General features: G+C 41.0%; 3 protein-coding genes across 3 annotated transcripts in view; 2 read left to right on the forward strand and 1 right to left on the reverse strand.

Moving 5' to 3' along the window:
- Positions 1-6,728: 6,728 nt before the first annotated feature.
- On the forward strand, positions 6,729-56,491 carry CSRNP2 (cysteine and serine rich nuclear protein 2). Its single transcript, XM_075199320.1, has 5 exons — positions 6,729-7,533; positions 47,153-47,327; positions 49,679-49,938; positions 52,728-53,024; positions 53,445-56,491. The coding sequence occupies exons 2-5, from the start codon at positions 47,168-47,170 to the stop codon at positions 54,282-54,284; spliced, it is 1,557 nt and encodes a 518-aa protein (XP_075055421.1). The 5' UTR covers positions 6,729-7,533; positions 47,153-47,167; the 3' UTR covers positions 54,285-56,491.
- Positions 56,492-73,278: 16,787 nt separating this feature from the next.
- Positions 73,279-107,898, reverse strand: LETMD1 (LETM1 domain containing 1). Its single transcript, XM_075199321.1, has 9 exons — positions 107,755-107,898; positions 103,038-103,189; positions 100,981-101,096; positions 99,316-99,398; positions 93,131-93,317; positions 91,528-91,629; positions 89,906-90,058; positions 74,999-75,095; positions 73,279-74,461 (listed from the first exon to the last, which is right to left on the reverse strand). Exons 1-9 carry the CDS (start codon positions 107,832-107,834, stop codon positions 74,388-74,390), a joined length of 1,044 nt encoding a protein of 347 aa, XP_075055422.1. The 5' UTR covers positions 107,835-107,898; the 3' UTR covers positions 73,279-74,387.
- Positions 107,899-138,865: 30,967 nt separating this feature from the next.
- SLC11A2 (solute carrier family 11 member 2) overlaps positions 138,866-144,179 on the forward strand; it is a 66,650-nt gene continuing 61,336 nt past the window's right edge. The window contains exon 1 of the mRNA XM_075199322.1: positions 138,866-138,899. The gene's annotated coding sequence lies outside the window, so the exon portion shown is untranslated. The remainder of the gene's footprint in view (positions 138,900-144,179) is intronic.

Genomic DNA, 144,179 nt, shown 5'->3' on the forward strand with positions numbered 1-144,179 from the left:
GACCTATTATTTCAGGGGGCCTTCATCTCCTGGGATGATCTACGCTCTAAATATCCAAGTCTCCATCCTAAATTCTACAAGTATTTCCAGTTACAACACTTTGTGGGCTCTCTCCTCGGGGGAGCTCCTCCCCCCACTCTTAGATCTCCCTTTGAATCCCTATGTCTCTCCTCACCTTTGGGTAGGGCACAATCTCCTTTATCTACAGCCTAATTCTCAATGTACTTTTTACTCCGGGCGGTAGGCATGAGAGGGAGTGGGAGAGGGATCTGGGCCCACCTCCCCCAGAGGAGGACTATTGGGAAATCATAAGGGATCAAGTCGCCACCAGCTCTATTTCCATTTTGGTAAAGGAGAACGCATATAAAGTATACTATAGGTGGTACTACACACCTGACAAACTCACTAAAATGTTCCCCTCTAGTTCTCCATTATGTTGGTGGGGTTGTGGCCAGATGGGCTCCTTTTTTCATATTTGGTGGACCTGCCCTAAAATATCCTCCTTTTGGAATCGAGTTAGGGCCCTCCTCTCCTCCCTCCTTCCATGCCCTGTCTGGAAAGACCCATGGTCTTTTCTTCTCTGTTACCCTCTGATTGATGATGATAGACAGTCTGCGAAATTGGCCTCCCATGTCCTTGCAGCTGCGCGATGCCTAGTAGCTAAGTCTTGGAACCCCCCACTATGGCGGCCCTGCGATCATATGTCTGGTTTATTGCCTGGATGGAACAGATTACATACCACCTGCATGATAAGGGTGATAAATTTCACCAGATATGGGCTCATTGGCTTTACTTATAACCCCATACTTCTTGTGCCAACTCCTTCCTCCTAAAAAGAACTCCCTGTAGTCATAGGTGGCCTGACTCTTGATGCTGTCTCCCTCCTCAGAGAATCTAAGTAGTAATCTCCTTTGAAACTTTTATTGCCCCTCTTTTATATATATCCTTTTTTTTTTTTTTATTATTATTTGTTTCTCTTCTTAAAAAGAATAAGATAAGGATAAGGAATTGTGTGGATAAAGGGAAGTGTGTTCTCTTTTATCTTCATTCTCGGTGGCGACCAGTGCCCCCCCCCCCCCCCCCCACATTATATTGTTATAAAATGTTATAGTTTCTTGAGTATTCTGGATAACAATTGTAAACTTGCCTTATTGACAGCCTCTGGCTATCTTGGATATTTGCTACTCAAATTCATTGACAGATGCCCATGATATGTACTGTTCTCTGTTTTTGTTTCTATTCCTGCAAATGTATTATTTGTTGATTCTTATCTGTACATGATTGCTATTTCTCAAAATAAATAGTTAAAAAAAATAGGATTTCAATACATCCTTAATTCTAATATAGAGTATGTGTTTTGATGGGCATTGGTAGGGTGCAAATCTTTTCTAATATAGGGTGCCATCACACAAAGTGCCCTGTCATAGTTCGCTAGCTGTAAGAGCACTTTGCTAATCAAATGACTAGATTATCAAATTGAAATTATAGACATGATTTGTAGAGTGGGTGGCTCAATGGTTAGCGCTGATGTTTTATAGTGTTGTGGCTATGGGCCCTATTTTGTCCAGGTTTCTAGCAGGTGCTCTCTTTCCCTCCCAAAGTTCAAAAACATACTGGTAAATTAATGTTGGTGTGTTTGTGTGGCAGAGAATTTAGAGTGTAGGCTCCACTGGGACAAGGGCTGATGTGAATGGTAAACATTCTCTGTAAAGCACTCTGTAATATATATTGGAAAAAATAACTTATGCAAATTATCATCTCTCTCTACACATCATTACTAACCAACAATACTTGATACACTTCAGGATTTCAAACAAAATAGAGTTGAAAATTATACTTCCTTATAAAATAAAAATGTAAAATCATAATTTTCCTTTCCTTCACCAGAACTGGACAAAGATGGGTTAATCATCCTTGCCATGGAAATGACAGTAAATTGCAAGTTTAAAAAAGGCCACTTCATACCTCTAAATTTTGGCATAACCTCAGCCTAACACATAGCATAGGGAAGCCTTGTGCCCAATGTCATGTCCAGGAAATGAAAATAAGTATATAAAATTTTCTTTTATCCTTCACATGACACTGGGCTCAAACAGGATCTGTCCAAGAAGTAACAAAGAATGCAGAGTGAAAGAACTGCTTAAAATGTTTATTAATTTGAACAAATAGATTTAAGAACATTAAAGCTAAAACCAGCTTATCAGTATCTATCTTGTGATGCTTATTTATTTTACAAGAGCCATACTTGCTAACGAAAGGCGGAAATTCCAGCCACAACTGGTGTGTGTTCACACCCCCGTGGTATGACGGAAAAAGGAAATTAGGGGGTAAATGTATCGATTAATGCAAGTCGCCGGAAATTGGCGAGTTTGCAGTTAAAATTTAAAGCGGCAATGGCTTTAAAGGCATTGTTTTGCGAAACACTTACTTAGTACTTTGATTTGAACCTTGAATGTTCAAATCAAAGTACTAAGTTAAGTACTTTATCCAGACCAGATTGTAAAAACTATCATTGTTTCTTTTGAGGGATCTCTAAAGTAATAGTACTCTAGAAATATTTACCAAACTCTCTTTTACGACTTTGGTGTTGATAATCCTGTCCTTTGTTACCTGCCTCTTAATTGTCAACAAGTCAAAGAGAAGTAGATTGAATTTGTATGTTTTAGTGGACCCTGAGAGAGGTCAGGGGTTCTAAGGGATTTTGTATGGAGAATTTATCATTGGGTTAAAGACCTGCAAGAACCATAGCATACTTGGTCACCGTGAAAGGATTATTTCCCCCACTGCCCTCTTTGAAAAATTATGTAGCTTAGTGGAAAACTCCAGGGGATGGAAAATATATCCATAAATTTTATTCCCAACATTGGGCATTTTTGAGTAAAACAGTGGTATATGGCATTCAGTGGCATGATCACGAAATCAATGAATTATACCCCATACAGCAATTCTAGCTGCCAGAAAACATTGTGAGACAAGTACGTTTTCTCCAGATGCACTTTTGATTTGTTTAAGAAGTAAGATCTGACAGACTGGCCTCTGCCTAAAAGGCCATTTTTTGTACTGGGCAAGATCAATGCTGTGCTGAAAGTTCCCTATTATTTGTTTAAAGAGAACTGTGGAATTGTTAGTTTGAACCTTCACTGTGTTGCCTTGAACCTTGCTTGTATGACCATTTTTAAGGGCCACGGTCCACACACAGCTGTAAGATGTGATGTCAGTGCCATACTCAAACCAAAAGTATTCATTAATGTGTCTTTAAAGTTGATATTTTCAATTTGAGTGAATGATTCCATCTTCTCTGCAACTTCATTGTTGGCAGTTTTGGTTGTAGTGATCAGTATTTTCATAATATATTGTTGGAAATTGAATGGCTCTCTGCAGGCTCCCATAAACTTGATATTTAAGCCTGGATGATGAATAGGTTTTCCAGCTTTATTAGGCAACTGTGATGTTGGTGTGTTGAGAATAACTAGATATGCTTGTTGTCACGAGCCACGGCGGTACTCACAGCCGCCGCGGCTCGCTTCCGGCTCCCGCTGGCGTCCCGCCGTCACCCTGATGACCGGGACGTCATTTCCGCTCTCTGCCTGGCCATCGCCAAGGCAACGGCCGGACGCCTCCTGTGTAGCGATGCGTCCCGGCAGTGCTGGAAGCCGGGCGCATGCGCGCAAATAGGCAGCCCTGCGGGCTGATTAATAGGGGGCTTGTTCTATTTGATCTGTGTCCTGTGGGTGTGTGCAGAGCTAGGCTCTGATTAGTGGCCACCAGTATTTAAGGCAGTGAGGTCTGCAGCCTCACTGCCGGTTATAGCTTCTGTTACCAGTCTGCTGACCTGCTCTGCTCCTATCCTTTGGATATTCTGTTGGATTGCCCGTGTATGACCCCTTGCCTGGATTTGGACCCTGCCTGTGTTTCTTGTGACCCCGACCTCTGGCGTGTTTGCAGACCTTCCTGTTTGCTCGTGACCCTTGACCTCGGCCTGTTTATTGGATTTGCTGTCTGCTGCCAGCCCTTGACCCTTGCCTGGACTTCACTTCGCTTACCTGGGTTCTCCCCAGCTGGTACACACTTCACGACCCTCTGTCAGTCTGCGGCCAAGTCTGTCCCCACCATCAGGGGCTCCAGTGAACACCTGACTGGCGGAGCAGACTCCGGGTTGTGCTGTACTGGCTGGAGGGGTTCCTAACACTTGCTTAAGGTTTCTGTAAGTTTGTACACATAAATCTGCTGTACCTCCAGAACTGCTAAAAGTACAATCATATTTATGTAAAAGTTCTGGAAGAGGTATAATACTTGTGACTGGTAATGATACCTCAGAATCTATAACTGCAGAAACCACAGATGACTTGATAAAACTGAGATGTGAAGGTAGGAATTTTAGCAGTCCAGCTTGGAAAAATAGTCTCATTGGCAGTTTTCAAAACAATGCTATGTAGGAAAAAACTCTTGAGTGCCCATGTTCCAAAAGTATAACTGTATCCTCTAAATTCTAAAATTAAGTCTGGTGTAGCTCCCTAGCAAGAGGGTGCCAATCCTTCAAGATTCAATCACAATAAAAACACAACAGAGAAACAGGTGTATGTTATTGATAAAAAACGAATGTATTAAAAATAGGATAAAGAACAAAATTAAACTGAAAATTTTCACATAAATACCAATAATAATGGTGAAGTCTCTCAATTAAATGTAATTCAATAGAATGCACAAAGCATATAAACAAAAATAAAACCACGGGTGTTTGTTTTTAGGAAACAGTCAGAACTTACTCCATGTAATTCTTCAGGACAGCATCCTTAGATAAGTAATTTAGGTAAAGTCTCATACATAGCGCTGTCTGAGGCGAATAACATGCATTGCTTAAGTGTAGCTTATTAGAATTTTATTGAACTAAATCTGACAATATAGGACCAATCTGAGAAGAGGAGAGAAACTATATACTCTCTCCAACCGCTCAGAAATAAAAGGAATCTACTATTTAATAATCCTTTTGAATATTGTATAATTTGCAATGTTTTTAGAAAGTTATTTTTATTGTCAATTTTTTTAAATGTTAATATGTATGATGGTGAAAAAACATTAGTGTTACCCCAGGTGTTTGTACTAATGGTGGGGATCCTTTGATTGGAGAATACATGTCAACACACCTATATAGAAACGGATTTATGAATGTGGGTTATCTTTGATTAAAGTCATGCTCTGAATGGTGAAATGCGTCTGAAAATTATCCTTTACATTACGATCGGGTCTAACAAGCAGGAACTTATTTGGTTATCATATTTTTAATAAATTAGATTTTTATTCATAAGATACTAATTTAAGTGCATAAATGTATCAGTCTAAAGCTGGGTACACACTACACGGTTTTCGTCCAAAAATAATCGGCTCAATCAGCCGATATACGACCGCTCGTTAAAAAGTCGGGTCAGTGTGTGCAGGGACACAATGGTCGAAAGTCTGCCCAAATGGACGATTGTCGCCTCATTTGGTTGATCATACCGTTTAATATTTTCGTTCCAATCTCGTTTCCATTGTGTAGTGTGTATAAACTTCTGACCGATGTGTACGAAATTGCAATCATTGCTCATGACAACATGGCTGTAAAAAGTCGCTAAAGGGACGTCCACTCTTCCCTTTATCTTCTAAAACAAGGCTAGTGTGTATGCAGTCCATGGACCGAGCGATCGGAACATCGATCGCATGTAAAATCGATCGGCATAAAAAGTTGGTGGAAAATTCTGTAGTGTGTACCCAGCTTTAGTGCACCTCTTTATCTGTTGTGTTTTTACTGTGGCTTTCTGTGCCCAATTTCACAGGTGTGTTAAGGCACTACTGACGGACAGCATACTTTTCCCAGCGAGTGACTCAGCGCTGTCTTGAGGCGTCGGTGGAGGAATTATTGACCTCCACCTGAACCCAAAAATGCAAAACAAAAATCTTTTTTTTTTTTTTTTTTTTTTTTTTTTTTTTGTTAGTGGAGGGACAGGAAAATAACTTGGGATGAGGGAGAGGGGAGAGGGGTGAGCATTTTTAAGTTTGTGATTTCTTGTCCTCCCCAAAGAGGAATTAACCCTTTCAGACCCTCTGCAAACACAGATGTGAGAATTTATTATTGGAGCATTAGGTAGCTGTGAAATTATAATCGCTAGCAGATGTATGCGTTTAAATTATTGGGTTTTAGTAAAAGAAAAGAACAAAAACAAAAAGCCCACAAGTCGAATAAGCTTGTTAGCACTAAGTGCCAGTTCATTTACTTAGAAAAAAAACTCATTATTTTGTAAAATTATAATAATTATAATAGAGCAGGGCCTTCTCACCTCTTTGTCTGTTTTACCCAGTTTGTTTATTAATTTACTATGTTTGTCCCCAATTGTAAAGCGCTACGGAATATGTTGGCGCTACATAAATAAACTATGATGATGATTATTATTATTATGGCTTGGTCGTGACAAACAACTGATTGCATCAGTGCCTGGGCTTATTACAGTGTGTTACTACACAGAGCCCTTGTACGTGAAACCAGCCACACTGCCTTACTTCCAGTCACACAATCTGACGTTTGCTGTTCGCCTAGACGGAAAAGAGATAAAGGGATTTCCACAGCAACCACAGTACCTGGCCGTAGCCAAGGGACTCGGGGAAACCAAACCACGCGAGATTAACCACCGGCCCACGCTGTAACAACGCCATTGCTCAGTATAACAGTGCTGATCCCCACCACACTACAGCACCTCTCACAGGGCAGGTGCAGTGTTCCCGCATGACACCTTCTGTCCCAGTCATGTCACACGGACCTGCCACAGAGTTCCCTCAGCTTACTTACATAGAGCCCTCCCACACACTGCAGCATCTCCCAGCATGCCCTGGGTCTGTGGACTACATTTCCCGGCATGCAGCGGGCTGCCATGTCACGTCACAATGCCTATAAGTGCCTACATTGTAAGGTTCGCAGCCCATTGTTACCCATGTAGCGAGCCGGGCGGATAGGGCAGTACAGGACAGGACGAGGTGGTTGCTCCTATTCATTTTCTATCCAACCTAGTTCCTTCTGTGGGGGGGAAAAAAAAAACAGCCAGTCATTCTTCTGTACCCCCCGATTCCTCGTCCTACGGTAGAAATAAATCAATAAACGCCCTTTGCTTTGTGACAGAGCTGAGCTGCAGTGTTCGTATCATACAACAACCTTCAGTGTGAATGAGATCGACGAGGAAATGAAATTAAAGCAATCTGCAGTAGCTCCTGCCCTAAGAGCCTCCGTGCACTGTTCTCTGTTTCACTAGTGTTCCTAATTCCACCAATCTCCCAATGCTCCAGCCATCCACACAGGCATTCCCGTTACCTATTTATTCTCCAGGCTCTGCGTTCCCCCACACCCTTCAATCAGCCCGGATCGTGACTCGTTTGCTGCACAAACCCCCCAACTGAAACATCCCCCCCGCCAGGACTCGCCCTTCAAACAGGGGGAAAAAAATCTAGATCGTCGTGCAAATTTGGGGATTATCGGATTCCAACCTAGAAGAGAGCTCGCCTTAAAAAGTATGTATTCTTAATTGAGTGCTTCACTTGTGTGAGAACAAGCTTCCCTATTGAGCCTGGCTTTCCAGGAAGGATGGGACTTTAAATACCCCCTCTGGAATGCTGGTTTTACTCTTTCGCCTGATTTTTACTTTCTTGTTTCACATCACTGTTAAACACGGATGGCAATATTGTGTGTTTTAATAAATGTTTCAAATGAAGGAAGTCAACATTGTAGAAGATGAAATGTAATTTTTACTATTGCTACTGTGTAGCCATCCGTTTAATTATACATCTTTCATGTATCCTCAGTAATCATCACTTGCTTTGCTGGATGCCTTTGGTAGATTTAAATGTTAGGCCGTTTTCATTATTCGATCTTGTTATAAATCAGAATACAAGTATGCAGTTTATATTTGTTCAGCAAGCTCAGTGGCAGCTTTCTTACTAGAGACAAACTAGTACTGTTCTAGACATCCACAGCTATACATATATAGGCAGAAGGTAGCTCTGTTTGCCCACTGCACTGAGTGAGTGAGATAAATTGTAAGCTGCTGCAGAACTTCTTGAGTAGCCCTGCCTATGATTATTATTTTGAGATTTGGGGGGGGGGGGGGGGGGTAAAGTAGAAAAATATGGACATCAATAATTCTTTCACAGTACACAAATCCCCATGCCTCTGTAAGGAGACTATCTTTACCATCATGATATCCCAAGTAATTAGCATGACATTACCCTGGGGGGGTTATTACCTCTACCCTCTGATTTAAGTATAAATTTGGCCTCTGGCTTTTTATGGCTGGGTAAGTTTTTTCAGTTTAAAGAGCTACAAGCAGCCTGGGAATGTGTAACCACAGTTTCAGGATTATGACCAGCAGTGTGACCTGGATCACAAGGGGTAATGTTTAATTGTTGGACTGACAGTGACGTGCAGGATGCTGGGGGAGGGAGCTGGCACTGAAGCTTCCTAGAAATGTTTAAAACTCCTTTTTATTGTTGATACAATTAATGACTTAGTATCTGTTTTCATATAACTACCTACTAGATGGAAGTGAGACAAATCCATTTTGTTTTTATGATGCTTGAAGGTGGCTTAGCCCAACGTCTTTATGTAAAAATTACGTGAGTATGAGATCATATATATATTCTCAAGCTATTATTTTCCTTGGGAACGAAAATTGTGAGTTACAATGTATTTCATGTAAAGAATTTATCCACATAGCCAAGATATAAATACACATACATGGCCTGCAGTCTATTAATGTTAACCATTGTGCTGTGTATTATTGTATTTTTGTATGTGCTTGAAATTGGGCTCTCGCAATCCATTTGTGCTTGTTTAAGAATTTCTGTTCATATGTAAGGTGTGGTTTTGGAGCAAAGAAAATGTTCTATTATGGAAAAAAAATATATTTAAATCATTTCTACTTGTCATCTGAACCTTTTGTTGTCCATGAAAAAGAAATACTGAAATGATGAGATCTTTTCTTGTCCCTAAACATTTACTGCTGGTGGAAGGATTTTTGCTTTGTAAGGACTTGAGGCCTAGTATTAATGTTGCAAAATGGATTCATTCTTGGCCCACACACAGTCTATTATTAAATAGACTTTGTCTATCTGAACTGATACTTGTTGTAAATTTTATTTCAGATGTTAAAGTACTTTTGGTCTATTTAAATCCACATTTCCCTGCCCCCTTCAGTGTTCACAGCAGCAATTGTTACCGCTTTATGCTTGACCAGTGGTCCTTGTAAAATGTGGCCGTAAATCATATTACTCTGGAATTTAAGATATTTCTGGGATGCTTGCCAAGGCTTAAATGTATAGGATGCAAGAGGACACTTTCATTGTCACCATGTAAAATATCTTGCAACACACGACATATGGATGGTGCTAGAAGTCCTTCATTTTCTTCACCTACATTATTTTTACATGCAGATGCTTTACAAGTAAATTACAGTAAGTTATTCTGCTTTGTCATTCTGTTATTCTGTCACTTTATTATTTACATTTTTATTCCAAAATAACCCACATCCTTTGGAGCAAAGAGCTGTGCACATTGGCAGTGATTACACACCACTGTTTCAACAACAAAATAACTGCTGTGGCAGCCTGTGTGCCCCCCTGCAAGAAGGCATAGCGCGCCGGGGTGTGCTCCCCCTGCAAGAAGGCATAGCGTGCCGGGGTGTGCTCCCCCTGCAAGAAGGCATAGCGTGCCGGCGTGTGTGCTCCCCCTGCAAGAAGGCACAGCGCGCCGGCGTGTGTGCTCCCCCTTGCAAGAAGGCACAGCGTGCCGGCGTGTGCTCCCCCTTGCAAGAAGGCATAGCGCGCCGGGGTGTGCTCCCTCTGCAAGAAGGCATAGCGCGCCGGGGTGTGCTCCCTCTGCAAGAAGGCATAGCGTGCCGGGGTGTGCTCCCCCTGCAAGAAGGCATAGCGTGCCGGCGTGTGTGCTCCCCCTGCAAGAAGGCACAGCGCGCCGGCGTGTGTGCTCCCCCTTGCAAGAAGGCACAGCGTGCCGGCGTGTGCTCCCCCTTGCAAGAAGGCATAGCGTGCCGGCGTGTGTGCCCCCTTGCAAGAAGGCATAGCGGGCCGGCGTGTGCCCCCTTGCACGAAGGCATAGCGCGCCGGCGTGTGCCCCCCCCCTGCAAGGAGGCATAACGTGCCGGCGTGTGCCCACCCCCTGCAAGGAGGCACAGCGTGCCGTCGTGTGTGGCCCCCCGTGCAAGAAGGCATAGCGCGCCGGGGTGTGTGGCCCCCCTGCAAGAAGGCATAGCGCGCCGGGGTGTGTGGCCCCTCCCTGCAAGAAGGCACAGCGCGCCGGCGTGTGCCGCCCCTCTGCAGGAAGGCACAGCGCGCCGGCGTGTGCCGCCCCTCTGCAGGAAGGCACAGCGCGCCGGCGTGTGCCGCCCCTCTGCAGGAAGGCACAGCGCGCCGGCGTGTGCCGCCCCTCTGCAAGAAGGCACAGCGCGCCGGCGTGTGCCGCCCCCCTGCAGGAAGGCACAGCGCGCCGGCGTGTGCCGCCCCCCTGCAGGAAGGCACAGCGCGCCGGCGTGTGCCGCCCCCCTGCAGGAAGGCACAGCGCGCCGGCGTGTGCCGCCCCCCTGCAGGAAGGCACAGCGCGCCGGCGTGTGCCGCCCCCCTGCAGGAAGGCACAGCGCGCCGGCGTGTGCCGCCCCCCTGCAGGAAGGCACAGCGCGCCGGCGTGTGCCGCCCCCCTGCAGGAAGGCACAGCGCGCCGGCGTGTGCCGCCCCCCTGCAGGAAGGCACAGCGCGCAGGCGTGTGCCGCCCCCCTGCAGGAAGGCACAGCGCGCAGGCGTGTGCCGCCCCCCCTGCAGGAAGGCACAGCGCGCAGGCGTGAGCCGCCCCCCTGCAGGAAGGCACAGCGCGCCGGCGTGTGCCGCCCCCCTGCAGGAAGGCACAGCGCGCCGGCGTGTGCCGCCCCCCCTGCAGGAAGGCACAGCGGCGCCGGCGTGTGCCGCCCCCCCTGCAGGAAGGCACAGCGCGCCGGCGTGTGCCGCCCCCCCTGCAGGAAGGCACAGCGCGCAGGCGTGTGCCGCCCCCCTGCAGGAAGGCACAGCGCGCAGGCGTGTGCCGCCCCCCTGCAGGAAGGCACAGCGCGCCGGCGTGTGCCGCCCCCCCTGCAGGAAGGCACAGCGCGCCGGCGTGTGCCGCCCCCCCTGCAGGAAGGCACAGCGCGCCGGCGTGTGCCGCCCCCCCTGCAGGAAGGCACAGCGCGCCGGCGTGTGCCGCCCCCCCTGCAGGAAGGCACAGCGCGCAGGCGTGTGCCGCCCCCCCTGCAGGAAGGCACAGCGCGCAGGCGTGTGCCGCCCCCCTGCAGGAAGGCACAGCGCGCAGGCGTGTGCCGCCCCCCTGCAGGAAGGCACAGCGCGCAGGCGTGTGTGCCACCCTGCATTTTCTCAGATCCCAATGCAGCAGTTGGCCAGAAACCAAAAATAAATTCCCATTAGCTCCTCCAGACGGTTCTCATTGTTGTGAATAGTTAATACTATTGTCAGAGGCACTTGAAAAATGTTAGGTTGTGGGTCGAACAGAATGTGTATTAAACTTTTCATTAGCCAAACATGTATCTACTTGAGTGTGCACCTTCCCAATTGGCAGATTTATACTTAACCAGTAGGATTCTGTAGCCCTAAGTGTGTGAGAGAGGGTGGCAGGCGGTCTATTTGATAGGTTTATTCAGAAAGGGGATTTAGCTGCAACCCAATGCATTTCTAAGCTAAATCTCAAACCTTCCCAAACTTATTTTACATATCTGTGATCCCACCAAATATGCATAATTGTACCGACTTTCAAAAATCTCCATAAGAAATGGAGGACAGGAGCGGGGGGCGGTTGTTCACAACAGGTGCAATGTTTGGGTTCTCTCAGATGTAAACTACCATCTTTTATTTTTTTTTTAGTTTTTGTCTTTTGTTTGTTGGCTTGCAAATGCTATTTCAGGTCTCTAATGATCCCTACTCACATCTGTTTCCTATGTGTGTGTGTGTGTGTGTATATTTTAGCTTTCAGGTTTTAAAGTTCCGAAATATACTTTGTTTATAAAAAAAAACAAGAAAAGAAATAGAAAGTAAATAACTAGCTGTTGTGCAATCTGTTTGTGCAAGAACATGCCTTGCCCTAGTGCAGTGTTGGCTAACCTGTGACACTGCAGGTGTTGTGATACTACAAGTTCCAGCACACCCTTCCAGCAATAAGCTGCTATATATTAGCAAAGCATGCTGGGACTTGTAGTTTCACAACACCTGGAGTGTCACAGGTTAGCCAACACTGCCCTAGTGCCTCATTACAGAGTGAAGTGGGCATGGTCACTTTCATTTTGAGAGCTTTTGTTCTAAAAATTAAAGGTTGTAGTTATATTTTTTTTTTTTTCCCTAAGAAACTATCAATTTCATTACATTCTTAATAGAAAAATAAATTACATCTACAATCTTGTGAGGCATTTAGCATTAGTCTGTGACAGAAATGTATTTCCAGACTCACCGGTTGGGAATTGCTGCCCCTGGGAGGCCCCTACCCTTGTAATGCAGCACTAGTTATAGTTAGATTTCATCACCTGTGAGACTTTTTGGCCACCTGATATCCTATTAAGGAAAATCAGAGTTAAGCTACTTTGCCAAAAATCCTGGCAATTTGAGAGTAATATTAAAATAAGAGCAAAAATCGTTCTGTGCATAGTTTTGGACAACTGTACTTTTCTTTAAATTGAGGTGGGAGGTTTTCACTAAACTGATCCACACGTGCACACACCTCACTAGACTTGGAGACTTAATTTTGTTTTATGTTAATTAAGTCTAAATAGTGTACCAAATGTGGTTATGTTAAGCGTGAGTGATATAAATAGACACCTCAGATGCTTCTAATAGAAGCACAGACAATGGATGCATATGGGTTTGTGTCCTGAAAAGGGGCTTGAATAGTTATAGTGCCCTGTAGAATCTGCAAAGCTCACTATTATAAGTGCAGCCCATTACCTACAATGTCATGTCTACCAATGTACTGTGTGTGTATATATACACATAAATGCTAATGTCTAATTAAAAAAAATAAATGTATTTTATCTGCTCCTTTGTATTAGTGTCCCTTTCTTGGTATATTTATTTCATTGCATTAGCAGCTGTCAATGTAGCATTTTATTTACATTAAACTGTAAAACAAAACACACAAAGATAATAATGCTGTTTATAATAATAAATGGCAGAACTGATTTTCCTGCATATGTATGTAGTCAGCCAGGCAAATCTGATTTCATTATGTGTAGCCACACCCCCACTTTTCTTCATCAGCCAATAGAGAGAAGGCAGTGGTGAAAAAGCAGACAACTTCAGTAAGTCTGGCAGTTCTGTGTGAAGCACAGATTAGTTTGGGGACTCTTTGTGGATTTAGTAGCTGGTGAGCTGATATTCATACCCTCCCACTTCCCATGGTTCTTGATTTAAGTTTGGATAGTTTTGATGACCTTTCAAACAACTAATAGTACCCTAAAACTGGGCTAATAGATTGCTGTCAGGTGTGGTGTACACCTGGCCACATAGTGACTTGGTTGTATGGTACATAGTTTGACCCCCACAAGTTAGTGGCCAGGTTGCAGTGATCTGGTTTTCCAGGTGACATGATGAACATATGTCTTTCTACACCCAGCTGCATTTCCATGTAGAACAATGACAGTAATGGGGGTCACCTCCATTTCCCACCATATATCATATGATTGAAGAACAATTGGACCCGATAAAAATGGAATTTATTTAGATTGACAAACTCTTACCATGTGTGAGCACCATAGGAACCAACATTTAGCATAGTGTGGGGATGCTCAAGTTACCCTCCCCAGTATGAGTGAAACACACCATGAACAGGCACGATTACTGGCTGCTGCTGCAGCATAAATATTTGGGGTAAGCACACATGTGGCAGACCACTAGAATCCAATTTGTTTTGTGCAGTGTGGCAATATATGGGCGGCCAAATTGCATGGATCACAATTCAGTGATCACGCAATTTGGCCACATGTTTGCTTGCCTCTTTGGGGTTGTTTAATGACCTTCCGCATAGGACAGCGTTGCTCGTTGGCTAACCTGGTTTTCAACCCACTGAACAATGTTTAGCTTGTTTATCAAAAAGATGTGTATGGCCAACATAAGTATCACTGATGGAATAGGCTGCATTCCATGAAACACATTTAAGAAAAATGACGTTCTGACCTCCACCTTGTTGTCATCACTATAAAACACATCAAAGAATTTTATTAGCAAAAAAGGTGAATAGGCCATGAGCAGTCCCAAGTTTTCTCCAGCTGCTCCTCTGTACTTTCCAACTGTCCCTATGCAGGTCTACTGTGCTTTTCCTCGCCCTTTAGGGTTACCTCATTGTCCTTTCTGTCTTTAACATTTTTCACTCCACTTCTTTTTTTTCCAGAATTTTTTTCTCCGTACCTTTTACCCCTGTTGCCTCACCCCTACCCTGCTGACTAGCTCCAGCCCTGTTGCCTCACCCCTACCCTGCTGACTAGCTCCAGCCCTGTTGCCTCACCCCTACCCTGCTGACTAGCTCCAGCCCTGTTGCCTCACCCCTACCCTGCTGACTAGCTCCAGCCCTGTTGCCTCACCCCTACCCTGCTGACTAGCTCCAGCCCTGTTGCCTCACCCCTACCCTGCTGACTAGCTCCAGCCCTGTTGCCTCACCCCTACCCTGCTGACTAGCTCCAACCTTGTTGCCTCACCCCCTTCCCTGCTGACTAGCTCCACCCCTGTTGCCTCACCCCCTTCCCTGCTGACTAGCTCCACCCCTGTTGCCTCACCCCCTTCCCTGCTGACTAGCTCCACCCCTGTTGCCTCACCCCCTTCCCTGCTGACTAGCTCCACCCCTGTTGCCTCACCCCCTTCCCTGCTGACTAGCTCCACCCCTGTTGCCTCACCCCCTTCCCTGTTGACTATCATCATCATTATCAACATTTATTTATATAGCGCCAGCAAATTCCGTAGCGCTTTACAATTGGGAACAAACATTAATAAGACAATACTGGGTAATACATGCAGACAGAGAGGTAAGAGAACCCTGCTCGAAAGCTTACAATCTATAGGACAATGGGAGTTGGAAACACAAGGGCATGTGCTACATCATATTGCACAATGGACCAGCCAGACTGCAAAGGTAAAAGTACTGAGTGGGCTGTGTGTGTTGCAATGTTGGTCAGAATGTTGTTGTCTTGCGTTAGCAGTGTAGAGGATGGTAATAGGGTAATCTAGGGAAATTAAGATGATGGTGGAGGAATATCATAACCTTGTCTGAAGAGGTGGGTTTTCAGTGAACGCTTGAAGGTTTGAAGACTAGAGGAAAGTCTTACTGTGCGTGGGAGGGAATTCCACAAAGTAGGTGCAGCCCGGAAAAAAATCCTGTAACCGAGAATGGGAGGATGTGATGAGAGTGGAGGAGAGACGTAGATCTTGTGCAGAACGGAGGTGTCGAGAAGGGAGATATTTCGAGACAAGTGAGGAAATGTATGTCGGTGCTATTTTGTTGATGGCCTTGTATGTTAGTAGAAGAATTTTGTATTGGATTCGTTGAAATACAGGCAGCCAATGTAGAGACTGACAGAGTGGTTCAGCAGAGGAATAACTGTTTGTAAGGAAAATCAGTCTAGCCGCTGCGTGCAAAATAGATTGTAGGGGTTCAAGTCTGACTTTGGGAAGACCAGTAAGGAGGGAATTGCAGTAGTCGATGCGGGAGATGATGAGTGCATGAATTAATGTTTTTGCGGTGTCTTGTGTCAGATATGTGCGTATTCTGGAAATGTTCTTTAGGTGTATGTAACATAATTTAGATATATAGAGTTGATGTAGGGAATAAACGAATGTTGTGAGTCAAGGATTACACCTAGGCAACGAGCTTGCGGGGTGGGATTTATGGTCATGTTATCGACAGAAATAGAAATGTCAGGCAGGAAGCTTCTGTTTTTGGGTGGGAATATTATTAATTCAGTTTTTGAAAGATTGAGTTTGAGTTGGCGAGAAGACATCCAAGATGAAATGGCAGAAAGACAGTCAGTAACGTGAGACAACACAGATGGTGAAAGATCAGGAGAGGACTAGCTCCACCCCTGTTGCCTCACCCCCTTCCCTGCTGACTAGCTCCACCCCTGTTGCCTCACCCCCTTCCCTGCTGACTAGCTCCACCCCTGTTGCCTCATCCCCTTCCCTGCTGACTAGCTCCACCCCTGTTGCCTCACCCCTTCCTTGCTGACTAGCTCCACCCCTGTTGCCTCACCCCTTCCTTGCTGACTAGCTCCACCCCTGTTGCCTCACCCCCTTCCTTGCTGACTAGCTCCACCCCTGTTGCCTCACCCCCTTCCCTGTTGACTAGCTCCACCCCTGTTGCCTCACCCTCTTCCCTGGTGACTAGCTCCACCCCTGTTGCCTCACGCCCTTCCCTGGTGACTAGCTCCACCCCTGTTGCCTCACCCCCTTCCCTGGTGACTAGCTCCACCCCTGTTGCCTCACCCTCTTCCCTGGTGACTAGCTCCACCCCTGTTGCCTCACCCTCTTCCCTGGTGACTAGCTCCACCCCTGTTGCCTCACCCTCTTCCCTGGTGACTAGCTCCACCCCTGTTGCCTCACCCTCTTCCCTGGTGACTAGCTCCACCCCTGTTGCCTCACCCTCTTCCCTGGTGACTAGCTCCACCCCTGTTGCCTCACCCCCTTCCCTGTTGACTAGCTCCACCCCTGTTGCCTCACCCCCTTCCCTGTTGACTAGCTCCACCCCTGTTGCCTCACCCCCTTCTCTGTTGACTAGCTCCACCCCTGCTGACTAGCTCCACCCCTGTTGCCTCACCCCTTCCTTAGGCTCAGCCTGTTTCTCCATGAATCCCCTCCCTGCTGTTTTATCCTCCCCCATAACTGCTCACTGCTGCCACTTTTCGCTCTGGCTGTGCCAGCTTTCCATATACTGCTCCTTCTGTCACATCACACTGATGCAGCTAATCAGAGACCGGCACTTAGAAGTCTGTGGTGACCACTGGAGACCTTGTACCTTAATGCACATAGCCAGGCCACACTTCATGAACATCATCATCATCCTCAACATTTATATAGCGCCAGCAAATTCTGTAGCGCTTTACAATTGGAAATAAACACAGTAATAAAATGATACTGGGCAATACATAGAAACAGAGTTAAGAAGACCTTGCTCACAAGCTTACAATCTACGGGACAAACCACTTGTAAGTAAAGACAGGTAAGTGATTATACACACAGCACATTTACCACATAACCTTTGCATCAAATGAAGATGCTACAGTATTAATTTTGAGAACAAAATTGAAAAATTATTTTGTAGCGTTCATCTGTGCCCTTAAACCTCTGACCTCTACCTGCCCTGTGGTTGTCTTGCTTGTAAACGTTTCTCATTAATTTTCACGTTGGAAACTAAAACCAATTGACTCAAGAACTTTAAATGAGAGTTTTACTACTTTAGAACCGCCTTCATCTCCGCTATTTAATGGAGTCCCTGACTCGCATACAGGGGATCACTTGTTCTCTCTACGGTAGGGGAGATCCCATACTGAAGCTCCAGTTGAAAGCTATAAAGCCATCATGTTGGACCTCCCCTCCTACGGAGATGGCTGAGCAGTACTGAAGGTGATCGACAGAGGTAGAAAAAAATCCCAGTGCACAGCAGTCCTAATAATAAAAAACTAAATGTATGTTCAGATCAATGTCTCATTTATTAAAATAAATTAAAACCGTATCCTTAATGGTATACCGATGAAACATAAATACAGTGTCCACATGGTATTCTTCCAATGTAGAAGATCAATAGGCTGCCTTGGTGATATATGCAATGATCTAGAATAGATAGAATATACACACTGATATTATATTGCTTGAGGATAATGATACTCTTGTACAACTAATCAATTATCATGTTCTACGCACCTATTGCTAGAGCTGATAAGACCCACCTCCTGATAATATCGTTGGTATCACCAGATGGCAAACGTGTTCACCACTAGAAGGAATGAAATAATATAATGTACAGGTATGCCGTATATGCTACTGGCAGTATATATATAAGGGCACAAAACCTCGTTGCAGTATTGCAATCCCAAAGGTCCTCACATGGAGCCACACCACCGTCAATAAAAAGTACTGTGGCAAGATAGTTAATCCTATGATGTGAATCGGGTATGAGCTCCGTGAGTGTTGCAAACAGTCAGTACTGCTGATAGTTCCTGTAATCCAGTGGTCATGTGACCGCAACTCCGATGCACCATGGGACACAATAGTAAACTTCCACTCGCGGTGGCCACAGTGCAAAATACAAAAAATCAGTCAGTGAAATCCCATGTGCTGTTAGTAATATCCTCCAACGCGTTTCATCCTACAGTAAGGACTATTTCAAGGAAATGAGGTGTTGCATAACCCTGCCTTTTTATAGTATGTTCTTCATCTGTATGTCTCCACTCTCATTCATTAACCCCCTAAGTCCCTACCAAATCTGATAGGCCCAGAGATACATAAACACTGGATTCTGTACTCCTATAAGCACTTAGGCATTAGTATTATCATAAACGACATAATGCCTTATTATCTGAAAGAAATATGTAGTAATTCCAAATGCAGCTCTGCATAGATGCTAATCAATAAGTCTTGTAATACTGAAGAAACTATGGTTTATACTTATTTGCCAATAGACTGCTGAATGTCAAAATCTATATTTAGCCCCATGGGTTCCAATGTTTTGATCCTATAGATCCAGGAGGTCTCTTGCTTATTTATTCTCTTCCGAAAATCTCCCCCTCTCCAGTTTCTGTTTACCATTTGAATGGCTACAAATTTCAATCCCTTGGGGTTGCAATCATGAGCTTCCGCGAAATGTTTGGATACACTATGCTGCGTGATCCCTTCCTTATGTTTCGAATGTGTTCCCCAATACGAATCTTCAGCTTTCTGATTGTTCGTCCAATATATCAGAGTTTACAGGGAGATTCAACTACGTAAATGATATTTTGACTGTCACAAGACAGTACAGACTTGATGTTAATTTTTTCACCCATTTGGTTTGATCGAATGGTTTGAATACATTTCTGGATTTATACCCCAATATCTTGCAATTAATGCAATTGTTGCAATAATAGAATCCATGCTTAACGGATGTTGCTGCATTTGCCTCCAGTATCCCTTGTACTGGTATATGATTTCTCGTCAGAAGAAGTGTCTGGAGGTTTGGTGCCTTCCTATAGACTACCTTAGGTCTCAAAGGTAATATACTGCCCAAGGAACTGTCTTCAATACATGCCAGTGCTTAGTAATAATACGCTTGATTGACCTGCCGAGGATGAGACACCCGTGATGAAGTACGGACACTCCGTGTTCTGACCTAACAATGTCCCTACTACCTAGTAGCGTCTCTGAGGTGCCTACTAGGAGTGCTGTGACCCTGCTTAAATACAGTGAATGGCTGAAGTCCCAAAGTGCTAGCGACTGGCAAGGAACGGTGATTTAATAAACTTATTAAAGTGCAAAACCCTTTTTACACCTGGTTTACGAACATGGATAGAATACGTCAAATGGTTTCTGGAAAGCTGGGAATATTTGGCTTTTAATTTTATTTATCTTTATATTTAAATAGAGTATTTGTTCCCAGTGAGACCAGTGTTTCAACATTCAAATTCCAGGTTTCCTGGTTTTTACCTGTTTTCTGGGAAAACCAGGTAAAAAAAATAAATCCTGTAAGTGCAAACACTGCAGAAAACAAAAACACCTGCAGGTGGCGACACTGAGTGAGATGTCTACATTACGGTATTACAATAATATAGACAACCAATATTCCTCTATGTTGCTCTATGCACAAATGTGCTCTGCTACCCATAAGCAGTATGGTGTCAATTCTAAATACACGTTATGATTATTTCAACATCTAGGTATAGTGTATAATATAATTGCTCTCCATCTTTCCACAGACCTTTCCATGATTGGTTCTTCCGTAGGGATGAGGAGATGTACAATGTTGTCGTCATGTGGGCAGAGGAGTCATGAGACAACAGCAGGCAGTTAGAACATACTGCACATCCCACAACGCAGTGACACATTTGCCTTGCAGGCTGCTTGTTTCATTGTAAAACAAAGAGGCAGTTTCATTGACACACTGATTGCAAAAAGGATGCAAAGAATGAGGCTTCACTGTGTTATGCAATAGCAGAGTGAGTTCTAGGGAGTTTCAGGGTTGTGGCTCTGTCCTGCTGTAGACACCCATTTATCTCTGCTCCATGATTGCAGTTGTATAAAGACTGATGCACATATGTATAATATTTTAAAGTCAATGGTTTTAATTGTTATTAAAAAAGTCTAAAAGACTTGAATGCTATTTCAGAGCTTTAATATTGCCTTTTGTTTCTTCAGAAAAAGGGTGATGACGGGTAGAAAGTAAATTAAAAGAAAGTGGGTGCAGTGAAGGATATATGTGGGGGGAGTGACAGGAAAGCAGAGTTGTAGCAGGCATTCATTTAGGATTGATGGGGCATCCAATCTGTTGCCAAAATACTGTTGGCCCATTCATAAGGCAGTCTTTTACATAGTCATGATACTTTTCAGTTATCAGAGTCCACAAAGTCTGTAAACTGGTCTAGCTGTGTTTTACAACAAATCATGTTAATTAAGATGCATTAGGAGTCTAAACTGTAATTGTTTTAAATTAAATATTTCATATGCTGCCAGAAGCATGTTTAAAAAATTTAAATTCAACATGGAGCTAAAAGGTGTATAGGGATACTTGCCACATTCCGGGAGACTCACGGATTCTGAGTGGGTCTCCCGGACTCCCGGGAGAGTGTGGCAGCCTCCTGCATCTGCCCATTTTCTAGTGAGGTGGGCAGAATTAAATCTAAAATGACGCAATTCCCTGAGACATGTGGCATTTGGCCCTGCCCCGCGTCATTTACAATGGGAGCGGGGCCAAAATTACACAATTTTCTGCACACCTCTTCCCGGCAGCTCCTGGACACCGACTGCCATAAGTTGGTAAGTATGTGTATAGGTCATATGAATCAATAATCCCCTGTACGTTTTTCCTCACTGTTTCTGCATAAAGTCTGCGTGACCTAGTCACTAAAGGGTTACCAAACCTAGCACATAAACAAGCTAAAATAACATTCACGGGTATATATTAAGTTTCCATACCTTGAAAGAACATGAGGTGTTTCACATTGTGTTAACATTAGCTGTGTAACAGTGTGCAAGCTGGTAATAATTACTGATGAAATAATTAAACACCTGACTAAAATTACCCTTTTCTTTGTATTGATATGGAAAAGCTAATGTACTTTTTTACACACGGCTTCTTCTGGTTGGCCATTTGCAAAGTGAACTCTGTTGTGTTATGTGGAACATGACAAGACTTTGTGAAGACTAGATGGTACTTTAATTATGTCCTGATCTGTGAAAACAAAGATTTGACAGAGGCATACTTTTTCACATGACTATATGTTTGTGAATTGTTATCAGTAACTGCTTTATATATGCCACATTGTGCAATATTTTAAGTTTATTGGTCTTCTAAATCTGTAAGTGTAATAAGTCTTGGTGTAATTTGCCTGAACTGTACCCACCACTGTTATAAATGATGAAGTGAACAGAGCACTACTGAACTTCTGACCTTCCTCTTCTGGAATGATGCAAGGTAGAGAAGCACCACCCTCCCAACCAATGTCTGTTTTCTCTGAGAGACGGAATCGCTCTTCTCTGTATAAGTCTACACATTATGAGACAGATCAATTCTTAAATGCTCATCTGAGACCATTTAATTACCTTGACAATTTTTCGTGAGACTTCTCCGCATTCAGGATTTACTAATAATAATGAATATTTTTGCACCAAAAGCAGGGAGAGGAGCCTCCCCAAATATTGTGCATCTTGTTGTGGTAAAATAAATTGGCTCATGTGAGTGTGATCCTGAAACAATTATGTAAAAGGAAACCATGTAATTAAGAGCACCACTGCCCCCATTTTTAAACCATGCATCCTGGTTATCTGGTTCTCAGAAAGATAGAACACACAGCATGCTGCAGAGGTTTAACACATGACTTATATCTGATGTATTTAGCACCCTAATACACTGGGTGGGGTACGTATTGGCGATGACTAGAATAATGACAAGAAGGACACAGACCTAAAAATCACGATGAGCATCAAGGTGATAGTCAATAAATATCTACATACCATTATTTAGATGAACGGTGTCTCCGGCACCCATTATACCCGTCGGCTGTATATTGCGAATAGACAAAATCCGGCCAATGCTAACCTCATCATGTACAGTGGTCACAGTCCAATTGGTGCTTTTAAGGCGGCAATGGGTGGACCCGACACATCTATAATGTTTTCTAGCACCGGATCCACCAATTTCTCCCTTAAAAGCGCCAATAGCACTGTGACCACTGAATACACTGACAGTGTATTAGGGTGCCCTTGATAAAGGTGCCACAGGAGCACCGAAACAGACGTTGGGTATTTCATGACATCACTATTATGAGCTCTGTTCCATCAGTACCTGCATATGGTGAGTATATTGTGAAATAATTATGCTGCTTATCTGTATTTTTTGACTTTCTGCTGAATTGCCTTTATTTCACTTGCTGCTATGAATGGCATAATGGGACAGCTTAATTTTGGGCTTTAAAAATAAAAGTGAGTGCTGGTTTCCGGTCTTGTCTGGAGATATACATATATATAATGTGTGTGTGTGCATAATATATATGTATATATTATATAATTACACAGTGTGTAGCCCTGAGAAAGCTATTAAGCTGTCCACAAGTTGGGATATCTGCAGGTAAACATTGCAACACTCTGTAGTGCTGTAGTGTCTATACTTTTACCACCAGGAAGTGGTGAATAAAGAAGTAATTCTCCCTTGCCTACTATTCCAGATAACGAATGGAAAAATAACACACCATTTCTTCACACATTATACCAGTTACTGCAGTTGTGTAGTTACCTTTATGTAAAATGAATGTGTCATTCTGTAATAATGTCATTTGTGTGTCTTCACACCTGGTGGCACAGGACACGTGTTTCCGAGCGATATTATACTTAAGTTTAATGCCAAGTCATTACTATTCTTCATATTCCTAGTACTACTTTTTAATGTCATTTCATAGATCCATGAATAGGACAAGCTGCAGTCATTATTTTGCAATCTCAAATATAGTTTTCCTATAGCTTGGTTGAGTGGGGTGTGGCAGAGCATTTGAGAGGTTTACGACGGTGTATCGTTTAGTAGGCTTGTTTTGCTACACTATTACTTTTATTAGGTCACTCATTGCTATCATGTTTGTCTTTTGACCTAAAGACAGTTGACAACATTGCAGACAAGGAGCTGGGAAAGCAGGAGAAAGGACAAAGTGATGATGTGTGTCAGGGAGGCCGTTACAGGGATGGAAAGCCGGGATGTTATTGAGTCAGTAGTGAAACTAGATACTTGACTGTTGAGTACAGGAGAATATTTCTAAAGGAGGTTATTGCGCACATGTCCTTGTTTAACCCTTCTTCCCTAAAGCTCCCTGTGCTCTTATTGTGCAATAGTTTGATGGGCCATATGGCTGAGTTGGTGCTGCAGCCTGCGGTGGCTTAGGTCCTAGTGTAAAGATATGTTGGAGCAGGTGGTGGATAAATACATTTTTATGCTGCATTCCAAAAATAACATAACTGGAACTTTTGATTTGTAATTTTATGAATATTTCTCTGTGCTGTAAGGCAACTTTTACAGTGTTGTTTTTTTTTTTTTCTTCTCCTTCCCCATTTAGAAATTGTAATAAAGCAAACGTACAGTATAATTGTACTCCCATGAATGATCATGGGTTAATGTAGTTGAAGGAATAAACAGGACTGCACCACATCGCTGGAAATCACTGTTATCTAATGTCTAAAATATGGTAGGACTGGGCTACTGATTATTGTCTGGCTACAGGGGATCAGACTACCTTCCCTAAAATCCAGAGAAGCATGTGGATAGAGTATATTCTTCTGAACTCAAGGTCACTACAATGATTTAAGCTCAGTGTACAGAATGAACATTGGATGAATAAGGAACAGCAGTAGGTGGGTTTCTATAATCCATTGTAATAAACAGAGCCGGATTTAGACCTCATGGGGCCCTAGGCAAGATACTGGTTTGGGCCCCCCTACCTAAAATAATCCATAGCACTATATTTTTGTCGCATACCATATACCCCTATAGTTGAGTAGAAGGGAAGCTATGTGCCGCAAAAGGAGGGGTGGCCATACCATTGGGGGCGTGACTTGCAACGTTGGGGTCATAACTAACATGTGAAAAGAGCTAGGCCTCCCTCCTACAGAAAAAGGCAACACTAATTATAGAGCAGTCTCGTTTTTTAAGTAGTTGGGTCAAAACAACCTAATAAGTATTTAAATCAGGACAGAAATACTTAAGTTGTTTGGAAGAATAATATGCATATATCCAATCATGTGCCCCTTGTAACTTTTGTCCGTCCATCATAACACTATGCCCCTTCTTTGCCACTGTTTGCCCCTTCATAATATCGCCTCTGTGCCCCTTCATAATATCGCCTCTGTGCCCCTTCATAATATCGCCTCTGTGCCCCTTCATAATATCACCTCTGTGCCCCTTCATAATATCGCCTCTGTGCCCCTTCATAATATCACCTCTGTGCCCTTCACATCACCTCTGTGCCCTTCATAATTGTGTTTGAAACAACTTGTTTACCCTTTATCACAGTGTGCCATTGTGCCTCAGTTAATTTGCATACCTTTCTATTGCTTTCTTCTCTTCTGTTTTCTTCTTTCTGTTTTCTCATCTTCTGTTCTGTTTTGTCTTCTTTCTTGCCCCGTCACGTGCGCTGCTCCTCTCCGCTCCACAATGAGTCTTCTCTGAATATGATGTCGGGCGTGATGACGTCACGAGGCGTGACTCACCCCGACATCCAGTGGAATGCAACAGAGCAGGGAGGAGGGGAGGACGACGCCGGGGGTCGCTGTAATCATGTGATTTTTGTTTTGTGTTTTTCTCCCTCGGACACAATGTTTTTTTTATTGGCTAGCATACCCCACCACCCACTTTGCTGCTGGGGACCGCTGGGCCCTAGGCAAGTGCCTAGGTTGCGAAGTGATAAATCCGGCCCTGGTAATAAAGGAGCCTATGTTATAGTGCTGTCTATCTCGCACCGCCAATAAGTAGTATTGGGCACAATCTGATCCATTTATTCGACAGTTAGGGCAAGTAGCCGGGTCCGTAGCCAATTTGACACTTCATTGAGGAATAGAGCTAATGATTTAGTCTGCTGCCAAAGAGACCAGATTGCAAAGTGCCTTCTGTACTCATACCCGGTTTGCTGATTAACTCTCCTGTGTTGGTGGTGATCAGCAGATGAGCAGATTTTTTTTGTTCTTCCTGATCAGATCTTTATCATTTAGAACTATCATTTTTGTTTATCACACTCACTGTCCTGCCCATATTGTACCTCCCTATAGTCACGGTTTTGGTCGGATTGTCTTGTTATGCTAACCCAAAAGAGACAATGCTTTGAACAAATGTCATGGATCTGGGTAGGGCTAGGGTGCCAGACTTATTTTCTCCTGATTTTTCTTTGTCTGCAGGTGTATGGCCTACACCTGTACCCATAGCACCTCCATATATATAATTGTGTAAAAATAATGAAATACCTGTTTAATCCTTTGATTATTAATATGAAGATGCATGAGAAATCAGTCACATATGAATTGCCACAGGGCAAATTAAAGGAATATACAAAATATTTAATTGTCTGACCGTAGTACTATAAGAGGCGGGCCACAAACCTGATTTTGATAAGGTCAGTGCAGAGAGATTTATTTTCCTTGGGCACTGGCTGTTGATGTCATATTTGGCACAAGGTCTGGCACAAGCACAGCCCTGCAGAGTCATCCCCACGGTAGATAATATGCTGGTTACAAAGAGTATCCTGATCAAAGAGTTAGATGAACTCTCTTAGACTAGAAGAGGAGATGGGTAATTAAATGGGATTTGGCAGGGAGGAAGCTGTTCCTTCACGAGCCAGCACTATGCAAATTAGATATTTTAGTTGATTTTTTTTTTTTTCTGGAATGTTTCATCTAGTTATTCTGTTTTGTGTGAATGTACATAAGTGAAAATGTAATGACCACGGTTGACAAGTATTTATTAGAACATTATCAGAATTTGATGCCGTAATAACCAGAAATGTGAGCAGAGGACTATTGAAGCTGGCCACATGTGAGTCCATTTTGGTACTAGGCCATACGCACCGAATGCCAGGATCGTATCCAATTTGGACACACTGTGACCGGATCACATGGGAGCTTGTAAATCGGCACATGCAGGCGGATAGCCGTAGTCTGGATTTTGTGCATGCCAAAAATTCATCAGTTTTGCTTGTATCTTCTCTGACATGGTGATCTTTCTTGAGACACACATTGCAATAATGGTAAAGTTTGCCAATATCCTTGGTGCTATTACTGCGTGTGTGTCACATTTAGTGTTAGATTGCTCTAAGCAGTGATCGTCCTGATATGCCCGGAGCCTGTGCACTACATTTACCACTTCATGTAAGTGTTTGCACCTCAATCACCAGAGTATATATATCTATATCTCTGTGTTTTGTTTTGGAATAGAGGTAACCATTAAGAGGGCTTTAACTTTATGGGCTACAACGTAAATACTCACCTTGAACCTACCGTAATAAAACAAGGTATTAACAACCAGGTAAGAGGGCCCTGCTCACAATCCTACAATCTATAGGTTAATAGCTATGGTGTTTCTGTAATACAATGTGAGAAAGTTCTGTGTTTTGTCTCTTATTCAACCAGTCAGTGATTTGTACTTATTAGTTTAAGTGCTCTAATATTTCTGATATTCTGGTCTGTAATCGGACACTCACTGATCTACCCCAGTACTGTCCAAGTATTTGCATAATGATGGCTGCATTTAGGTTTTAATTACATGATTCTGGGTAGAAGACTAATGAAAATAGTAAATGTTTCAGGGTTGTTCCCCTACCCAGACCTCGTTAAAGCTACTAGCGAAATGCGCGTCGGCGGACGCCGCACTCACTACTCATATTAACTCCTGAGCCTTTTATTTAGTATATGCCTCTGAAGCATTAGATATAACTGACTTATTAGTGGTCAGCAGTAGCGGTTTCTCGTATCTCTGGGGTTATCAGTGTTGTAATAGCTATTTTTGACCTATCCAATTTAAACAACTCTACATAGACAGTGCAATCCTGAGGGTCAATCATCATATAGCTTAAGGCAATTCTTATTAACTCCTCTGATGTCTCTAATTTTTGGCATCATGTAAAGAGAGTGGAGTTATGATATGATCAGCGATTATCCCCATAGGTTGAAAGTTATTAAGTTCAACATTATAGGACACTTAACCTTATAAACCCACAAGCAGATTATTATGAGCCTGTTGAAATTACTATCACCTAGAAAGGTGCTTGAGGGTTAATTGGAATCTATACCATTCAATGTTGGATTCTATTCATGAGAACATATTAGAAAGGTGCAACAACAGAGGCTATATAAAGTATTAAGATCTAGGTCAGGAGTTTTGAATTATTAAATAAGGTGGATCTATTATAGAATTTATTTAAACAAGTCTTAAGATACAAGAGTAGCCTCGCGGCTAGACAATTAATTTTTGTCTATCTTAACTGAATTTTTGTTCATATCAATGTATGTCTCAATCATCATCTTTTAATATTTCGCTACTAGGTAACTGTTTTTAATCAGTTACGAATAAAGATTGTTTTTATCATATCTAACATATCAATATAATAACAATATATATGTTTACACACATTAATGAGTGCCCCATTTGGTAATTTATTTTCCTTGTATTCAAAATAAAAACCCCTACCCAGACTGTGTCTGTATTCCTAGTAGGGTCAGACATTACTCTCACCTTACCTCTTGGGCCATAACTTGCCTCTCCCCCAGCGCTCTGGTCACTGGCTGCTCTACAGTAACAAGCTGAAGGGGAAGAAGAGATGCAAGGCTCCTGTGTTCCTACGTGCAATCGCTGTAGGGTGAAAATGGTACAGGAGGAGAGGAATTATTGGCCTTGCTTCCATCTACAATCGCCAGAGAGCGTCCAGTGTCCGGAGGGTGGGGTGTCCATTTAAGTGCTGCCCCTGGTGGCAGAAGAGGGCAGAACGCACTTGGGATGTCATAATAGTTGGAAACCACAAGAAAGCTTTTCGAGGGCCACCAGATGGACAGCCCTGAACTATATATTTCATGTAAAGTATTTCTTTCATGACATCCTTTATTTTTAATCAACTGACCATAGTTTGTTTCCTTGTTTCACTGTTTTTCTACTGGTTCATTCCTTGCCATTTTCTATTTACTTTTGTCATGTTTTTCTTGCTACAAAATAACAAACTTTTGATTTCCTGAGTATGGGCTGCTGCTGTGAAACCAAGTAAATGCTGCTATGTTGTTTTATTGGCTAAGAAATAATTGGTAATGCTGTAAGAACTAAACATGACAGCGTGTCTTGTCTTAACATGTTTAGTCTAAAGTACCTATAGCATAAAGTTATTACGTAAATCTGAGCAAGACCTTTTTTTATATCAACATATAGAGATGAGTCCTCCCACATACAAACCACAGTGGCTTCTCTGGTAAACAGACTGAACCAAAACTCAAGAGGTTATGTTAGACAGCAACTAATATTGCACTTATATGGTGTCTTTATTGTCCCTGGAAAGACACAACAGTAATCACTATACTGGGGACTTTGCTTTAAATGCCTTTCTTTTTTTTTTCTTTTTCCTTAAGCAGAAAATGTAGACCGAGGTGATTTGGGAAGAGGATATGTCACTTTTGTACCCATAAATGCCTGTTACCTCTGCTAGCGCCTATTTTAATATATTTTGCCTTTTAAGTGCCTAATATCTTATAATAAAAAAGGTAACAATGACTGTTTCTGTTTTTTGTTAAATGTTAATGTACTAAAGAGATACTTGTACATGTAAAAAAATATAATCTTTCTGACAGGCTGTATGAAGTCCTCACAGCTATGAAATACACAGCAGTAATGGAGTCTGCCTCAGATACAGCAGTCACATGGTTCAATAAGCTGCTGATACTTGGCTGACTAAACTAGCAGAACGCACAAAACACTAGTAATAGTAATCAGTATAAATCCTAGTAACACAGCATAATACTTCAGAAGTGCTGTAGATACAGGAGAGGTGTTATTGAATGACCAAGAGTGTTGGTGTTTTAGGTGGTTTGTATTTCGTCTAATCTAAAACAAAGTTTACTGCACATCATGCCAAACGAAAAGTCTTCTAAAGCAATACTCTCTAAACAATGAATAAATGGAGACGAGAATTTTACTATAGATGGCAAAGTCCTCTGTTGCCATGCATGCGTAAAAAAGTGCCAGTGGAACACTAAGTGCAGCAGTAGGGCTCCGTGCCTACCAAGGCACCCTGCAGCCCATCCACGACCAAAAAAATGTTTTTCGGAGCAGACTCCTTCCCCTTTAGTCTCTGCATCCCTGAACATGGATCGGAATAAAGTGCCTTCTGGCGAAAGCACAGTGAGTCCCCGAAGGGACTTCACTCTACATGGAGGGGAGCGGGAGATGCCAGCACTAGCCCTAGCTGTAATCTAAATTAAAGAGTTTAATATTATATTTAATATTATTTTATTTTTTTTCTGTTACAGCAAAAATATTAAATTAGGCTATTACTGGTCAACAAGATTTTATAAGTGTTTGTAGTATGGCCATTTTCCTGCAGGGAAATCTGCTCCACTATTAACACTTATTTTAGTTTTTAAAATATTTTTTATTTTCTATTTTTTAGTACCAATGTGAAAAGGAATTTAATTGTTTTATGTTTAATGGTGAATATATAGTGCCTATTTCTTTTGCTTTCTTTTTTTTCTGTGCTTATTTGCCATACTATTAACGTTTTTAGCGCCTACCAGTCCTCAGTGTGATGATCAACAAAGAAGTGGATAGAGCTTGAACCAACCTTCAGAGCATGATTTTACAACATTCCTATGGAAAACATTCCCCCCATAAAGTCATCCCTCACAGCCCTTGGCTACCTTGGGAGATTAATCGCTTCTCCCAAATAAACTGTCTGAAGTTTTTGCAGTTGAACGAAACTTCCACATTGGACGATTAACGAAGATTATCTAGCTACGCAGAGTTTAAAAATCATTTGTGTGGCATAGTTCATTTTAAACAATTAGTTGCAAAATAAGCAACCACTGTTATGAGTTTATTCAGTTAGCCTCTCGTAACTAAAATGTGCACATGTATTGAAGACCTTGGGTAAAAGTTGCATATGTAGCTTGTTAAATAGGAATCCATTGGTTAAAGCTAGTGCAATTAAACAAGTAATGCAGTTTAATGAATTGCTGGTGTGGGCCTAGCGTTTATGTCCCCATAGACTGATTTTGTCAGCGGGTTGGATTGCCTTGGAGCTCCAAGTCTTAGCATGGACGGGCTCACAATTATAGAAAGAAAAGGCATTCTCTAGTCCCTCTTGAAGCTAAATTCATATATTTCCCACAGATATATTAGCTATATTATTATTATTAATCTTTATAATCTGCCACAAGATTTCCACAGTGCCATACAGTAAACAGACAGTGGACAATACAGAGTAAAACAGTACGGAACACTAAACAAAAATACTAGTACTTCAAACATATATAGCACAGTGGAGTTGGAGGAGAAGAATAGGTATAGAGACAGGAGGTAAGTGGGCCCTACTCATAAGAGCTTACAGCCTAAAGGGAGTGTAAACAACAGGCACAATGGGGAGTCAGAGATGACCAAAAGCAAGAGGAGCAGTAACGGGCAGGGGACGAGAGGTGATGAGAGCATGCATGGAGAGATGGCTGGTAGTCTTTGAAGAACAGATGAGTTTTAAGTGTCTGTTTGTCCCCTAATTTATGCACCTTCATTCGGATGGAGCGAGGGAGGTCATTTCAGTGGATGGGGGCAGCCCTGGATAATTCTTGGATTCTGGAGTTGGAGGAGGTGATCAGAGTGAAGGAGAGGCGACAGTCATTGGCAGATCGCAGGAAACGGCATGGAGTGTGAATGGAGAGGATATTGGAGATATGTGGGAGAGGGCCTTGTAGGTGAGGGGTATGAAAAGGATTCTGTAGGGAAAGGGGAGCAGCGGAAAATGAGTCTTGTTGCTGTGTTGAGTATAGTCCTGAGGGGGGCGAGGAGAAGGAATATAGAGAAATATCTTATAACCTAGATATTTGTGGCTTAGTGGTGGGCAGCATGGCGACTTTTAATGGTTAGCACTTCTGCCTCACAGCGCTGGGGTCATGAGTTCGATTCCTGACCATGGCCTTATCTCTGTGGACTTTGTATGTCCTCCCCGTGTTTGCGTGGGTTTCCTCTGGGCACTCCGGTTTGCTCCCACACTCCAAAAACATACTAGTAGGCTAATTGGATGCTATCAAATTGGCCCTAGGCTCTCTGTGTGTGTGTGTTAGGAACTTTGGACTGTAAGCTCCAACAGGGCAGGGACTGACGTGGGTGAGTTCTCTGTGCAGCGCTGCGGAATTAGTGGCGCTATATAAATAGCTGATGATGAAGAAAATATAAATATTTTGCTACAATATTGCAGCCTATGCAATTAATGCAGAAAAGAAATAAACCAACATGCAAATATCTATCTTAATTACTGCAATATTAATATTTTAAAAGTTATCACAAGGAAATGAGACTTTTAATATTAGCAATACAGTTTTGGACTATCGACAAATATTTAAATTTTAACTGAATAAAGGAGTGTTTGTTTATATAGCAACAAAAAAAAGTTCCTAGGGAAGGATCCGATTTTCTCTCTAACATTTCTGTTTTTTGGGGGGTTTTCAGCAGACAGATGGTTTTTAACATTTCGCATTGATATAAAGACTAGTATATTTTATTTTGAAATGAGGAAAGCTTCCAGGGTTGAGGGACTTTTAATACACCCAAATTGTACAAAAGTCTGGGAAGAGATCACTGGTCACTCCAGGCTGTAGCTACCCCAAAAAATGCATTTGAAATATAGAATTTCTTTTTCTACATGAATTGTCTAGCTATATAGTTTAAATCAAATGTATGTCTGCATGTAAAGACGGTTAAAGAGTGGAAGTACAATGGATCAAATTTACATCAGGTTGCTATGATGAGGTTACATAGTCTTATAAGTTTTACCTCATTAGTCAGGAGAATGAAGTTTGTCTTCTCTAAAATAGTTTAAAGAAGCCTGGATATTAATGCCTAGTTATTTCATGGAATACTCTTACCAGACATAGAATTGTAGCTTGAGTGTCTTAAGAGTCTGGGGTGGGATAATAAAGCTTCAATACTGAACTTCATTGTATAGATGTAGTATTATGTGGAGAGCCTGGAGGGAGGAGAACCCAGGGGTTGGTTATTGTTGTTTTAGAAGTCATTAGCAAAGAAGCACAATTTGCTCTATTTGTTATGGAAGCCATGGATGTTGGGTTAGCTCTACTTACTATTAGAGGTTCCAGGGACAGTGCAAAAATAAGCAGTGATGAGGGAAACGCTTATAGAGTTCCATTGGAGAACTCGGATATAAAACCCATATTGGGTTAGAAAATAAAGCTAAAATAGAGCATTAGATATGACCATGAGATCTGAGTTTCAGGTAAGTGTAATGTAATCTATCAAAGATTATATTTTATTTCAGCCACTCCACTGTGGCTTTTGCTTTATCCATTGTCATTGTCGTGCTGCAAAGAGCATCCCCATAGCATTGTGCTCCTGCCACCATGTTTCACAGTAAAGATAGTGTTCTTGGGATGATACTCATTGTTGGACACAACCCATAGCACTGAACCCAAAGTGTATAATCTTTGTCTCCTCTGACCATGGAATCTTCTCCCACATGCTGTCTGCAAACTCTAGGTGAGATTTCACGCAGGTTTTCTTCAACAAAGGTTTCTTGTTGCCACCTTCCCATGAAGTGCTTGGGCTTTTGTTGTCCCGTGGACATTTTCCATCTGTTTGCCATAGGCCTCTCTATGGCCTCCTTAACAAATAGTCAATGGATGCTCTGTTTGTCCTAAATTCAGGGTCATGCCATAAACTCCATTTCTTCTGTCATTTGAAATACCTTAATTTTACGCTCTTGGACTCCGATCAGTTGGAATTACTTAAGCAAAAGGAGTTTCACTAATTTTTGCTAGTGACGTGTGTGCAAAAGAACCAATCTGGGAACAGAGACACCAGCATAAGTCTGATGAAAGGAGACAAGCCGCCCCCCCCCCCCCCCACAATACAATTTGTAACTATTCCTGATTTGGGAGCACAGTGAAGTTTTGGCGTATTGACGTCCAATTCTCTTGTCTGAGTGTGACTCCCCTCCCCCCCCCCATAACATTTCTCGAAGGAGAATTTCTCCAGGAGCGGTTGGGTCTATCATTATTTTATGTATTAATTTACTACTCATATTCAATGCATATGTACATTTGCCTTGATCTTTTGGTGTCATGCTAGGTATATGATTCTCATCCCTGTCCTAATATGCATGGCCAAAGCACTTTTTGTTTATACTTTACAATTTGATAAGTATATAACATATCTCAATAAATTAATCCTCTCCTTAAATAGTACTTGATGTGTGAACGTGTAGTAAGAACCCAACGTTGTGATTTCTCCTGCACAATGAACCCACCTACAAGATAATCTGATGATGCCAGTCTCTGCTGATGTTACATAACTGCTAATTCTTCCCCATCTGCTAATGCTGTGGCACGATAGAAGCCACACGCTGGCTTGTTGTGTATAGAGTGATCCTGTGTACTGACATGGCGTTGTCTCCTGCACATATAAAGTATCAATATATATGTCTATGATCTACTGTTTTATTCATAACCACCAACATTTCAAATACCTAAACATTGACATTTTATCTGTATGGCTATTTGAGATATTTAAACTTAAACAGCTGTGTTTATTAACAGTAATACTGCAGGTTTACAATAGTACTGACTAAAGTTGTCTGACACCAATTTTTGTGTGTAAAGTAAAGATTCTATCGCTGTGCTTACTCGCATTGTGAAGTAGGTGTACAGATCACTCAATAAAAGAATGTTTCAGAATTAGATCTTGCTCTCTGAAACTTTCTCCATATGCAGCAAACACTTTTATAAGCTTGTAAAAGGGTGAAAAGTTGCAATAGGTAATTAAAGAGGATATCACTACATAAGACAATACGGGGGATATATACATTAAAATATTTTGTATAAATTATAAATACCCAGGTTAATGTTCCATCAGAAGGATACATTTTTATTTCCCGGCAGCAATGTAACTAAACATTTACGGAGAAAAAAACCAATGGGGAGGACTCTTGGACCACAATCATAGAATATCTAGCTACATCATCAGTCAGTCTTAAGCTAGGTACACGCTACAGGGTTTTTGTCCAATAATCGACTCAACCAGCCGACATACGACCGCTCGTTCAAAAGTCGGGTCAGTGTGTGTAGTGACCCGATGGTCAAAAATCTGCCCAAATGGACAATTGTCGCCTCATTTGGTTGGTCGTACCGTTTAATATTTTTTTTGCAATCTCGTTTCCGTTGTGTAGTGTGTAAGTTTCCGACCGATCCACAACAGTGAGTACGAAATTACAGTAATTGCTCACGACAACATGGCTGTAAAAAGTTGCTAACGGGACACCTGTTCTTCCTTTTATCGTCTAAAACAAGGCTAATGTGTATGCAGTCCACGGACTGAGCGATCGGACCATCGATCGGATGTAAAATCGATTGGCATAAAAAGTTGGTGAAAAATTCTATAGTGTGTACTTGGCTTTAGAACTTGTGCAAGATATAGCAGATGCTGCTTTAGTTCCCACTAAGCTTCATAGAATATATGGCTCCACATTTTCAATCTGTTGGTGGAACTTTTGGTTTACTGGCTCCTTCATGTCTGGTGGACCTGCCTGAAGATACCCACCTTCTTGGTGTCCTCCCAATAAGCTGAATAATCAAAAGTCAAACTGGAATCGTATTGAGGCACCACCTGTGCCCTTGTCTCCATCGCAAAATCTGGCATTTGGCTGCTATGAAGAGAATCACATCTTATCGAAATAATAAAACCCCAAAATATATGTATTGTGGTTTTTGTTCAATAAAAAAAACACCCACAGCAGCTTGTCCAGAGGGCCTTCAGACTTTCTCTTATAAACAAAAGCTAGGCTCACTGATTCTCGTATATTTTGGATTTTTCTCTTTTGGTTTTTTTCTTGACCACCAGTTACATTTAGTTCTTTGTTCACCCTTCCTCTAGAACCTTCTTTATAACCCTGCTACCTCCATATTTATGTGTTTATTGTATCCTGCCCTGAACTCTGACAATAACCACATGTATATCCAAGGGCTCTACCAGAAAATAATTTAGTTCACTTACTTTATTAAATGGTGGTGGAGGGGCGAGTGGGAGGACCAATCGCAAGCCACTAATGAGATCTTCTGTGGCTTTTGATTGGTGGTCCTCCTCACACCCTCTCTTTCCTGGTTTTTGACTGGGGCTGTAAGAAGAACAGAAAATCAACTACATGTATGGGCTTTGGTGGGGGGTTATAACATATATAGTTTGTAGGGCAGCTTTAAAATATTTTTAGCTAAAACATGATGACAGTACTGTCTAGCTTATTACAAAATAAAATGGGTGTTATAGACAAACGCGGAGAAATATCTACTTTAGCAGGGACTCTTTCTGTAAATGAAGGAACAGTTGGCGATTATACAAACCCTTTTCATTAGCACCCTCTTATCTTTGACACTTCAAAGTTCTGAAGATGACAATAGGGCGAACATTGTAACATGGGCACAGCGTTATACTCCCATAAAGTACAATGCTCTTCTCAGAATCTAAATGATAGCAGCAGAGGAATACAAACATTTTGGTGAATGACACATTTGGTCACCAATTAAATACTTGTACTTTCTATGTTGGAAAAAACAAGTCAAGTTTCAAACAAATGGTTTCCATTAAATCTATTGGGCTCTATCATTACATAGTTGGCAGTACAACAAGGTAACTTTGCTGGATCTTCTATAGTAAATCTGACAGGTACAATGTCTGGCCTCTTATTGAGTTTAGTGTAGTTGCATATCCCCAAACTTTTAAACACTAATCATGTCATAGTGCTCGTAGCCACGTCACTGTGGAGGTGCGACCACATAGGCTCCGCAAAGCACTTCTGCAATGCTAACATCTTACATGGCAGGTGCCCACAGCACCCATTCACAGTTGCTCCCAACATTTTGATCATCAAGAGACCCTCCTCAGATCGGGACTGTTCTGCCTAAATCAGGACAGTTGGTAGGTATTGTGTTGCTTGGAGTAAGTTGCACACACTGCTATATGCTGTCTGCCCTGCCCTGCCCCTGCCTGTACAAACTTTATTTTCTGGTAGCATTTCTGCAACGGATGGTTCAAACAGTAGCTGCTCCAACTACACTACAGTTAGCTTGATGTCACGGGGCAGACAGATACTATTAAGTGCTGCTAACTGATGTATGCTGTAATCCATGATGGGAGTTGTACTTTACTGCGCAGTTCTGTAATGTCACCGCAGGCTGCTCTTCCCCCACCAAAACGACATTTTTTACTGTACATCATTCAAAAGCAAACAATGGTGACAGATTCACAGAAAGACCGACAAAGACATATGAGAGACATTTTAAAAAAAAAAAAACAAACAGATTTCTTTCAGGCAAATATTGGCTTTATTGCAGATATTTTTTAGATGTAATTTCCCTTTAAACAAGCTTAATTGTAAATATTCCATAGCCATTTTGTCTATTAAAGTGTTAATATTAAATTATCTATATATCAATTGTTATACCTTTCTATTCTAAATATCACTGGCAAGCCTACTGTATTTTCTTTTTGTACAATCACAGAAGTATTGCTATAAAACCGGAACTGAGAGTACAAATGAAAAACAAATGCAAATGTTTAAGTAAATTGTACAAAGCAGGTCAGCCTTCAATAAACAAATGTGACAGGAACGTCAACATATACTTTTACTGCAGTCTGTTTGGTAACTACTTTTTGTTGGATTTTTTTTTTTATTTTTTTTTTGACCAATCCCTGCCAGGATTTTAGTCAAATGTTTACACATGATCCACCTCTTGCAAAATCATAAGTTATGTCCTACATCCCCAGTCCCCCTTGTATTTTACATGTATTGCTTAACAATGTGCATTATCACCTTATTAAATACATTGCTGTAGATGTGCCTAGTTCTCAGCTGCTGTGAGCATGTCTGAGTATAAAAGGCTATCAATGTAGATGAATGTCCATGTATGGTGAGGTTCTCAAGTAAGATAGGGATCTATTTATTAAAGAGTGATGAGCCATAAATCCTGTGAAAGCCAATTTTTCTCAGGATTTAGGGATTCTCCCTATTTACCAAAGCCACCAGATAGCCATTGCTGGGGGCCTCAAGCAATGCTTCCCCATGCAAAGCCAAGTACAGCAGCGGTGCTTGTACCCCAGCTGTCCTCTGGTTGCTAACGCCAGGATGGCGTTAGCAGGGAGTGCCCACAGGAGAAACATGCTTTACTAAAATAAAGGGTTTGTTTTTGGTTTTTTTTAAAATGTTATATTTTTTCTTTTTAAATATTTTTTTTTTGTTGTTGAATCTGGAACTGAAAACCCAGGGTCCCAGGACTGGTTTGGCAAGCGGTAGGAGGAGTCATACTACTGCCATACAGTATCGTTGGGGAGCTGAGCATTACTCAGCTGCCCCGGTGACCTTTTTAAAACAAATTGCACTTTAAATGATTCTCTTTTGTTGCAATATGCAGCGATAAAAAATCTAGTCTTTGCTGTATGCCCCCAGACTATGGGATTTGGTTAGCAAGAGTTCACCAATCTGTAACACCAATATTTAGGGGTCTGTTTATCATAGGGAGAATAGCCCTAAATCCTAGATAAGGCTTCTCCCTATTTAACAAGTCCTGGAGCCGGCAACAGCAATCGCCTTTGCTGGCCGCGATAGCATAAGAAGGATTGAAGTGGTAGCTGTACCGCTACAATCCATTGATTGCTCCTCCTGATGTTAGGCTTGATCAGAATGACAGATCTGCGTCCAATTTAGCCACAGTGAAGGCCCAATCAGGACAAATGACCCGAACCTTTACAAATGTTAAAACACTTCAGTATAACAGACCAGGAAAGGAAATGCTGTACAATAAATAAATTTAGGTAAAATAATTGTCTACAGCAATGCAGAAAAGGCAAGTAGCAAACCATATTAATGCCCAATGGAGTAGGGTACATTAAAAGGAGGCTTAGGTGAGGCTTAGGTGAGACAAAGACTTAGCACAGTGGGTACATGAGGCTTATCTATGAATTGTTTAAAAGCTCTCCAACATTTGATAAGGGCTCCCATGCACCTCCCGATGGTGAAAAACTCACATATACACCGACCCATGGCACATGTATGTATAGATGTATGTGTGTGTGTGTGTGTGTGTGTGTGTGTATATGTATAGATGTGTGTGTATGTATGTATGTATGTATGTATATATATATATATATATATATATATATATATATATATATATATATATATATATATATATATATGTGTGTGACACCAAAAAAGTTCTTTAAGCTAACCAGCGCTTAATAAAAGTGACCACAGTGAATCATATAATAAATTTATACTCAATGTAATAGGCAGCTCCCCAGTCAATCAACACCTGTCTGCAAGTGTTAGACCTAAGAGATAAAATACAAAAAGACAGGGGGCGCCACACATAGTGTATTATCAGTGATATACAATGTAGAGATGACTATTAGGAACATTTAAAAGAGAAGAGGAAAAAAAATGCACCCAACCCAGGGTAGCCTGGGCTAGGCAGCCCCTGATCCAAAATAATAATAATAATAATGATAATAATAATAATAATAATCCACTATTGTGGATTTATTTGAGTCCGCAGATTGTCCTCTATTACTTGGTCTATGCTCGTGGATTCCTGTTATCCAGACCTGAGGTGGATCCATAGTACGGTCAGCCTGATCATTATATCTGCCTTATTTCATCACATATTTGGTACGGGGTTTTCTTATCGTTGGAGTCATCTCTACATTGTATATCACTGATAATACACTATGTGTGACGCCCCCTGTCGTTTTGTAATATATATATATATATATATATATATATATATATATATATATATATATATATATATATATATATATATATATAATTAGTGTGTGTGTATGTATGTATATGTATATATGTATGTGTGTGTGTGTGTGTATGTATATGTATATATATATATATATATATATTATTTTTTTATTATTATTATTATTGTTTTGGGTCAGGGGCTGCCTAGCCCAGGCTACCCTGGGTTGGGTGCATTTTTTTTCCTCTTCTCTTTTAAATGTTCCTAATAGGCTGCTGAGCAGAGCTCCCCTCCGGGTTAAAATTCACCAGCCAGCCCCCTGTTGTGGACAGATAGCTATAACTCTGGGAATGTTTGCTTCCTATCAGAGATGTACGTGTCTAGATACCAGTCACTCTTTCTGTAATTAAGAACTACCAGTCTATACCCAGACTGTATGATTGGCTGTCCCGGTTGTTGTAATACTTTTTATAGGGAACATTATACAATCAATACTTGCAGATGTTTCCATTTTTCCAAACTATGAAGATTTATGCTATGGGGGGTATTTAATTGTTAGCGTTAACGCAAAAAAACGAGCGCTCAAAAAACATCACCGTTTATACAGTAATATTGCGCGCGAAAAGCGTTAATACGGTAGTTTACTCGCGGAATTTCAGCTCGCCGCTCAGGGAGCAGCGAGCTGAAATTCCGTGAGTAATTACTGTATTAACACTAAGATTTTTTGAGCGCTCGTTTGAGAGCGTTAACGCTAACAATTGAATATGCCCCTATGAGTCCATTTACAGAAAGATCACCCAGTGTGAATCAGCGGGGGTTAACTTGCTTGCATGATAGTATGACCCAAATAAACCCTTAATATTTTACCAAATGCACACACATATGTACAGGATCTTTCACCACTATAGCAGCTCAAGGTTATGCTGATGGGGAACAAAACAAGAACCGGCTGATAGTGGGAGAAAAGCTACTTCTTGTTTGAATACCTCTCCTCATTTTAATGCTTTTGTGTAGTTTCTTACAATTCTATAGATTCAAACATTAGAATACATTTAATCTTATTTAAAAGTCAGCTTCACATGGTTGGAGGAAATCTTTGCAATCATAAATGTACGTGCTTAATAATGTCTTCATAAAATTATTTTCTCTTGTCAATCTATTGAGTTCACTGGAATAAATTAACTTTCTAATGCAGGTAAAAATATACATAGAGAGGTTTCCTCTGAATTAATGTTCTTCTTTGAATTGATGGGCTGTATTCAATGTAGTTGCTGCTTCAGCTGTTCGAAAGAGACTGGTACACAAAGACTCATGTAAGTAGATGTATCAGAACTCCTAAAAATAGTCAGTGGGTGGATGATATTATATTGAATATTTTTGCCATTTACTTACAAATTATAATTGGTAATAATTTTAAGTGGAAATATATTTCCAGAAATGATGCATTATTCTCTATATATAACCATCCCTTATTCACAGACAGCTAGAGTGGTTCTTCAGCAGCTTCCTCTTGTCAGGGCAATGCAGCTCCATTCGGCCTGGCTGCCTGTATCAGGACTCTGCCTTTACAAACGGAAGGCTGTTGTTGTGGCAACCAAATGACTAGATGGGGGAGGCGATAAACAGTCACCCAGCTGTGAAGCAGAGAATAAAAAGGCATAGTCATAGAGCGGAAATACAAGATGTAAGCATAAGTACAGAGGATAAACCATTCCGACAAACAGTATAGCTAGTTGATAAATCCATTTTTTTTGCCAAAGTACAGAAATTATGTATTGTAAATAGATGGCCTGTAATTTTCTTTCCTAATGAGAAACAAAAGTAAAAATGTCAACTGTATTAAAACAGCACATAGTTCTTTATTGAAGGGCTAATCATTCTGGAACTAATTGTGGTGTGGCCAATGATAAGGGAATATGCATGTTTTCCCTAAAGGGAGGTGTTCCACACATTCTGTGTTCTTTTTATATTGAAGGTACAGAGTGAAACAAGTTAAGTTTTAGCAGATAAAAATGTCTCTCCCCATGTGAGCACTTGGGCTGGTGACGTACGTTGTGATATCTGCAGCAGTATTGGGACCTAGTATCTCTGTGGGGTACTAAAATCGTCGCCATACCCTATAAACCAAATCAGTTGGCTATTTATTGGGCAGCAGATAAGTGCAGTAACTGATCCCTGTTATGCCAGAAGAGATCTTTCGAAAGTGGGCAGATTGGGTTCTTTGAGGCTCAACTCTACCTGTGTGTGGCCAATTGTAGCCTAACTGTAACTGATGACATATTGCAGTTAGTCATGTTCATTGGTAGCTCAGGGCCCCTGTGTAGGAATGGTGTTCAGGCCTCACAAACCAGACACACTCTCTCTTTGCTTTGCTCCAGATTGGGGCACATAAACCAGTTAGGAAGAGGTAAGAACTGTTAGTCGTCATTATTTTTTTTTTTACTTATTTTTTTTTGCATAGGGGTGCAAGTAGGTGGCTCATCAAGTTACAGTTATAGGCCATCCATAATTGGCTATCTGTGCCTATTATCTATTGCAATCTATTTGCTTTTCTCCCACATACTGGTAGGTTAATTGGCTGCTAACAAATTGACCCTAGTCTGTGTGTGTGTGTTAGGGAATTTAGACTGTAAGCCCCAATGGGGCAGGGACTAGTGTGACTTCTCTGTACAGCGCTGCAGAATTAGTGGCGCTATATAAATAAATGATGATGATGATACTCCCACTAATTGCCCAGCCATGTGTAACTTGACCGTAGCCATCATATTCCCAATAATAATGCCTGTAAGACCGTTATTCCCAGCAAGAAGTAACCTGTAATGTAAAATATCCAGCAAGATAAAATTTAGCACAGTAGTGTGTAATATGCCCAGTAATACTCAATATGATGTTTGGCCAGTAGTTCCTTGCAGTTCAGGATAAGGATTTACCCATCACCTTGTGTTATTCAGTACAAAAACATACTGGTAGGTTAATTGGCTGCTGACAAAAATGGGCTCTAGTGTGTGTTTGTGTTGTAGAGAATTTAGACTGCACACTCCAATAGTGCAGGGACTGATGTGAATGATATTATATGTTCTCTACAGCACTGTGTAATATGGTGGTGTTATTGAAGTCAAGATCTAGTCTGGCCACTGTGACTTTTCCCAAGTCTCCAGGCTGATGGATAATGTGCCAGCTTCTAGTTGGCCACAACCTCAGGCCGGTTAGTGGTGAACCGTACACATTGCGATGTCTGGTGCCAATTGCTGCTGGAGAAGCTCTGAGTCTGGATCACTTTGTTGGCTTCTCTTATCCTACCTCACTATAAAACCTAATGAGTGCACTGCTTGAATTAAATTTAAATGTTCTAGAGGCTGTTTGAATACATATGATAATTCATAAGACATTTATGATTTCCTGGCATTATGTGCACCTGCTGTTAATTGCAATTTACTAGCAAGCTTGATAAGAACGCATTGCTTTAAACTGAGTTTGTAAGTATGACTTAGATATTGCAAAAGTACGTCTATGTGAAGGAGCTAAGTCACACTGCCCAGTGAATTTGGCATTAGGTAAAAAAATTAAAATAAATGATCTCTGATGTGTTTCTGAGTACAAGATAGGTTGCTGACCTTTTTCAGAATCTAGCTATTTTCAACTATTGGCATTGAAAGTGCCAGTTCTAAATTGTTGTAAAATTATATATTTTGTTGTAGTTTTTTGTTTGAACTGTATGCAGTGTATTAAATATTGTTTATTGTTTTTTTAGATTGTTAGTTTTTATTTGTGCTCATTTCCAAAAGTACCAAGTGCCACCTACACCAGAATACTATGCACAAAACAACATTTACTATGACCAAACTGAAAATAAAGGAGGCTGCTTGGAGCCTCATGTAGAACTAAAGACGTATACCGATACCGCATAGCCCCATAAGATGGTGACCAAATTGTAAACGGTGAAATACATTATTGGCCTATCTAAACAAAACGGTTTGTACAAATCCTCTCAAGACATCAGAGTAACCTTCACAAATAATATATAGCCCTCAGATACCCTCTGTGCAGTGTATGCATGTGTGAGGGGTGGCACTATCTGTGTCGTAGGTAAGAGTCCAGAGCCGCCTCTAAATGGAAAGCAGATTTAAATCTAATTTGGTATGTCTCCAACTGCTGGCAGACACCTAAAAACCTTACTCTAGTGGAACAATAATGCACAGCTCGAGAAATATTCACACAAGCAAATATGTAATACACAGCTTTACCAAATATATGCAATAAGTGTAACAACACACAACATATTTAGACATCAATAAAGGCCCAACCTCTTAGAGATACCCACCTAGTGTGGCTTGTGGTCACCCATGAGGAGAGTCACTGTGTCCATATGTCCAACATAGCGCTACCCTTAGATGTAAGCCTGTAGCACAACTGGCTCCCACTTCAGGGGCTAGCTGCGTGACCATCGGTTGGAAGCCTTCCAACACTGCCACCTGGAGTCATATGATCCATCCCAGGAGATGGCTCCCAGTGAGGTCATTCTCTGGAATGCAGCTCAGACAGTGTATGGTCTCAGGCTGGTAGTAGCTTCTGGACTTACAACAGAGCACAACTACAATACATTATACAAAAGCTATTTACATATACTCATTAGAGGACGCTGTCCTTGAGCCTAATAAAGTAGGAACAAATTGTCCAATCTAGTTTGCGTAAAATGAAAATAAAATGAAAATAAATACATTTATTAATACAACATTAATGTAAATATGGTATTACACAAGCAAGCCAACTTCAGCTTGAGAGTTTCAATGCTGAAATCTCTAATCATACATAGTAAGTCAGACTAAAGTTTTATACTACTTAAACAATGGGATACGTTTATTAGACATATACAAGTAATTAGTATTTAATGAATGGTCCAAAAAGAAGTTAATTATAATATTCAATAAGTTCTGTCTCTCTGGGCAGATGAAATGGTGACTTTGTTTTGGTCCCTCAGACGATGTTGACATCTGCATCTTTGGTCAATTAATCAAAGGTAAATCTTAGAAATATTACAATTAGTGAAGTTATATTTAGTCTTAAATTAATAAGGATTTAACAACATATATAATGGTGACATTTGGCAAGACTTTAAACCTTTTATTTAATACTTCTCTTATTAAGCTATTGAACATTGCTTCTATTCTACCCCAGGATGATAATTAGGGCCTGGTTCCCATAAGCATTGTTCACAATTTTCTGAACTTTACTGTCCACACCTAAGTGTTGTCTCTGTGTGGAAATCTATTTATTACAACAAAAGGCTGTGTTGATGCCTGGAGTTTCTGAAGTATTGGTATTTTTTGTTTATTGTTCTGTACTGTTTCACCCTGTATAGTCTACTGTATGTACTGTGTACGGTGCTCCGGAAATCTTGTGGTGCCTAACAAATATATGATGATGATGATGATGATAATAAATATACTAAATATATGTGCATAGATTAGGTTTCACAAGTAATATGTGAGATTGTAATTAATATTCAAAGTAGTTTTAAGTCTGAGAGGTTGTCTGAATGAAAGGTACTTTATTCAATATAGAAATATGTTGTTTTTTTGTTTTGTTTTTTAAATCTTATTAAATCCATATATATAATGTCATAATAAAATGCAGTGAATTGATGATTAAAGCTACAATCATATTGATTTCTTAAAATTACACTTTGATAATCCATATGCTGGGTAGCTAACCAGGATACTTCCTACTACTGAAGCAGCCTAATGCTACTTTCCCACTGTGCAGAGTCTTAGGGGAATAAAAATTTCAATAGATACAGCAACTTTGAAAATCTGTATGTACCTGAGTACCCGATGCTGTGGTCCTTTAGACATATGAGAAGCGCAGGTCCCTCCCTCGGTTCTCCCAGGGAGTCCAAAGAGACTGTGTGTCCCTCTCTGGTTTTTCCCTTTTATAGACTCTGGGAGGGAGCTTCCAGCATTTTATGCACCAGAATAGACCTGCTGACATCATAAGGTGCGCGGCACCTGTCGGCCATTTTGTGAAGGTCTGCCGCCTTCTGTCAGCAGATTCACAGGGAACCACAAATCGGCACATTCAGGAGTGCTACAGGACTCTCGGGAGAGAAGGCCACTCTCCTGCATCCTGCTATCTTCCCTAGTGAAGCAGGGGGTATCACATACTTGCCTACTCTCCCGGAATTCCTGGCAGGCTTCCGGAAGAGTACGCAAACCTCCCGGATTTGCCGAAATTGACGGGATTGAATGGCGGGGGCAAGACTTAATTGCGTCATTAAGCCCCACCCACCCACCACTTTATTCAATGCCGTGAATTTCGGCATCTCATAGTAGGGGTGGGGCTGTCACATGACTTCTCACCGGAATCTCCAGGGGCAGAAGTTTTGAAAGTTGACATGTATGAGGTATCGTCATGTCTTCGCCCCCCACTGCGGGATGACATGAATCGCTACATTGGGGAGCAGGGCTGTGATTACAATAATCATTCCGCCACACCGCCTGCTCCTGCCACTTAAACCTCCTCTACAGCATCTCCTAGAGGGGGTGAGGGTAAAGAAAAGTCTGCAAGTATGACATGAGGTGCTGGACCTTCAATTTACTTTTTTATGAACTGACTGCAAGCTTGTGTTCTGTTATCAGTCATTTACAGAAGAGTGAGGCTGGCTAGTTCCCTGCAATGGGATTGCTGACAGGAAGTCTGCTGTGTAGGAATATTTCTCCCACATTCACACAATTGTCTCCTGTTATTAAACCATACTTGCCTACCTTGAGGGATTTCCCTCAGGAGATCCCTGAAGAGGGGTGTGGTGGAAGGGGCGGGGCATGGTGAATTTAGTAATTTGGCTACACCTAATGCCAATATGACAAAAAATCTGCAGGGGCGGGGCCAAAATAACCAGATTTAACATGAATGGTGTCATTGAGGCCCGTCGGGGACAGGATGCGGGAGACTTGCTTGCTCTCCCGGGAGTCTGGGAGACGTACTCAGATTTCGGGAGTCGGCAAGTATATATTAAACACTTAGATATATTTGTTTTAGTAGAACTATTTTCATACAGCAACTTACATAGCATAACTTTTAATTTCCACAAAATATTGGTATGTTTACAATCCTATTCACACCATTTACGTCTTTCTGACTGCATATTATGCTAATATAATGAAGAGCTTCCCCATATATTTTGTTATGCTTTTTTATACCTCCATTCATTTTTATATGTAAATATTTATCCTTTTCTACTGGCCTACCTCATCCAGAAAGACCATGCATAGGCTTTTATGGTGGCCACACACTATGCAATCTAACTGTTTAGCTCAACTGCCAAGTGTGTTTGTGAGCAATTTTGCAACACAGATGCATAGTTACATTTTCTAGCTTTTTAGGTTGACAGCCAAAAGTTCTTATGCTTTGAATTGGTGGCGGCACTTCCAGGTCAAAGTTGACCCAATATTCGGGCCTGTGAACATCTTCATATCTGAACCTCCACCATACTTGGTCAATCTAACGATGTATGACCGGGCTTTCACTGTGTATAGCAATAATTTTGAACACCATGTGGTACAAAGGTTGGTCAATTTTACCAAACTGTGCCACATCCTATTGGGGGGGTGGCTTGTGAAATGAACCCTATTTATTAGAAAATGTGTGGTTAATGCTTTTTTTATGTTTTCTTTTTGTTAAAAAAATATATTGCACTTTAAGTGACAATGAAATGGAGCCAGCTGTTGCCTGCAGCAAAAGGAATAAAATATATAGCGAGAGGACACAATGATTTTTACCCTGAAGAAATATATTGGTGCTTTTTACTTAACATTCTAAATAGTTTTATAAAATGTTGTACATGTTGTTCTTCAGTCCCTAAAATAATGTATGTGTGCATCTCCCTTCATATTTTTGGCAGGCCACCCTGAAACAAATGGATGCTGTGACGAGCAGAAGCCTGAAAAGAAAATTTGAAGAGGTGGACGTGGGCTCGCCAATTTCTACATCAAAAGATTCTGATGATGAGATCTCAAACAGCGACAGCGCAGATAGCTGTGACAGCATTAATGCTCCCACCACCACTGGACTTATCCGTAAGTTACCTTCCAGGGCGCTGCCTTACAGCAGGACTTCACTGCTTAGGTGCAGCATTTAGTATAATAGTTGTCATATTGGCAATGCATTTAAGAGAGACCCTTAATTACCAAATAAGTAAAAATGTTACCCTACAACTTATGTAAATTCATATAGTATCTAAAGAACTCGTTGAGCTTGTGGAAACGACCAGCATTCTCCAAGATGGGCGTTATTGTGTCTTCTGTGTCTGTACATACTGTCTCACGTTCTTATGCATTGTTGTATGATGAAGAGAAGGCAAAGCCTTCAGGATAGAGAACCTCTTTCAATACAGATTCTACAACCCAACCCACAGGTTGGACACCTCTGCTGTACATGATATTAATGTTTTAACTTTCTTGGAGGAATAAAGGAATTTCGTTAAGGTGTCTGTAAAAACGTTGAAATCTTGTTTGTAATGTGAATGAAAATACTACTAGGAAAAGTACCAGCATAATCCTCTCCTCGCCCCAGTTGACGGTTACCTATACATTTTTAGGCATCCTGGAGTATTGCTTGTATAGAGAGAACAATGAATGGGGGCCAAAGTATAATGTGTCACCATGGGATATATTAACCTCCTGTCTCTAATATACACGGCTGTCTGGTAACTAAGCCACAAGACTGAAGATTGATGGATATGCTAATCACCATATACCAGATTTAACATAGGCATGTAACCATAGGGAGACTGAAAAGTTTGACTTTCTGTTTTAGAATGTAGTTAATCAGGAGAGTCTATAGTCACAAACCCTCCAATGACCAGAATATGGGTCAGTGCCTGGGTGCCGTTCTGCTCTGGAAATAAATTCCTGCATTGGTTATTCATTTAGTCTGTCAGATTACCATAATCAATCTTCAGCTGCTGACAGGGCCAACCACACACTGGAGCAAAACGGTGGTGGTGTCTGTGGTAGCACCATAATTCTGGCTGTTGAAAGGAGACCACGGTTTATTTTTTTTTGAGCCTTCAAATATGTTGGTTATTTATGGCCAAATAAATGTCAGAATTAAATTCTGTGCTTGGGACCCCTTGATTTTATAATTCTGTTATATATTTCTATTTTTTATCATTATTATATATAGGATTCAGGATTTTGGAGAGAACAATGTTTTTAGATGGAGTGGGAAGAACTCCGTAATTTTATGTATAACCCCCTGTGCCTGCTGTGTGGTGATGGTGTATTTCTCCATTACACCTACCTGTGTAGTAACCTTCAGTCATCCACCTGCAGATCGGTCCCTCACCTCAGGTTCCTGTGGGTAAACTGAAAACAGGTGTCCCTGCCCTGGCAGGTTTATAAAAACAGCAATGTCTGGGAACTGTGCTCTGCTACACCTGTACTTTACAGCGTTGAAATGAATTTATGCCAAACCATCTCCTTTTGATGAAATATGAGTTAATTTATTAACAGTCAATTTTAAATTCTTCCAGCTTTACTCTCCAGTAAATGCCACTTAATTACATATGACAATAGTATCAGTTGACAAAAGAGCTGACACTCTCTTGCATTGTGGGCTTGTCACTCTTTCTCACTTTTATACCTCTATACAGTTGCGGTTGCACCAGCATACTCTCATGGGTTCAGGTACCAGGTTCACCTCACTCTGTCCTTGGCTACTTTTGGGGTACAATCAAATGCAGTCCTTATGGGTCCCTCTCAGAGCTCCCACCACTTGACTCACATGCGGTACAGGTTAGCAGCATTCAACCGACCTAACTCTCCGCAGCAGCATTGATCTCTCTCTCTGCGTTTCGACTCGGAACTCGGACTCTTGCGTATCCAAAGCATTTACTTGAGTAGAAAGCACCACAGACTGAACTCTGCCCCGTACGAGAGTCTGGTTCAGTCTACATCACTTGATCAGGTGAGAGTCAAAGGGGTCATAGATTAGACTCAAAATGGTATCACTAAACTGAAAAGTAAGCATCTGAAGTGAACTCCAGACACGCTTTTAAACACATAGGATCCCGTGTACATACTCTCCACTCACACATTAAGGCAGCATACTCCTCGCATGTCACAAGAGGTGTGATATTTATTCACGTGTGCTTCTTGGCATCAATTTGCTATAGCGTAAAATACACCATATGGCTTACTTGGATTTTCTCTTTCATTTGTTCTTTTATTACCTGCTTTGTATTTTTTGATAACATTGAATCTTTATTTGTTATTGTCAATGCAGTTGATATTAATTAGTGTTTCTTGCTTAATTTTAGCATGCAAATTAGGGCTAGAATTCAGTTACGTAGAATAATTATGAAAAATGATTCAGAATTCAAAAATACGGCTATTCCTAATATTGATATGACCTCTATTATATTCAGCAACATCGATCCTGAAGCGGCAGAAACTATTGAGACAGAAGAATGTGCGCTTCGACCAGGTGACCGTGTACTACTTCTCCCGACGGCAAGGATTCACCAGTGTGCCAAGCCAAGGGGGCAGCTCCCTGGGGATGGCTCAGCACCACAACTCTGTTCGGAAGTACACACTTTGTGAGTTCGCCCAAGAACAAGAGGTGACGCATCGAGAAATCTTGCGTGAACACTTAAAGGAGGAGAAGCTTCACACACGGAAGATGAAGGTAAATCATTAGTTGGCCAAGGCTTAAGTGGGCCCATCACCTGCACACAGTGGTGGAGATTTTCATTTTGTGTGCTTGAACCCACTAAAGACTTCACTGAGGCACAAAATAGAGTTGCTAGTGAATTGATTGTTGCCAGTCATGGATGAGCATTTTGGCTGAAAATAGTTGTCTCATTGTGTGTAGGCGATAGAAGGAAAACTATCATGAAATGTGTTTTGTTTTGCATAATTTTCTTAAAAATGCCCCCCTGCCTATTTTTCGAATATCTTTGGAGATGTTTTACACACAGATAAACCACTATATGGTTGAAGTAGAAGCCATGACTTTGTAGGCTATACCAAGCGGTGGTCGTCATTATTTAAGCTCCAATAATGCAGACAAAACTTGCACTGTCGTAATAATTCCGATTAGTATAAGGCCGACAAAGAGGAATTAAAGACTTCCCATATAACAGACATACAACATTACCCACCCGCTAAATTCCGGGCAGATGTATGTTGTGACTTTCTTAAATGTGTGAATGACGTCACTTACAATGCCCAGAGTCAGATTGCCAGGTTTAAGACCCGCCGCCTGGATTACATTATACATTATACATTGCAACAGCACAGACTTTTTCTCACACCCCATAGAGGTGTGCAGGAAAAACCATGATCCATAATGTTTGGGGTACTGTAGTACCTAGAACCGTGGTCTGCCAAGCTTCACAAACAATTCAATCTCTGCCCCCGCCCCCCTCCACCTCCCATCCAAATGTGTTGATCCAAAGAATTTTTGGATTAATCCCAAAAGAGCTATGGAATAAATCGTCTATATCAATCACTCCCTCGATGTCTTCATTAATGTGCTGATTATAGCTACAGATACCATCTCTTGTAAGAAGGGCATCCAATTCATTTTTATATTTGCCAACAGCACCACATTGGATTTATTTATGAATATTACATAGTTCACCTCTTTTAAGGCACATTTTTCCCCCAAAGTAAATAAACCTGGTGTTTCTAACCTACCTTTATAATTTCATCTTTCCATTTATTACCATGGTTGCCTGCCTGTGTACACTCTGATCCTTTGTCCTCCTTACTGTGAGGTGCCCAATATTATACTCTATATTCTGTGTTCTGACTTGTGACATAAACAATGGGAATACTATGGATGCATCACATGCATTTATCCCCTTTTTATGCATCCCTTTGCAGCACTGTGAGCTTTGTCATCCAGTATTCATAAGTCCTTTACAATCTCTGTTTCCGTTTGTGTAAGTAGCAACATTTATTTCTACAGAACGTTTTGAGCACACAGAACCCCTTAGTTTATACTGAATTGCATTAGCAGAAAAGTATTTTAGATCTGACCTTTTGTTTGACCGTAACGGATTGAAAAACAGTCTATGCAAAAAGATTTCCTCCTGGACAGTTACCCCCAATCCCATCTCAATGTGTGTCTCCTCTTGCTGGCAGTGAACATATGCAGGTTTACAAGCCTGATGTTCATTAAAGTATACTTGCATCATGCTCCTGCACAGCCTACTTTTTCCCTTGATTCCCTAAGGTGTGCATGATGAAACCTCCCTATGGAAAACAATATAAACATCCTTGTTCATTAAGACTATGGCTTATTTAGAATTATATGACTTTTATGCCTATGTGTTGTTTTACATTTGCCTTCTTGGAGTTGGTATAGCTCCGGTTCAAGAGCTAAGAAACCGTAAACATCTCAAATGCAAGTAAAATGAGCAGTATAAAGTTGTCGTAATCTCTGTGTTCCCAACAGTGAAGTACAACTACAGAGCCATCCGTAAATAGGCCATTACTATTCTTGATTGAAGTTAGGTATTTACTACTGTTTGTACTAACTTTCTAGTATTTGGTCACACCCTGCTATGCTGTATTTTACATTGTCTGTTGCATGCAGCTAGACTATATCAATAAAATAGTAACCCAAAGTCACCGTGAAAGTGTTTTTGCATTACTATATGGAATTTATCTTTAGTGTGTTGTTTAAGAGTGGAGATGTCATTACAGTGTAGAATGAGCCAAAATATAGTGCGGATGTAATGTAATCTGTTTTATAGCTGCTGTCGTCCACTTGAACTCTTATTAATATTGAAAGCATCCTATTGCCAAAGCAGTTCAAACTGAGACCTGTATTTCTACAACTCTTTGTGAGAGCCGCATGTGACTAAGGCCGTCCTAGAATTTGTGGACCGCACTTCCCTTGTCTGTCCTCTGCAGGGATTATGGACTGCTGCAGTCAGCAATTCGTTATAACTATAAACCTGTGGTCATAATGCATCACCATGAAGTGTTTTAAATACACTGTGATAGAAATGGAACGTTTGTATAATCTAGCAATTTTTAAAACACTTATTAAAAATGATAAATCTGAAATAAACAGATCCTGTTGTAGCAGTCGGGTAGTAGGAAAGCAGCATTTGACCCAAGAGGGCAAGAAAATGTAAGTGTCCCTTAGTGGTGCAACCCCACCTGGATATTAATAATAGTCTGTTATAAGAGAGTATGGCGGCAGCTAGCAGTGAGGCTTCGGTGGCTGGGTCCTTCTTTGTAAAGGTCATTGCTATGGCTGTTTCCTTAAGTAGTAGTGAAATCTAACATTACTGTTTATATGGGCTATTAATCATCTACATATCTACCAGTAATAAACTGATGAACGAGTGTCCTACGGGGGCAATAACCCTCCTGTCTCCTTTGCTTGCTCTCCTCTGGTAGCGCTTTCATTCATAAGATCTGACAGATGTAACTCATTGTTCTTCTCTTCTTTTACAGCTGACTAAAAATGGTACCGTAGAGTCTGAAGAAGCCGATGGCCTCACCTTGGAGGATGTATCGGATGAAGACATAGATGTAGACAATGTAGAAGTAGATGATTACTTCTTCCTTCAGCCATTGCCAACAAAGAGGCGCCGAGCTCTGCTTCGGGCTGCTGGTGTCCACCGTATAGATGCCGATGAGAAGCAGGAACTTCGGGCCATCCGCCTTTCCAGAGAGGAATGTGGGTGTGACTGCCGCCTATTCTGTGACCCAGAAGCTTGTCCATGCAGTCAGGCTGGGATAAAGTGTCAGGTTGGTGACAAGAGTGTGCTTGTCTGTCCCTCTGGAATCTACATGTTTAAAAGAAACTGTCCTTATGAATTGTATTATACAGATTTATCTTTAGATCCTAAAGAACCCAAATGGTTGATGTTTTAGAAGTTCAAATGAGTAGATGAAATTGAGCCCAGGACGCTTTATGCATAATCAATTAGTAGTTCTTGTTATAGCATAAATGAACCTCTGGCATATTCCTTATAGATGTTTTGGTCGGGTTAAACTTTAAAGTCTTTCATCGAACAAAACTTTTACATTTAGTAAAACTATAGGTTATTTTGCTTAATTTTTCTTGTTTCATGTTATGTGCTGTAAGCAATCCTTCTTTATCCTTGTGCAGTCTTACTCAAACTGTTCTTCCTGTTTCTTCCCTGGATTCTGATCTGACCCTTATAGGTGGATCGTATGTCCTTTCCATGTGGATGTTCCAGAGATGGCTGCAGTAACATTGCTGGTCGCATAGAATTTAACCCTATCCGTGTAAGGACTCATTACCTTCATACTATTATGAAACTTGAGCTGGAAAATAAGCGCCAGCAACCACGCCCTCAAGCCCTTGAAGAGAAGCTTCCTCATGCCTCTCTTGTTGCCCACCCACACCAGGAGACACAAGACTTCCATGAATTCATTGCTGAGAACTATCACTTGGAGAACGAGGCTGCTGTTCGACACCTGCAGAGCGCCGAAGAACGCCAAAGGCTGCTGGATGAAGGTGATGAGGCCTCTAGTGGCTCTAGTCTCAGTCTGGACTCCAGTGTGGAGAGTCTAGAGGTCTGCCTTCTGGAGACGCCCATCTCACTACCACCGTCCACCTGCCATTCCTCCATCAATCCTGGCTTACTATCTTCTGGTTCTTCTGTCCTCTGTTATACCGATGAGGATTCAGGGAGACCAGCTACGCCACCGGATTACACAGATGTAAATGTGTTTATTTATGATCACAACTCAACAGGCTTAGACACAGGGTCAGAAGTGACAAAATCTGTCCACTCTAAGACCACAGAGCTAAGTGGTTCAGTTAAGGTAGATACAGAGGATTGCACAGTCATGACCCCCTGTTCCAAAGAGGGTAACCCAGTGCCAGAGTCTGCTGGGAATTCCTCTGTCTTGGCAACACAGACTAACGGGCCACTAGAAAGCTCTGTAAGTGAGGAGGGGAAGCTGCAGGAAAATTCTGACAGCCAAACCTCCTGGTCAGGCCAGCATTTTTCTGCAGAGAGTTCCCTGACTGTGTGACACTATTAGCAAGTATTTTGCACAAGCCACTCCAATTTTCCCCCTCCACTTATACAACTTCCTGTCCCTCTCTTGTCTTTCGACCCTGTGCTCACCTGTGAGAGATATCTATTTATACTTTGTCTTCATTCCCCAATGTCAATTTTTGTTACTGAAGGGGCAAAAAATAAGTTACTGGGTATGCGAGACAAAAAAATAATAATTAAGAACTGTCCCTTTCCTTTCTATATTTGTTCAGAAGAACTGTGATAACTTGAAATTAGTTTTGTAATTAATGGCTTGTCCAAACTAATATAAACCTCCTGCTAACTTGCCATTGAGTACATTTGGCGTAGCGGGGAGTACGTTTAACAGGTTGCTGGGTTTTGTTGCAATATTTTCCCCATTTCTTACTTGGTGACCACTAAGACGTTGTAATTGACACACTATTCAAACATTAGTTTTCATAACTTCAAACTGTATTGACAAATCAACAACAGATGTAAAATAAATTAAAGAATTTTTTTTTGCCGAAACAAATATCTCACCAGGTGGCAGTCTACCCTTTTCCTGTGCATGATTTCTGACTTTCTTCAGATCAATCTGTTGTGGATTCCTGGCGTCCTATGTCAGCCAATATAGAAAAGTGGGAGCATACTGTGTATATTAAGCAAACATGCCCAGGTAGTATGGTGCTATTGAATAGGATTAGACTGAAATCTCTACAGTTTGGAGAGCTGAGCTGCCTTTTCTTTTTCTTTTAAGTTTAAAACGACAGTGCAAAAGCACTTTAACTTCAACAACTACAGGACTCTCCTCAACTATAAAGCTGCTAATCTTTCAACCTGGACAATTTAAGGGGACAGTTGTAATTTTCGTGATCTCAAATGTGCTAGTCTTTTACCAATATGGATTATGGTATCAATTTCAAGCACTGAGCCCATTTCATTAAGGGGTTTGCGCATGTGTATAAACAAACAATATGTATAAGGTTCATTTATTTTTTATTTTTTAAGTAGATTTTTTACTTTGAATTATTGTGTTAAATTATGAAATCATCAGAGAGATTGATACAAGATATTTATTTCCAAGTATTGATGATCAGCCTGTTTTTTTTTTATTTTTGTTATTTTAGCAAATCTTTTAAAAGCAGATAGCACTGCAGTGTTTTTAATGTCCTGCGGCTTCTGTTTCTTGCAGTAGATGAATATATGGTCCTAGCTTTATTGGCAAAATACAAAGTTGACAATTTTAAGATTGAGCTAATCCAATGAGTAAATTAGTTTCATTTGGCTAATAAAGATTTTGGCATCTGCCGCTAGGATGGAAGAGATTTCTATTTTCATAGTGTGCTTATTTCCATTTTAACTAAAACATTATATTTTGGTTATTTTTTATTTTATTGCGAATCCATCATACATGACCCTTTTTAAATGTAGCCAGTGATTTGATGCCAGGGGGTTCTTTGTATATTGAAAATAAATAAATGCACTGGAACATTTTAGGAAGTCCAGAAAGTTAAGTCATGCAAAGTGATCATGCATGTAAGAGAACCCTAAGCATAGATGGAAAATGTGCGTGTAAGTCACCCTCCTGTCTTCGGTAATGGCATACGTTCCAATAGCTGTGAGCTATTGGACCGGTGAGCTATTGTCCTAGCTTGACTGCTAAAGTTTGGTTTTCTTTTTTTCTTAAAATTATATTTTGATGTCTGTCATTATTAAAAATGAAGAACAGGCACTTGTAAATGATTGTAAATATCCTAAGAGCCATGGTGGTGTCCAGGCATGCCTAAGTTGGTGTGTTTTCCAATTCTACCAGGAATACGATTGGTGACCAACTAATTCTAAAAGATCGACATGTGCTACTTATTATTTACTTAATCAACAAGGCGATCTGGAAAACATTCATTTTTTTGGGGGTGACTGAGGGCAAAATTAAGGCTGTCGGTTCTAGACCTAGATATCTTCTAACTGCCAGTACTATTGGCAGTTAATGTGTTGAAGGCAGGGCCGGATTTAGAAACTGTAGGCCCCTGGGCTACGGGTACCGTGAGGCCCCCATCCGATATTACTGGTCACCCTCTTCATAATGACACACATGTCCCCCCAGCTCATAAGGACACACATGTCCCCCCAGCTCATAAGGACACACATGTCCCCCCAGCTCATAAGGACACACATGTCCCCCCAGCTCATAAGGACACACATGTCCCCCCAGCTCATAAGGACACACATGTCCCCCCAGCTCATAAGGACACACATGTCCCCCCAGCTCATAAGGACACACACGTCCCCCCAGCTCATAAGGACACACACGTCCCCCCAGCTCATAAGGACACACACGTCCCCCCAGCTCATAAGGACACACACGTCCCCCCAGCTCATAAGGACACACACGTCCCCCCAGCTCATAAGGACACACACGTCCCCCCAGCTCATAAGGACACACACGTCCCCCCAGCTCATAAGGACACACGTCCCCCCAGCTCATAAGGACACACGTCCCCCAGCTCATAAGGACACACGTCCCCCCAGCTCATAATGACAGGTTTTATCCACCTTCAGCCCTAATGTATCAACTCCGTGCTCCCCTCCATCTTTTTGCCCCCGCTGCTGCATTCTTATGGTCCTCTCCTCTTTGCTGCAACAGGCTCTGGGTGGCACCTCTTCATCTTGCCCTGTCAGTGCGGGCACGGTGCTCAGTGCGCTGCTTAGTAAGGGAGGTCTCGTGAGAGTGACGTAGAGAGGTCATAGTCTCACAATCTCACGAGACCTCCTCGGTAAGCAGCACACTGCGCACCGCCCCCGCATGGACAGGGAGAGCAGGGCAGCTAACAATCGGATTTGCTGCTAACTGCCTAACGGGAATGGCCACATACAGTGACAGTCGGGACTAGGGGCAGAAAAGTAGACATTATGGAAAAAATAAATAAATTAAAGGCTACACAAAAATCTTTCTTGGCTTCCCCCCCCCCCCCCCCCCCTTCCTTAACTGCCAGAGGCTCCTGGGTTGTAGAAAAGTCCATTGAATTAATCTGGCTCTGATTTGAAGGTTTTCTAATCATTCCTATGAATATCCTCTGCCGTTTGGGATTACTTAAGGATCATGTTGAGAGAACCTGTACAGAATCATTGTATTATGTGCCGTTACCCATGAGTTTCTCATGGAATCGTCTGTGGCAGTTCAGAGGGGTGATTGGGCCACAAAAGGGCACCATTTCCCCACATGACAAAATATCTATTTGTTTTTGAATATTAGTGGGAAAACTTAAGTAGAATTCTTGTACTTTTGGCTTATACTTTGCTAACCACCAACTAGGAGACCTGTGGGGGTCCAGATCCCAACATACCAATATTCAGGCTATTCTGAAGGACGTGATTCTGGGACAATTTTAAAATCTCACAGTGCTTATGGCAGGAGACAATCGACTGACCAAACTAATTAATGGAGGAGGGGATTGTGGTGTTGGCTAAAAGGAACATAGAGACTGAAATTCTTCGTTGAGTAAAGGCACAGATAGACCACAGGGGCTGAACTCTGGCCTCATAGGCTTCTTTTTTTTAATTATTATTTTTGTTGCAAAGTTTCCTAGCTGATCTATATAATCTGATGATTTAAAAAGACTATCTTACAGCCTATCTGCTAAGTGGTGATGAATTAGACGAGAGAATAAATTAAAGCAAGACCTCAGGTTCCTGGAATACATATGAAAGCTAATATATTACAAGCTTCATTAGACGAAATACCTGCTAGCATTAGAGGTCCATTTGGGCCTCCTGATGCGTTTTCATATCTGTTTACATGTATTTGCATGAGTTAAAAATGTATATACAATGCTAATCGGTATGAGCCTTTACAGGTGAATGCCATTTTAACTTTACTCATTGTAGAAGAGGACAATACAAACTAGGAGAGCCATAAAATAACATTTCAATTAAAATTGTATTATAGAAAATATCTCACTGACATACCTCGGCAATGAATAATCCCCGGTCTGCATTGCCTTGAGAACCCCAGTGCCCACTGTGAGATTTATTATGTGGTTATAGTACAGAGCAGAGATGGGCACCTGACGCAGTTCAAGGGTTACGTGTGCAGCCTCCAACATTCAAAATGGCCTCACATTAACCTAACTCTCATGAAGAAGTTAAAACAATTTTAAATCAAAGCAAGAGACACCAGATGCCCTTAGAATAGATTTCAAATGTGCCCCCAACATACCCATATACCACCAAACACCAAAATACCCCCATGTGCCATTTAGAACTACATTCACCCCAAAACTCCCCCTATACCCACCACTTGCAATAAAACACCCCTCTAGTCCCTCAGGTATCATATAAAAAGCTATATTTAATGGCCAATAAAACCCTGCCTAAACATTCTTTACTTTGTTTTAGCTTCCCTGTGGCGAGCGGATGGAGCCAGCACAGTCCTCTCCCTCTGATCTCGGATGTGCTGCTGAGGCTGTGTGACCTCCGTGTGTTGTGTGGTGGTGGTCACATGATACAGATGGTAGCTGTTCTGGGTAAAGAATATAATCAGATTCAGTCTTATCCTCTGCTTTATGACCCCCTGAGGTGAAGCTTGTTGGATATAAAGTAGAGAATGAGAGTTTGGCTCAACAGGTCATAAAGCAAGGAAAAGACCAACAGGGACAAAGCAGCTGGGGAGGGGGGGGGGGTCAATGATTGAGGCTCAGTAGACCACCTATTGCCCATCACCAGTCTAGAGGTTTCTCTGAGTACTGCAGGCATGTCACCCATCAAAATTTTGGGAATATTCCTAATTTTTCACAGTTGCGCCAGTTAAAATGACTACTTTACTGACACACCAATTGATAGGGGTTAGATAAAAGTTGAACTCCTCTGATAGTCATTGGACCTGAGCGTTAATAACAGAAGATATAGAACATGTGGTATCTCCTAATATCAATAGCCAGACTAATTCACACATGTGGAGCACTTCGATATAATTGGATACAATGCCTTACATTAACGCAGCAAGCAGCTTCCTCCTGCTTGGCATGATTATAGAGAGAATGGTACTGTGAAAAGTTTGCTTTTTATTTGTTAAACTTTTGTATACTTTGAAAGTGCTCTAATGCACTAGTGCACAAATATAGATGTTTTTCTATCCCGAAAAGGTGCTTTCACAACATATGTAAAATGACAAAGACCTCTGTTTTTTACAACAGACTGGCACTAGGAGGAAATGTTTTGCCCAAGCATTCACTATAGCTTGTATTCTTTATAGGATGGGAGATCAGATCTATGTTATGTGCTAATGTTTCTATGTTGTTACAGTTGTTGATTAAATACGGAAGCTCGTAACGAAAAGCGGATCTTTTATCCCCTACTAAAAATAGATGGGCGTTGGTAAAATATAGAAAAAGAATTTGATTGTGTGTGAAAGGGACTAATGTAACTCTAATGTGAATGTACTGTGTACACAACATGCTAGCCTTGAAGCAAAGAAAGATTGTTCCTAAACGTGACACGTGACTTTGTCACATGGGCAACATGTGACTAGCATTTGCGTTGGGAATATGTAATTAAGGACACTGTGTTCTAGTTGTATTGGAAATAGGGAGTATGATTTAAAAAGGAGAGTACTACCCTGACCTTTGTTAAAATGTACCTGTCATTTACGCACACCAGCGGCAGCCATTTTTTTGGAGCCAAACAATGCACTTGGTGAGCTGCTAGTTCCTATTAAATGGATAGGCTGAATATAGATTTATCCCACAAAATGACTTCTGTGTATTTAGGTGAAGGCTATGTACACTAAGTAGTGTATGCTGTAGTCATGAGTGGGCGTGGCTGTACTCGGAGTGGCTGGATTAATATGCCCTAAATTAATAACTTTGCACCACCACCCCTTTGACCAACGCACCCTCAATTTAATTATACTGTGCAAAAGCTTAAATGGCAAATAAAGGAACAAAAATTATAAGATGGGAACTATTTCCTGAATATTCTGCCCTAGGTATGTTCCTCTGGCTGCTTGGGCATTTTTTTTTTCCAATGCTTTCAATTAATGTCTCCTGTCCAAATAGATCATTTTAAACCCCAGCTCATTACTAAATCAAAATAACTGCTTATTACACATAACTTTTCCCTCCCCTTTGGTGTATTGATTGCTTAGACAGGGTTTATAAATAAGCATTGTATAGAGACATTCAAGAATAAAAGTTTTTGTATGTTAAGCTCATTGTGTATTTGATCAGTCCTGTTTGACCTGACAAAGAAGACAGTTCCTAAAATAAATACATAAACTGGAGCTGATAGTCCAAATAAAAGTAACATCAAATACAACCATGCAAAACTGTTATCATCTATTTATTTATATAGCGCCACTAATTCTGCAGCGCTCGTTCCCATTAGTCCCTGCCCCATTGGAGCTTACAATCTAAATCCCCTAACATACATATACACACACAGACCGAGAGAGACTGGGGTCAATTTGATAACGGCCTATTAACCTACTAGTATGTGTTTGGAGTGTGGGAGAAAACCAGAGCACCTGGAGGACACCCACACAAACACAGGGAGAACATACAAACTCCACACAGATAAAACCTTGGTCAGGAGTCAAACTCATGACTCTAGTGCTGTGAGTCAGAAGTGCTAACCACTAAGCCACCGTGCTGCCTGTTATAGGCATATTAGTCCAATGGTATATTAATGTACTTTTTTAGCTCCAAAGTTATTACACGGTGAAGTCAAACAAGAATTCTACAATTTTGGAAATTTGTCCGTTATGGCACTGTTCCAATAGCAACCCAAGGTAGCCCACTATGTGACCGGCTAGGGGGGGCAGATGTCCCCCTGTCCAGACAGCCCCTGACTTCTATTTAGTTTATATGGAAATGGCAGGCGGTAGAGCAAGAAATGTCTATCATACCTGTATTACCCGGTATATTCTATACATTTCTAGAAGTGACATCATGATTCCGTGTCTGGCATCTCTTGCAGAGATATGTACTTAATGTTGTACATATACTAGGAGAAATGTAATATTCATAACTGAAGATTATTTACCCCTTCTCCACAGATTATTTTTAACATATGATGTCTATGTGCCACACACTAAATAATACTGATGGGCAATAAACACCAATCTCATTTGGAAGAAATAGGCTTTTGGAAGACAGCATACTTTGAATACAGGTTGCGTGCCACAGTATGAACTTGACAGGTGACCAACACCTATTTGATGGTAAACTATGCTCCATTCATTTTATTTATTTTTAATACAATATCTAGTAGTCTGATTACCATTTGTAATCCCATCAGAATGTGGATTAATTTTTTAAATAGTCACTGAAGGAATTCCTTCATAGTCATCAACATTTTAAAATAATTTCAAGGGAAGTGTTCTGCTGAGCAGTTGTATCTATACCTTTCCTAGGTGGTACTTGGTGCTGTCCAATCACCATAATCTGTTCACTGAACTTGGGTTAATGTCACTGTAAATACTCCTTTTCTATAAAGCTAAAATGACAATAATAATAGATAGTAAATATTGCATTTCACATACAGAATAAGAGGATTTGTATTGTACATTTGGTAAATATTGAAAACTAGGGTCCAGGGTCTAATATTTCCACGGTTATATAAATGTTTGTCTCTGGGAATAGTGGGGGGAGGGGTCAGTCAGAAGACATTACCGAAACTATGTCTATATTGTGTGTGCTTATCCTGTATATGAATTTGCACCTTTTGTAAACATGGATAGCACTGAAGTGCTTATGTAGAAATCACCTTGTTTTATACAAGTACATATTTGAAAGTGTTTCATTATGGTAAATGGGTATTAAACCATGTCTACGGAGGTTTTTCTTTACAATGAGTTTACAGGGACACTCTGCAGTGAGCCGGTGCATACGAGCACAGCATGCGTAGTACTATCTCCGCCAGCCTTGGAGCCCTTATAATCCCCACCCCCAATGGAATGTTTTCTGATTTTGTTTAGAACACTCTTTAATTGCATTTTGAATACTCCTCTTTAACAAATATTATCTTAGAAACCCCAGAAGAATACATTATATGAGAAGAAGGCACAAAAAGAGGAATCTGAAGTGACAAGTTAATAATGCACTTTACTAATCTTACCAGCGAACTTAAACCTTTCTATAGATTGTGTTATAACAAATTAAATATTATTTCTTTTATTTGTCATTTTCTATGCCTTTCTGGCTATTTGTTACCCCAAGTGCTGCTGCCTGAAACAACAGGTTCATTATTTCAGAGCGAACATGTTGACAGTAAAAAGACATATAGGATTCGGGTGTGGAAATTCGTCATAGACTATTTATTGCCAGGTCAATACGTGAGACAATTGCCACCACACTTTTTTATGGAAGTCCAGAGATCGGAAAAACTATGGAATTGGTTCCATATAGTTCTGCAAATTTAAACCGCCTCCTTTGAATGCTGTCCTTCAGCCTTCAAAGGAACCACACAGAGGAAGGAGAGCACAGTGCATTCCCTCCCCCGGGTATTGTGACCTTCCTGCACTGTGCAGAGAGCTGCCGGTTGCCCACCACTGGTCTAGATCTAACCCTTAGAAACTTTTCTTAAAACTGTTTCTTTATTTAAAAAAAAAAAAAAAAGTGCATTTAAGATGCTGTAACCCATAGCAACCAATCATGTCAACACTAGGCTGCTAAAAGTGGATATCTATTGCTATGTGTTACAACACGTTATAGCTCCTTGCCCCATATTAATAAATATGATCCATGATATTCATAATCTGGCAAAATAGTGCTAAGCTAAGAATACCCAATACCTCCCTTCTGCATATATATCCATGATGCTTGGTTGGCAGGTTTAGAATGTTGGGCGGTTGGTAGTTTTAGCAGTAGTCTGAAGCATTTAATATGGAACGTTTTAAAGTATGACAATCTAATAAATAAATGCTCTACCTCGAGCAGAGATCCTTCCAGCATGGCAGACGAGATCTTTACTCCAGATCAGAAATAGGAATTATAAGGTTCTGTAGCTGTAGTTGTGGAGCTACAATTTGTCAGTGTTCAAAAAAATGTGATTTATATTTAATACTACTTTTATACCTGCTTGGTCTGTTATGTGTACAAAACAAATTGTCATTGAGTTCCAGCAATCCAACCGGACCACACACTTATTCCAAATCACCCACAATGCTGGCTCATTCCTCCTTGCCCAGGTTCTCTGCAGGCTGTGATACACTATGTGTGAGACTTATACTTGAAATAGCTGTAACTAAAATAAGGTGTTTTCATATTAAGACCATGGTTTTATTTTTATTTTTTTTGTTAAATTTTAAAAGTGCTGAGCTGGAATAATAAAATATCCAGTATTGCATTGACAGTGGGCTTTGTGCAAAAATCTTAAACTGTATAGATTTATGTATTGCTAAGGTGCAATATTTATTTGTGCATTATTCGTGGTAAAGCAATGCATAGTTTTACATGACCACACTATGATGATACAAATTGTGATGTGGGCTCAGAAGAGTTGGAGAATGGAAAGACAGGGTGGTCAGATATGTGTAAAAATGATGTCCATAGAATTTCAAAAATCCATTTTTTTATGGTTACCAGATTTCTATAGTTAGGGTGTTTTTTGAATTTTCTTTCCTTGTTTAGCAAGCGGGTGTCTACATTCTGTGTGTCCTGCGGATGTTGAACTGAGTGTTGTGTTTCAACGACTGGAGGACCACAAATCACCTGTGATCTACACATAGCCACCTTGTGAGAGACTAAATGCCTCTTGCAATATTCAGTTTTCATGTCACTACTGTTTAATTTTGTAGTGTTTAGCTTAATCTTCTTCCCGAGCCCTCTTGTTTACCAGTGTAACTTATTAATCACCTCTCTGACTTGCTTCCTTCATGAAACTGTACACAAATTAATAATTTCAATGTAAAATCCAAAAATTGCCATGTTCTTTTTTTCCTCCAGCATTCTTGTTTGCGTTTCTAGAATTTCTGAATTGTGACAATTCTGTATTTAAGAGAATATTTAAATGTAAGAATAAATGAAATTATGCTCAAACTATAGAATTTCTGGACTGTTCTTTCCCTGGGTCTGGAGTCTGAAACGTTGGTATCAGTCTACATTGATGTATGTACATTTCACAAAGGTACGATCAACTGTTGTGCTCATACATTATATCCTGCACATCCAGTTATGAAGTTTCTGGGCTAAAACAGTCTGTGCTGCTGTTAAGCTGTAACCCAGTGTTTCCCAAATCCAGTTCACAGGGACCCCTAACAGTGCAGGTTTTCCAGGTCACAAGTGAAATAATTATACCACCTGTGGATCTTTCAAAATGTGTCATTCAGTAATGAATACACCTGTGCTCCAGCTTAGAGATATGGAAAACATGCACTGTTAGGGGTCCCTGAGGACTGGGTTTGGGAAACACTACAGTAACCAATAAGCGTTATGATGCTATTTCAGCATGGCCCACTCCTACGTACCCATGTGTAAGCAAGTTTGAAGTAATTGGAACAAGGTCAAAATGTTTAGATTGGATTGACTCCATTAGCACTGAATAGTTATAAGGCTCTTGTATCAATAGGCATGTGACTCCATACACTGAACTTGTTTGTGTCTGTCTGCCTCTGCAATATCCCTAGTTATTGGAATGAATTCTCATGAATATTGGTTCAGACGTTACTTGTACATTTTAACATTCACAAGAAATCAGATGGTCAAAGATAAAGAAACTCCATTTAAAGGATTTTAGAAATGAGCTTAATTATTATAAAATTAGAAGCAATGTGATACTGTACATTATTTGCTGAGAAAATGATGGATCTCTAAATTGGGACTAAACATTGTTTTCATTTTTTGCAAAATTATATTTCAAATTTTGATTTTTAAAAATTGCACTTGTCTAGGTCAAGTGTTAATTCTGTGTTGGAGCCCATGATTAGCTCATAAAAAAGGATTAAAAAGCTACAGTAAAATAACAAGTATCTCATTTCCCAGATGTGATATTTTTTTATTATTTACTCTGTGTAGCCAAAAAATTAGTTAGGTGACACATTATTAACTCAAAAGATAGCAACTGGTCATAAAGCCGTCTCCTAGACATAGACATGTACTTTAACCAGTCCCAGCTCACAGATTCACTTTGTAGGTTGCAATTTACCATCTCCATTTGCCTGATTTCCGTGCAGTATTGACACCTTTATTCCAACGCTTCCACACGCATGGTCAGTGTCCTCAGTGTTGACAGTTTGGCGCAATTTTTGGGTTTTTTTTAAAAAAAATTTTTTAGAGGTTCTTGGTCAGACACTAAAGTGACTTGCATTTGCAGCATAGTAATTAAATGTCACACATTTTAGCAATCTATCCCCACAGGTTAAATGTATAAAGTGGCTCTTCACATGTTTTGAATTCTCACAATTTTTTTTAGTCTTTTTTACAGAAAATGACATTGTAGAAAACGCAGGCAGGCTACTGGGAACATAATGCATGGCACTTTGGGGTAGGGGGTTATCTAATTATCTTGGTATGTGGGAATGGGCCAAATATTACTGGAGTCATCAACATGTGTTCAGTAAGCTCCTAATAGAAACTTAGACATTTACAATGCATTATAGAGCTTTCTGTGTGTTTTTTTTTTTTTTTTTATTGAAGTGTGAATTCATTAATCATTAGAGGGTGACTAAACATCCATTCATCTCTAGAGGTGAGCCACTGGACATCACCGCAATCTCTGGCTGTGCTCATTATCAGGTACTATAGTACCCGAACATCACAGATCTTCCTGCACCGCCTATACGGGGTGCATGTAAAAATCCATATTACTGTTACAAAGGCAGCATATAACAAGGAATTCAATTTTCCCCTACATTTCACTTTCTCTCCCACATGGGGCTTTTTCTCTAAAACAAATTAAAGACTCATCCAAGAATCAATGCATACTGGGTTTGTGTTGAGCTAAAAGATGCATTGCTAGCTAATATAGACATATTGGATCTCGTCATTGCAAAATGTGAATCAATTAAGTTTGAAATGGACTATCTACTAATTGGATTTAGATCTTGTCTTAATCTATGAAGCAAGTCAACTTTTCTGGGTACATTGCTGAAAAGGACAATTACATAAAGGTTTGCATGAATCTGCTCACAATTTCTAGATGACCGTTTAGATCTTTTTTTTCTTCTTTGGGGCAGCGTTGGTTATAAACTAGCCATAAACATGTCAATACCTTCTGTTGCAGACATTGCTGGATTTCATGTTAGGCACAGTAGGTTTAATGATGGCAGAGGCTGAAAGGCAGCTTTCTTTACATCCCATATTTTAAACATGTTCTTTCATCAAAGGTAAAAACCAACTCCGGTAATGAGTAAAAACACCTGATAAAAGATTGACTGGTATGGGGTATCGCTAGTATATTGGAGACGGTGTAGGATGCCAAAGATTGCGTATCTAATATCTCCAAATCAGGCTTTGCTTCTGGGAAGGCTATACTGCAAAACCATAAGTACGTGCATGATTTTCCGGATTCTGCGCTAGCTTGAACAGTGGAACACAGATCGATCCTTTCCTCTGTATTATGGGAATCCTCAGATGAAATTGGGTCTCCACCTGCTGATGTAAATATGTTCCAATGTCTTATGCCCACAGCAACGGAGCTGTGAATTTGACATGTAATTATGTTGGCAGGTTGAAGTGCCAGAAGGACTCTGCAGGAGACAGCCCAGCAAAACCCTGTGCTATAGACTGTTCGGCTAATTGTTCTTTGCCAATTTCTGTATTTCATCAGTGGACATCCATAGTGTAGAGGAAGATGTAAACTGTGGACTAATAATGTATTGTTTTGTAAAGTGGTAACTATAAAAAAAAAAACAATAAAAAGTAATGTGCCCACATGTTCGTATTAGGGACAGTAAACGCTTTTAGTCTTTTTTTTGTTCCCTTGTAGTTTTACTTCATTTTAATCTGTGCGGGAAACAAAGGTTAAGCAGAAAAAGAAAATTAAACACAAATTAAAAGACAAAATATTTGTATGTCTATGTCCTAGACGATAATGCCAGATTATTTTTACAAATGGTCAAATGCAAGGTTGCTTGTCTGATAACTGATTTTATACTTACTATTTTGTATATTACATATACAAAAGTCAGTGATATCAGCTGTTTGAATGATATTTATACATTTCACACAGTAGACACAATTTTGCTTCTGAACTTCCAACTTATCTTGCTATCAAATTGCCAGTAGAGAGGCGCAGTAAGCTCATCCATTATAGCTTATAGGACCTGGTTGATTGCAGTTATTTTGACAAAAGCCTGTCTTACCACATATTAAGTTTTAGGTGTCAATTTTGACAATGATATATCTTCTCAGTTTCTGATTTAAGAGTATATATAGTATTAAATTCAGAAAAACAAAGGTTCTGTAAAATTGACAGAATATTATTTTTGGCATTTATTTGTTAGGCGTGACAAGATTTCCACAGCATCGTACACAGTACAAACGCTAGACTATACAGGGTGAAACAGTACTGAACAATAAACAAAAAATACCAATACTTCAGAAACTCCAGGCAGGCTAATGCAGTAAAGACAGAGCAGAAACACAGGTATGGAGACAGGAGGGAACTGCTGATATTAGCTTACATCCTAAGGGAGGGTAAACAAAAACCAGGCACAATGGGGAGTCAGTTAAAGCATGGACGAGAGAACAGGGGGACCGGGAGGGGAAAATGAGCGGTGGAGATGAGGGGGTTAAGTGGATGGTTGGTAGGCTTTGAGGAACAGGTGAGTTTTAAGTGCCCGTTTGAAGGAGCACAGATTAGGAGAGAGACGTATGGAGCGAGGGAGGTCGTTCCAGTGAAGGGGGGCCGCACGGGAGAAGTCTTGGATTCTGGAGTGGGAACAGGTGATCAGAGTGGAGGAGAGGCGACGGTCATTAACCGAGCGCAGGGAGCAGGCAAGAGTGTGAATGGAGAGGTTAGAGATATAGGGGGCAGTAGACTGGGAAAGAGCCTTGTAAGTGATGGTAAGGTGTTTGAAAAGGATTCTGTAGGGAAAGGGGAGCCAGTGTAAGGCAAGGCAGTGGAGGAGCGGCGTGAAAAGATGAATTTTGCAGCCGCATTGAGTATAGAGTGAAGGGGGGCGAGATGGGAGTGGGGGAGGCCAGTAAGGAGGAGATTGCAATAATCGAGGCGAGAGATGAGTGCGTGGATGATAGTTTTGCTGGCATCCTGAGAGAGAAAGAGGGGCGATGCAGGCAATGTTGCCTAGTTGGAAGCGACAGGCTTGGGCAAGGGATTGAATGTGGGGGGCAAAAGAGAGAGAGGCGTCGAGGATGACGCCCAGGCAGCAGAGTTTAGTGGCAGAGGAGATAGTGGTGTTATTAACAATGATAGAGAGGTCATGGTGGGAGGGGAGTCTAGGGGGAGGAAAGACAATGAGCTCAGTTTTAGAGATGTTAATTTTGAGAAAGCGTGAGGACATCCAGGAGGAGTTGGCAGAGAGGCAGTCACATACACGAGAGAGGAGGGTGGAGGAAGGAGAAGAGATGTAGTGTTGAATGTCATCAGCATAAAGGTGATACTGAAGAAGGAGATGAGAGCACCAAGGGAGGATGTATAGAGTGAAAAGAGTTGAGGGCTAAGATCAGAGCCTTGATAGACTCCTACAGGAAGAGGGGAGGGGGTGGAGGAAGAACCAGACGTGGAAACAGATGCGGTTAGCAAGGTATGAGGTGAACCAGGCGTGCACAGATTCAGCAAGGCAGAGAGAGAAGGGTTTGGAGCAGGAAGGGCTAGTTTAAGACTGCGGAGAGGTCGAGGAGAATGAGCAGGGAGAAGTGACCCCTGGATTTGGCAGATAGGAGATCATTAGTAACTTTGGCCAGGGCACTTTCAGTGAAGTGGAGTGGGCGGAAACTGGATTGGAGAGGGTCCAGGAGGGAATTGTCCGTGAGGTGTCTGGTGAGGCGGCTGCAGACAATCCACTCAAGTACTTTGGAGGCAAAGTGGAGAAGTGAAAGAGGGCGATAATTAGCAAGAGAGGTGGGGTCAAGATTGTTTTTTTTAAGGATAGGATATATGATAGCGTGTTTAAATGAGGAGGGGACTACGCCAGAGGAGAGTGATAGGTTGAAAAGGTGTGCAAGGTAAGAGCCTGCAGTGGGAGAGCGATAGCGAAGGAGGTGAGAGGGGATGGGATCGAGAAGACAGGTAGAGGGCGGAGAGGAAAGAATAAGGGAGCGAACTTCTTCACCCGATGTAGGGCAGAAGGAGCACCAGAGTTGGTTGTTGGAGGGAGGTGAAGTAATGAGGGTGGTGGGAAAAAGGATGGGAGGAGATGTTCAGTCTGATGGCCTCAATTTTGGAGGAGAAAAAGGTGGCGGAGAGGGAAAGCGGGACGGAGAGAGGAAGGAGTTGAAAGTGGCAAAGAGGCGATGGGGATTGGAGGACTGAAAGAAATGAGGGACATAAAGAAGGATTATTTAGTGATGGAGAGGGCAGAGCAGAATGAGGAGAGGATAAATTTAAAGTGAAGGAAGTCAGCAAGGGAACGAGATTTCCTTCAGAGGCGTTCAGCAGTGCGAGGGCACTTTTGGAGGAAGCGGGTGAGTTTATAGTGCCAGGTTGGGGAATGAGGCGGCGTGGGCAGAAAAAAAAGAAGCAGGGGTGACAGCATCCAGGGCAGTAGTGAGGGAATGGTTGTAGAGAGAGGACGCCTGGGAGGGAAGAGGCGACAGGAGAGCCTCAAGGTTGCGCCTAGTGAGGGTAGCTTTAGGTGAGGTGGGAGCAGGACAGAGTGAAGGAGAGGAGATGGTGGTCAAAGAGTGGGAAGAGAGAGTTGGAGAAGTCAAAGAGATCGCAGAGATGAGAGAAGACAAGGTGAAGGGAGTGAATAAGACAGAAGTTGGGGGTTGAGGTCCACTGAGTGAGGTGGAAAGGGTGATGGTGGCAGGGTCAGAGTAGTTGTTAATAGTAGACATGCTCAGGCTCGGTTCCTGGAGAGCCGAACACACCGGCTCAGTACTGTCGCACGCCCTCGGAATCGAAAACGTCATCGTGACTTCGCCAGATCTTGGAGCTCGTGAGTTTTGAATTCCTTTTTTAGATCCAACATAGCGAGGGGGACCCCCATTTTTCTTCTCTGCCACTGCTGTGTGCCAATGTGTCCTAGGAACTGCCGTGTGTTTGTGTCATTGCTTTGTCGCTTAGCATCCAGCCAGGTCGCTGCAGTAATTATCTGAAAGTGTATGGAAATAATATTGTGATCTGTGAGATCTAAATTGATTGCAAATGACTTGAAATTAGTGTTATTGAGGTTAATAATAATGTAGGAACAAAAAAACCAAAACACACGAGGGTGGCTTTGCAAAAACCAAAACACGAAACTAATCTAGATCCAAAACCAGTTCATGGGGGTCAGTGAGCATCTCTAGTTAATAGGGATGTTAAAGTTGCCAAGTATGATGGAGGGAAGGTCAGAGGAAAGGTAGTGGGGAAGTAAGGCAGCAAAGTTGTTGAGAAAAAGGGAGGTGGGGCCGGGGGGACGATCTCTTCTCCCCCCATCCACGGAGGTGGATGGGGGAGAAGAGACTGATGGAGTGTACTTGACCCAAAAAGTGGCAATGACCCAAAACGTGCAGCTAGGGGATAGGAAGAGGCTCACTCCACCTCCTGGACGCTCATCAGGTCTGGTGGAGTGGGTGAAGGAGGAACCCCCATAGGAGAGAGCGGCGGGTGAGGCGTTGCCAGGTTCTAGTGATGGCAAGAAGGTTAAGAGAGTTGGAGATGAAGAAGTCATGGATGGAGGACAGCTTGTTACAGATGAACCTGGAGTGCGAGGGCACATGAGAAGGGGAGGGAGGGAAGTGGGGAGATGTGGATGAGATTGTCAGGGTTGATGGAGCGTGGAAGAGGGTTAGAGATTGGACAGTGAGAGTTGGGCCAGTGAAGGGGTCTAGGGGAGAGGATGGGTATGGGAAAGGAGCGGGGCGGCATGGTGAGAGACAGTGGGACGGGGAGCGAGAGAAAGGGGCAGAGGAGGCAGGAGAAGGGGTAAGGGAGTAACAGAAATGAAGGCAGCAAAAGGCAGACCGTAGTGGTCCAGAGCAAATTTAGGACTATCAGAACAGAATAAAACAGTAAATTAGGACTAAAGAATGGAGTAAAACAGAAAGGCAGTGGCAAAAACAATATAAAGTGAAGTAAAAATTAAAATAAACGTTAAGGTAAACTTATGCTAAATTGGAATGAAACACATGATAATAGCAGCAATGAAGGGCTACAGAGAGCCGGTACCAGGCGTGGAAGATGGAGAACACAGGAACAGGTGAGTCCAGACAGATTACAGGTAGTCCCAGGAGCGGTCCGATGGGTCCAAAGTTCAGGTAGGGGCCCGAGGTATGGGGGTGGCAGGGCAAAGTGAGTGCCTGTATGCAGAGAGAGGGAGATGGGACCAAGGCTGGGGGGGAGGGACAGGTAGGGGATAGGGGTTATGTGAAATCTGTGACGGGGTAGAGAGGGGGTTGAGGCACCCAAGTAAGGAGGACAGGGTGGAGTGAGCAGTGCGGAGTGGAGTGAGCAGAGGAGTACCAGTGGCCTCCTCGGAGAAGGGCACAGAGGCATCCAGGGAGGCTGCCAGGGGCACAAACAGAGAGGGCTGGTGGTGGGCAGCAGGCGTGGAGTTCTGGAGAGAAATGCAGGACGAGGCCGCGACCGGAGGCGGAGACAGCAGGCAGGAGCAGAAGGGCCACAAACCAGCAGAGAGAAGGCCCAGTCAACAGCGTGGAGAGCAGCTTCCAGAATACTGTTGTTAATGAAGCTTTATGTTTAGAGGAAATTGTGAGCTATATGAAGACAACGCACGGGTGCCAATATTTCTGCTCATGGCTGTATGGTCTGAGCCTCAACAAATTTCTCTAATATCCAAGAGTTGGCTCCAAAAGCTGCTGTATCCTTTGCATAGCTGATGGCAAACATAAGCCTTATCTGGTCCTCATAACATGCTGAACTATGCCTGGGGCAAAGTATATGCTGCGCAATAATACTTTGTAACCAAGCTTACAAAGTTGAGGCATATCCATTGTCAAAGTATTTGCACTTCCCATCGCCAACTGAAAAAAGCTCTGTGCAGCCTCCCTTCATTTCTCTAAATTGATTCCTCTGGGTGGGTCTTACTCAGAACAGCTGCCCCTTCTGGGTTTGCACTGAACTAGAGCCACCAATGTATGACAGGAAACTGAGCAGCTATCGGTCAGAGGGAACTTCAGCTGCAAGTACTGTGTGTGGAGGTTCACACTGGGGAAAAACAAAACAAAACAAAACAAAACAAAAAAAAAAAAAAAAAAATCGCCCACTCAACTGCTGCCCCTTATTTATTTAGCACAGGTAACTGCAATAGGAAAGTGAGTGGGGTCTACCTGTGATATAGATAATGGTAAAAGATTTGGGGATGTGTGTATAGCAGTAGATTATACCTGCATTATTATCTAAAGTATAGACCACTATCCCCTGTAGTTTGGGAATGGAAGATATCCATTGATTGTGGTTTTTTTTTTTTTTTAATAACTACCAATTAATTGCTTTTTATGGGGTTGATTAAAAAAAACAAAAAAACAGAAGTGACCATCTGTACTTTGTCTGTTTGCCAGTATAAAAACCATACATGTTGCCTAAAGTATCTACAGCAGCAACTTAAACTAGTTCTGTTCCACATTCACGATGACACGTTAAAGTGTGTTTTGTGGGCTACAAGTGGCCCTCTTGCATGTGGATATCTTATAACTTAATAAGGAAAATGTCACCAGTCTGAAAGAAAACATCATGCATTCCAGTTGGAACACTGATAACATGCTGTTCACAGGGGCAGCTGCTAACACACATACAGCACTAAAATGTTTATCTGAACAAACCATTAGACATGTCAGACTTTGAATACAGGTGCAGAGATTTGAATTGGTTTGTTAGGTCTACACAATACTGTGTTGCAACCAGTGTTTACACACAGCAAAGTAGTGGCTTCTCTATCAACTCCACAAACCCCCAACTAGATATACCACAGGATTCCCATATTGCGAACCCCATGTGGTTACCAATGAACTCATCCATGCCTTAACCAATAACATTTAGTTTTCAAGGGCTCCAGCAATCTGTCCAATCCCCATTCTGGATACACTTGCACTGATTGCTGTATTCATTTAAAGCTCATCAGAGGGCAGCGTTGCGGACCAAAGAAGCCATGAGAACCTCCGAGGAGGTTACCAGCGTGGAATATAGTTATAGTTGTGAGGGAGGGGCTTATATGCTCGGAAAAACCCAAACCATTTTACCATGGAGTTTATTGTAAGAAAAAAAAAGGTTTAGAGTATTTCTAAGCGAGAAAGCAAAAGTAACCATAACAGAAGTCAGATTGTGTCAAAAGCTTGTTTTATAAATCTTACACATTTATGTGTACACCGAACCAACACAAGCAGAAATAAAATATACAACCACTTATTAAAATGTAGAAAACACATTAAAAAAACAAAAATGGCAGTAGTTTAGCATTATACATCTACCAACCATATACAGGGGAAAGCCGCAACAGTGGTTCAAACCCCATTGGGATAGACAGAATCCCAATTAAACAGTGGCTGTTTGGAGCTGTAGAAACATATTAACTTTATATTTCAGACCAACTGTACATAATTTCTCAGTAGTAGGTGTCAATTCTAGGTACCAAGTTGGTCCTTTCTTAAACCTGGAGAGAACCCCTCCCCCCCACAAAAGAGGAAAAAAAAAATCTTCAGAGGTATTTTGACCACCAATTTACATCCACTTGCATAAAATAAAATTAAGGTCATTTTAACGGTTCAGTTTAGTCAATTGACTAGACTTCAAGTTGTTTTGATACTAAAGTTTTCCTTCCTTTATTTGGTCCCATCTGTCCAAGGTTTTTTCCCCTCTGAATATTTCTCCAGGTAAAGAGCTATTGCTCACAACACTTAATAATGCATAATGTGAAAGTCTTCCGAGAATGGACGGCTTCCAGCACCCACAAAATCCAAATCCCTCCATAGTGCACGTTTCAAGTAACTTGAGAACAACAAGCTCGGTGTCTGTACCAGGGGTGTTCCAGGGAGCAGAGTGACCATTTTCCAAGTGATCACTTCTTTAAAGACTGGAGGTAGTTGGCGGATAGTAAGACCATGCTGTGCAACAATAAGGAAGCCTCAGACGCTGAAAAAAAAACATAAAACATTTATCAAAATCCTATTTTTATATGGAACAGACAAGTTTCCAGTAAAAATATAACATAAAATATGTGGCACTGGCCAGAGCTACGAAAAGATTAATTTACCTTTAAAGCAGAAGTGTGAAAGGGGCAATAGAAATAACAGATGTTTTTAAATAAAAGATTTATCTAGTAGAATGTCTAGCACTTGTCTATTCTGAAGCTTCTGCCATTTCAGGGGATGGGCTGTAGAGTCCTATGGCTGGCTCCCTCTAACACATCATCAGATGAGCACAACACTGTGGAAATCTGCTCTCACTACACCGTTCAAAACAGAGGATGGTGGGTTTGGGATGGGATGGAAGGGGCTGGCTGTAAGTAAAGGACTGGCCCTCCAAAGATGGCCAGAGCTTCAGGTAAAAAGAAAAGTTTCACATAGTGGAGTTAACCTTTAAAGCCCAAGACACTGACTAACACCTTTAGCTGGACAGCAATGTGTAAGTACTCACCCCACACAAGTATGTCAGGTAGACAGTCCTTACCTTTCAAATTGTTAGACAACTGGAGCCAGCAGTTTAGCCATTCTCTGCAGTCCTCTGTATTGAGGGGAGTGGAATTCAGCCCTCTGATATAACAAGCCTGACAAACACAGCGAGCGACAGGTTACACAGATATGGTTACATGTTACTGCTTTTCTAATGTTATTCTGGTACAGTGTTTCCTTTTTAATAACAATCTGTTAAATAGAGGAGCACAGTTGCATTGGGGAAACCTTTCATATTCATTCTAAGGTTGATATGTCCCCTGGATCTGCCATTGTCCATATGTCTCATAGTTTGAGGCTTATTTTGTGCACAAACATTACATTAGCATTCCTTACTGCACCACATCCAGAAACCATACAGTGTTTAATGCAGATGTCTGATGCATTTAGACTAGGGTGTAATTAACTAGATGCAGACCAAGCAAGTCTGTATGAGATGTGACTTGGTGGTAGATAGGAACAGCCATGAGATATATGCATCCTGCAAGATGACTTAAAGGGAAGGTTGGAGCAACAATCTTTTCTTTCAGAAGGAATGACAAAAGCACATTTGGTATGTGATAATTATGAAGCAAAGAACAGAAACACAGGTTTAGTTTCTAACTCAGCGGTTCCCAAACTGGGTGCTGCGGAAATCTCACAGGGATGCCGCGGTCAGGACGGTGGTAAGCAACACAAGGGAGGCACCAAGAGCTCCCCCTCTGCCTGCCACCTCCAGCTCGTCCACAAATAAAGATACCAGTACAGCGCCTGACACCCTCCTCCCGCCAAACATTTTCAGTGAGAAGCGGTGCAGAGAGGAGTCTGAAGAAAGAAGGGCAAGTAAAAGGTAAGACGAGGAATGGGGGATGAAAGGGGCAGTGTAATAAAAGGGAAACTGATGAAGGGACAGTGTGATGATTTTGAACATATTGTTTCATTTTGTTTGATCTTATTCCTGTTAATGAGTGCTGTAAATTCTTCCGACAGAAATATAATTGAGGAAAAAACAAAAACAAAAATATTTTCCTTAGATTTATGTGTATTAAACAACTTAAAAGTATTTCTGTATTGACCCAAATACTTATAAAAAACAGGACTGCTCAGTAATTATTTTGGCTTTTAGGGGTGCCTTGAAAAAATGATGGTGACCCTAAGGGTGCCGCAGAGATTTTAGGAACCACTGATCTAAACTCAGAAAGGTTATCTGCTTAATTTCCTGGACCAGTCCCACCCCAAATCTGTCTTGTTGGGAGATACGTATAGAAAAGGGGATTACGGGACAGAGAACCAAAGGCTTTGTATTGAAGTGAGGATATATGGGTGTCAGGAAAGCCAGATAGAAGGAGGTTGCAGTAGTCAAGACTGGAGATGAGAGAATGGATAAGAGTTTTGGTAGTAAGTGGGCGTATTTTGGCAATATTCTTAGGGTGAAGTCAACAGGACTGGGAGAGAGTCTGGATGTGAGGAATAAAGCAGAGGGCGTAGTCAAGTGTGACACCAAGGCTGCAGGCTTGGGAGACTGAGGAAATTGTGGTGTTATTAACAGTGAGGGAGATTTGAGGCCAGGTGGTGATTCTGGGAGGAGGGAAGATAAGTTTTGTTTTGGACATGTTGATCTTCAGGTAGCGTTGGGACATCCATGTGGAGATAGCAGAAAGATAGTTGGCTACACGAGATAGTACAGAAGGGGAGAAGTTAAGGAAGAGATATAGATTTGGGTGTCACAGAGATGGGGAACCAATTTGCAAATCTCCTCCCTCGCACAATAAGACTATACTCTAGTCTTAAAACCTACAAGCGTTCTCTGATAACCCACCTCTTCAGACAAGCTAATGAAATACATCAGCCACCCTCTTAACTTCCCTAAGTTACCCTATTACCAACTTCTACACAGCTAACACAAGACAACAACCCTGTGACCAACATAGTTGTGTGACTGATCACACAGCCCACTAAGAACTTTTTACCTTTGCAATCTGGCTGGACCAAGATGCAATGTTTAGCACTTAACTTCATGTATCAAACACCCATTGTCCCATAGGTTGTAAGCTTGCAAGCAGGTCCCTCTTACCTCTCTGTATGTATGTATTACCCAGTATTGTTTTTTTCTAACTATGTATGTTCTCAAATGTAAAGCGCTGCAGAATTTGCTGGCGCTATGTAAGTAAATGTTGATGACGCACAGAAAAAATTGGAACCATGTGGTCTAAAATCTTCCTTTCCCTTTAGAGGAAGCAAACCATTGTACATGCTACTTCATAGTATCTATTCCCAGAATCCCAGAGATCTTAAGGCTTCACACTTAAGATTTCTTATTTGCCTGCAAAACAGACTATACATCCTCTGCTCCCATGCATGTCCTCTACAACTGCATCGATGTGCTAGATTGTAGCCCGAATAATGAGAATCAATGAGCACCAGATACAATGCACTCTTTCAACCCATTTTCTTTTACACCACCACATTTATTACCAACTAAAATGTACTAAGGGTTAACTTCACTGAAATATTATTTTGTCCAATTTAAATTGTTATTCTGGGAACTAAAAGTTGCTGGAATAATTCCAAAAACTTAAAATAGGTCTGGCATTGCCTCTTGAAAAACATTGAAGCAAACTGTTGCTGACATTTGACAGAAGATTTGTGAATAGCTGACCTTGCGTAGCAAAATCTGTGAGCATGGAAACAGTGTCCCCCACAGTCTGTTTCCGTGGTTACAGATGTTGCTATGAAAGCTCAGTTATTCACAATCTTTATGTCAAACTGTTGGAAAAGTTTACACCAAAGGGAGTATTATATAATATTCTATTGCCTATTTTTATGTTTTCCAGACTGTTTTTTTTTTCTATTATGTGCTTTATAAAGAATTATAATTTGCTGTAATATAAAAATATTTAGTTGTATGTAAAAGGATAATTCCACTCAAAACAATTTTTTTTAGAATAATTCAGTGTCAAAACATTATTTACCAGCGGTCCGGGTGACTGGGTCGGCAGCAGTGAGAGTGCAGCAGACACCACAAGACTCACCTCAATGCTGCCATCCCAGGCTTCTATCAGATAAGCAGAACATGCTGCAAGTGGGGGTCTACAGGAGCAAGCAGAACAGTGTTGGGTGCACAGAAAACAATAGGAAACTTCCGGCTATTCCCCAGCTAAATAAACTTTTGAGACAGTGTTGGATATTCCATCTGAAGCAGAACTTTTTGGGTTGAGTTCATCTTTAATAAAAAATTACATATAAAAAAATATATTATTGTAAATAGACAAGTTTATATTAAGGATATATTTTACAGAATGTTTTACATATATTCATGTTATTTACTTCTGTATTAGAATAATAAAAAAAAAAAAAACACCTTAAGCTCCAATGGGTTAAGCATACCGTCCAGTATATAATATAGCGCCATTGCACAATCATATAATACAAGTTGTATAGAAGATAAAACAACCCCAGTGTTAAGCATACTGTACCCCGCCCATCAAGGAAACCAGGAGTGTAGTAGGTACTAGTCACCCGTGTCTTTATTGGATGGTAACTGCGCTGTGACTGCTTCTCCTGGACCAGAAGGATATTACACAGCAGCACAGAATGGCAGTAAATATATTAAAGCTTATAAAGTAAGACATGGTAAAAATACCTGGAAAACAATACTGGATTGGAGGAAATCAACAGTAGCCCAGTACAAAAGGTTACAGTCCAGAAGAAGATGGCCAATGCTTCCAACAGCAAAAAAGTTGTTACTACCCAAAGTGATAGAAAACATGGTTGAATATACTACACAGAAAGACCTGAAAGTAAAGGCATACTATGATAAAGGAGCTAGAGAAGCTGGACATTGATCAAACTGTACACGTACTACCATCAGCATCTGCAACAGATTTAAGGTGGAGGAGTGGTACTTGCCTGCATAATGTATCATCCCTCCCATACATAGTTTATTTGGTCTTCATTTCAAAGAAGGATGTTACCACACATTAAGTGGACTCATATGTTGCCATCTAGTGGCTGTTCTTATTATGATAACCAGTTTATAGATTGTGTTACGGTAATTGCTGTTCAATGACATTCTATTGAGAAAAATGACCTAGTGAAACAATTTACTGCTGTACCTTCCACAATTATATAGTAGGACATTTTGTTTTGTCAGCACTTATCATTGTAAAGCAGAGTGTAGTAGCTCTTAAGGCTGATTCTGCTTGCTCTGGTGCAAGGTGAATACTAATGGCCTTTTCACAGAAGAAAGGGCCCGCTGGTCGCCTAGGTGTAATTTTTTCATTTCTATGGTGACCATCATCATCAGCTATTTATATAGCTCCACTAATTCGGGAGCACTGTACAGAGAACTCACATCAGTCCCTGCCCCAATAGAGCTTACAGTCTAAATTCCTAAATATACACATGCACAAAAAAAACACAGACAGAAACTAGGGTCAATTTGATAGCAGCTAAATAACCTACCAGTATGTTTTTTGGAGTGTGGGAGGAAACCAGAGCACCCGGAGGAAACTCACACAAGCACGAGGAGAACATACAAGCTCCACACATATAAGGCCATGATTGGGAATCGAGCTCATGACCTCAGTGCTGTGAGGCAGAAGTGCCAAGCACTAAGTCGCCGTGAAGGCCCAGTCATTAAGGAATCATCATCCTTCTCACTTAATATGTGCCCATTCTCTTCTCTGTAGAACAGCCTCTCCTATCAGTCCTCCTACCTTTACTTCCTCTTCCTCCAGTCACTGCAAGCCTGTCCCTAATCCTGCTACGCCCTCCTCTGCTGCTCCTTCCAATACAGAACTGTCCCATTCCTAATACTTCCACTCCAGTAATGACCATCCCACCTCCTGCAGCCATTTTGTTCACTGCTACCTTTATGCACTACCCAAAGCAGCCCTGTCCACACTCCTCCCGATACCTCACCCACCAAAATAAACAGGCCCGTCCACACTCCTGGCGCTACCTCATCCACCAAACACAACGGACCCGTCTACACTCCTGCCGCTACCTCATCCACTAAACAGTAGGCCAGTCCACACTCCTGCCACTACCTCATCCACCAAACAGTGGGCCAGTCCACACTCCTGCCACTACCTCATCCACCAAACAGTGGGCCAGTCCACACTCCTGCCACTACCTCATCCACCAAACACAACAGACCCGTCCACCCTCCTGCCGCTACCTCACCCACCAAACACAGCAGGCCTGTCCACACTTCTGCCGCTACCTCATCCACCAAACACAACAGGCCTCATCCACCAAACACAACAGACCCATCCACCCTCCTGCCGCTACCTCACCCACCAAACACAGCAGGCCCGTCCACACTTCTGCCGCTACCTCATCCACCAAACACAACAGGCCTCATCCACCAAACACAACAGACCCATCCACCCTCCTGCCGCTACCTCACCCACCAAACACAACAGGCCCGTCCACTCTCCTTCCTGCTATTTTTGCACTGTCCCTATTCCTGCAGCTTCCTCTTCTTCCAGTCACTGCACCTCTGTCCACACTCCTCCTACTCTCTCTTCTTCCAGCCTCTGCTCAACACTGTACCCATGTCTGCTAATTCATCATCATCATCATTTATTTATATAGCGCCACTAATTCCGCAGCGCTGTACAGAGAACTCATTCACATCAGTCCCTGCCCCATTGGGGCTTACAGTCTAAATTCCCTAATATAGACACACACTCACATACAGACACAGACAGACAGACAGGGAGAGACTAGGATCAATTTTCATAGCAGCCAATTAACCTACCAGTATGTTTTTGGAGTGTGGGAGGAAACCGGAGCACCTGGAGGAAACCCACGCAAACACAGGGAGAACATACAAACTCCACACAGATAAGACCATGGTCGGGAATCGAACTCATGACCCCAGTGCTGTGAGGCAGTAGTGATAACTACTAGGCCACTGTGCACATAATTCCAGCCACAGTGCTCTTCCTGCAGTACCATCATGCACAGAAAAGATCTTTCCCGTTCTTACCGCTCCTGCTGCTTCCTGCTACTACCTCATTGTCATTGGCTCAAACAGGCCATTTGCCATTCTCACGCCAGCTGTGCAGATAACCTAATGCATTGCCCTGACCACCACTTATCCAATGTCATCTGCAATAACTCTTGTGATCAGGTTCCGTTCCATTGTGTGCAAGTTCGTATTTCTGCTCGGTTTGTTATACATAACACATTTATACACCATATAAACAAGACAAATAACAAAAATCTGTCCACTTTTACATCCGAAAACTATCTGTAATTAGCTACATAATAGCATATACATGTGTTTTAGCAAATGCATTTGTTTAAATGGTCATTATGGTAGATAAGTATTAGGTCCCAAATCTCCTTCCCCTCTTTGCTTCCGAAGTGTTCCTCGTTTGGTTTCAATGTATAAATAATTATATTTAACTTCAGCACTGGCACTAAAAGTGTCTTATCTTGCTCCGAAATTTAGTATAATAGTAACCAGTCCATGTATTTTTCTTAGCAAGATGGCTTGCAGCTGTTTTTAGCTGTGTACATTAAAGAACAAGTGTGAGGATTAAGGCATAATCATGATTTAAAAAAAATTATATAAATGTGGTTACTCCCAAAGATATGAGTACCTGTACCCTTGAGAGACGTGTTACTTGTCATCTTGTGAATTGTTTGTGCAAGAGAGGCCTGTGCGAGGGTCACAGTCAACTATTGTTTATGGCACCTCACCCCACATACTAAAAGATTTCAGAAATTCCTTTTACCACAAGGACCAGCTGGGGGTCTTTGATCACTCCAAGTGCATTATGTCTTACATGGGAACATGCATCAAAGCAATATTTTTTATAATCCATATTTGAGGCACATAGTGTGTCAAGGATAGATACCAGCCTTATCAAGAAGAGAGAAAGATCAAGCAACTTCCCAAATAATTTATCAAAGCCTATTCATGTCTCATATGCATGTGTGTGTACTCCTACTCTGTTTATTGGATGTAATATTGTATTTCTTTTATGTTCCAAAAGAGAAATATCATATGTATAGAATTCCTAAATAGAAATGGGTTTAAATTAGGGATGAGCGCACTCGGATTTCTGAAATCCGAGCCCACCCGAACGTTGCGGATCCGAGTCGGATCCGAGACAGATCCGGGTATTGGCGCCAAATTCAAAAGTGAAACTGAGGCTCTGACTCATAATCCCGTTGTCGGATCTCGCGATACTCGGATCCTATAAATTCCCCGCTAGTCGCCGCCATCTTCACTCGGGCATTGATCAGGGTAGAGGGAGGGTGTGTTAGGTGGTCCTCTGTGCTGTTTAGTTCTGTGCTGTTTAGTTCTGTGCTGTTTAGTTCTGTGCTGTTTAGTGCTGTGCTGTGCTGTGCTGTGCTGTGTTCTGCAGTATCAGTCCAGTGGTGCTGTGTGCTGTGCTCTGTCCTTCTGAGGTCAGTGGTGCTGCTGGGTCCTGTGCTGTGTCCTGTTCAGTCCAGTGGTGCTGTGTCCTGTGCTCTGTGCTTCTAAGGGCATAGTTATTTCCCCAATATTCCCCTGTGTTTAAAAAAATAAAAAAAAGTTTTTTTAAAAAATACCAAAAACTACTTTAATATTTTTTAATTACCACAAAATTTTCACAACCAATCCTGCAGTATAAGCCCATTGGTACTGCAATATTACCAAGTTCACACATTCAGCAGTAAAAGTCCAGTGGTACTGCAATATTACAAAGTTTACACATTCTGCAGTATCAGTCCAGTGGTGCTGTGTCCTGTGCTCTGTCCTGCTGAGTTCCGTAGTGCTGCTGGGTCCTGTGCCGTGTCCTGTTCAGTCCAGTGGTGCTGTGTCCTGTGCTCTGTGCTTCTAAGGGCATAGTTATTTCCCCACTATTCCCAAGTTTTTTAAAAATAAGAAAAAAGTAAAAAAAAATAAAAAATTTAAAAAAAAAATAAAAAATAATAATTATAACCAAATTTGCAAAACCAATCCACCAGTATAAGTCCATTGGTACTGCAATATTACCAAGTTCACACATTCTGCAGTATCTTGTGCTACATATAATGGAGACCAAAAATTTGGAGGATAAAGTAGGGAAAGATCAAGACCCACTTCCTCCTAATGCTGAAGCTGCTGCCACTAGTCATGACATAGACGATGAAATGCCATCAACGTCGTCTTCCAAGCCCGATGCCCAATCTCGTAGTACCGGGCATGTAAAATCCAAAAAGCCCAAGTTAAGAAAAAGTAGCAAAAAGAGAAACTTAAAATCATCTGAGGAGAAACGTAAAGTTGCCAATATGCCATTTACGACACGGAGTGGCAAGGAACGGCTTAGGCCCTGGCCCGTGTTCATGACTAGTGGTTCAGCTTCACCCACGGATCTTAGCCCTCCTCCTCCTCCCCCCCCCTACAAAAAATTGAAGAGAGTTATGCTGTCAGCAACAAAACAGCAAACAACTCTGCCTTCTAAAGAGAAATTATCACAAATCCCCAAGGCGAGTCCAAGGGTGTTGGTGGTTGTCAAGCCTGACCTTCCCATCACTGTACGGGAAGAGGTGGCTCGGGAGGAGGCTATTGATGATGTAGCTGGCGCTGTGGAGGAACTTGATGATGAGGATGGTGATGTGGTTATTGTAAATGAGGCACCAGGGGGGGGAAACAGCTGATGTCCATGGGATGAAAAAGCCCATCGTCATGCCTGGTCAGAAGACCAAAAAATGCACCTCTTCGGTGTGGAGTTATTTTTATCCAAATCCAGACAACCAATGTATGGCAATATGTAGCTTATGTAAAGCTCAAATAAGCAGGGGTAAGGATCTTGCCCACCTAGGAACATCCTCCCTTATACGTCACCTGAATAACCTTCATAGTTCAGTGGTTAGTTCAGGAACTGGGGCTAGGACCCTCATCGGTACAGGGACACCTAAATCCCGTGGTCCAGTTGGATACACACCAGCAACACCCTCCTCGTCAACTTCCTCCACAATCTCCATCAGATTCAGTCCTGCAGCCCAAGTCAGCAGCCAGACTGAGTCCTCCTCAATACGGGATTCATCCGAGGAATCCTGCAGCGGTACGCCTACTACTGCCACTGCTGCTGTTGCTGCTGTTAGTCGGTCATCTTCCCAGAGGGGAAGTCGTAAGACCGCTAAGTCTTTCACCAAACAATTGACCGTCCAACAGTCGTTTGCCATGACCACCAAATACGATAGTAGTCACCCTATTGCAAAGCGTATAACTGCGGCTGTAACTGCAATGTTGGTGTTAGACGTGCGCCCGGTGTCCGCCATCAGTGGAGTGGGATTTAGAGGGTTGATGGAGGTATTGTGTCCCCGGTACCAAATCCCCTCGAGATTCCACTTCACTAGGCAGGCGATACCAAAAATGTACAGAGAAGTACGATCAAGTGTCCTCAGTGCTCTTAAAAATGCGGTTGTACCCACTGTCCACTTAACCACGGACATGTGGACAAGTGGTTCTGGGCAAACGAAGGACTATATGACTGTGACAGCCCACTGGGTAGATGCATCCCCTTCCGCAGCAACAGCAACAGCTGCATCAGTAGCAGCATCTACAAAATGGCTGCTCATGCAAAGGCAGGCAACATTGTGCATTACAGGCTTTAATAAGAGGCACAACGCTGACAACATATTAGAGAAAATGAGGGAAATTATCTCCCAGTGGCTTACCCCACTTAGACTCTCATGGGGATTTGTGGTGTCAGACAATGCCAGTAACATTGTGCGGGCATTAAATATGGGCAATTTCCAGCACGTCCCATGTTTTGCCCACACCATTAATTTGGTGGTGCAGCATTACCTCAAGAGTGACAGGGGTGTGCAGGAGATGCTTGCGGTGGCCCGCAAAATTGCTGGACACTTTCGGCATTCAGCCAGTGCCTACCGCAGACTAGAGGCACATCAAAAAAGCTTGAACCTGCCCTGCCATCACCTCAAACAAGAGGTTGTGACGCGCTGGAACTCCACCCTCTATATGCTGCAGAGGATGGAGGAGCAGCAAAAGGCCATTCAGGCCTACACAGCCACCTACAACATAGGCAAAGGAGTGGGGATGCGCCTGAGTCAAGCGCAGTGGAGACTGATTTCCGTGTTGTGCAAGGTTCTGCAGCCATTTGAACTTGCCACACGAGAAGTCAGTTCCGACACTGCCAGCTTGAGTCAGGTCATTCCCCTGATCAGGCTGTTGCAGAAGCAGCTGGAGAAAGTGAGGGAGGAGCTGGTAAGCCATTGCGATTACAGCAAGCATGTAGCTCTTGTGGATGTAGCCCTTCGTACGCTTTGCCAGGATCCGAGGGTGGTCACTCTTTTAAAGTCAGAGGAATACATTCTGGCCACCGTGCTCGATCCTCGGTTTAAAGCGTATGTTGTGTCTCTGTTTCCGGCGGACACAAGTCTACAGCGGTGCAAAGACCTGCTGGTCAGGAGATTGTCCTCTGAAGAGGACCGTGACATGCCAACAGCTCCACCCTCATTTTCTTCCACATCTATGGCTGCGAGGAAAAAGCTCAGTTTTCCCAAAAGAGGCACTGGCGGGGATGCTGATAACATCTGGTCCGGACTGAAGGACCTGGCAACCATTGCAGACATGTCTACTCTCGCTGCATTGGATGCTGTGACAATAGAAAAAATTGTGGATGATTACTTTGCTGACACCATCCAAGTAGACATGTCAGACAGTCCATATTGTTACTGGCAGGAAAAAAAGGCAGTTTGGAAGCCCCTGTACAAACTGGCTCTATTTTACCTGAGTTGTCCCCCCTCCAGTGTGTACTCGGAAAGAGTTTTTAGTGCAGCGGGGAACGTGGTCAGTGAGCGGCGAAGGAGGTTGCTTCCTCACAACGTTGAAAAAATGATGTTTATAAAAATGAATAATCAATTCCTCAATGAAGTACAGCACTGCCCTCTAGATACTACAGAGGGACCTGTGGTTGTGGAGTCCAGCGGGGACGAATTGATAATGTGTGATGAGGAGGAAGTAGACACTGTAGGGGGAGAGGAATCAGAGGTTGAGGATGAGGACGACATCTTGCCTCAGTAGAGCCTGTTTAGTCTGTACAGGGAGAGATGAATAGCTTTTTTGGTGTGGGGGCCCAAACAAACCAATCATTTCAGTCAAAGTTGTTTGGTAGGCCCTGTCGCTGAAATGATTGGTTTGTTAAAGTGTGCATGTCCTATTTCAACAACATACCTCTCAACTGCAGCTCATCCCTCCTCTGCGGGGATAATGTCTCCTGTGCTCTGACACGTCACTCTGTGTACTCTCAGCCTCAGGATCTGACACTACAGCTACCATGCCTCTTGTAGCAGCCCTCACTCCAGGGCCTCTTCCATGTGCAGTGTCCCCCTCTCTCTTGGGTTCACTATAGTGGCATGGAGTTCTCCCCCTCATCCAGGGCACACATTCCTTGCCCTGGCTCAGTCACCACGCTCAGACTTCCAGGCAATGCTGGGGGAGCCTGGGAGCTTCCACCCCAGGTCCCCAGCTACAACTCTCCTCTCCTGTGTCTTCTCTCTCTTTCTGACACTTTAAAGATCGTGCCTTTAAATGAAAAAGTCAGTCTTCATTGCACGACTATGTGCAAGTGCAACAGGGACATTTTTTTGGGTTTACAAAGTCAAACAATAACACTTCGACCCTGTCTGTCTGGGGTCTCTCAATGACGAATTGTCTGTAGCATGTTTGGAGGAGGTATTGTGGCCCCGGTATCAAATTGGGTACCGGGGCCACCCCACTACGCAGTCCAGATACTTGTTTGGTGGAATTCCGACACGTGGAGGGTTTTTTAATTATATTGTGGCCTCGGTACCAAATTGTGTACCGGGGCCACCACACTACGCAGTCAAGATAGATAGATGCGTATTGCGTATCATAGATAAAGTACATTCAGTGGTGTGGGGCAAATTGAAAAATATTCCAAATGCACTGACATTATCAAAAACAAGAGGTTGTCACACGCTAAAACTCCAACATGTATATGATGGAGAGGATGGAGGAGCAGCCGTATGTGTAGTGTAATGCAGATCTGTTGAAGGTTTTTTATATATTTTATTGTGGTGCCCAGTGCCCACTCCTCTACGCAGTCCAGATACATTTATTGGTGCGAATCATAAAAGTTCAGGGTTTTTAATATATATTGTGGTGACCCACTCCTCTACGCAGTCCAGGTACATTTATTGGTGCGATTCATAAAAGTTCAGGGTTTTTAAGATATCTTGTGGTGACCCACTCCTATACGCAGTCCAGGTACATTTATTGGTGCGATTCATAAAAGTTCAGGGTTTTTAATAGATATTGTGGTGACCCACTCCTCTACGCAGTCCAGGTACATTTATTGGTGCGAATCATAAAAGTTCAGGGTTTTTAATATATCTTGTGGTGACCCACTCCTCTACGCAGTCCAGGTACATTTATTGGTGCGAATCATAAAAGTTCAGGGTTTTTAAGATATTGTGGTGACCCACTCCTCTACGCAGTCCAGGTACAATTATTGGTGCGAATCATAAAAGTTCAGGGTTTTTAAGATATTGTGGTGACCCACTCCTCTACGCAGTCCAGGTACAATTATTGGTGCGAATCATAAAAGTTCAGGGTTTTTAAGATATTGTGGTGACCCACTCCTCTACGCAGTCCAGGTACAATTATTGGTGCGAATCATAAAAGTTCAGGGTTTTTAATATATTGTGGTGACCCACTCCTCTACGCAGTCCAGGTACAATTATTGGTGCGAATCATAAAAGTTCAGGGTTTTTAAGATATTGTGGTGACCCACTCCTCTACGCAGTCCAGGTACAATTATTGGTGCGAATCATAAAAGTTCAGGGTTTTTAATATATTGTGGTGACCCACTCCTCTACGCAGTCCAGGTACAATTATTGGTGCGAATCATAAAAGTTCAGGGTTTTTAATATATTGTGGTGACCCACTCCTCTACGCAGTCCAGGTACAATTATTGGTGCGAATCATAAAAGTTCAGGGTTTTTAAGATATTGTGGTGACCCACTCCTCTACGCAGTCCAGGTACAATTATTGGTGCGAATCATAAAAGTTCAGGGTTTTTAAGATATTGTGGTGACCCACTCCTCTACGCAGTCCAGGTACAATTATTGGTGCGAATCATAAAAGTTCAGGGTTTTTAAGATATTGTGGTGACCCACTCCTCTACGCAGTCCAGGTACAATTATTGGTGCGAATCATAAAAGTTCAGGGTTTTTAAGATATTGTGGTGACCCACTCCTCTACGCAGTCCAGGTACAATTATTGGTGCGAATCATAAAAGTTCAGGGTTTTTAAGATATTGTGGTGACCCACTCCTCTACGCAGTCCAGGTACAATTATTGGTGCGAATCATAAAAGTTCAGGGTTTTTAAGATATTGTGGTGACCCACTCCTCTACGCAGTCCAGGTACATTTATTGGTGCGAATCATAAAAGTTCAGGGTTTTTAAGATATTGTGGTGACCCACTCCTCTACGCAGTCCAGGTACAATTATTGGTGCGAATCATAAAAGTTCAGGGTTTTTAAGATATTGTGGTGACCCACTCCTCTACGCAGTCCAGGTACATTATTGGTGCGAATCATAAAAGTTCAGGGTTTTTAAGATATTGTGGTGACCCACTCCTCTACGCAGTCCAGGTACATTATTGGTGCGAATCATAAAAGTTCAGGGTTTTTAATATATATTGTGGTGACCCACTCCTCTACGCAGTCCAGAAAGATACCTTGTTGCAACGTTTTGGACTAATAACTATATTGTGAGGTGTTCACAATACACTGTAAATTAGTGGAAATGCTTGTTATTGAATGTTATTGAGGTTAATAATAGCCTAGGAGTGAAAATAAGCCCAAAAACTTGATTTTTAAACTTTTTATGTTTTTTTCAAAAAAAATCCGAATCCAATACCTTAAATCCGAACCGAGACCTTTCGTCAAGTGTTTTGCGAGACAAATCCGAACCTCAAAAATAACGAAAATCCGGATCCAAAACACAAAACACGAGACCTCAAAAGTCGCCGGTGCACATCCCTAGTTTAAATAGCTTGAGGTCCATTATCTTTGGATTGCAAAGTAGGAGAACCTGACAGGAACACGTGCCCCGTTCCCTGTCCGAGCTTATTTCCGGCATAAAACTACTTATCTTAAGCGCAATATATGGTCAAGTCAACTCATTAACATTTCTAAGCTTTTAATGCACATTGATAAATGAATCTCACAATAATAATTTGCCGTGAACAATAGGGCGCATTGTATTTGTAGCACCACCAAAACACAGATATAAATTAGATGGTCAAAATGATTAATTTACTAGAAAAAAAAGTTTATCAAGACATATAAAAAGTTATGAAATTGTCTGTGATTTTCCAGTTGGTAGGAGGACTCATCTATAATTAGATGTTCAAGATGGCATGTGTGTAGGGGATAAGATGTATCGTGTAGAGTAAATACTGATGTATATACAAAGTTCCTCCATAGCAATTAATACTTACAGTACAATAAATAGCATTTTACGTACATTTTCTGAGTATTGTGTTACTGGTCAAGCTGCCACATAGAAAACAGACTTGCAAGAATTAATGTCTATTACTGTAGTCACAAAACAAATGAGATGAAAATGGATCATTTCTGTTTATAAGAACATATAAAAGCTAAGATACAAGCTAATCCAACTCAAAAATATAATGCAAATGTGCTCCCAAACAAAACATCTGACGTTCAAGTTCGAGTGTATCCTTTAACCTTGCGTACAGTCCCTGTGTGCAACACTTAACCGAAGATGTAGTCTTGTGCGATTCTGACAAGCTTCTCAAAGTTTTCATATATAAAATTTCATTTTAGGCTTAGTTGTCCATTACCAAGTGTATATCTATGGCTGTGTCTAGTCAGAATATCTTGGAAGACATTAAATAATATAATTAACAAGCATCTCACCCTCTTTACTTCTTCATCAGTGAGTTCTTTGACCCCAAGTTGGAGCAGTGCAATGTCCAGTTGGTGAATCTCAAAGATGTGTGACATGAGGCGTCGCTGAAGGAAAAAAGCTGGGAGGTGCGGTGTCAGGAACATGATGCGACTTAAAGATTTCTGTACAAAACAAAACACTGCATCAGTAACATGATGTCGCAGGACAGAGGTCCTCAAACTTCAAATATTAAGGTTTTGTGCAACTCACAAAGGAAGACAGGCGGATATGTTTTATTTGCTGAATCAGTGATTCAAATGTACCATACTTCAGGGAGATCATCCACAAAGCATGCATTTATGGCGAAGTCCACAAGCACAATCATAGAAGCAACGCAGACAGTCATTGTAAATATAATAATGATAGATGGGTATATCTCTCTGTAAAACCTCTGTTAATGCCTCATTAACTGAGCATATGTCAAAGAGTGACATAGGAAACCAAGATACCTACTGAGAACATCATAGGCCTGATTCATTTAAAAAAAAAAAAAAAAAAAGTAACTTTGCACCTTGGTGCATTGGAGGGGGGAGGTAAATTTAAAATGTGGGGATAGATTTAAGGTTGGGGTAAGGCATGTCCTATGTCAACTTTAAATTTCAGTGTATATATAAAGCGATCAAGTATTTGTGTTACATGACAAAACAGCCAGTGTTTAACTTATGTGCTACATAATAAACTAAATCAGGCCCTAATATTTATCACTCTAAACAGATGTTTGGCTCTGGATTTATAAAGAAAAAAAAAAAAGTGCACCAATTTACATCAATCTTTCATGTAAACAAGTGGAGTGGAAACACTAACATTTGTTTTGCTATGTTTAAATAAAGTAAATAAAAAAAAACAGTAAATGTAAAAGTGACACCTTTAAATTACAAACAAACAATCTAAAACTACACTGCAGTCTTTAGTGGTGCCGAGAGCTATAATAGAATTATTTATATATGTGGGACAAAGACATTGGGCATATAAAAGGATACATGACTTGGGTGATATTAGTGTTATTTTAAAGAAGCGTGTATAACCCTAGTACCACTTACTTAAGTCCAGAGTATAACATGACTGCGTACTATACCCTGCATTACATGCTCATAAAGCCAGCAAACAAATATGACTTAACCATTTAATATGCAAAATAAAAAAAATGAAAAAGGTTGTATAGGGGACTGTGTAAAGGACATGATGACTTTTGAGCCTGTTCTATTAAGAAAACATAACCCATAGCTGTATGTTGGGGGTTCCTCTGCTGAGACCTCCCTTCCTTGGTTACATCATTTCACAGACATGATCAGATATGACAGTACCAATGCATCAACTATTGGTGCAGAGACTTTCAAATCTAATTAGGTCTGAAGTCACGGACCAAGATGCCATAATGGAGGACGGGCCTCCTCTGCAGACTGGGTCCTCCTGCATGGAGGACAGAAGTCCCCGGGTGCAGGGAAACCCACTACAGTTATACATTTTGAAAAGCACATGTTCAAAAATAAATATTTGTTAAATGACACTGCAGCAGTTTAGTCCTAGGGCAGCACATTAAAGGAAACCTGAAAGGAGGCTTGTAGGGTTGCAGTCAGGGAAAGCGCCCTACCATTTGCTGGACATGAAGTCTGCTCATACAGTAAGGTGGACCTGAGAAAGCGTCTCTGACATCCTGGATCTCAGTTACACTTGGGTGAACTCCACGCTGCACCTAGAATGAAAGATCTGCTTAAGATGAGCAGCCCATCTACTGCACAAAGATTACAACAAGACAGATATAAAGGGCACAGCAACAAGGTGGGACACAAACAGGACTTCTGAAGGATACATCACAGAGATCACTGACACACATGGTAAATGGGTGAGTGGAGTCCTTGGTGAATACAGATTTGTACCCACTGCTTGGAGGTGCCCCTATCATGGGAACAATCTACTCCTCCAATTCATCGCTAGATCTCGTCTGTAAGGCTATTTTCCCTTTATAAAATACAGACTAAAAAAAATCTATAAGGTTTAGTGAATTTTGCACTGCCTCCCTCAGGTGACATCTTAGTTTATAGTACTTAAAACTATAATTTGCTACTGACAAGTTTATTATGGTATTTATATGTATCACATATATATCACACTGCCGTCATAGGCAAGTTGGACTTTCAATTGTATGAGCTACAGCTTGCGTTCCATATTTTCTATGTTGTCATCTTTATCCAAGAAGCTCCTATAGAGTTAAAAAATTACTTTACATTAAAAAAAATGTGCATTTGTGTCAGTTTTTTAAGAATGTGTTCCAGAGATCTATATACTATCAGGAATTGGAAGATTGGACGGAGATGAAGGATGCGAAAGGAGGGAACTCTTTTGCTAAATCTCCTTTTACTATAAGTTTCCTTGCATTGGATGGCATTACGTCAACGAGGATCTGCAGTTATGTTGGGGTGCACTAGCACCTGTAACTAATTTACCAAATCTGCAGGCACACAACTCAGCTCGACACTACATTATGCATCACTGTTTGTTTACTTTATTTCTTTTGTATGGGGCACGATGTGTTTATTTTTATATGGTTTTTATTAATCATTACAAACAAAACTAATAAAAAAACATAACAAAAGAATGACTTCCAGCATTCACATACAATATGTCCAGTGCTGCCTTTTCCGTAATTATCCACAAAAATCTCCATGTACCTTTTTCTTTTTTTCTATAAATGTCACTCATTATGTCTTTTGCTGTTCTACAGTATGATTCTCCTTTACAGCAGTGTTATGTTGCAGAGAACCTTTGTGGTTTAAATCAAGGTGCTTTAATTTATTTAAAAAAAAAAAGAAAAAGATATCCAATGCCTGGTATCTCACACAACATCATGAGACTGTCCCTTTTTATTCTAAAATGGTATTCTCCAGAAACGCCGTTTTAAAGCTGTATGAACATCAATAAGTATACAATATAGGTATAGAGCTATATGTTTAAAGATGGCTAAGTGATGGGATGAAATGGTAGGAATCATGGTTTCTGGGGGGGAGGGTTGTTGTCATTTTTTAATAAATACACTCAAAATACCTGAGAATACTCTCAATGTGTTTATTCCTGAGTTAAGTGCACCTGCATACAGTTAAACCTCTGATTGCAGGCTTTGTTTGGCATGTTGTTATAGATGACCCAGGCCTCTGCAGCATCACAGACCACAAGATAAAGCCAGTATTAACCAATACCTGTGTGACCAGCTGTAACATCTGATTCTGTAAAGGCTGCTCAGTCACCCTAGGCACAGACTTTACCAAACTGTCCATCAAGTCTGTATAGACTCCTTTCCGCAAATCGTGATAAATGTCCAAAAACTCCTCCTGCTGTTTTGGAGTCCAAAAGTGTCGGATTAGCAGCTGCCGAGGGAAGAAATACCTGGGGACAGAACAGAGGAAGTGGCCTTAATTTTATTTCAACATTTGTCAAACAAATGTTCAACAATAATGGAAAAGTCTTAATATTCATGTATACATGCACTATTCCATGTTATCCAGAACAAATCCATGTCTCAATGATATAACATCACTATTACTGTAGCAGGGCTTCTCACTGGAGCTCTGCACAATAAGAAAATAGGGGGGGGGGGGGGGGCATGGGTGGGTAAAAAAGTTACAACCAGCATAGATACTTAGCTGAAAACATGATCAATGACAAAAGCTTTTTTTTTTTTTCAACCAGACCAATATAAATTATAAAGTGCTCACTGTAAATGGAGAAAATATCACTGTGAAAGGAATTGATCAGTGGATACCTGGATCACAAATAAGACACAAAAATGTACTATATGTTCCAGATTTAGAGGGGGGCATCTCATTCATGAATAGCTTATCCAATGCAGGAGTGGTAGTTTTATTTGTAAATGTTTATTGATTTTTTGGAAACAGGGCTAAAGGAAAACAGGAGAGGTGAATCGTACAGGACATAGAGAGGGGAATGGATGGAAGTGTTATATAATTTGTGTGATACATAATGTAGGATGTTAGTTACTTTATTCTGTACATTTTCCAAAAAATGGTTTAGGATTGAGGAAACAGAAGAACGCACGGTCTACTTCTAATACGAAGCTATATGACATTTGGATGCGCTAAGGATATGCCAGACTAGTTGTGTATGCGCTTTGGTATTCCTGGGATTAATCTGAGGAGAAGGGAGAAGTAAAGGTAACATGGCAACTTTACTCCTGTGCGGAGTGCAATTAGTTTACACAAATCCTGCCAGAACCGCGCTATTTTGTGGCAGCACCACCAGATGTGGGTCAGTGTGCGGTTTAGAAATATTCAAAAGCACATTGTCCGCATATTGTCCATAACTACTTATGCTCAGCTCTGTTACCAAAAATTCTGGCATTACTGCAAAGTCACCAAGACAGTGGTTCCATGATCAATGCAAACATTAAAGGTAATAGAGGGCAACCCTGTCAAGTAATGTTATAAATTCAGAAGGGGGTGGAGGTGGACCAATTAGTCAAAACTGCTGCTCTGGGGTTGAAATCCAGAACCACTACTGCCTGTAGAAATCTGCCATCTGTAATTCTGTCATTCCCTTGCTAGACAGAGTTACACACATGAAGGTGCAAGTCGTGCTTCTTGCTGCATTTGATAAATGCATTACAAGGTTAAAGGTTTTTTTGCTTGTTTGTAGCAAATATATGATCAATCACTCTCCTGGGGGTAAATGTATCAAGCTGAGAGTTTTCCGGCGGGTTTGAAAAAACCAATCAGATTCTAGTTATCATTTAATAAGTACATTCTACAAAATGACAGCTAGAATCTGATTGGTTGCTATAGGCAACATCTCCACTTTTCGAACCTGTCAAAAAACTCTCAGCTTGATACATTTACCCCCTGGTGTTATCTGAGGCCTAGCAACCCGGTATAAACCCCAATTAGTCGGGAAGGACAACAGTGGCAATCACTGGGGTTAGGCTCCTTCTCTCTCTGCCCTAGTGGTGGCCTCACTGAATTTGGCGCCCTCCACGATAGGGTTAAATAGATTAATCAGCATGGGAGCGAGAGTCCCCACAAATGTCTTGTAGCATAGAGCTGTTACTCCGTCTGGGCCTGGAGCGGCTCAATTTCTGAGTTCCTTATTGCTTTGGCTAACCACTTCCTCCGTAATTTCCTAGTTGAGCTGTCTAGCCTGTCCGTCTCAAAGACGCGATAGACAGCAGGATCACAAGTATTCTTGGAGCTTAAATTTCAGTGTGTCAGAGTCCTCTCTGTTCATCTCAATGGCAAAGTATGCACAATTAGCATGGTTCAGAAATCCTAGCTGAGGGAACAGACAGACAGTCACCTGAGCTGAAAGGCAGAGACAATGAAGCTGAACCCAGCACCCAGTCCACTCATCAGAAGTGCATTCATGTATGGCATAGGTGTCTGGGACACAGGCATCTAGATGCAGTTGATGGACCAAAAAATGACTTCTGATTTAGTTATATCACCTTGCAATATACTCATGAAATGTATCTGCTGCAGTAAAACAAAAGCTATAAGTGTGCTGCTGCCTAAAGCAAGTCAGAGTAGAGGAAGTCATAGATTAGAGCCATATATTAGAGAAGATCCACAGTGACCGTGTGTGGGCCACTGGGGACAGAAACCCCACCTGGAAACAAACACTGTATAACTCATTAGATGAAACACAAAAGAGAGACACTAGAAAAGCCAGAAATATCATCTAACAAATTCCAGCACGTCTGCAATGCACCAGACCGATAATGGAGGAGAGTGTACTGATAAAGGGGCAGCTTATTCAACATCTGCACCTCCAGCCAAAAATGGAGTTGCAGAAAAAAGTGCAGTCTTGTATAAATGTGAAAATATGTGCTCATGGCTGTCAGCCTTCCAAACAATAATGCTGCAAATCTTTATGAACATCCCAAGAACTCCAAAATGGGGTAGGGTAAAGGGAACAAATCAAAGCTTATATCATTTTAATCCTTAAACCTAAAAAAAAAAAACCAGACAGTAAGACACAAAGGGCTAGATTTACTAAACGGCGGGTTTGGAAAAGTGGAGATGTTGCCTATAACAACCAATCAGATTCTAGCTGTGATTTTGTAGAATGTACTAAATAAATGAAAGCTAGAATCTGATTGGTTGCTATAGGCAACATCTCCACTTTTCCAAACCCGCCGTTTAGTAAATATACCCCAAAGTGTATTTAGAAAAAATCTTCCTCACCAAAAATTCTGACACCAGCAACCTCACACTCCGCAACAACCTTCAGATCTGTGCTCTTTATCCGTCACCATCAGCTGAAAAGATAGTGGCTGCACACTCTGTAGATATCTATGGTCATTGCCGATCGTGACAGCAAGATTTGGATGACATTGTTCCATCGTTGAACGAGATTTTTGGCCCGGTTTAAAACTCAAATCAAATGATACGATGTGCTTTGGAACGATAATCGTTCATCGTTGTAGAGTACACACTTACGTGATATCTGGTCGAACAGTCGTTTATCTTGTGATTGGCCCGATAATTGGCTGAAAAATCTGTAGTGTGTACCCAGACTTAAGCTGAGTACACACTACACAGTTTTCATCCAATAATCGGCTAAATCAGCCGACATACAACCGCTTGTTCAAAAGTCGGGTCAGTGTGTGCAGTGACACGATGGTCGAAAGTCTGCCCAAATGGACGATTGTCGCCTCATTTGGTTGGTCGTACCGTTTAATATTTTCGTTCCAATCTCGTTTCCGCTGTGTAGTGTGTATAAACTTCCGACCGATCCACAACAGCGAGTACGAAATTACATTGCTCACGACAACATGCCTGTAAAAAGTCGCTAAAGGGACGTCCGCTCTTCCCTTTATCGTCCTAAACAGGGATAGTGTGTATGCAGTCCATGGACCGAGCGATCGGAACATCGATCGCATGTAAAATCGCTCGGCATAAAAAGTTGGTTGAAATTTCTGTAGTGTGTGCCCAGAATTAGTCCTGGTGAATACTGCATGTACATATCAGGAGCCTGATTTACAGTTAGAAGTAAAGCCAGGTAGTAGGTACAATGGTGCACCTTGGAAAAATTATGTTGTACTGCAGGCAGGGGGATTTAAACTCACATAACTGCAAAGGGCAAAGTAGATCACAAGAAAGAATTCCAGCCTGCGGACTCTCACACAAGACTTACACACAAGCAATACTGCAACTCTGGAAGAGATCGATTATTCAGTCCATAAAAAAATGAAACATGGACATTGATTCGATTACCCCAAGCTCACAAAGCACTAGGATGTAAATGGACATTATAAATAAATGTTGATAAATAAATAATTGATTTGAATAGCAATCGGATACTCTGCAAAGCTTTACAATGGAGAACAAACATGGTACTAAAACAAAACTGGGTTTTAACAAACAGAGAAAGCAGTAAGAGGGCCCTGCTTACAATCTATAGGCAAAATAAATGGATAAAGCTATGCTCGTTGCTACAGAATACATGTTAAAATGTAAAGCACACAACAGTGAAAATACTCTCTTATGTAGAGCAGCTAACAAAGAAATGCATGTACACTGCAATTCTGTATAGAGGGCAGCATTAAGATCTAGATATAGAGCAGAAAAATCAGAAAATAAAGACCTGGGGAAAAATCCAGCTGTACAAACCATGTTGAAATGCAAAGGGCAACTTTATTTTAGCACCAGTATTTAGCGTTGAGGTAGGATCACACCCTTCCCAACTCTAAATCTGTCCGCACATTTTATATCCCCCCCTGCCTGCAGCACTACATAGTTTTGCCAAGGTGTAAAATTGTACTGTCTAGTTGGGCTTACTCCTAACTTTAAATCACGCCCGTAATATGTACATGCAGTATTCATCAGGACTAAGGCTGGGTACACACTACAGGTTTCTCAGCAAATTAATCGGGCCAATCACAACTGTTCGACCCGATATCACATAAGTGTGTACTCTACAACGATGAACAATTATCATTCCAAAGCAAATCATTTGATTTTTAGCACAAATCTGAAGGTAAATCGTGTTTAGTGTGTACACATGAATCGCCATGCTGATCTAGACCTTTTTTTTTGTAGTCGTTGGTAAAATCGTCAGCGAAATCGCGGCAAGAAATTTTCTGAAGTGTGTACCCAGTCTTAAGGAGATCCCTGTCTATAGTCTAAGTAAGAATACTATAAATATGTTCTCTTAGTTTACATGGATAACGTGTTAATATGTTATGAGCATTTTAAGACTATGGGGTTGATTCAATTCTGCCGTGAATAACGCAGCGTTAACAGTATTACCGTTAATACTGTAATTTTAACTTGGATTTAAAAAAAATCCAGTAAAAATCCAGTGTTGAAATTACCATATTAAGGGTAATTATGCGCAGTTTTACCGTAATAACTGTAATACTGCTAACGCCGCGTTATTTGTGAAAGAATTGAGTCGGCCCCTAAGAATTTAGGAAATAACAGCTATCTTGGAATAAGAGATGAAGATGGTGCTCTCCTATTGAATCAGAAAGAACTAATTAAGGAAATATCAACCTTTATGAGAATAGAAAAAGCAAAGGAATGTATACACTCTTAGACAGCCTGAATGGTGAAACAGGAGGGGGGCATAGTTTGCTAATTTTATCTGTCATCTACAATAATAACACCAGACATTGCTATTGTAGTGGAAAGGCTGTGTAAAATGTATTGCACCTCCATTGTAGGGTTACTGGAATTCCATAAAACGTGTCATCAAATAACAGATTGTGATTTCTTATCCTGTTTCTGTTATACTCCGTTACTCTGGATGTGTTACAGACAATTCATGCTACTAAAATTGTCCTGTACACACTGAATACGGGAGAGTTCTTGTTCCCCATATAGGCAAACTGAGGGGGGGGTTCCTAGTGCCTGGAAACCCCCTTCCAAGCCTGGGACACTGTATAATTGAGGTGGCTGGACTCTGATCCTGTTTCACACGGCTCTGCTTGAAAAGGGAGAGCTGCGTGCACCTAACAGTAGCGCACACAGCATTGCCCATGTATATTATTGGGATAGGAAGAGTTGGAGAGTAGCCAAGCACTGTCTAAAATTATAGCCATGCACCCATGCATTCTTGTCACGCCCACTGGCGGCGTGGTGTGGAAACCCCCCTCTACAAATTCTGCGTTTGCCCCTGCCTCGGGTGTGCCAATCTGTCCTCATTTACAACGATCATGAACCTACAGATCAGTAGTCTAACGAGTGAAATAGAACATCTTAATGTACTCAAACATGTATTTGTACCTCCTGGCAGAAGGCAGCCTACTGCCATCACACACTCATCAATGCAAGATTTACATTTACCTCTTACCAAGCTGCATTTAAACTACACAACTCACAATAAGCTGATCAGTTTCATTTAACAGCACAAGGCTGCAAGTTATACTTACATCAAGACAAAGACTAGGTAGTTGGCAAATGGTGGAATTGAAATAATCATCACAGGGAGGGCTTTTATAATATCTCTTCGGAACTAGAGGAGACAAAGAAAGGCTATTTGGGGGGAAAAACACACTAATACGGCCTGCAAGGAGTAAACAAAGTACTAAATTTACCAGTAACATTTTTAACACCTAAATATATACAGAAACAGAATCATATTCTATCACAACTAATATGTGGGCATTGAAATTAAGGCTAAACATGCTTTCTTAAAGACCACTTAATGCCAATTTTCTTTTTTAACCTATAATTTCTACAATTTTTTTTAAAAAAGTTTCATTTTCAAATTACATGTAGGGATAGGGGAGGGGAAACACTTACTGTAAAATATTCTCGTCATGAGTGGGATTTTACAGCTGTTTGTATACTTTTAGTTTACTAGCAAACTGATGATCCGCTTTGTTACCACGCTCAAAGAAAAAAGGTTTCATTCAAAGCAAGGCCTTCGCTGATTCCCCCTCGTGTGGACTATTTATTCACATGTTTTCTGATAATGTGTTCTCAAAGGGCAGACACGTGCTACCCCCTCACTTAATTTTCTTGAAGCAACTGATACAACCAATAAGATGATCTCTCAAGGTAGCCTCATGGGCTTCCTATTCATAACTCATGGTTTATATCAGGTGTAGTGTTTCTCATAGAGAAATCTCCAATTCTTGCCATAACATAGCATCTAACAACGTGGCGCGGTCTGACCCGGTAATCAAACCACTGTTGAAACAATACTTGGGAAGAGATTGATGCACCAATATATAATCCATTTTGGAATATGCAGAATGATTATGTGAGAAAATGGTATAAATCACACTCCAGGGGATACTAAACACCCTTTTAACAAAAATGATGTAGCCTAATAGACAAGTGTTCGCTTCACTTTGAGGAGCGTTATCATTTGGCGCTTAGTACAGAATGATAACACATTTACAGGAGTGAGGGTGTACAAGCTCTTGTGTTCCATATTTTATTCATTGGATCTATTAAATTTGGAAGTGAAGGGAAGAAAAACACCACGTGCAACTGAATAGCAAGTAATTTGTTATCTGCATTCAGACCACAGATGCTGCACTGTGTAAAAGAATAAATAATAAAAATATAAAACAAAACACCCCCAGCGTTCACCAATCTGGATTGGTTTCCACTATAACAAGGGGACCATAAGCATGGCATTTCCCTGCTATAGTGAAAACCAACCCCTGTCTGGTCAACGCTGGACTGTTGCTTCATTGGGGAGGGTTGCTCCAAAACAGCATGACCCAGAGGCTACCGGCCACGCGCTGAAAAGGTCTCCTCCATTACCATACACACAGACTCTCTGTTTAAAGGAGAAATCCCGGCACAAAGCAATTTTAATCCGAAACATTCTGCACCCAATTAGCAGATCCATGCCCAGGGAAGGCTCAGTGTAACTCCTCCATACCAACAACACCAGTGCACAATAAAGTTCCACTTTAAACAACGATAATGATATGACATCTCTTACTCGCATTAAGTGCCTTACCAGAAGGGCTTGTGAAAGACGTATAGAATCGAAAGATCTATTAAACACTTGTTTAAATATGTGCCTTAGTTTCTATATATGAATTAGAAAGATTGGCATATTTATACGAACGTACCTGTCTCAATTTTTCCATTTCCCTGTAAGGCAATTGGTGATATGGTAATTTCTGACTGTTCATTTTCTTGACGATCCTTCTTACGTCTTTTCCATCAACTAACACCATTCGAAAACCTGTAGAATATAGACCACAGAAGATGAATCTATATGACAAGCTGAATTAGGAGATGTGTTTGAAACTACAGCAAATTCCATGATATATAAACACTAGCAAAAGTAACCTGGGGCCTGATTCATTAAGGATCTTAACTTAAGAAACTTCTTATTTAAGTCTCCTTGACAAAACCATGTTACAATGCAAGGGGGGCAAATTAGTATTGTGTCTTGCACATAAGTTAAATATTGACTGTTTTTTCATGTAGCACACAAATACTTGATAGCTTATTTGTACACTGAAATTTAAAGTTGATATTTGTGTGCTACATGGAAAAACAGACAGTATTTAACTTATGTGCAAAACAGAATACTAATTTGCCCCCCTTGTATTGTAACATGGTTTTGTCCAGGAGACTTAAATATGAAGTTTATTAAGTTAAGATCCTTAATGAATCAGGCCCCTGGTTACTGTGGCATAACAGTTGGCAGTTTTAGAGGTCTACTTAAGGGTGGAAGTGAGGCATCATAACTGAAGTGAACTTTTGTAGTTGCAAATTGTGAGAATTCAACACAGATTGCTGTTTTTCACCATCATATGGATTCGAGACAAAGTACAAAGGTCATTATATGAAGCTATAGAACTGAAACTAGTGTGGATAAGCACAGATCTCTGGATTGACTTATATCATTTCATCAAAAGCGGAACGTTCCCTATAGCATTTTCTATATAGATAGTCAGCTGTCCACTGACTAATTAAGGTTGGAAACTGACATCATATTTTGGTTATATGCAGTTTTGAGTACAGATTGTCTGAACCAATCTGATATGTTATGGTGATACTCTGGATATATCACAGAGAATTGGGAAATCACATGAGGTCATTTTATATGTTATATTTCAGATAATGTGTATGTTTGTATGGAGGTTAAATAAATGTATTAAATAGCACACAAATACTTGATAGTTTATTTGTACACTGAAATTTAAAGTTGATATTTGTGTGCTACATGAAAAAACAGGCAGTATTTAACTTATGTGCAAAACAGAATACTAATTTGCACCCCTTTCATTGTAAAATGGTTTTGTCCAGGAGACTGAAATAAGACGTTTCTCAAGTTAAGATCCTTAATGAATCAGGCCCCAGCTTTGCAAATGCACAAAAAATGAAGGTTCATAGATCTCTTTGGAGAACTCTCACTCTGATACACAAAGCAGCGCTTAATGTTTTCTTGAAACATTCAAAATTCAACTTCCCAGAGAATTTATTGAATTCATCAAGAGGAAAAATGTCAGAATATTCACCTTTAGGTTAAATTACAGATTAGGGCTACACTAGGGAATTGTTTTGTGATTAATAACATTAGACAAAACACATGCTCTCTAACCAATACATTTTTTTGGGCCAACTACGCAGTTTAAAAATTGCATTTGTTGCTTGTCAGTGTTCAATGTGGAAATTTAGAAGTGGCGGTATGAAAAATTTGGAATTTGAATATGGAATTGATAGTAGGAGAAGTGGTGGTATGGCATACTACCATGTACTAGACCACTTCGACCACTGTTGCTTGGCCAATATGGATGCATTATTCACAGATCATGTGATCAGTCTTGCGCAATCGTTAAAAATCGCTAGTATAGTCTAAAAGAGCCTGCTTTTTAATCAGTACAATGGGGACACCACATGTGGTTAAGCACTGAGACCACTGATCCCTTGCCTGCTGTGATTTAACCTCACTTTACATGCTTCTGCATTCTCTACAGAACCTGGCTCATACTTGCACTGCTAAAATGAACTCTCTGTGCACAAAGACAAAAAATTACATGAAATTTGAAGTCAAATTATACCAAACCCATGAACAGTTTCTAGGCTTCATATTATCCTTGGTGTTGAAGTAATTTAGGACTCTAAACATTAGAATTACCTGGACAAAACATCGAACCTACTGCACAATGCTTACCTTTCGTAAAAGTGGAATATAATATATAAAAGTTTGGAAATGTTCTTTCCAAAAACTGTTCATATTTTGCATTGAAACTTTTGGTCTTGGCAGCAATTCGAGAAAACACAGTTTGTGGTTTCTGGCTTGTTGATAAGTGGCACGGCTGATACCTGTTAAAACAATGAGCAAGAATTGTAAGTACAGCATTGCAGCTAATATAGTCACTCCACAATTCCTCGCACCACTTTCATTTGTCAGCAAGTTCACTGATAGTAAAAGCAAAGTCAAATCTTATACAGCAGGTGGCTTCTCATGTGCATAATATTGTCACTGCAGCCATTAAGAACTATACTAGCTTCAAATATATAAACTATATAGCTGGAGAGGTTTTCAGAAAGGCTTAAAAACATTATTTAACAAAAAAGTTTTAATTTTAATTTATTTACTACAATTAGATTGAATATAAAATGTATTGTCTGAGAACATACAGTGGACATTAGGGTTTGCTCATTTCTTTAACAAATACATTGTTATTATGAGTTTTTAAAAATAAATTTTTCACTCGTCATTTTCCCAGTTGAAGGATCACATTGTAGCACTCCCTATACCAACTTATGTACTTCAATGCCAACTTATGCTAGTTGGCATTGTATGCCAACTAGCATAAGTGGGCAATGCTTCCTTCCCTCCGCCGATACTCCTCCTTTCCGGACCAGGAATAACCGCTGTACATTGCTTAACTCATTTCCATGCAACAAGTGCTTTTAATAGGAATCTGGTTATAAATGGCTGAGCTGGCTCATTTAGCCCACTATACACATATGAGTTGAAGTTCAGTCCTACACTGGCACCCACAGCAGCTGTCCCTTCTGCCAATCAATTAGTCTCCAGCCTGCTACAGAAAAGGGCAAACAACTGTGCATGACGACCTTTGTACTTGTATCAATTCTCCCAAAATAACTTCTCTTTATTTCACAAATGGCCACTACTATTTCACTGTATCAAGTTGAAAAAAATTCTATAAATAAAATGGTGCTACATATACTAAACTTCACAGATTACCCATACTCCAAATAAATGATACAATTATACAGCTGCCAACTGATCCTGATTTCCAAGGATAGTTTCAAGTCTTTGTCTCTGGCAAAAATCCCATTTTCTCCCTTCCAAGAATGAAGAACTGCACAGTACCACTTCCCTCTCTCACTGACAGATGCATTCCTTACAACCTTACTCGGTATGACGCCAAAAGTAAAGTGGATAATCATCAACATTTATTTATATAGCGTCAGCAAGTTTCGTAGCGCTTTACAATTGGGAACAAACACGGTAATAAAACAATACTGGGTAATACAGACAGAGAGAAGAGAAGACCCTGCTTGCAAGCTTACAATCTATGCGACCCACATCTCATCTATTCTTAAGGCTCATAGCATTTATTACAAGTGGTTTTAACCTGTTTTACTACCGTTTTTAATGCTTCTATAAAACATGTAAATCGTTAAGACATTATACATCATTGTTGCTAGTTTCACCATGCCCCACTGCTACTAACACTGCGGTTTTCAAAAACCATTGGGTTTGATTTTTTCTGCATTTCCTTAGGGAAGCCCATAGTGAGCTCCAGTAAGTTCTCACTAGAACAAACGCATATCAAACACGTGCGCATCTGTGTTGTATTTTTACTTACATTCAAAAGAACAACTCCAGCGACTAGACGACCTTACTGATAATTTAGTTGTTTGTAAAACCTTTGCTTTCCATCAAGTGCAGTTGGGAGTTTTTGGAATATATCCGAAGCGCTGTGATGCTTGAGATATGGTCCTAAAATACCCCTCAATTCACATGTCTCCCTATGAGAACACGCCAGGTATAGGCCCAGAAAATTAGGACTACTTTATTGTCCACTCTCCTGGATGGAGTGTGAGGGTAAAAAGAAAAATAAAAAGCCCATCTGGATGTACCATTATATAGCAGTTGGGCTTGAGCATGTCAACCACTTATTGGAGGTCTGGGCATACTAGGACCTGTAGTGCACTAGAGAAATTTATTATATACATCTATTTTACAACTCATTATCCCAGCCCTAGTGTTACACAGACAGGGGCTGGTTAATCGTTGGGGGAAGCCACTTTTTTTTTTTTTTTGCGCTCAATCTCCTTAGGGAATACAGCCCTATGCTGACTGGCCTTGTCTGGTTGTCAATATAGCAGGGGGAGCCCATTCTGTGGGTTTCCCTGCTATAGTGCAAAACTGTCCTGGCTGGAATAGCCGAGTGCTGATATTGTTCATTTCATGGTTTTTGTCACCTTGATTTTGACAATACCAGCCTAGGCTGACAGCACTAGGAGGGGTTTGGCTTTTTGGAGAGGGTCACACTTTTTAAAATTGTATATATCGTTTTATGGCTCATAGCGCATGATACGCTTTAGATGTATAACTAAAATGTCAGCATTTCGCATACTATTCAGCGTCACATGTATCTTATGATTTCAGGAGCTTATCAGAGCGTCGGATATTAGAAATAAAGTTGTGATTTTGTTCCCCCATCATACAGCAAGATCACCGTCAGCAATCCCATTGAAGGACAGTGCAGCCACCGTCTATCAGAGTAGTCACAGACTGCTGTACAGCCCCAGTGTTTTTCTCCACAAGGTGTAAACAGTGTTAGCCGACTACAAAATAATGATGTAAACGCTGAGTACATGTATATTTATACATCATCAAGATGGTGCTGGACATCACAGCTATGAATGGGTAACTTAGAATAACATTATACTCTGCTCCTGAACAACCCCACTTTATTCATCATTGCAGTTACCTGTGCAGAACTAACTGTTCAAAATGGTATTTGTGTGTTAAACATAAATTATTTCAGTAAAGTTTACTAAAATAGTATATTAATGGCGAGTGTTTTAGAATGTTACAATTTTCTGAGCAAGAAATTGGTGCGTTTCAAAGCAATGATATACTCAGATATCATGGGATGAAAGTGAATGTGGATCACTGTTCCCAATTCCATCACACCAAAGCTCTTCCACTATCATAGCAACATTTTTTGGAAATTGTGTTATACCCCGTGGTTAGGTAATGTTACATATAAATCATATCTGCCAGCATGACCAGTTCAACTAGGGCACATTGGTCCCCACACTATTTTTCCACTTATTTACAAACAAAACACACACAATTAGGGCTTCTTTAGATGATTGTTTATTAGAATTTGCTCCTGCCGATTAGCATCAATAATTAAATGCAGCCTAAAACTAATATGAATTGAAAATAAGTGCAAAGCAATGGGTCCTGGGATGAAAAGGGTCATTTTGGCAGGTATGCAGATCATATAAAATGATCTCTTTCCACCCAGCACAACATACTCTGTTCCTTAAACTCCGGTCTCATTTACCATTGCAGGTACAAACATGGCAACAAAACACTTTTCATGAGGAAGACATCAGTCTGGTTCAGGATTTCACACTCATGTTTCAATAAATGTAACCTGGACTCACAAAATATATGGAAAATCATAATATAAACAAATATCTCCCTAATGAAGTGGATCATGTCATGTTCTCTCTGCAGTTTCCTGGGCTGGATTGATTAATAGTAAATTTATACTCCGGACTGTAAATTAGGGACAAATTAGGCCACACCCCAGATCTGGCAAACTCACAATCGTTCTGCCCAATCCATACCTATTTCCTTATAAGTTGCAATCTAAAAAGAGTGCTTAAAAATGAGACTGTACCACAAGACATCAGGGGGTAAATGCATCAAGCTGAGAGTTTTACCGACGGGTTTGAAAAGTGGAGATGTTGCCTATAGCAACCAATCAGATTCTAGCTATCACTCTGTAGAATGTACTAAATAAATGATAGCTAGAATCTGATTGGTTTTTCAAATAATATTTTTGAGGCTCAGATATCTCACTTAAATTTTATTTTTAGATGTTTTAATGTAAGCGGGTTTGTCTTTCTGGTGATGAGACACAGGAGCACAAAAGATCAGTGGTCAATACATAATTTCCTCTCATCATAATCTAGGCATGATCTGACTTCCAGTCACCCAGTGTTTAAGGGTTCCACGTGAGCGTTTTGCAGCTCTACAATGAATAGCAGAGAACAAAAAACAATATAGTAGCTTAGGGGAAAAAAAAACAATAAAAAATATAAAACAAAAACATAATAAAAGACATGTCCATAGTCTTCAACCCTTTGACAGCGTAATAACTGTGTGTGCCAGAAAGACTTCCCTGTTCATTGTCATGTTACGCTGATGGTAGTATCCTTGCTTCAGCCTTACTGCTGTATGACACATCTACCCTACCATATAGGCAAATGTATTTATAAAATTGAATAAGCTAATAACTAGTAGTAGTATTTCCAAAAGTGCATTCGGATCCCATACAACAATTAGTCATTTTTTTTTTTTTTTGATAGCATTATGTCAAAGATACACCTGATCAGTAATCATAAAATGTCGAGTCATCAATTATTTAAACACCTTGAACGGCGTGGTAGATTTATATTACACTTGGTGTTGGGATAATTGAAGACTAATTTTCACAATTACCTAATAGTATTAATATGTCCACAACGCATAAGTTAATCAATGGTTTCACCTGTGCATTATACACAACAGGACTATTACAGACCATAGGAAGCCAGCTGTTTCCGTGTCCTGTCCCTTTATCTCCGTCACTACATAATACACCGGCTTACTCCCGGTTACTCACAGCATTAGGACACACTTCCTCAGGCACCGATCGCCTCTATCCAATAACGACGGGCACATCCTAGTCCTGTACAGCGCCATGTTTCAGGAGGACGCAGCTTCAGACATCTGTAAGGTCGATAGAGCAGAGGTCACATGTGAACAAGTGACGTCAGCAGCTAACTCGGTGCCCTCAACAAACATGGCTCCTGGAGACAATCCTTGGCACTAGGGAAGATAAATGCGCGGACATTCCCCGCAACAGGGATGTGACAGGAGCGTCAACTCTACAGCGTCTCTTCTGCAAGTTGCCATTTGGTCCAAATTTCTAGACACAATCCCAGTTTTAAAGGTGTATCTATATTTTTAGTATATACTTATACCAATTACACCATAAAATATGTATTGGATATAACTCTTTTTTTTTTTTTTTTTTTTTTATCTTTTTTCCTGACTTTATCAAATAAAGAAATATAAAATTTAAATTTTGGGTGGAGCTTAAGTAGTTACAATGAAAAACAAAAAGTGCCTTGTAATCTTCTAACAAGTTGAGATGGTGTTGATGTCCTCCCCAGTGAACTTATTGTTTATTTATTTAAATGCATTTGTTTCCATACCTCTCATCAGTCCCACAAATTTTGTCTCGGCTCAAGATGTTGGGAGGTATGTACCTGCTCACCATGGTAAACAGGTATCATGTGACCAGGTGCCTCTGGTGCCCAAGCTAGTTACTATTCCACATAACTAGGGAAACCCAGCGGTAACTGCTTTAAATTAAACTGAAATGTAATGACTAAATTACTTTAACATTGAAATTAGTTGTGTTGCAGCGATGCTTATCGTTTGCCGTGTCGCAAAATATCACCATACGTACCTGAAACTTGTCTTGACCTAATGTTTGGGCATCTTCAGTCTCTAGTTTTTCGACTTTGCGCATCATCATTAGGGTCTGTGCAAGAGGGTTCACTTGATTAAACATAGTGTTAAAATCGTTCATATTACAGTTTGGATTTCTAGCCATGCGGTGCTCACTTGTCTGTTGAGTATTGAGGATATAAAGGATATATATATCTGGATGCAAGCTTCCTATTCAATGATGTACAGCACCATGTACTTTAAAAGTGTATGTGTGGCCAGATAACTCTGAAATGTTAGTTTTGAAAGACGTGTAGGCAAATGCAGAGTTGTAAATGAGGATTTTATGGAGATAATGTACGTAATTTGGGGGTATTTGTCATAAACAGTACTGCTAAATATGGGGGAACAACCACATCAGGAAACCTTTCCATTGTGACAGCAGTCTGAAATATAGCTGTTAATCTCTACCAAAAGGTGTAGAGCACCACAGTTCACACATTGCACGTCCATAGGACCCAAAGAGTAGTATTGTGGCGAATATATCACGTCCAATGCAAGAGGCATATCGATTGTTTTTGTTCTACGTTAATTGTGACGATAATATTCTTAACTGTAAGATCTTTGAACCACGTGCACTGGGCGACCTGTAAAGGTTTTATCATGTTGACATCCTTGAGGGTGGCCTTTTGGCATGTTTGTTGTAAACAAAGCGGGGTTAAGTGAATAATGAAATAATAACACAGTAGTCCGTGATTGAGGTCCCTGCAAAACACTCTGATATATGTGGCTGCAAATAACAGTTTCCAGACCACCCAGCAGGTACACAAGGAGAGTTCACTAACTGTCACAGTTTCCATAGCAACAAGTAGGTGCATAGGTGTATTGCCAACTGTCACATTTTCCAGAGGACAATGGTAATGCATTGTTATAAAAGGTGGGTGGACGTCTTGCAAAATAACTCCAAAACGATGCAACCGATAACACCAATATTTTTCTGCAAAATTTACAGACCAAGACCTTTAATTTGATATATGATGTGCCCTGCTCAGACAATGGCATCATAGAAATAAGTCACTCATAAAATTCGTACTTATGCTATTAATATATAGATGAGCAAAAAGACTAGACAGCACGTAGCTGTTGTTTGAGGCTACATTTCTTCTAGTCTCATATCCAGCAAAGAAGTATCATCATAACTTAGCAAGGCTTTCTCTCTGGCTACATTTATTACAGGATTGTTATATTCCTAGTTAAAGAACTATTATACTGAGATCCTAGTCCAGGGGCAGGGCGGGATTCGGTTCAAATATCCGCTGTAAATTGGTTTGCCACATCAACTATATAAATACAGACTATTGGCTCACATGTATGCTACACGCACATGGTCAAACTATGCAGCATGTGTATTTCATGTCCAGATTTACATTGCTGAATTGCTAATCCTAGGTGTAAAGTGTTTGTCGCTAGTTGCTCTAATACTTTTACTTGAAAGCTAGTTAAGGACAGGGTAATGGTAGTCCATATTACCACTACTAGCAATGTAACGCAACTGGTTCTGAGGCCCAGGTCATACTTGACAAAAAAAAAAGGACTTTGAGGCATAGAAGGTAGCAGTCTGCAAAACTTTACACCTATTACACAAAATACTTTACACCTTTACACAATTACTCTTCCTAAAAAAAAAACCTAGAAAGAGGTGACTTTATTTTATATTTATATCTAAAAACCTGTATTTTGTGTGTTATTAAATATTTAGTGTAGACCATTATGCATGTGTTGCATAATACAATAGGTTGTTGTGTTCAAAATAGATTGTAAGATTCCATGTCCATTAGCAGGCATGTCATTTACTTGCATATTTCAAACATTAAAATTAAATACATTAGGCTCTCTCCTCGGGGGGGAATCTCCTTCAAAACTTCTATTGCCCCCCTTTTTTTCTTTTTTGTTTCTCTTCTTAAAAAGGGAAAGGGAATGATAAGGGTAAGGAAATGTGAGGATAAAGGGAAGTGTGTTCTATTTTCCTTCCTTTCTCGGTGATGACCAGTGCGCCCCCCCCCACACACACTATATTGTTATAAAATGTTATGGTATCTTGAGTATTCTGGATAACAATTGCATACTTACCTGTCTGTTTAATGACAACTTGTTGTAGTCTTTGATATTTGCTACTCAAATATTTTCAGCTCCATTGACATATGCCTATGATATGTATTGTTTTCTGTCTTTGTCTTTATTCCTACAAATGTACTAATTGTTGATTCTTATCTGTACAATTTTGCTGTTTTTCAAAATAAATAGTTAAAAAAAATAAAATTAAATACATTAAAATTAAATTTTCTCAAAGCGGGTATGTTACCTGCCACAAGGTGGCAACAGTGCTTTATCTATCATTTACACTATCAATGGGACACTTGTTGGGTATATAACAAGTGACATGAGTGATTTGGTCTATTTTCATATAAAATTAATATGAACTGTGCAAATTCAAAACAGCGTAGTAAAGAGAGAATATATGTTTTTTGTGTCATTCAACTTTCACACTTTCTGGATGCATCTCATCTCATTAAAGTCTGTAATGAATGTATTTTAGTTGATGAGCTACTCTATAGATAGATTCAGTTTTGTGCATATTTCTTTAGACCTTTATTTTACCGCAAAGTATTTAGAGATGGAGGAAAGGAGTATTTGCTACTTTGCGCTGTAGGCTAGGAAAGTATTCTGTCTTATGGATAGGAGGAGAAAGAGGATGCAGTTGTGAAGAGATGTCTCCTCCCAAGCATTCTGGAGTGGGCGCTATCGTAGGGTGCACAATTCTGGTAAGTTTTGGGGAACCAAGGTAAAATGTGCACTGGCATTTGAGTTAAGAGATTCTCTGCCTTTGTTCATTGCTTTGCACCATCTGATGGAGGCTAATTCAGTATTTTACTATGCTTTATTGCTTGATAGCCTAGGAACAGAGGTGAAGCTCCTTTTGTTTATGCTCCTAAACAGTAATTCATGCTTACAACTGTGTCTCTTTTTTATTTATTTTTTATTTAGTTCATTGCTTCCTGTAGTCTATATTCAAGATCCTGGATATCATGCTTCGTTGATAGAGTTTTAAGATGTCTTAGGATTTTAACAAATTCTCCATTCATAGTTGAAATTTGAAGTATATCAGGGTTAAAGCAGATAGGCAGTTCTGCAGATACATAGCTTGTCCTTGAGACACTATTGGTAGGTTATTTACAGGCAGGGGCGGATCTAGAAAAATGCTGTACCCGGGGCGATTTAGGGGGGGGGGGGGGATTTAGGCCCCGCCCCTTTCTAACATCTTAGGCTGCCGACGGCTGCACAGTATGTGCAGGTCCATCCAGCCCTGACAGGCAGGGACAGTGTGCTGCCCGGCTGCTCTGATTGCGTTTTAAACACAGTCAGAGCAGCCGGGCAGCACACTGTCCCTGCCTGTCACGGCTGGACGGACCTGCACATACTGTGCAGCCGTCGGCAGCAAGTGTCTGCTAGGGGGGGCAATCGCGCCCCCCCCCCTGGATCCGCCACTGTTTACAGGTGATAGGCTAGAGCCGGTGAGAAACTGGAGCAAGACAGATTGAGGTGAGGGTTTCTTTACATTCCTCGTATACTTATTTTGCCATACCCTTATTGTCTTTCCACATTGATAGAGCTAAAACATTGGTTACTGCCATCGCAGTACATTTTTGCAAGATGTGTTAGTGGCCTATAACAAGAGTTATATCTTTCTCCATTACAATAGATAAGATAAAATTTTGTCCTTCTGGCACATTGCCAGGGGTCATGCACCCATACCATGAAGCAAGTTATCAAAGATGGACTACTCTGTGCCCTATGATTAAGAGCAGTGAAGCACTGGCCTGTGTGGATCATTCCTAGAGGATGCTTGGAAACAAAGATATGGAGCTAAAGCGAAATCTCCTTTGTTTCCTGCTGGTGCACAATCCGCATAGGCAAGAGGTGGTCAAAGTGAACACCTTATTATATATCTAACAACTGCTAATTTAAACCCTCTGGAGCTTAATGAGCCCTACCGTCAGGGCACGAATAGTTGTATTGTAGTAGACCAATGAGATTGTATTGCATTTTCCTTACAATAGAGGTGCAGCTTTACAATTGTCCGCTGAGAGTAGATGCATCAAAATTGCTGCCCGCTATGTGGTTCTACCATAACTGTTGGTGGGAAGGATGCCCAAGTATTAGAGGGGCTATCTGGGGCTTTCAACCTGGAGTAGATGCTCCCGGGCGGAGTGTAGACATCAGTTCTTAAACTGCCAATAACCACCCTCCGCGGTGAAGTTGGTAATATCATTTTATTTATATAGCGCCAACATATTCCGTAGCGCTTTACAATTGGGGACAAACTCGGTAAACTAATAAACTGGGTAAAACAGACAAAGAGGTGAGAAGGCCCTGCTCGCAAGCTTACAATCTAAGGGATAATGGGAGTTTGAAACATGAGGACTACATTTTGCATTTCGGTCCAGCCAGACTGCAAAGGTAAAAGTGACTCATAAGCTAAATGATCCCATCACACAACAATGTTGGTCAGGGGGTAGTTGTCTTGTGTGAAATTGTGTAACGGTTGGTAATAGGGTATTGTAGCGAGGTTAAGAGGGCGGTTGAGGAATATTATAAGCTTGTCTGAAGAGGTGGGTTTTCAGAGAACCCTTGAAAGTTTGTAGACCAGAGGAGAGTCTTACTGTGTGAGGGAGAGAATTCCATAGAGTGGGTGCAGCCCGAAAAGACCTGTAACCGGGAATGGGAGGATGTAATGAGGGTGGATGAGAGACGCAGAACGGAGTTGCTGAGTTGGAAGATATTTTGAGACAAGAGAGGAGATGTAAGTTGGTGCAGCTTTGTTGATGGCCTTGTAGGTTAGTAAAAGTATTTTATATTGGATTCTGTAGAAAACAGGCAACCAGTGTAGAGACATACAGAGTGATCCAGCAGAGGAATAACGATTTGCAAGGAAAATCAATTTTGCCGCTGCGTGCAAAATAGATTGCAGGGGTTTGAGTCTGTTTTGTGGAAGACCAGTAAGGAGGGAATTGCAATAGTCAGTGCGGGAGATAAGTGCATTAATTAAGGTTTTTGCAGTGTCTTGTGTGACATACATATTATATAAGAGAGATAATATAATTGGGACCCCACATCTTTCTAATTGACATGATCAGGAGTTAAAATATTAAAGACAAATTGCTGTAAAACACTGAGAAAATCACAAAGGGGTTAATTTAGCTAGACTGACAGTCTCAAGTATAGATAGGTATGTCATATATGATCATATAGGAAATATAATACATCAAAGGAATAGTGTTCAGAATTCATACTGGCATTGATGTCTGTATTTATCATCAGCGGGATTATGCATAAGTGTTACAATCTGCCTTTGTCTGCAGTACATCATCTTCTCTGTGGGTGCTGCTTTGACTATACCAGATCCTACCTGCAATGGGTTAAGCCCTAGGTTCCCAAACTGTGCGCCGCGGCTCCCAGGGGTGCCGTGGACAGGAAGAAGAAGAAGGAAAAAGAAAAACCCCCCCAAAAAACTACTTACCAATCCGGCGGCGCCCGGGACCCAGCATCCTCCGCCTTCCTCGCTTCTCACTGAATGCCGGGCGTGACGTCACGCCCGGTATTCAGTGAGAAGCGAGGAAGGAGGAGCATGCTGGCTCCCAGGCGCCGCCGGATTGGCAAGTAGTTTTTTGGGTTTATTTTTTTCTTCTTCCTGTCCACGGTGGGGGCACAGCGAGGGGCAGAGGCTGAGGGGGCAGAGCAGGCGGAGGCTGAGGGGGGCAGAGGGGGCAGAACGTGGGATCACAGTGTGTGTGGATGGAGGGGGCACAGTGTGTGTGTGGATGGAGGGGGCACAGTGTGTGTTAGCTGTAAATTATTCTTTGACAAATATAATTGAAAAAAATATACATAAATAAATTCTTTTTCCTTGGATTTATGTGTATTATTTTTGTATACAACTAAATAAGTATTTCTGTTCTGACCTAAATACTTATTACGTCTTTTTGACTACTTATAAAACGGGACTGCTTGGTAATTATTTTGGAGGGGTGCCTTGAAAAAATTATGGAGACTCTAAGGGTGCCGCGAACTGCAAAAGTTTGGGAACCACTGGGTTAAGCCCTCATCATTTGATCTGGATCCTGATCACCTGTGGCTGGCCTTTAAAAGTCTGATTTCCAGCAGACTGGTACAAGTTCATCAATTGTTGCTGTTCCTTGTCTCACTCACAGTACTTCTGTGAACTGTTCCTGATTGATCTCTTGGTATCTGACTCCTGCTTGTCTTACCGTTTTGCATTTTTTCTGTGACCCTAACTTTGGCTTCATTGACTTTGAGTTTGCTTGCATCTTGGTACTGTTGTGGATGGCCTGGCTTACTGACCTCTCTCCTGTGTACTCCCTCCGTTTTAGCTATTACCTGTGATTACCCAGCCACTGCTACAGACAACACATAAGTAAGCCTTCAGCTTCTGTCATTTATAGACTGTGCCTCTGAAAATTTACTATATTCAGTGTTTGCTAAAGCTGATTTTTCCAGCATCCAGCCATCACCTGTGTTTATCCAGTTCCTGCTGTTAATTTTGTGCATTATCAGTACCTATTGTTTCTACTTCTGCCATTACAGTAATGATTTCTTGGAACCCTGCATTTGTTACCATCGGGGTATATGGACTTTTTTTTTTTCTTGTTTCAAATAAAGTTGTTTTTAGTTTAAACAACTCTACATGGTTTGAATACTAGGAATAATAACACTAAGACATATATCAAACTTAAATACTAATTCTTTAGTAAAGTGACTAATAAAATATTGTCCTCAATATTTTGATATGTATTTGTGTGCAAATTTGGAAACTAATTAAATGTTAAATAAAATGTATAGCATTGATTATTACTTGAATCCTCCTCCTCACAAAGTTAGGTTTATACATAATTTATACTAACTAAAATAATGACAAGACAAGTAATTTAAGTTTGGAAAAGAATGTACATTATTGAACCTTAGCATGAACAATCTGTGGCAGCAAGAGCAGGGCAGTCAGCTACAATTTGCAAAACCTATAAAGGGGGAAAGGTCAGACCATTGTACCACCAAGCCAGGCTATACCTTCCCTATTGGTAAGTGCTAAATGGATCAAGTAGTGTCTACTACCTTTCTGGACTCGACAGTGGCGTGAGACCGCTCAGCAGGCCAAGGGGGTCCTTTTCGCTAGAGATCCAAGAGTCTGGTGACTTCGAAAAATGTATTGACTCAATAATGCTGGTAAACTAGCACCATATGCTATCTGCCTGTTGACTGAGCTGCTCTCCTACCAAATAACCAAAAAGCTGTGAACCTTGGGCCCAACCACCTAACTTCCTAACCACTGCCCTAAGCTATAGTATATATTCTAAGAAAATCCATGTCCCCTCTGTCACGTTTCAATGCAGAAAATCACAGCTATGGTGAAATACACAATATTTATTGCAAATATGTTTCCAGAAAATGCAGTAAGGTACAAACCGGATGGTGTAGATATAGCACAGGGATTGACTGATGCAGTTGAATAGGTAGTTTGTAGAAATCCCTGAGAACAGGTGCACCAGGAGGACAACAAGGTACAGCGTAGCAACAACAATGACCAGCATGGTACATGGGAAGGAACAGACATAAATAATGAGAGACACAGGTGTATCATTAACAAGGAGCAGAGATTAACTCCTACTAGTGAGTGAAAGTGTCCATAGTGGAAGAGCAGCACCTCTGGCGGTATGGAGGTATTGCATCCAGGAACACAACCACTGCAAGACTAACACAGTTCTAAACAAACAGGAGTTTCAGAAGGCAAGCAGCTTCCTATAGGGAGAAGCGGCAAAGCAGACGGAGGCAGATCGTGAACTTAAATAAATGCCTGGAATCTGGAGCTGATGGACTGGGACCTGGACGAGGGAACAGGGGGAACCTGAACCCCTGACCAGAAACTCAGTAACTCCAAGAACGCAGAGACTCAGGCAAATATAGTACCACAACTGGGACTGGGAAGACTCAGAACTCAGGCAGAGGATATACAGGGATGGCAACCTCCTAAACAGACAAAGCCTGGAACTGGCCCGGGACAAATCAGAATTCAGAACCTGGTTTAGGCCTGGAACTGGAAGTCCGTACCCCGAGACACAGAAATGGCTCCAGAAGGTGGATGACTCGGAACAACAACCTACTACCCCAGATAGCCAGTAGGAGAGACAGGAATAGATTGATAAGAGGAGGATCCACACAGACTATAACAGCTGGAATCTGTACACAAGCTGATAGAATGAAGGTGAATCCACACGAGGGATAAATATCCAAAGTATTTATTTCAGAAGGCAGAATGAAGCTGAATTCACATGAAGGGTTAATAGTTGCAGTTCATAACAGCCACATGATGAATCTGAATTCACACAGAGGGTTAATGGTTTGCAGTTGATATAACAGCATACACAATGAAGTTGAACTCACTGAGAGAGTTAATGGCAGAAATCCATAGAACAGCAAACAGGGTGAAGCTGAATTCACACGAAGGATGATGGTTGAGATCTGTATATAGCTGACAGGATTGAAGCAGCAACTGTGGGAGTCTGGAACTAGGAAAGTGTTGCACTGGCAATTTGCTGAGTGTAGGAGGAGACTCTTATAGTCCTCAGAGGAAGCCAGTTGGTGGATGAGATCAGGGGGTAAATGTATCAACTGCCCTTTTTTTCAACTCGCCGCTAATTGGCGAGTTTTCAGTGCAAATTTAAAGCGGCAATGACTTTAAAGGCAAAACAATGCCTTTTAAAGGCATTGCCGTTTTAAATTTTTACTGAAAACTCGCAGATTAGCGGCGAGTTTAAAAAATCGGCAGTTGATACATTTACCCCCAGGTGTTCAGACTCAGCAGGATGTTAAGCAAATGTCTCACCCAAGATGGCAGCCTCCAGTACTGCAGACAAGTCACGCTTGTCCCAGGATAGAATGCTGCATTCGTCCAGGAGGGAGATGTACAGTGATATGTTAACGCCAGTGTAAACAAGACTAAGACCCCGATTTGAGACAGGCAGATTGGGCCTCATCCCAGGAAGCAGAACAGGCTGTAATGTGGCAATGGGAAGTGAAGCGCAAACAAATCCAGAATGTAGAGGAGGAAAAAAAGACTGTTCTGTAGACTGTCGTGGTCTGCGGAGAGGACAGTCTTGAAAGAAGTGAACATTACTGGCACTGTAGAGACATAATTGTCAGGTGGGGGCGAGACCCACCTGTGAACCTGGAGTTTGTTGCTCCATAGTTCTTGGTAAACTGCAAATTAATAATAGCACTATTAAGAGGTGCGGTTTGCACAGACTGGGCTGCAGAGAAAGTTGATTGAGGCAAATCAGCGGTGTTTGAATTGTGTGAAACAAAATCTGACAGTCTCCTTAGTGGCTCCATAAATAAGGCAGAAAACTGAGCCAGCTGAGATCGTAATAAAATTATATCTGCTTGCAGAGTCTGTAGCTGAGGGGGTTGAAAGTTTATATCAGGAAGCATGAACGCTCCCCTGGACTGCTATTGGCTATTCAGTTTCTCAGAAAAGTTAATTCTGTGAGGGTAAGTGTTTGAATGCACACACGCATAATTTTAAAAGCGTTCAGCTTATGGCTTCTCATTTCCTTATATATCTAAGATGTACCAAAGAAAAAGTATATACATTTTTGAAGAAATTCTGTAGTAATTATCTGCTTGTTACCTATATGTCGCACAGGCTTAGGTGAGTGCTAGTTATGAAACTGATGATAAGCGATGTGTACACAGTGGTTTGGGAATGGAGATGAGCTCTGATGGAGAGGAATTCCCTGACTTGTAGAGGAGCTATGGAGAAACACATCTTGCCTGCTTAAACGATAGGTCACGCCCCCAAAAGTCCACTCTTTTATTGAACACCACCAGGACATACTTAGTAGTTGCAATAATACTTGACATTGTCTATTTGCTGTTGCACAAAAGCTGACACTCTATGCCTTGGAGTTAATCACTCTTGTCCTCTATAACAGCTGTTGGCTGCACTCACCCCCTGCATAGTATTATCAACGTAGTATTTAAGCAACCCTTTTTCAGTGTTCGAAGTGAGGGGGTATGTGCCAGTATGACATACTGGAACTTCTCCCCAATTCTTTACTATATTTTCATGGTCGGTCTGATCCTCACATTGGGCGATGTATTTTAATAATTGTAAATGGTTTACCTAAGATCAACAGCCAAGTTACGTCCACATCACCACCCTATGCTGTTGGAGAGCCATGTTACTTCCACTACGTAACTCAGTCTAAGGCTTACTGCTTGTCTCCATTTTCCTCACAGCATCATGGCAACACAACCACATTAGTGGACAGGTTACTGCCACCCTGAAGATCAACACATTCATCTCCTGAAATATTCTGTGCCCCTGTGAGCATTACAATGATCTAATTGGTTGCATTGTTCCTGCTTCATCAGCTGCTAGTTTGTGTGTCCCTAGTTTTGAAGATTGATATGAAAAAGGTGCTCATACCTTAGTCAAATGCACCTTAAAATATTTCACTTGATAATGTCTAATGTCCTAATAAGAATCTTCTTGAAATATTCTCTATGACAAGTAGTGGTAAAGCCTTTGCAAGAGACCCCAGGCCTAAAGTGGTTACAGATTAATAAATGTAGTGGCATGTACCACAATTTTACAGATACTAGAAACATGTCATTGGGTATTCAATATTGCTATTCTGTGGTTATTCATGATGTCTCTGCCATGCAGAGGAGGTGATTTCAAAGTCTGTGTTTGGTCATTATAAACAATCATCCAACAAGGTGCAATTATCGGATTAGAGAGCTAAATTGCGCCTTTTTCCTGCCTGCTTGTTTTTGTGAACAGGTGGAGCATAGTATATATAGCATCTCTTCGCATGGCAGTGGTTCATGTAGACTAACCTGACCTGTCTTGATCTCTAGCTGTGAAACCTCTTTTCTTTCCATACTGGGATACAGCAAGGTCTGGTGGCTCTTATCAGGTAATGTTGAAGATCCTAAAGAGAACCTCCATCAAAAGGCTACATGGCAGGCAATTCATAAAGAGGGGACTGCCGTTGAAGTAATCCATAATGAATAGAGTGTAGAAGGTTTGTTTTACCTTTCGTTTAATCGACATAGTTAAAATTTAGAAAGAATTCAATAAAATGGACATGCTTTTTCCTTTCCAATCCTAATAAGTGTAACATTTTACTGCATTTCTTGCTAATGTTGGACTAGTGATTTGTGGGTTACAGTCATGATATTGAGCTGTGATTTGAAGAATATTATTTAGCCATCCAACATTATTACTGGTTTTGCTGATAATTAAGTCTTTGATTCCTTGTAAATGGGACTGTCTGATGTGGGGAATATCTGGAGTTTGACACTTGCACCTTGGCACACATTAGCAGTACTGCCTGCCATTGGGCTTGTGTCAGCACTCACGTATACAGATGTATCCTTTGGGTCATGCTGTTTATATGTCAGTCTGTGAACTTCAAGAACTGCTAAGGTACAAAGTTTTCCCTATGTTTAACTGCCACATATCAATATTTTATAGACTTACTGGAACTTTCTGGTCATCAACTAGTCTTAACCATTAACCTGATATGGACCTTCTGTGTTTAGTCTTCCAATAATGTCTTTATAGAAAAGACCAGAGTGAAACTCAACTGCTCTAGAAGAGCTATTGTTTTGATATTTAGTAAATCATTTTTTGTGACATGGTTGCTTTATTGAGCAGTATATAGAAAGAAGAAAATGTCTAAGGTCATCACAAGTTTTTCACAATTAATGATCATAGTCAACTTATAAGGATGTACAATTAGTTGGTACAAGAATCTAAAGATGTTTCCTAAAACTGATGTTGGTAAAACTGGTCATATTGGTACTCTCTCATATTTAGTGGTTCCCCCTTACGGGGATATGGTCCATAACTTTCTTACTGTTTCATATAACATCTGGTAACCTGTGACCCTTTTTCACTACAATAATAATAAAAAAAATATATATAAAACATTCCCTGTTAGTGCTTAAAATATTTGCATCAATACCACCACCTCCCCCCATTTCCCATCCTACCTCTCTACTCATCTTCTCTCTCCTGTTTTGTCTTGAACACACAGATGTAGAAATGAGTCACACTTAGGAGTGTTTACTTCCAATGTTATGTTTTTTCAATATAGTTCAAATTTATTGAATCTGACTCTAGCAGTTCTCATTTTTTCCTGCTTTTTCTGTTGTCATTCATGAGGTCCTTACTATGCAATAGAGATTGTTTCTATGATTATCTTCTATTAATATGAGCAGTCTTACATCAAAGGGGTAGCCGTCCAAGCAACTGGAGAAAACACATCGAGTATTATTATTAGTCAAAAATTATTTGTGAAAAGCCATGATATTCCACAGCGCCGGACAGTAGAGGAAAGAGTGTACACGAAAAAATTACTCTAGGAAATAACAGGTAGAAAATTATGAACAGACGTACAGTAGGGAGAAGCCATCTTGAGAGAGCTTACAATCTAGTGGGAAGGAGCAAAGCTAAGATAGAAGTAAGAGGAAGGAATAGAATGGTGGTTGGAGCAGCAGAGGGCAATACTTAGTGGGAGTGGTGTCAGGTAGGAGTGTAGCAGGCTATGATAGAAAGATGAGGGAGTGTTTAAAGCTTAGAAATATGAGGGAGAATCAAGTGTGGAAGGAATTCCGTACATGGGTAGTGGTACAGAAGATATTGTATTTTGGAGCAGGTCAGAAGCAGATCTAAAAAATTGAGAGGGAGAATATATGGAGATAATGTCCAAAATGTAAAAGGTGGAGATTATGTATGTGAGAAGTGGATTCTGGAGTGTATGAAGAGCCATTTTAGGAATTAGTGTGGTTATGCAGATGTGAAGTGTATGGCAATAGGAGCTGGTTACAGTAGTCAAGGTAGGAAATCAGTGGGAAAGCATTTTGTTACATCTAGGGTGAGAAAGTGAAATTCTAAAATGTTGTAAAGGTGGAGGAGACAAGATTGCTTGTATTTGGATGTGAGGAGTGAAGGCAGCAGACGAGGGACAAAGAATAGTCTTTAAAGGCAGCACAGTGGCCTAGTGGTTAGCACCTCTGCCTCACAGCACTGGGGTCATGAGTTCAATTCCCGACCATGGCCTTATCTGTGTGGAGTTTGTATGTTCTCCCTGTGTTTGCGTGGGTTTCCTCCGGGTGCTCCGGTTTCCTCCCACACTCCAAAAACATACAAGTAGGTTAATTGGCTGCTATCAAAATTGACACTAGTCTCTCCCTGTCTGTCTGTGTGTGAATGTGTGTCTATATAAGGGAATTTAGACTGTAAGCTCCAGTGGGGGCAGGGACTGATGTGAATGAGTTCTCTGCGGAATTAGTGGCGCTATATAAATAAATGATGATGATGATGAACAGTGAGGGATATGTGGGGGAGTTGGTGACTGAAGGGGAGAGATGATGAAGGAGGAGGGGTATATTTGTTATCAGCATAGAGGTGAAACTGGAGGTCTAAAGAGAAAATTAAATAGCCAAGAGAAGTGTATAGAAAGAAAAGCAGAGGACCAAAAACAGCTTTGAAGGATAACCACAGATAAAGGCAGTGGAGGGAAGTTTGGGTCTGTGGTAGAAATACTGAAAAAGCGATAGAGGGGGGGAAGTGAACCAGGAGAGAACAGAAGAGGAATTAAGTGAGAGAAGTTTTTGTGGTGGCAGAGTAAGAGAGGTTCTCAATGTTTATTACCAAATATGAAGATGGATAGTAAGGTCATTGGGAGACCAGACCAGGGGACCAATAAATGATAGCAACATGGACATGGAAAAGATGGATTGTATGTACTTCAAAAGAAGAAATGTGAGGAAGGGTTCTGGAGTGATAACATGGAAGAAATAGTATGGCCAAAGCATGATTTCTTCTCCACAACCCTGGATCTAAATTATGGGTAAGGGAGAGTTCCTCATAGGAGACAGTAGCAGGGGATATAGTGTTAGAGGAGGAAAGATTAGTTTCTGTGATGACAAGAAGGTTGAAGGTTTTAAAGATAGAAAGGTTGTGGATGGAGGCAAGGTTGTTGCAGAAGGAAGGTGTACTTTAGAATGAAGGGAACTGTATGAGGTTGGAAGTTAGATTTTTTTTTTTTTTTCAGGGAGAAAAAAGCAGGAGTGGATGATGGTGTTTCAGAGAAGCGAAAGAAGAGTGTGGTGATGGCACTGGTCGAAAGTTTAGGTCAGATGTCACAAGCAGCCAGCAGAATTAGGAGGTTGAGAGAGAATGTGTGAGGAGGATTTGTGTGTTTATGTGCCTTTCCACCTTTGCAGCCTCGATGTGTGTTTCTATAATTTAGTCTGGAAATGATTGGTGGTTCAATATATACCTCCACTCAGGTGACAACTGAAACTAAGGAGAGTATGAATAAATTTTATCAGAATTTTAATAATTATGGTTTGTGTGTTCATACAATGGTGTCAGGCGCCATCCCCGTGTCTGCTTTCCTACACAGCGACGGGTAATGGGACGCACTTCCTCCTCTGACCGGCCACCTGGGTCCATGCATGCAAGTCCCGTTGATAAGCAACGGGACGCTACTCTGAGTCCCGGCAGCAGTGTTCCATGTCACCACAGTCGCCGGTAATTAGGCTCGCCCTCCTATTTATTCTGGCCTCTGACACCAGGCTGGTGCCAGAGTATTGGGTCCCCCTGCTCCAGCGCTTCCAGTTACCTTTCTGCATTCTATTGATTCCTGTGCTTTGACTCGGCTTGTCCCTGACCCGGCCGTGCTTACTCCCTTTGGCTTCTCCTGCCTCCTGTGTTTTGACCCAGCTCGTTGATTACGTTTTCGGATATCACTTCAGTACCGCTGCTGCCTGTGTGGTTTGATCCGGATTGCCTGACTTCTCTTCCATCTCGCTTTACTGATCTGATGCTCTCTCTGAGGACCATGACTTGTGTGCCTCTCGTGGCGAAGCCTAAACTCCCTTGCGGGGGTCCCTGGTGAAGACCTGGGGCACGTTAGACTACGCACCTCTTTGCTGAGTAGTGATAAAATCAGTAAGCAACATCTCCAATTTTCCAAGTACGTGACAAATGGGAGTATACCCCTTTATGCATTATTGGCCAAAGCAAAGAGAAGGGTATGAAAGCTGTCATATATAGTCAAGTCCATAAATATTGGGACATCGACACAATTCTCATATTTTGGGCTCTATACACCACCACAATGAATTTGAAATGAAACAAACAAGATGTGCTTTAGCTGCAGATTTTCAGCTTTAATTTGAGGGTATTTACAATCATCCAAATCAGGTGAACAGTGTAGGAATTACAACGGTTTCTATATGTGCCTCCCACTTTTTAAGGGACCAAAAGTAATGGGACTATCGACTCAAAAGCTATTTCATAGACATGTGTGGGCTATTCCCTCGTTATTTCATCATCGATTAAGCAGGTAAAAGGTCTGGAGTTGATTCTATGTGTGACATTTGCATTTGGAATCTGTTGCTGTCGACTTTCAATATGAGATCCAAAGAGCTGTCACTATCAGTGAAGCAAGCCATCATTAGGCTGTGAAATCAAAACAAACCCATCACAGAGATAGCAAAAACATTAGGTATGGCCAAATCAACTGTTTGGAACATTCTTAAAAAGTACGCACCAGAGAGCTCAGCAACACCAAAAGACCCGGAAGACCACGGAAAAACAACTGTGGTGGATAACAGAAGAATTTTTCCCTGGTGAAGAAAAACCCCTTCACAACAGTTGGCCAAATCAAGAACACTCTCCAGGAGGTAGGTGTATATGTGTCAAAGTCAACAATCAAGAGAAGACTTCACAAGAGTGTATACAGAGGGTTCACCACAAGATGTAAACCATTTGTGAGCCACAAAAACAGGAAGACCAGATTAGAGTTTGGCAAACAACATCTAAAAAAGCCATTACAGTTCTGGAAAAACATCCTATGGACAGATGAGACAAAGATCAACTTGTACCAGAGTGATGGGAAGAGGAGAGTATGGAGTAGGAAAGGAACTGCTCATGATTCAAAACATACCACCTCATCAGTGAAGCATGGTGGTTGTAGTGTCATGGCGTGGGCATGTATGGCTGCCAATGGAACTGGTTCTCTTGTACTTATTGATGATGCGACTGCTGACAAAAGCAGCAGGATGAATTCTGAAGTGTTTCGGGCAATATTATCTGCTCATAATTAGTCAAATGCTTCAGAACTCATTGGACGGCGCTTCACAGTGCAGATGTACAATGTCCCAAAGCATACTGCAAAAGCAACCAAAGAGTTTTTTAAGGCTAACAAGTGGAATGTTATGCAATGGCCAAGTCAATCACCTGACCTGAATCCGATTGAGCATGCATTTCACTTGATGAAGACAAAACTGAAGGGAAAATGCCCCAAGAACAAGCCAGAACTGAAGACATTTGCAGTAGAGGCCTGGCAGAGCATCACCAGGGATGAAACCCAGCATCTGGTGATATCTATGTGTTCCAGACTTCAGGCTGTAATTGACTGCAAAGGATTTGCAACAAAGTATTAAAAAGTGAAAGTTTGATATAGGATTGTTTAGTTTGTCCCATTACTTTTGCTCCCTTAAAAAGTGGGAGGCACATATAGAAACCGTTGTAATTCCTACACCGTTGTTGAAGTCGTATAATTGGATGAACGAAAGTATATTGGTTTAATATTGTTTAGCCATGCAAATGCGATCGATCCGTACGCCATGTAACACGTGGCGTGGTGCGTTCGCACGGTAAAATACGCACGCACACACTCGCATTACAACATTTAGTTATTTATATAATTCATATTCATATTGGTTCCGTTACACTGTAATTTATGAGCAGGTAGCATTTGGTTTATTATTAATTTATATAATAAGATTGTCGATGTCCCAATATTTATGGACTTGACTGTACCTGGTATGAGAGAGCTGTGAAAATTCTTACAGCAATTTTTGGTTAGAGATGCTAAACTGCCGTTCGCTGCCTTCATATTTGTGTTCAGGGGGTGTGTACTGAATATAGCATCCCATCGGTTGTCACTGATCCTAACTCCATAATCCCCATGGTCGCCGCTTGCGCCCCTCCATGGCCAATGTCTGCAGTGCTTTTCAACCTTGTTGTGCCTCGACTACAAATAACCTACTTTTTAACATACAATACAACTTATAACCCATCTGTGGCGTGGGTGAGAATTCTGAAAAACAATTCTACTATACACTCCTGGATTCCTTTAATTTAACTCCCTCTTATCCTCTCTGGCCACTGTTAACAACACTACCATCTCTTCAGTTCCCCAACTCCGCTGCCTAGGTGTCACCCTCGACTCCTCTCTCTCTTTTGCCCCCTGCATTCAATCTCTTGCCCAGTCCTGTAGCTTTCAACTATGTAACATTGCCCGTATCTGGTCCTTCTTTTCTCAGGATGGTACCAAAACCACTATCCACGCGCTCATCATTTCCCATCTTGATTATTGTAACCTTCTCCTGACCAGCCTGCCTTACTTCCACCTCACTCCCCTTCGCTCTTGAGTCAACGTGGTTGTGAGACTTCTCTTCCTTTCATACCTCACTTCCTCTGCCTCCACTATCTGCATTGCCTTATACTAGCTCCCTTTCCCCCACAGAATCATTTTCAAACTCCTCGCCCTCACCTACAAGGCCCTCTCCCACTTCACTGCCCCTTAAATCTTTAATCTCGTTTCGATTCACACTCCCACCTGTTCCCTGCATTCAACCAATGACCATCGCCTCTCCTCCGCACTGGTCACCTCATTCCACGCCAATATTCAAGATAGTTCCTGGGCTGCCCTGCTCCAATGGAACGATCTCCCTTGCTCCATCCACCTGTCCCTTAATTTTAGCACCTTCAAACGGCACTTAAAACTCATCTGTTCCTCAAAGCCTACCAGCCATCCACCTAATCTTCTCCATGCTTGTTCTCCTCACCTCCCTCTTTCTTGTACGCGCTCCTCTTGCACTCGATCCCCTCCACTGACTCCTCTTGTACTTGCTGTCTGTTTGACCTTCCTTTAGTATGTAAGCTCTTATGAGCAGGGCCCTCTTCCCTCCTGTCTCTCTATACCATTTCTTCTCCTCCAGCGTTTACTGTACTTGTTAATCTTGGAGTTAATGAAGTCTTGGTTTTACTGGAATTTGTTCTGTGCTGTTGTACCATGTATGGTCTACTGTTTGTATTTTATATGTCACTGCGGAAATATTGGGGGGCCATAATAATAATAACTCAAAAATGTATATTCTCATTGTAGTACAGTATTTATAAGTTTTAAATAACATAACACATCTTGTTCTCCAGCCATGCTTTCTATGGTCTCATATAGTAATGTCCGGTTGTTCTCAACAGGTATCAGTGAAGATCTTGGGAAGAACCCCCACAAAATGGCTGTGTGGGAGGCACTAGCTAAAGAGGGAGCTGAGACAACACTTATGAAAGGAAAATAGAATCCTTAGCTATGATAGGTGATTTGATGCCTTACCTAGATGAAACTAGTAAGTAGTTAATTTCAAGTGAGTAAACCTAACTAAAAGATAACATCAGTTGCGGTCATTGATTGAGGTTAAATTGGCAACCACCATTTTACTGCATTTCTTGCTAATGTTGGACTAGTTATTTGTAGAGTTCAGTTATGATATTGAGCTGTGATTTGAAGAATATTATTTAGCCATCCAACATTATTACTGCTTTTGCTGATAATAAAGTATTTGATTCTTTGTGAATGGGACACTGATGTGGGGAATGTCTGGAGTTTGACCCTTGCACCTTAGCACACATTAGCAGTACTGCCTACATTTGGACTTGTGTCAGCACTCAAGTCTACAGGCATCTCCTTTGGACCATGCTGATCCTATGTAATTCAAAGAACTGCCGTGCTACAAACTTTTTCTCTGCTTAACTGCCACATACTTATATTTTATAGATTTACTGGAACTTTCTGGTTATCAACCAGTCTTAAATATAAACCTCCTAAGGTCCATGTATCTTTGATTGTCTAAGAATGCCTTTATAAACTTGTCTTTATTCTGGATTAATCATTTTAACACTATGGTGGCTTTAATTGTCTGATTCATAGAAGCAAGAAAACTTCTAATGCATGACTGTTAAGGACCATTGTCATCTTATAAGGCTATACAATGATTTGGTGCTAGAATTTAAAGTAGTTATTAAAAATTAATAACTTGTCATTTGTATATTTAAATATTAAAAAGAGACTTTACAAATACAGAACAATGTTTGTTACTTAATTCCAGCAATCAAAGGTTTGGAGTCTACCTGCCAGCCTTAGTCAATGCTTGCTACCCACACAAGGCCATACAACAGATACAAGATTATGAAGGAGAATTGGGGTGTTCTATCTTCAGTCCACTACACACACAATACAAAAATTTAATAATATATATTAATATGCATGATCGTGCCTGAACATGAAAAGATAGTATGTTGTCCGTACAGCAAAGACAAACATAGAGCAAAGCGGTGGTAGTCATTTATCTGATGCCAATAAAGTCGACAACAATTACAGCGATCTAAAAAATCAGATGACTGGAAGACCAACAACGATGAAATATACACTTACTATATAAGTTACAGGCAACATGACGTTTGTATAATGTAATCCAGGCGGTGGGTCCGGACAATGCTACTTTAAAACCGTCAATTACTCCCTGGCCATTACAACTGACGTCATTTGCCCTGGAGACATTTCACAAAGTCGGATTTTACAGGTGCTGAGATGTAAACGTGTAACGAATGTTGCCTGTAACTTATATAGTAAGTCTATATTTCATCGTTGTTGGCCTTGCACTCATCGGATTATTTAGGTTGTTGTAACTGTTGACGGCTTTATTGTTATCGGATAAACATACCCCACCAGAGCAAAAGTAATACTATGTAGTCCTGGCCAAAAAAGTTAAAACTTCATTGGATTTGAGTGTTTCTCAAAACATGATTTCACATGTTGTTGTTATTTTTAGTTTTTCTTTTGTTTGTTTTTAAACTCCACTGGTTTGCCTTTGGATTTGTATAACATAGTAAGGCATGGATGTAAAATTAAGAAAATATACCTGTTTTCTATAAAGGTGGTAAATACCTTATAACATTCCTGGTTGTGACATTAGACCAAGCTCCCAATCTGCCCAAACCACTGGTCCACACATGTTACACCTCTTTCTAACTTCTACACATCTCAGTTGTTCACACCCCTTGGGGACTCCAAAAATAAGGACAGTAATGGGAAGTATGGTGTTACTAAATTGGCTTGCAGAACTCTCCACTGAGTAGAGTTGTCATTGTTTTTGATCTCCTTGCCATAATCTCTTTATATTACAATTGCATACCTCAAGGAGATGCTGGCAGGGACCGTGATAATATGATTTAAGTAATCATGGCCCCTAACATACTAGTAGGTTAATTGGCTGCTATTAAAATTGACCTTAGTCTCTCGGTCTGTGTATGTTAGGGAATTTACACTGTAAGCCCCAATGGGGCAGGGACTGATGTGAGTGAGTTCTCTGTACAGTGCTGCGGAATTAGTGGCGCTATATAAATAAATGACTATGATGATGCCTTCCCTAAAGTAGGCACAATGGAACAAAGAGAATTTTAAGGTAAAAGAGGGGTAATATCAAACTTGCAAAAATGTGCCCACTCAGTACATATGCCATGTTGTGGCTTCATGCAGTTATAGGTTTTTTTGAGCTGCACCCACTCATTGGAATGTCTTCCCACAAGACTTTTTCCTCACCTCAAAACCTTTAATCATTTCCTGAAAACTGAGCGCAAGCCTATTTCTTTTTCTTTTGTTTCCAAATATTGCTTAATGTTGTCTTAGCTGCTCTCCATTCAGCCTGTTGATGGTTATTTGAGTGTGGTTTATAAACTAGCCCTTTATTACATTTCCGTCTCCACACCTGAGAGGTGAGTGCATTTGTTTTTAACTGCATTTCAATGTTGTTTGAAGCATAGATGTTAGTTAGAACTCACAAAAATGAGGACCCTTGATGTTAGGCTGCGAGCTTAAATGTTTTAATAAAAATATGAACAAATGCCTCATCATTTAATTTTCTACATACATGCATATTTGCAGTAGTAAGAATAAACTCCTTGTTTTTGTTTTGTATTCATATAGGACATTTATGTTGCCTAACTGAGCGCTGGTTTATTTCTTTTCTATTTTGAGTCTACGGGCCTGATTCATCAAGGCACGTATCTGCCGATTTTGAGCCAGTGGCGGATCCAGGGGGGGGGGCGACCACTTGCTGCTGACGGCTGCACAGTATGTGCAGGTCCGTCCAGCCGTGACAGGCAGGGACAGTGTGCTGCCCGGCTGCTCTGACTGTGTTTAAAACACAATCAGAGCAGCCGGGCAGCACACTGTCCCTGCCTGTCACGGCCGGACGGACCCGCACATAGTGTGCAGCCATCGGCAGCCTAAGATGTTAGAAAGGGGCGGGGCCTAAATCGCCCCCCCCCCCCCCCCATATCGCCCCGGGTACAGCATTTTTCTAGATCCGCCCCTGTTTTGAGCATATTGTATGCAAAATCACCCTGCAGATGCCCAGAATCAGCAGAAAGGTCTGTGAATGCAGTGATGTTCCGTGCACCTGCGAGCGCAAAGGACACTTACTACAGCCTACAATGTCGGGCAGTGAAGTGGGTGGGGAAGGGACGTTTTGTCGTAGTCAATTTACAGTTGGGGTGTGCCAAACTCAAGCACACGTAGCCACATCCGAATCAAGCTCTGAGCATCTCAAAGTTACTTGTTTTTCTGCCGTACCTCTTGCTCCAGCTACAGGGCTAGTCTAAGTCCTGGTCAGTAGTGATGACAGTCTCGTATGTATGATATAACAAGTGTTTGCAATCACAAACAACTGTAAAAATTTATTGTATGCTCAGTAGACATTAACAACATCCTAATAAATGTATTTCATGAAGAAGATAAAAATAACAAAAAACACTTCTTTTTTTTTTTTTTTTTTTACTGTGTTAACATTAATGCCTTTATTATTATCAGTTAACAATAATGCAAGTAGTTTTTTTTCCTGTGAGTTCTCTTGCAAATTTATAATCCACATATTTACTGGACGCATCCTGCTGCGTCCGGTGTAGTGGAGCACATGAGACCTGCCCCTGATTTCAAAAGCATGAGCATCTTGAGATCCGTGCTTTGCTATTCGCTAACATTTAAAGATGTAAAATGAAATCACTCACTTTGTATAACCTGCATGCGTGCATGTATCACAGGTATCATTCCAGGCTTGTTCAGATATTTGTGCTGAAAGCACAAAAAAGAATATGTCCTATGAATTTATTGGCATAACAACAGCACAAAGCTGCCAAGTTGTTTCTGTTGCCAAGTCTGCTCATACACATGCTGAAAAGGGCATAAAACATAACACAGACAAACCTCACATGTAGATTATTTTCTGCTCACCTGTCAACCAGCGTGAAAGGTGAGGCCACATGGTTGATAAATTGGAAAACAAACATAAACTCTTGCTACTTCTGCACAATCTAATCAGTTTTGGAAAATTGAGTCAGTATAGAGGTTTCTCTTTAACAAATCAAAGTGTGTATTGGGAAACTAGTATTGGCACAACCTTTTTGGTGTCTATAAAGGTTGCAGAATGTCTTGGATATGGATGTTAGTCCACACAATGTTGAACTTAACCAGGCTATCGGTTTATTAATGGTACACAGAGATAGTGCAGGTTAAACACATAGAGGATTAATGACAGCGGTGCTTGTACACCAGTATTGAACAGTCCTATGCAGTAGATGTACCATATAGCCGTGTAGTACAGTTATAGGTGTCTCTAGTTATATACACTGTTCCAGAGTATTGTGCAGAGTTACTCACATGCTCCTCATGGAAGAAACGTGGGAGAGGACTATACTGGTCGCATATGCGCAGTAGCGTCATGCGGACTGGTCACGTCAGTGCCGCACTTCCTGTCCCACTAAACCACAGGGGAATACAGAGACAGCAAATAGGGCTGATTTCCAACAACAAGAACTTATGACTGGCAGTTATAATAAAAAATTATGTGAATGGATATAGGTCAAAGTATATATATTTTAAGGGAGAAAATTGAATATGCATATGTTACTGCTTAATAGAAATGGAATAACTCACTTGGCCTCATCTGTATTTTTAAGGGAACCAGCTACCAGGCAAAATAAATCCTTTATATGAATTAAAAAAAGGAATATTTTTTGTCAGTTATTCTTCTTATCAGTACAAACTTGTATTTAATTGGGTTGGGTACCTTATTCCGATGTTTCAAACGGCGAGATGGAACAGCCTGACATAATAAAACCGAAGGTGTGATGCACGACAGCCTCATAATACTGACAGCTTCAAAGGAAGATTTGAAACTGTACAGATGAATGAACATTCCGGCAGTGTAGGATGATGTCGGTTTCAAATGCTCCACTAGCATTGTGCTGTTATGCTTCTAATTTAAAGAGGTACCGGTTGTAGAATGTTGTAAGCCAGGGGTCGGCAACCTCCGGCACGTGTGCCAGACGTGGCACACGGAGCCATTTTCACTGGCACACCGACCCCCAGGTCACATCCAGACATCAAGGGGGGGAAATGCTGTTTTCGTGAGCACTGAGCTTCAGCTGCCGGTCTCTCTGGGGGAACAGGCGCTTTTCATTGGACTGTAGCGCATGTGCGGTCATTTATATAGGTACCGCAACGCAACACCTCCCCTCCTTCTGTGCCTGCTTCTACCTCTTTTTCCCCTCTTCTCCTCCCTTCAGACTCATTATTTGTAAGGAACAGTGCCTCTTTCATGGTGGACTGTAAAAGAGGCGCCTGATCCAAGTAAGTTAGATCTCCCGCCTGCATTGCAACCCTGCCTTTTCCTGTCTGCATTTTTACCTCCAATGTGTGGCTTTGCCCCCCCCCCTGCCCCATGTGTGCCTCTGCCCCCCCTGCCCCATGTGTGCCTCTGACCTCCCTGCCCCATGTGTGCCTCTGTCCCCCCTGCCCCATGTGTGCCTCTGTCCCCCCTCCTTATGTGTGCCTCTGTCCCCCCTCCTTATGTGTGCCTCTGTCCCCCCTCCTCATGTGTGCATCTGTCCTCTTTGCCCCATGTGTGCCTCTGCCCCCCCTGCTCCATGTGTGCCTCTGCCTCCCCTTCCCCATGTGTGCCTCTGCCCCCCTGCTCCATGTGTGCCTCTGTCCCCCCTCCTCATGTGTGCCTCTTTCCCCATTGCCCATGTGTGCCTCTGTCCATGTGTGCCTCTGTCCCCCCTGCTCCATGTGCCCAAACTGTTTGTGTGTATCTTACATTATATCTGCATGTCCCTTTCTCTCTCCCTCTTTGTGTGCATGTCTTACTTTTCCTCCCATCCCATTTGTTTCACCTTTTTTCCTATATGCCCCCACAACCCAGAGTCCTATTGCACCACACCTTCTACCCCCTTGTCTTCCACTTCTCTTTTCACACCTTTTTTTCTCCTCTCCTGAATGTGGTAGGCAGCGGGGTTAGATCAGAAGCAACGTCATGCAGTAAAAAATGTATATTTAAAAAAGGCTGTTTGTGTGGGTCAGTACGCAGCGTTGCACCACAAAAAAACGCTATAAATTCTAATCTAATCTTTTCTATTTTTCAATCTATTCAATTATATCTAATTTGCTGTCGCTATATAAATAAATGAGGATGCTGAGAAATAATGGTGTCCTGCACCCATACTACAAAAATTCAAAAATTAGGCACACAATACATTGCCAGAGCATTCATTGGTTGCCAAGAGCATGACTGTTAATACCTAGTTTTACTTATATGTTCTGTGCCATAATGCTGCCCTTCTAAATCAAACCTGGGGACTCATGTATATTTATTTGGAAGAAATTATTCCCCCGGGGTATGTTTCGTCCAACCCCAGGGTAAAGGAGACTGCTCAAGACTTGCAGCGGAGATGGTCCCCATGACCCATCTATATAAATATGAAATTTATATAAATTATATTTATATGTCCTGTTAGTGATGTGTAAGAAATATGTAAAAGAGACCGTTCAGATAGGCCAATAGTTGTCCTTCCTATACATGCAAGTATCTATAATACTTACATTGATGCAGATTTGGTTGCCCAAAAGATGTATTGACAATGCAATTGAAGATCCACATTCTGAGAAATTAACAGGACAGATTTTGGACCTGGCAAATAACACATATATAGATGGAGATATGATGGATGATGATTTATACTATGTGATTGAGTTAGAGAACCATAAAGTATGGTTAATTATTTTTACAATTGCATTGGAGAAAGCAAATGCACCGGTGGCAGATTTACAAATTCCAAGCAAGAAGACACAATGCTGGCTTTAAAAAGTGCATATGTAGTCCCAATGTTATAATTATTAATATTGCATGAAACTTCCCTTATTGTGAATTGAAATTTAACTTTTATTGTATTCATGCTAAAATGATACTGTAACTTAAAAACAGTTAAATATTGTACAAAACAAGTGATTGAAGTGAAATAAAATTGCTGCGTGTGCCTCTCTATCTCTCGATCAGACCCTCTCTTAATCTGGATCGGAATATATATTGTATTAAATGTGAATCAGCCACAATATATTTTTATGTGCCACTAATGACAGAAAATATATAGACAGAATATATATAATGATACTGAATGGATAAGCTATAGCCTTCCTATATTTGAAGCATTAACCAATTATGATTTAAACATGAAGAAGATCCTCCATTCTCTATTAGTCACATAATATTCTAGGGGATACGTCTGTCGGTTCTACTCTCCCTGATGAATAGAAAAATCGCTGTTTAACTATTAGCGGCTCTCTAGATCCTAAGTGAAGGGAGTGATTTGCTGACTTCTACTAGTAAACTAAAACTATGGGTTTGGGCACGCTAGTATTTTTGATCTGTTGTGGAGATTGTAAATTCTTAATCACAGTAGCTGTTGAAGAATATTAAATAAGCAAAATCAGAGGCAAACAGCTGTTGCGCGTTTCACTAAAGCAGCTTTCTTCCAGGCTTTTTGCCTTTATGTCTTCTTGCTTGATGTCTGTATTTTAGCTGGTGGGTAGCACCTCGTATCATTCTGGGACTGGGATTGGTAGGAATATCTATAGATAAAAGGATAAAATAAATAACTAAATATATCAAAGAAAATATATTAATGAGCAAGTAGTGACAGGCAGCCAGGGTGCACGGCTGTAATTAAATTATTGCTGCCCCTTTAGTGGATGTTTGGGGCGTGCTCTTGTCCCCATTTCTCCTATCTCCGTGCTACCGGTTCCTGCTCATAAGCTTTTACCACGTTATGTCCTGGGGGCATTCAAGTACCTATGAGTGAGTCCAACTCTATGGGAAAGGCAGCTGCTATAGGTGAAGACCTCTCCTGCTACTTCTAAAAGCTTATGACAGTTACTAGGAAGCCGTAACATCATGAAGGATTATATCCTAGGAGCAGTGGTGTAATAGCAATCTGACCTTCATATGTTTGGTTTTGTTATTATTAGTTGTGAGCTGACTCACATTGCTCTCTCCACCACCATTTTTGTTTAAATGAAAATTGTGACCTTTGGCCAAATTTACATTGGTGTCCGTGTGGTTATTTATTTATTTATTCAATTACAGTAATTGTAAGTCTGAACATGCGAAGGAGGTTTGGGTGTAAAGAAAAAAAGATATTAACAGTATTCAGTTTATTATTTTTTTAATTGAATCCGAGAAAGCAAATGTAATGATGGCAAAGTTACAAAATCCTCCCTTAAGTCAGCTCACTGCAGGCTTTGGTCAAAATTGGTGAAAACTGGGACGGTTGTGAAGGGATCATTAGATAATAAACTGGAAATTAAATGGATGTTAATACAATAAATAGTAATATAGGAGCAAAAACAGCTCAAAATTACATTATTTTAACTATTTTTCACAATTTTTAATTAAATCCAGATCCAAAACCTCTTGCATTTGTTCGACAGAACTGGTAGCAAAGCCGAAAGACGAAGTTGAGTTAGAACCGACACCGGCTTTGAAAACACGAGGGGCAGCGCACATGTCTAACAATTAATGTTGTCCTGGCTGCTGCCTGACCACCCAAAATAAGATCATTTAAGTGTGGCTTTATAAATGATCCTTTTGTCACATTTTAGCCTCCTATATAATGCGGTGAGAGTAGGGAGTAGCAAAAACAAAAGTTAATATCAAATGATGCATGCATGTACGGAGCTTGCTGGCGCTATATAAATAAATGATGATGATGATGTACGGGATAATATAACATAGCACACACCTGACTGACATTATCTTATCCAGCAAGTGGCCATCATCATTATCATCATGGTTTATTAGTAGGGTGCCACAATACTTGGCATTGCCAGACAGTGGGGAAAACAAAACCTTTATAAAGAACAAAACAGGGATATACAAGGACAGAACCCTTCTTGTGAGCCATCATCCTCATACAAAGCAAATGGTCACCATTATCACACATGACAAACAGTTGCCTATCATCATACATATTAACCTGAAGAATAATCTGCTAGGACTATAATGATATATGCTCTAATATGTACAGAGGGAATACTTTTCCACTGACCACCATGTTTTGCACAGGTAACCCACCACATAAATGACAATGAATTGTCCCTAAGATGCAAAGAGTTGTGATACAAGTCCCAACATGATTTAAAAAATAATTAAATACTGATCATATTTAATTTAAGCTTATATTGTTAGTACTCCAGAGACATTTTAATAACAAATTATTGATGTATACTTGCAATAAAAATGTTTTTTATTAATCAATAATACATGCATTTCTCACACATTGTTCCACATAAAAAAATTCAACTCAAAACATTTTTTCCTTTACATTTTCTTTCACAGAGTACAATATTTGCTAATGACAGATTCTGCATCAATCCCGCCAGCTTTTCTTCTTTCTAACACACAGGAAGAATTCACATTAGAGGAAAAGTTAATTTGCTTGTGGATTCCATCTTTTGCAGCAATCATACAATCTATCAGATCTCCGGTCCTCTCCCATAACCATAAATTGTGTTACATATGGGGAAGGAAAGAGGCTATGGGTTTCCTGAAGCCAACTAGTGTAAGGTTTCCACCCTTTAACATCTCTGCCTAACACAGTCTGTAATTGTCCCTAAATGTGTGTCAAAATAGCCACTCATATGAAAGGTAACATATTCTTCAGTCTTTTTTGTTCTATTTATGCAAAATCTCAACCCATACTTTCTGTACTTAACTATGGCTAGAAGTATCACTCCATCAACGCTTGGCTTGTTACATCTGCACGGAGTAGAGCGATGTTACTGTGTCTGTCCAGTAAGAGGGTTTTCTACTCACTCGCTATTACCACACAACCAGACCTGTGCATGCTCTACTATCTGGGCCTGTGGGTGAAACTGACAGTAGGTGACTAAATTCCCTAGTCTGTCATATGACTGTGCACGCCGCAAGCAGCCAGTTCACGAGATCGCAGAGGAACAATTTCACACACTAGCACCGTCAAATTAAATCACTGGCTCTCATGGAGCTAGAGAAAGTTATTTCCTTGTCTCTCCACAATTACACTCCTTTCTTTTTCCATTCAGGGGCCTTAATCTCATAAGACACTAAGTGGAATAAAAGGCAATAAACTTACCTTTTTAATAGCAGCCACAGTCAATTCCGGTCTGACGATTAGGAGTTGTCATCTTTATTTGAGAGAGAGAGAGCTGTCTGTTGAATCTGTGTCATGGAACCATGCTGTTCTAGCTAGGATTTTACCAAACAGTATGAGGTCAAATATCAATAGCCAAAGATCCAATGTGAGCTTCTTTATTCAGGCATGCAGGTATGGGTATTCGTCTAACAAGAATATGAACAACAATTAATGCATTTACACAGTCTTATATACCTTTTTTGTTACTGGGCAGACTTTAGTTTCACACCATGTCCAGGCATACCCCTCTACAAAGTTCGACCTTGCAGGGGTCCTCAGTAGATCTGGTTTCATTTGGGTTCTCTTGTAACTTGGCACAATCAGGTACAGCAATGTGCCTTATATCCCAGTTTGTTAGACACCAACTTGTGCAGACCAGGGGTGGATCTAGAGAATACGTCTACCCGGGGCGATTTAGGGGGGGGGGGGGGCGATTTAGGCCCCGTCCCCTTTTTGACATCTGAGGCTGCCGGCGGCTGCACACTATGGGCAGGTCTGTTCGGCGGTGACAGGTAGGGACAGTGTGCTGCCCGGATGCTCTGATTGTGTTTATCAGAGCATCCGGGCAGCACACTGTCCCTACCTTTCACCGCCGAACGGACCTGCCCATAGTGTGCAGCTGCCGGCAGCAAGCCCCCGCTAGGGGGGGGCGATCGCCCCCCCCCCCCCCCCTGGATCCGCCACTGGTGCAGACTTAACTTGTATGATCCAGTCACACAGCAATGTTCATTTGGGGGTCTCTAGGTTGTTTCAGCATTAAGAGGGAATAGAAGTACATTTTGAGTAAACTATATAGTGAAGTGTACTTGCGCTATGGAGGCATTTGCAAATGTATGCAGATGTGTCTAGCGCATATTAAATGTGGGTGAACCAAATATTAGGTGCATATGCAAATGCATTGCACCTGATGCTGAGTTGAACTTATGACAGTTTGTGTAGTGTAAATAGCTTCAAAAATAAAGTAAGATATATTAACACACTTTTTAATTTTAATAAACTTGGAGGAATTTAATTTCCTCTATACCTGGCTCTTGTACAATTGAGTATTTTTTCATTTGTTTAAGACTAAGGGCTAGATTTACTAAGCTGCGGGTTTGAAAAAGTGGGGATGTTGCCTATAGCAACCAATCAGATTCTACCTTTCATTTATTTAGTGCTTTCTACAAAATGACAGCTAGAATCTGATTGGTTGCTATAGGCAACATCCCCACTTTTTCAAACCCGCAGCTTAGTAAATCTAGCCCTAAGTGTCGTTTTTACAATGTATTCCTTTTAATTACTGGAAAATCACTTGTTTTTATTTGCACAATGTTTTACTAACTTCTCTGTGATATATATCTTTTTAAATCCTAGGAAAACAATGCCAACCAATGATGCCCAGTTTAAAGTGGCCTCTCCCATTAGATAAGAGCTCTTTAACATTGAAATAGTGGCAAAGTACTAAAGCCAGTAGATGAAGAACCTGCCCGAGGAGGAGAGGACAATGGTTGAAACAAAGTCCATTTCCTCGCCTTGTGAACTTGGTAAGTTTTTGGGATACTAGTTTGTTAGAAAAGAGAGTGATTTATTTACTAAATGCATCCCACAGCAATCCGTCAGCAGTTAGCTTTGCTTATTTTAGTGATAGATCTTTAAAGCAAATGCCCGATTGCTTGATATGGGTTAGTACACATATGCACTCCATTTGTATATCACTGGCAAACCAAGTTTATTTTTCTTAACATAATTTACCTTTTCAGGTTATTTTTGGTGATATAGTTTGCATTTGAGTTGGTATCCACCTCCATTTACGAAAGCCATAAGATAAGGTGGTAGCATATAACGTTGATAACAGTGTAGTGTATAGTTTTTAGATCCACTTAATGTATTTATTATGATTTATTTTTCAATTGCCAGAGCCCTTAGATACCCCATTAGTCATTGGACCATCAACAACAGAAAATGATGTTAAACAGGACACCATAATCCAAATTTAAAAAAATAATTAACTCTTCAATCTTCAAGGCAAATGACCACATGCTATGATTTATTTCTTCCCCTCTAGCTGATACTGGTCTGCTTACTTTCCTGATAGAATCCATTACTGTCCACATGTGCATTCCTCCATGCATTCTTCGCTTCACCTACCTTTGTTTGTTCACTATAGGACAGATAAGCAGATAAATGAATCCTATAGGAAGAAACCATAATGGAAGGGACAAAAGAGAATACAGGGGGAGGATGATGCTACAATTTCCTATTTTTTGTCTTTGTACTCTGAATACTACAAGATGTCAGATACCTTTAGTTGTACTTGTGGGCAAATGTTTATTTTTTTGGGACCATAACTTTTTTTTTACTGTTCTTGTAAGTTTTTTCCCTTTAGAAGGGACAATATAAGTAAGTTTATGATGATGAAATATATCCTTAAAGGCTAATTCCACTATTTAAATTAGATTTAACAATGATATACTGACCCCCCCACCCTTACTTAACATTTGGGTCTGATACCTTGTATCCCCTTACTCTGCACAGGTGCTGACCCCTTATGAAATAGAGCCTACACAGTGATTGAATTGCGGAGCAGGGTGTAGTGGAGTGTAATATCAGGCATGCCTCCAGTAGTGTCATTCTACCCCTGTAGTCTACCTATGTAGCTACATCTCAGTGTCAGTGCTAATAGTTCTCTCTCTGGAATTGTGAAACATGGCCTAAGTGGGCTGAATCAATGTGGTGGGAAGTGAGTCAGATATGATGCTCAGCTGAAGCCGGCTATGCAGATTAGGTCCACCTTTGTCGAAGCCCTAGTTCATCATGGGTTTCCACCAATGCAGAGAAAGGGCGTCTCACGGGAGGAACCCTGCCATCCAGATAACAGCAATAAGTAGATCATTTTTGGTTTTACCCAAAATGGATATAATTTGGTAGATGAGTGCTTTGGGCAGATCTGGCTCTGGCTTATTTTACCCTGAATTTCTGACTGGGAATGTTGTTTGGTAGGATTTTCTGTCATTTCACTTTAACTTGTTCTAGAAAACTGTGCAGCGTTTTCTGGTTGTATTTCAATTGTAACTGTTCTTGTTCTGAAACTAAATACTACAATACTTTCTTGTTGGCACTTTGATTTAAAATGTACAGTATGCTGCCTGGGTAGAAGTAAACACAAGTAACATATTTATTTTGGCTGTATGTCCAACCCGTAACTATGCTGCAATGGTGGAGTTTACTCCTCCACTAGTTCTGCAGAAAATAACATTCCACAGCCTAATATAAAGTAAATAAAACTGCAGTGTAAATATTAACAAATGGTTTATAAATGTTAACATAACAATGCAGTTGGTTGAGATTACAAGTATTAAAAGTTCATCGCTCCGGATATGATATTTTTATTGCTTGGAGTTTTGGTTCTTAGCAAAACCTATATGACCTAAAGCTACTAATGTAAATGCTATCATCATCGTTTACTATATATATATATATATATATATATATATATATATATATATATATATATATATATATATTTAAATGCTACATAGTATTATTTGAAGTTAAAATACTAAAATAAAATTCAACCACTTAATTCTCCATAAATGATTATTTATATTAGCAGGAGTTGAAATATGTGAGATAGGGAATTGTTGGGGAAATTTATATTGTTTAATAAATGGTTGTTATTGTTGTTGCTGTTGTTATGATGATACCAATAACAAAGTATATTATAATTCAGGATTTATCTACCATTTTTATATCACCAAAATGTACCTATGTGAAATATAAACTCACAATATACATATTTATGATGTGATCTCCATTTGAGATAGATATCGGTTATGGAATAGGTAGTTTTTACTGTGTGCACACAGTCATGTCCGTATGATGTCTGTTTTATAATATGTGTATTAGTTGATATACTGTATAAAATAATACATATAGGGGCAGATTCAATTCCCTATGGGTCGCGAGATAAAATCAGCGGAGATCTTCTGAAAAGTCCCACAGCCAAGCTGTTTTCGAAACAATTCAGGGAATTGAATCTGCCCCATATGGTTAGATTTTATATTTTAATTTAATTTACATCTGGGACTTTTAGCTTTGTTACCTCTCTCATCTCTTTAAATGTCTTTTTCAGGTGAATTGTATTGCCTTATTTTTCCATTAATGTCAGACCAATTTTGATTAACCTTAAATAAACCCATGAATAAAATCAGCATTTGTTTACTGGAAGCTGTCATATTTTTGTGAAAGACTCTCACATCCCTAGTATAATGTAAACTCCATACTATTTATATTTCATACTTAAATTGGAAAGTCTTGCTCTGGTTTTCAGTTATCATAACTTGCTCAATACACAGTACAGTATAGGGTCCACGGATCATGGCACATATCAGAACACTCTCCCCACTTCCGCTGAGGCAGCCCGTTTAAACATAGACTATATGCTGTCTCCATTGCCAACATGCTGCGAGGAGGGAGGACAGACTCTCTTTACCATGGCAAATGCCGGGACTCACCGGATCAGATGAATAACCGGAACCTAGGTAATAGGTATATTTTGCATTTATGTTTAACTGAACTCCATCCAAGGTGACATTTTAAGAAATGTATTTATATTTAAAAAAAAACAATGTACGAGAACAAAACAGAGTTACCAGTGACCAGAATAATAGACATCTCACATGGTAGCCAAGCTGAATACACCAAACAAGCAAAGATTGAGTGTATACAGTGCAAGAAAATAAGCAGTAATGCTCACAGATAACTGGCCTTTGTAAAAGCGAAATACACATAGAACAAACTCTAATGAATTTGATTGCTGTATAGAAAAAAAAAATACACTCTAACCAAACTAATGGCACAGTCACACCAGATTTGGGGAAATTTGTGGGACTTAATATGCAGAATTTGTTTCCATTGACGCCAAATACTATATTTTATTGAGAAGTTGGTGTCTGAGGGGGATCTGGACATTTCCAGTGTTTTGCACCAGGCATCTGGCTGCATTAAGGATCTGTATGGAGTATTTGTCTAATCCAAAACTACATTTTAAGCCCAAAGTCAGCAAACGCTGAGACTGCACAATATCTCTTATCTCACTGTTACTTGTAACTACAATATATCAGTTTATATTTTTGGTATTTAGTTCCATTTACCACCACTTATAGCTATTCATCCTTCTATAGGTAAAATTACATATACTTTCAATCTCATGTTTGTCATGATCATTTCCTTTACGATTCAACAAATCTTGTGAAAAAAATTAAATTAAACAGAATATATAATGAACACGTCATAATGCCTTTTTGATCTCATCAAGACTTTTACTATTTTTTTTCAGCCAACTTTAATATGTTTCGATCAAACAAAAACCATCCATATTTAATATAGCATTGTTACCAACTTTGTGGTAACATCAGGCACATCGTCAAGCATTTCTTAGAACTCTAAATGCGCTATTCTGATACATCCTTCCCTTCCCCATTCACTCATATTATAAAAAAACAAATGTATTGCACTAAATTACATTATGCTCTTTAATGTTTTAAAAATAAAAGATTCTAGTTTTATCTGGTTAGCGGTCTTTTCCAATGCTTAAATTGCATGGCAATAAATAGCACTGATTTCTAAGTCATATCTTTACATTGATGCTATGTTACCACTATAGTGATAGAGTACTGGGTATTTCAGTTTAGACCCCATTATACGTTAATTTAATTGAAAGGGGTTCTGGTCAAAGCATACAAAGACTTGTGTGATTTTGATATGTTTACTGCAAACTGAACAGGTGTGTGGTCCTCCAGCTGAGCCCCAGGAATTGAAAGCATTTTTGGGAATTCTTAAAGAACTTGTCAGGAAGAGCACATTATTCAAATATATACAAAGCACAATTGCCTTCACAAATTGTGCAACACCATACACAATTGTTTGTAGACACGTCTGCCTCCCAAATTATGTAGCACAATGCAGCCTTTTACTTTCCGGGCTCTTGGGTGGCGCAACCGGTGATGTGAATCTGCGGGTGATATCAACAGCTCTGCACAGGAGAGCCGCTCAGTCCCGTGAGATTGTCTCCACCCTGCTTATGTACACAATGACGTTTATTATTAGTTGCTCCTTTTAGGGGTAGGGCTGCCCCTAGCGTCCTTAGAAATGCAGCGCTCCGGCAACAGGTGGGCTGCAGGCCTCTATCGCTTCAAAGTGTGCTGTTAAGGATTATTTATTACAGTCCATATCAATCTCATGCAGCATTGTATGGCACGTATCCTGTTCCTGTTAGTACACAGAGACAGACTGTACTATCAAAACAGGGACATTAGGGTGATAATATGTTGTCACAGTTACAGTTTTAAAACACAAGTAGGTACTTGAGGAGATGGTAGAGAAATTGTGCTTAAAATTACTGTGTAAACATTGCATACATTATTGTGGAAAGAATAGTTTGCAGCATTAGTTTTCAATATATGCATTTTCAAAGGCAAAAGAACATGTCACATCCAGAATCCTTTGGAGTTACTGTCAGCCTCTGTGATTATTGGCTTATAGCAGCTCCCTTTTTTGTCATGTACTGAACTCTATTAACTGACAGTGTTCAACACAGGACAGATACATGATATTAACCAATAATAGCATGTGGTGGGAGACTTTAAAAGAAGTGGAAGAAGGGCAGGTGTGTACACCTCCAGTATAGAATGGTTACTGTATTTTCCGCTAGCAACAAGACGATGAAGTCACTATATTGTACATTAGCCTGCAGATAATGAGCTCTGTAATGTCCAGTAACCCCCAGAGGATGAGATATTTATTGCATACTAACCACCAGAGAA

Source organism: Mixophyes fleayi, chromosome 2, assembly GCF_038048845.1.
Source record: "Mixophyes fleayi isolate aMixFle1 chromosome 2, aMixFle1.hap1, whole genome shotgun sequence".
Lineage (NCBI taxonomy): Eukaryota > Metazoa > Chordata > Amphibia > Anura > Limnodynastidae > Mixophyes > Mixophyes fleayi.

Coding starts and splice junctions, on each gene's coding strand:
- CSRNP2 (XM_075199320.1), top strand. CDS start 47,168: ATGGATGCTGTGACGAGCAGAAGCCTGAAAAGAAAATTTGAAGAGGTG. Junction 47,328..49,678: donor CACCACCACTGGACTTATCC/GTAAGTTACCTT, acceptor TATTATATTCAG/CAACATCGATCCTGAAGCGG. Junction 49,939..52,727: donor TTCACACACGGAAGATGAAG/GTAAATCATTAG, acceptor CTTCTTTTACAG/CTGACTAAAAATGGTACCGT.
- LETMD1 (XM_075199321.1), bottom strand. CDS start 107,834: ATGGCGCTGTACAGGACTAGGATGTGCCCGTCGTTATTGGATAGAGGC. Junction 103,190..107,754: donor AGGAAGTGTGTCCTAATGCT/GTGAGTAACCGG, acceptor TTGTTTTAACAG/GTATCAGCCGTGCCACTTAT. Junction 91,630..93,130: donor TGTTACAGCTGGTCACACAG/GTATTGGTTAAT, acceptor CTTTCATTCTAG/GTGCAGCGTGGAGTTCACCC.